The 139484-nt window shown below is 34.5% G+C and overlaps 17 protein-coding genes and 3 pseudogenes across 21 annotated transcripts in view; 12 read left to right on the forward strand and 8 right to left on the reverse strand.

Moving 5' to 3' along the window:
* Positions 1-2221: 2221 nt before the first annotated feature.
* Positions 2222-4710, forward strand: LOC145594602 (dehydration-responsive element-binding protein 2C-like). Of its 2 annotated transcripts, none has more exons than XM_081650924.1 (2): positions 2222-2407; positions 3336-4710. In XM_081650924.1, exons 1-2 carry the CDS (start codon positions 2388-2390, stop codon positions 4420-4422), a joined length of 1107 nt encoding a protein of 368 aa, XP_081507050.1. In that variant the 5' UTR covers positions 2222-2387; the 3' UTR covers positions 4423-4710. The 2 variants fall into 2 exon arrangements, with proteins under 2 accessions (XP_081507050.1, XP_081507049.1); XM_081650923.1 differs by having other exon boundaries at positions 2223-2407; positions 3264-4710.
* A 5807-nt stretch (positions 4711-10517) lies between these two features.
* On the forward strand, positions 10518-19217 carry LOC145595063 (SNF2 domain-containing protein CLASSY 2-like). Its single transcript, XM_081651418.1, has 8 exons — positions 10518-10850; positions 11495-11577; positions 13323-13394; positions 13555-13802; positions 14862-16367; positions 16485-16640; positions 16732-18725; positions 18805-19217. The coding sequence occupies exons 3-7, from the start codon at positions 13346-13348 to the stop codon at positions 18694-18696; spliced, it is 3924 nt and encodes a 1307-aa protein (XP_081507544.1). The 5' UTR covers positions 10518-10850; positions 11495-11577; positions 13323-13345; the 3' UTR covers positions 18697-18725; positions 18805-19217.
* A 6000-nt stretch (positions 19218-25217) lies between these two features.
* On the forward strand, positions 25218-26523 carry LOC145594774 (abscisic acid receptor PYL4 pseudogene; annotated as a pseudogene).
* A 7035-nt stretch (positions 26524-33558) lies between these two features.
* Positions 33559-36542, reverse strand: LOC145595223 (protein trichome birefringence-like 33). The gene is made up of 6 exons (XM_081651602.1): positions 36174-36542; positions 35480-35723; positions 34802-34976; positions 34511-34707; positions 34267-34425; positions 33559-33985 (listed from the first exon to the last, which is right to left on the reverse strand). The coding sequence occupies exons 1-6, from the start codon at positions 36337-36339 to the stop codon at positions 33643-33645; spliced, it is 1284 nt and encodes a 427-aa protein (XP_081507728.1). The 5' UTR covers positions 36340-36542; the 3' UTR covers positions 33559-33642.
* A 1062-nt stretch (positions 36543-37604) lies between these two features.
* LOC145594822 (protein trichome birefringence-like 33) lies at positions 37605-40537 on the reverse strand. The gene is made up of 6 exons (XM_081651160.1): positions 40300-40537; positions 39927-40170; positions 38848-39022; positions 38557-38756; positions 38293-38451; positions 37605-38177 (listed from the first exon to the last, which is right to left on the reverse strand). The coding sequence occupies exons 1-6, from the start codon at positions 40514-40516 to the stop codon at positions 37838-37840; spliced, it is 1335 nt and encodes a 444-aa protein (XP_081507286.1). The 5' UTR covers positions 40517-40537; the 3' UTR covers positions 37605-37837.
* Positions 40538-43205: 2668 nt separating this feature from the next.
* Positions 43206-49885, reverse strand: LOC145595107 (uncharacterized). The gene is made up of 11 exons (XM_081651467.1): positions 49516-49885; positions 47550-47592; positions 47201-47254; positions 46524-46587; positions 45631-45687; positions 44724-44830; positions 44592-44630; positions 44104-44189; positions 43910-43988; positions 43683-43730; positions 43206-43289 (listed from the first exon to the last, which is right to left on the reverse strand). Exons 1-11 carry the CDS (start codon positions 49701-49703, stop codon positions 43209-43211), a joined length of 846 nt encoding a protein of 281 aa, XP_081507593.1. The 5' UTR covers positions 49704-49885; the 3' UTR covers positions 43206-43208.
* Positions 49886-50903: 1018 nt separating this feature from the next.
* LOC145594504 (DEAD-box ATP-dependent RNA helicase 18-like) lies at positions 50904-56701 on the forward strand. The gene is made up of 11 exons (XM_081650811.1): positions 50904-51242; positions 52867-53103; positions 53311-53541; positions 54431-54510; positions 54614-54719; positions 54801-54914; positions 55170-55268; positions 55382-55468; positions 55572-55678; positions 55770-55913; positions 56020-56701. Exons 1-11 carry the CDS (start codon positions 50970-50972, stop codon positions 56288-56290), a joined length of 1749 nt encoding a protein of 582 aa, XP_081506937.1. The 5' UTR covers positions 50904-50969; the 3' UTR covers positions 56291-56701.
* LOC145596086 (uncharacterized) lies at positions 56399-59319 on the forward strand. Its single transcript, XM_081652516.1, has 2 exons — positions 56399-56520; positions 58371-59319. Exons 1-2 carry the CDS (start codon positions 56399-56401, stop codon positions 59317-59319), a joined length of 1071 nt encoding a protein of 356 aa, XP_081508642.1.
* Positions 59320-60446: 1127 nt separating this feature from the next.
* On the forward strand, positions 60447-75550 carry LOC145594953 (cytosolic endo-beta-N-acetylglucosaminidase 1-like). Of its 2 annotated transcripts, XR_014102891.1 has the most exons (13): positions 60447-61034; positions 61138-61275; positions 62123-62232; positions 62306-62417; positions 62496-62603; positions 63462-63574; positions 64389-64470; positions 65384-65464; positions 65688-65743; positions 66656-66791; positions 67669-68374; positions 74646-74759; positions 75231-75550. XR_014102891.1 is itself a non-coding variant. In XM_081651302.1 (12 exons), exons 1-11 carry the CDS (start codon positions 60468-60470, stop codon positions 68371-68373), a joined length of 2208 nt encoding a protein of 735 aa, XP_081507428.1. In that variant the 5' UTR covers positions 60447-60467; the 3' UTR covers position 68374; positions 69926-70282. The 2 variants fall into 2 exon arrangements, 1 of the variants encoding a protein (XP_081507428.1); XM_081651302.1 differs by lacking the exons at positions 74646-74759; positions 75231-75550 and adding an exon at positions 69926-70282.
* On the reverse strand, positions 73851-74781 carry LOC145594954 (LOB domain-containing protein 12-like). Its single transcript, XM_081651303.1, has 2 exons — positions 74620-74781; positions 73851-74217 (listed from the first exon to the last, which is right to left on the reverse strand). The coding sequence occupies exons 1-2, from the start codon at positions 74779-74781 to the stop codon at positions 73852-73854; spliced, it is 528 nt and encodes a 175-aa protein (XP_081507429.1). The 3' UTR covers position 73851.
* Positions 75551-85178: 9628 nt separating the features above from the next.
* LOC145593802 (ferritin-3, chloroplastic-like) lies at positions 85179-88744 on the forward strand. The gene is made up of 8 exons (XM_081650170.1): positions 85179-85564; positions 85934-86017; positions 86110-86170; positions 86276-86363; positions 87909-87970; positions 88095-88160; positions 88267-88330; positions 88422-88744. Exons 1-8 carry the CDS (start codon positions 85239-85241, stop codon positions 88475-88477), a joined length of 807 nt encoding a protein of 268 aa, XP_081506296.1. The 5' UTR covers positions 85179-85238; the 3' UTR covers positions 88478-88744.
* Positions 88745-92486: 3742 nt separating this feature from the next.
* LOC145595015 (large ribosomal subunit protein uL24y pseudogene) lies at positions 92487-93151 on the forward strand (annotated as a pseudogene).
* Positions 93152-95027: 1876 nt separating this feature from the next.
* LOC145595514 (uncharacterized) lies at positions 95028-97235 on the reverse strand. Its single transcript, XM_081651931.1, has 3 exons — positions 96441-97235; positions 95752-96326; positions 95028-95634 (listed from the first exon to the last, which is right to left on the reverse strand). The coding sequence occupies exons 1-3, from the start codon at positions 97120-97122 to the stop codon at positions 95041-95043; spliced, it is 1851 nt and encodes a 616-aa protein (XP_081508057.1). The 5' UTR covers positions 97123-97235; the 3' UTR covers positions 95028-95040.
* A 959-nt stretch (positions 97236-98194) lies between these two features.
* LOC145594918 (GDP-mannose transporter GONST3 pseudogene) lies at positions 98195-101301 on the reverse strand (annotated as a pseudogene). The gene is made up of 2 exons (XR_014102888.1): positions 101175-101301; positions 98195-99830 (listed from the first exon to the last, which is right to left on the reverse strand). The product of XR_014102888.1 is annotated as a GDP-mannose transporter GONST3 pseudogene (transcript).
* A 1057-nt stretch (positions 101302-102358) lies between these two features.
* Positions 102359-112382, forward strand: LOC145593817 (structural maintenance of chromosomes protein 2-1-like). Its single transcript, XM_081650185.1, has 21 exons — positions 102359-102840; positions 103630-104310; positions 104396-104539; positions 104646-104945; positions 105036-105221; positions 105342-105506; positions 105591-105650; positions 105907-105969; positions 106217-106320; positions 106459-106555; positions 107319-107435; positions 107575-107793; positions 108063-108203; positions 108303-108470; positions 108807-108991; positions 109127-109220; positions 109296-109384; positions 109494-109719; positions 110139-110213; positions 111185-111324; positions 112064-112382. Exons 1-20 carry the CDS (start codon positions 102523-102525, stop codon positions 111299-111301), a joined length of 3549 nt encoding a protein of 1182 aa, XP_081506311.1. The 5' UTR covers positions 102359-102522; the 3' UTR covers positions 111302-111324; positions 112064-112382.
* A 738-nt stretch (positions 112383-113120) lies between these two features.
* Positions 113121-115751, forward strand: LOC145594978 (glycine cleavage system H protein 2, mitochondrial-like). The gene is made up of 2 exons (XM_081651333.1): positions 113121-113332; positions 115090-115751. Exons 1-2 carry the CDS (start codon positions 113257-113259, stop codon positions 115476-115478), a joined length of 465 nt encoding a protein of 154 aa, XP_081507459.1. The 5' UTR covers positions 113121-113256; the 3' UTR covers positions 115479-115751.
* A 437-nt stretch (positions 115752-116188) lies between these two features.
* Positions 116189-128334, reverse strand: LOC145593822 (conserved oligomeric Golgi complex subunit 7-like). Its single transcript, XM_081650190.1, has 10 exons — positions 127759-128334; positions 121799-121888; positions 121560-121679; positions 121344-121445; positions 120985-121262; positions 120190-120335; positions 118956-119151; positions 118109-118781; positions 117171-117503; positions 116189-117035 (listed from the first exon to the last, which is right to left on the reverse strand). Exons 1-10 carry the CDS (start codon positions 128041-128043, stop codon positions 116754-116756), a joined length of 2505 nt encoding a protein of 834 aa, XP_081506316.1. The 5' UTR covers positions 128044-128334; the 3' UTR covers positions 116189-116753.
* A 1107-nt stretch (positions 128335-129441) lies between these two features.
* Positions 129442-130411, forward strand: LOC145595078 (peroxisomal membrane protein 11-4-like). Its single transcript, XM_081651432.1, has one exon. The coding sequence runs from the start codon at positions 129472-129474 to the stop codon at positions 130162-130164; it is 693 nt and encodes a 230-aa protein (XP_081507558.1). The 5' UTR covers positions 129442-129471; the 3' UTR covers positions 130165-130411.
* A 257-nt stretch (positions 130412-130668) lies between these two features.
* On the reverse strand, positions 130669-134636 carry LOC145595022 (uncharacterized). The gene is made up of 6 exons (XM_081651375.1): positions 134489-134636; positions 133648-133819; positions 133148-133261; positions 131746-131949; positions 131247-131411; positions 130669-131158 (listed from the first exon to the last, which is right to left on the reverse strand). The coding sequence occupies exons 2-6, from the start codon at positions 133792-133794 to the stop codon at positions 130874-130876; spliced, it is 915 nt and encodes a 304-aa protein (XP_081507501.1). The 5' UTR covers positions 133795-133819; positions 134489-134636; the 3' UTR covers positions 130669-130873.
* Positions 134637-136038: 1402 nt separating this feature from the next.
* The window catches only part of LOC145594474 (uncharacterized), a 6878-nt gene continuing 3432 nt past the window's right edge, over positions 136039-139484 (forward strand). Inside the window, exons 1-6 of one of the 2 annotated variants that reach the window (XM_081650782.1) lie at positions 136039-136278; positions 136409-136496; positions 137596-137889; positions 138068-138226; positions 138758-138898; positions 138988-139044. In XM_081650782.1, the coding sequence (XP_081506908.1) occupies positions 136103-136278; positions 136409-136496; positions 137596-137889; positions 138068-138226; positions 138758-138898; positions 138988-139044 (915 nt within the window). In that variant the 5' untranslated portion in view covers positions 136039-136102. The remainder of the gene's footprint in view (positions 136279-136408; positions 136497-137595; positions 137890-138067; positions 138227-138757; positions 138899-138987; positions 139045-139484) is intronic. The other variant, XM_081650781.1, reaches the window with a different exon arrangement.

The raw sequence follows: 139484 nt of genomic DNA on the forward strand, positions 1-139484 counted from the left end.
TGCATTAGTTACTCAATGGATGTTAGGAATATAGGAAAATAATAGACTTTAATAACAATCATAAGTACAAAGGGAAACTTGAATAGGGCAACAACATTCCATCTCATCTCATTTTTTTTTTTTTGGAAAAAAAAACATTTCATCTCTTTTAACATGAGGAATATGAGACCATGAAATAAAAGCAAAAGAAGTGCACAAAAATAAAACATTGTCAAGATTAGAACCTGTTCATATTTACTGAACTAAGCTAAGCTGAATTAAACTGATTGGAGCGGAGCTGAATTGAACTAATTGGAGCTGAACTGAATAGAGCTGAAATGAATATGTTATGGTAGAAGGAAATTAAAAGCTGAACTGAACTGAACTGAACTGAACTGAACTTAAAATGCACATAACAACATAATCTATTGTGGGTACACCGTAACGTACACACAACAATGAGACCAACGATATACACAAGGTCACAAGCACATAAGCTACAATGTGGCCGGCGGCACACAAGAGCTGGGTATTATTGGAAATGGACTTTTGAGGCCCAAATTCTGCAACATGAATAAAGAAAAACCCAAAACACAGAATCATAACGTCACTGCTGAGATGATAGATCACAATAATAATGGTAATAATAAATGGATACGAGTAGAGCAGATGAACACATATAAAGCGTTGACACTTGGTTAACATGCACCAACTTATACCCAACTCTTGAGGAGTGCTGCCTCTTCCACATTCACATGACCATTACTTCGCACAATTATTATTACTTAGCCTTACGGCAGCTAGTTGGGCTAACATGGGAAGTGTCCTATATATTGGCTATTGCAACGTCTATTATGTGCGCACCCAGATTTAATTTTATGCTTTGTGCTCATATACATACTTATCCTCCACCTCATGCTCTACATTTTCTTTTTAATCACCTATATTAATGAGTGGATAATATTGCTTAAGCATGTTGGCTTATGATACTTTAGTATTTTTTGGATATTTGGATGGGTTGCTTTTGAAGAATGTTAATTAGATTAGATGGTTGGTATGGTAAATAATACTTACAACCTCGATATAATGTTTTGAAAAATATTTCATTAAGGTTTTAGGGGGTTATATTAACGGAACATTTTTCTACACAAATCGAGGAGAAAATTTAATGGCTAACCTACTAATGGAATCCTAACTGAAACCGTTAAGTGGTAGCAAAATGTATATTTTTATGTTTTTTTTGATAGAAAATAAATAAATTTTTGATAGGAGTAAAAGTCAAAGTGGTGCTGTTTAGTGTTTAGTGATAGTAAATGTCTAGTTTTCCTTGATTTTTTTTTGAGCATATATATTGAAAAATTACTAATTTCATTTTTATTTTGAGCATATATATTGAAAAATTACTAATTTCATTTTTATTTGTTTTTAGAAAATATACAAAACCAATTAGAAGTACTCCGTATCAATTAGAAATAGAGAGAATACATTGATGAAAAGAGATCAATCACTTTTGTATACACCCGGTTTTCAGTAATTTACTGTACATCGAGTTCACTTTTGTCAAATTTAGTGTCACTTTTGTCAAATTTAATATCACTTTTGTCAAATTTATCAATGAAGCATAAATAACTCTTATATTTGTCGGAGTAACTTTTGTGCGTTTTAGTGTAACTTTTGCGCCTTTTATTGTCATTTTATAACGGATATTCAGTAATTTACTGAACATCCGTTTTATTTAAAAGTTTGTGAAAAGAGATTGATCCAATATTTTAATTCATCATGAATTTCTTAAAATAAAACCCATTGACCATTGTTAAATCATGAAGTACACGTATCAAATCTTTTTACTCGTACTAAGCAAAACCGAGTAGAGTAATGAGATTTGAGCTGAGCTTAGTGAGTAAGAGTACAGTAAATTAACAGAAAGGAAAATGACGTGGGTCCCAAGCAAATTAAATACTACGTAAAATAAACTTGTATAATAAGCGATCATCTCAGAAAAATCGAGTGGTTCGGGAACATTCTAGGGGCACGTGTCAAATCAACAGCCGTAGAAACCTCAGGATAAACTCTACAAAATCGCCACGTCATCGAATCATATTTTTTATACACCAAAATATCCGATTTCGTGCTAAAATATCTTGCCTTCTAAAACTCCTATATATACCCCTTATTTGTTACTTGCTTGAAGCTTTCTGAAATTTCTGGTTTTTGCGCTCTCTACAAATATCTCTTTAACACTACTTAATTTTTTGTTTCTCTCATTCAAAAACAAAAAAAAAAAAAAAACAAAAAAAAAGTGATCAAAATCAAAAATCAAGAAATTTGTTAATCCTTAATTTACGAAGAACAGTTAATTTGAAGATAAGATTTCGGTGATTTGGTGTTCGAAGTCGTCGACTCGTCTTATGTCAGCGATTTTTGAAAGGTTGGTTGAATTTTTCATCCTGTTTTATCATTTTGTTAATTAATAATTTTTTTGGTTTTGTTTTCGGAATTTCCTGGGTTTTTTTTTTTTTTTGGTTGGTAGGGTTAAAATTTGAGAGAATTTATTGTGTTTTTTAAGAATCAATAATTTCCTTTGTGTGTGTGTGTGTTTAGAATGGAAGAAATTGATTAATTGTTTATGAATTAACAATATCATCGAAATTTTAGATAATTAGGGTTTTTGTGGTGGATTTATAGATCGGGAATGGTGATTTAGGGGTTAGGGTTTTATACTTTTATTGATCAATTATTTATGAATTGACAATTTATCGAAAATTCGATAATTAGGGCTTTTATTGTTAATTTAGAGAACGGGAAAGGTGATTTAAGGGTTAGGGTTAGGTTTTTATTGATATATTGTTTATGAATTGACAGTATTATTGAAAACTTAGATAATTAGGGTTTTATTGTTGATTTAGAGGACGGGAAAGGTGATTTGGGGATTAGGGTTAGGGTTTTTGTATTTGATTTTGCTATTTGGAACATTTTGTTTTAGTTATGACCTTGTGTATCGATTTCTTAGATTGATTTGGGGGAAAATTGGATGTTAAGGGGGGAAGTTGTATAAATTGATTTATGCTTTAATGATTTTCTGATTGAATGTTCAAGTACTTAGAACTTAGCCTGTTATCTCATTTGTTGCAGATTGTGAACGAACTAATTGTGTTGAGGCAGTGGCGACGATAATTGATTCTAATTTGCATCACCCTTATTTGAATTTTTCCTTGGAGAGGTGGTGGTTGCTTGCTGTGCTAGATTTACTCAATTTTAACTCGGATTTTTCTTTAATTTCCCAGGATGGGCACTTTCGATTTCGACAAAGCTACTTCTAACACACATTGCTCTTCTGTACCCTTTGATTACACCAGGAGAAGGAAGGCTCGGAGAAGGCGTGATGGAACTGATTCCGTGTCTGAAACTCTTGCTAGGTGGAAAGAAATTAATGATAAACTCTATGAAGACAAGAATGATGGCAAGCCTGTTAGAAAGGCGCCTGCAAAGGGTTCGAAGAAGGGGTGTATGAAAGGCAGAGGTGGGCCAGAGAATTCCCTTTGTAAATACAGGGGAGTTAGACAGAGGACTTGGGGTAAATGGGTGGCAGAGATTCGAGAGCCCAACAGGGGTAAAAGACTCTGGCTCGGTACTTTCCCTACTGCCGTTGAAGCTGCATTGGCTTATGATGAGGCTGCTCGTATGATGTATGGGCAGAGTGCTCGATTGAACTTGCCGCATTACCCAGCATCTTTGATGGAGGATTCCAGAGATAATTCTGCTACAACAACTACAACAGCTACTACAAATACTGCCTCATATACAACGTCGTCTGATAATCACTCTGATGTTTGTTTTGGAGGTCAATGGGATAGTAAAATGGATGGTGCTGGCGTTAAGCAAGAAGATGCTGAAAGCGACTCACAGTTTGATGCTAAAAATGCTGCAATGATGCTTAATGTAGGGACCCCAGCCTCGACAGTTAAGAAAGAAGCAAAGGCAGATGGTGAAGGTGGCATTGACATCAATGACTATTTGCAAAACTTAACAATGGATGAAATGTTTGATGTTGATGAGCTACTTGGAGCTATAGATGCTGGCCCTATTTCTCCTGCAGATTATGTAACCAACCAAGGCTATTCAACAAACCAAGACTGTACGATGAACCAAGGCTATACAACAAACCAAGGGTATGATGCTTTCAGGTCTGAAGTTGAGAACAACTCAATACAATTAGAGAGACCGGAGAGCTGGTCAAATCAGAGTCAGAATCCAGATATTCTATATCAGTTCCATAATCAAGATGATGCCAAGCTGTCGGGAAGTTTGAATTACAATGATCAAGTAAACAATGAGGCCGACTATGGATTTGACTTCTTGAAGCCTGGTAGACAAGAGGATTCTTCTCTAGCTGTTGATGATCATGGCTTCTTAAATCTTGCAGAGTTGGGGTTCAACTATTAAACATAGCAGTCTGAGTAACTGTTATACTGCAGCAATGACAAAGAGCAATACTAAAGAATTGATAGTCTGGATTTCATATAGTCAACTCGGGTTCTGGAATACTGTTAAATTTGGTTCATTTTTGAATTGTAATTGCTGTTACCATGAAAATGATGGCCGAAGCAAGCTAATTCTCAGTAGGTTTTTGATATTGGAGAATTATGCTTTGTTCCTTTCTTTTCATATTGTTTATCATGTAGAGCTAGAGCTGTGAAGCATGAATATACTCTGAGGGAAACTGATCAGTTATTCTTTTTTGTACAAAATCAAGTTACTAACCTTACATGGAACACGGTACATAGATTACACATCTTTTGCAAATTCTTTCCATTGTTTAATTTTCTTTGCTGCTTGAGTTATTTCTTTTCGCATCCATCCTGTCTTCATACTATTGTTTTACTGAAAGGATCCCGCCTCTTTCTGAATGATTGTGATCGTGTGCAACTATATATTTGCGTTCTTTCTTTATTCCATGCATTGATTAGTTGTGTTTTCCTATTAAGCTGCACCGTACGTCAATACCCTTGTATGAATTGATCAATATGCTTGTGCTAATGTGCTATTATGATCCAAATTTGCTGAAATGGGCATTAGTATTTTGTACATTGTTTTCTGTACTCCCCTGAAGCACAAATCTGATCTTACTACTGTCCTAAACTCTTAGACATCCTCATATTTTGCTTGAATTAAGGCAGTAAGCCCCCAAGTATGACTGACTAGAGTCTCCAACTGTAAGTCTGACCTAGTGGTTGAAATTCCAGTGGATCAACCTTAATCATGTAATGGGCTGTCCGATACTCGTCGGGCTCGTTTTGGTATTGTGTAAAGCGAAGTAAGCTTTTATTCTTAAAATGGACTATGAGGGAGACAACAGCCCCATCAATGAAACGATCATCTAACACTCATTAGAGTGATGATAATAAGTTTGAAGTTTAATTTGTTTAAACTTGTTTACAACTGGTATTAATTTTTACACTAATATGGCCTATGTGGGTATGACTGAGTGATATGTCTAACAAGGTACTTCCCCTATTTGGCTATTTGATCATATAAAGAGTGCCAAATTTCAGAAAAAATAAATTTATGTAAAATGTCACTCGCCAATTAAGGTTATTGATCGGTTTCCACAAAAAAAAAAAAAAGTCTATTGATCTTATGATGTTCAGTAAGTGCATTAAGGATCTGTTCTCTTCAGCTTAATTTCAGTTCAATTCCAATCAATTCAGTTCTTAATTTCTTTCTCTCATAAAATATTCATTTTCAGTTCAGTTCAGCTTAGCTCCAATCAGTTAGTAAATCAGAACAAACCCTAAGAATCTTTGAGGGCATGACTTAACCTGATTCGTATAATCCTTTGTCTTTCTTTTAAGCTGCTTTGGGTCGACTAGGGATCAAAATAAGTGCTTTATATAATTTTGGCCCTATTTGGCTATTTGGTTAGGCGAAGAGGGGAACAAACACAATTTGATTTATCAACAATCACAACAATATTCAATTTGCTAGTACCATTGAGACTTCAAAATCATTACATACTACTAAAAGCGAATCTTAGGGACACTTGGCAATGTATTATCAAAAAAATTCCCGCCAAAATTATTTTCTTAAAAAATAAAATCATTGCTTTATAAAAATAAGGTTACATTTAGATATGACTTTTATTTTATATAAAATCTAAAGTAAACCTCTTAAAATATCAACTTGCACATTATTACCATTACATATTTAAAGATTTTTTCTACTCCGTAACATGTATGTTTTTTATTGATTTAATATGTATTTAATGCGTTTTAATATCGGGTTAATCAATTCAATTAATTTTTTTATAATTGTATTTTTATATATTTATTCAATATTTGTGCATTGCACGGGATTTAACCTAGTAGTCTTATAAAGGCAAATAAACTGTTACAAGTTATAATATTACGTAAGTACGTTGTATTGATTCTTACTAGACTCGTCTTATTGTTTAAGACAATGATAAATTTGAACTAGCTTAACTAAGTAATTTTCTCTCTTTAGCACCATGAACTCCTCAATTTCTTATTCTACTAATCATTACGCCACCTCTAAATCTAGGATTAAGTGTTTTACCATCAGGCTAAGTTATTTTTTATGTATTCTTGTGAAACAAAATATTAATATGTAACAAATAACAATTCAATATGAACAATAAATTTAATTACAAAAAAAATTGAGTTATAAATTACAGTATATTAATGATCAACCCTATGTAATAATCCGGGGCATCGCCCGAGCTCAAAAACTAATTTTAAATTAAAAAAAAGTCCGAACTCAATAGGACCTTGGATTGTTAAAAAAGACCTCCTAAATGAATAAAAACATTGTTTTCTAGGTCCAAACAAAATGTACTAGTAGTTCAAAATATGCTTACTGGTAGTGAATTTCAACTTTATTTCTAAAATGATAAAATGATTCGATGCGCAAAACCAATTGAATGTTAGGTGGACCTCTTTTCTATCTTTAATTCAGCACCTACATATTTTCTATAGACTAGAGAGGAAAAGAATATTCAACTTTCTGCTTGAAATACAAGAACTATATACTTTTTCAACCACTATAAAGTTTACTGTATAATATATACTCTATTTTACAGAGTCCTCCATAATTATTTAGTTTTCTTATGACTACACCAATCAATTGTTGGTCTATTATTGATAATTGACAAAAAAAAAAAAAAAAAATGAAACATTCAATAATCTTGAGGTTAGTGATTCAAATTTTTACCAGGACACTTCTAGAGTGAGGATCTGTAATCCCTTTACGACTCTGCTTTTTTTTTTTTTTTTTTATCACACTCTTTAGATGTTTAGTCTAGTAAACCGAGTCAAATTGATATGTAAGATGTTCATCATTAAACAAAGAACAATCTGACTAATTAACCAAAAATAATACGAGTACATACTCCGTAAAAATATATATATATATACAGTACGGTTTATAAATATTTCTCAAATAAAAAATAATAATTTAATACAAGTAATGTAGATTATATATGACTCCATATGAGCAGTCACTTTTACTATTTCATTCATTCACAATTTACAGACTTATAAATTGAGTCAGAACTTTAAAAATTATAGGGCTTTTGCCCTCTAGTCTCTAGATATTTTCTGCAGGTCCCATTTATCTGAACTGTCATTTTCTTCTGCCAAAAATGTTACCAATTTTAACCCCTTTTTCAGGCAATCACTACATTTGGGCCAATTAATATTTATAATTTTAAAAAATATAAGTTCAATAAACGTCACCATACACTATTAAAAAGTCTATTATTCATAACCATATAAGAATAATACGAGTACATATACTAAAATTACGGACCTTATTATCGTGTATTGAAAAAAAAAGGTTACAGTACTTTATATGTTATGGCAAGCTACAATTATGGATAAAAACAAAAAAAAAACAAAATTTTGTAAATGTAAACGTCATAATAAATAAAGGTAGGTAAGCTAAACACAAAAGGTAGAAACTTCTTTACGGGAAAAAAAAAAAGAGTTTCAATTAATTATGTTAGCTCAATAAATACTCAGAATGATACATTCTATACTCAAATACGGAGTACTCTTTATCCAATAGACAAGAATTTATGACGTTAATTAATCAGAATAATTTAAATTGACTAGTTTGTTATTTTCTCTTCCCATGAGATAACACTTCAACATTATGATTTCGCCTAAATCATCTAGTGCCATCTCATAAGCTACATAGTCTTATTGTAGCTAAGAATGCTAACTATGAGATTATAATGTCTTCCCAGTTTTTGTAAACTACAATAAATAAATTGTACTTGTATAAAGTTATGTTAATAAGGGTTTATGAGTATAAGATAATTGAAAGATAAAGTCTTGACATGTTTTGAGTGATCATATGAATCACAATTCATTCAAAAATTTACATGAATCATGTAAAATTGTCCTTCAATTCATTCGGACATCATATCATCCCAAATCTTACACATATATTCACTATGGCGTGGGCAATCATGATGAAAACTCAAGAAATTTGAGGAAGAACTTTAGCTAAAGAAATAGAAAGTGGCTAATAATTCATGTATAAAATTGTGAAATTGTACCATGCATTTTGTCACAATCTAAAGGTCTTCATAAAATTCCAACTAACCATGGGACCTAGTTACCAACATTGAGTAAATAGACCAGCTATTTTCACATCAATATTAAATAAAGGTAGGTAAACTAGATATGTATAGATTAAAAGTCTTAAATATATACCTCGCAATTATAATCTTACAAAGTAGTATTCGATAATGATTCTAACTAACATTTGGAAATGACTTTGCTTCACCCACAAATACATTTTTTTTCTTCCTTATAATCTTATTTCACTAGAGTGACATTTCAATATGTTTACTTTTTCTTATAGTCTAACAAAGATGCATTCGATTTACTTTCTACTTAACTAAAGTTTAGCAATTTCCACAAACTTAAGCGACTCACATAGTTACATAGATAAGGGTGCTTCAAATTTAATAAAAGTAGGTTTGAAAAAAGACAAACAAATAGAATACTCAATTATTGTTAAATTTACCAAACACTTCCACATTATGCTTAATTAACCACTTACATTGTTATTATAGTTACAATGTAAAGTGGCAACTTATTTACATTGGACTGTATGGAAGGATCACGGTTCTCTATTTCGCTATTTAAACTCAATCGTGGCAGGTCAAAATGTTACCATAAGTCATCACTTCTGAAAATAAAGTCTCAAATAGTTGGTCAGTTGATTAAAGAGAAACAAATTAAGTTGATAATTGATTAGAAATTCTGCCTTGTCTGGTGAGTACGAATTAAACCAAAAGTAATTGGTGATGATATTTCAATGATTCTCGAGTATTGTCTTCTAATCAGTTTACTAAAAATTTTGAATTGCAATGTGAGTTGACCTATAGTGGTGTTGAGATTTATCATATAATACCGGGAGGTACTATAAGTTTAGCTTGGTTATTATTATTATTATTTTTTATATTAACTTTCATTCTCTTAAGCTATTTTTCTTGTTTTTGTTGGTAAGGAGGGGAAGAAAAACACTTGGATTTATTTATTTATTATTTTGACGGAAGCATCTGAAATTAAATAGAGGTAGGTAAGTTTTTTTTTTTTTTTTTTGACAAAGAGGTAGGTAAGTTAGACACATAAAGTTGGAGAAAGTCTCCATCAACAATTAATTATCATAGTATAAACTAACAAATAGTTATGAAATTACGTCATAAGAATAAGACAAAATTATTCATTCAATAGAATTTACTAATACGTTACAAGATGATCTTTTAATATTGCACATGAAAGGAAATATATCAAAGAGCGGAAAATGATAATCCTACCGCAAGATGAGAGCTTGGCACATAAAGTAACATCATTTCATCAATGACTTTCCTTTACTACAATATATGCGACTAACAAGTAGTTGCGATAATACCGGAAAATTAAACAAGGTAACATTTCAACATCACACATAAGAGATAGGTCAATTAATTAACACATACATAACTCGAAAATCATCTTATTAATGATTTCAAAAAAGTCTAATCAAGTCACTACGACATTTCAACATCACTTATTTGACGTTTCCCCACCTTTTTCCCAAACAATAAAATGTTTCATCTTTATTTCTCCTCATTTAACAATATAATTCACCAAACTAAATTCCACCCTGTATAACCAACTTTAAAGGCAAAAAAACCTTCTAAATTATTGTTTTTGCTTTTGGTTAATTCTTCACCAAGAGCTTATTATTAACCTTGCATTGTGTTTAACAACTTTGTGTTGCTCAATAGTATAGAAGAATCAACAACAAAAAATGGATAAAAACCATAATATAAAAGGTTAGGTCCTTGTATCATATTTAACTCGACAAATTACTCTATAAATTCTAATTTTTCATTTTTAATTTTCCAATTTCCAATACCTTAATTTTCTACATTATCTCATCCCAAAAAACCAAAAATAAAAAATTTTTCCCAACTCCTAGAAAAAGGTGAACGAGAAGGGACAGGGAGGTCCTTTTACCGCGGGATTCCCAACGACTTTTTCATATATCAGTGCATTATTTTTGTAGCCATTTATTTTTTTTTTTCCAACTTTTATTTCATAATTTCCGTGGTTTCATGCATAAAATTAAACACATTTTCTTACTAAAATTTAATAAAGACAACCCTTTATAAAATCCCAATTTCTATTTCTTTGATTTCTCCGCTTTTTTTCTCACTCTCTTCAATCTCACTCTACTACTCTACTTCACTAAAAAAAACAGTAATCATAAAATTAAATTAACACCCTTTTATTCATCATCTTCTTCACATTTCTCCTCTAAAATTTAGTAATTTCTACTAATTCAATCATGCCCAGGTAATTCATTTTGATTTGTTCCTTGTTTTTTGATTTAATTCATTGATTTATTTCCTTTTAAGTTCAATTTGATCATGATCGTCAAATGGGTGAATTTAATCAAATTGATTTTGTTAAAAACAGGGTACTCTGTTTTTGATTTTTAATTTCCCATTTTCTATAAATATTTTAGATTAATTTTTGCTGGTTATAATTGGGTATAACTTTTATAACGAATAAAGCTAATTTAAGTTTGTGGGTATTTCCATATTTGTGTGATTTACTACCTTTTTTTATTGCTTTGGTATTTTTTTGGCCTTTTTAATCGATAATCTTTTTATTCTTCCTTTTTTGGTTTTATATTCTCTTATATTTTTTTGCTAAATGTTACTAATACTAAGATACAGTGAAAAACTACCACAAAAACAGAGCTTTTTGAATTTCGTATCTATTTTTCTTGTTTAGTTCATTCGATCAATCTCGAAATAGTTGTATCTCATTTGAAAAAAAAGGATGATTAAGGTTTTATTAATTTTTAATAAAACATTCTCAATAGAGAATTCTTTGTAAGTAGATTTTATTTGGGTTTTATTAATGTGGGATTTGAGTGATTTTATTCTATTTAATTTTTGTTAATTTAATTAATTTGGTGATGATTTTGGTAGGTGAAGTGTGTGGACTAATAAAGTGAAGGAGTTTACCAGGTCTATTTCTGCTGTGCTGACATCTACTTGTGGTCCTCGTGTGTGTAAGACTGTTAAATCTTTCAATACTGTTTCATAATAATTAAATTCTCTAAGTTTATTTATTAATTTTATTTTATTTATTTTGATTAATGTCATCATTAAATTTATGAATGTTGAGGTTCACATTTCAATTAGTAGTATTTTCAAAGGAATTAGTTTTGTATAAGACTCAAAAGGATATGGGGTTTGTAAAATTTGTATGGATGTATGGTACTAGGCATACTAGCCACAAAGGAAATCGTGTAGTGATGTAGATTAGATTCGATCTAATGGCTAATCGGTTTTAGATGTCTTTATTGCTTGTATGGTAATGTGAACACTTTGGGCTCTTAGATCTCAAAGGACTCAAACTATGTAGCACATCTTATCACAAGAGGGTGACTTTTGACTCTAGTTTAATTTTACAATGAGAATAATGAGATGATTTTTATCTAAACAATGTACTCCTTCCATTTTTTTAAAGTGCAACAATTGTACTTCATGCATTACTTGTATTTATTAACTAACTATGACTTGAATTTTTTTTACTTATGTATAAATAATAAATGTTTTCTTGTAATAATGTAATATGTTGTTGGATTGGTTACAATGTGTATTTTCATAATATCACAATTTTGTATCTTATACAAACCTCCATTTTGCTTAAGGTTACTTACAGTAGTTATTATAGCTACGCAAACCAAGAGAAAGTAAAAATAGGGATCATACATGTGGGGATTTTTGTACTCCCTCCGTCCCAAAAAGAACGACCCATTTGGGTTGATTACGTGGGTATTAAGGAAGTTAAGTAAAAAGAAGTAAAAGTATATTGGAAAGATAAATTTACATGGGGTTTGTAAAAAAAATAGAGAGAGAAAGTAATAAAATAACATGAAAATTCAAATTTTTGTATGGGGAAGCTAATTTTGCACAAATATTGTAGCAAATTGGTGGGTGTTTTAATGCAAATGGGTCATTTTTTTTGGGACAAGGTTTTGGCCAAATGGGTCGTTCTTTTTGGGACGAAGGGAGTAATAAAGAGGAGAGAGATAGAGAGTAAGGACCCGTTCTCTTTCGGTTTAGCTCCAATCAGTTCAGTCCAGTCCTTAATTTCCTTCTCTCATTTCAGCTCTATTCAGTTCAGTTCATCTCCAATCAGTTCAGTTGAGCTCAACTCAGTAAATCAGAACAGAACCTAAGAGGTTTATTAAATAAAATGGGGCCCATCAATGGGGGCTTGTGAATGATTAAAAAAATACAGTCATAAAAGGAATAGAGTAAAAGTGATTAGAATTCAGAAAAACGGAAAGCGAGTAAGCATTAGGAAATCAGAGGTAGTATCAATGTGAAATTAAAGAAATTAATGGTAAAAAATTGCGTATCATATGCTGCTCAATTTGTTACACTTAAAACACAGGGTGGATATTTGGCTATAGCTTTACAATGGTCTGATAGGCGGAGTTTTAATGTGAATGCATTATTTGTTACCAAAGTATAAACAATAATGCATTGTATATTAGGAAAGGGATCAAATTATTCATGATGTATTACACATTATTTTTGTTTCCAAGTATAAACAATATTGCATTTTATAAGGAAAGCAATTTAATCTATTTCATGATGTGCTACATAATATTTGTTAGTGTAAACAGTAATGCATTGTATAATAGGATAGAGATCAAATTATTTACTTTGATATGCTTAGCTTGTCTGGTTAATCTATTTATACTTTGTATAAGAGTTTTACAAATTCTTCCATCACCTGCAGTTTAAGCACATCAAGGGGACACAATGAGGAAAAGAAGTCTTCATCTGGCTTTACATCCTTTCGATGATCATCGTAAGAAACTTTCCTATCTTCTACAATTTCTACCTGTTTTTGTGCTTAACTTTATCTTGATGTAGAGACTCAGATTGCAGTAGTAAAATAAAAAGTCTTGAAATGGATTTTGCATTCATGAAAATTACTGATTTTTTAAATTATTTCTGTTATCTTGCAGCCTTTGAGATATTTTATCAAGGGATGTGGAAAACTGTGGATCGATTAAGAATCAGTTCCGGGACTATAACGTTTAGCTTCTTGGACCTTGGATATTTGTTTGAGGAAAAAAGTTTTCTCTCTACCCTGAGGCTTCGGCCAAGAAGAGCAACTTTGACTGACTGCACCTGTGTACTAAGACCTGGTGCTGATGTTTCTGTGTTTTCAACACCTGATAATGCAGAAGAATCATCCGAAGGATCCCCCACAGTAAGCCTTTTGACCCCCCCTCCCCCCCCAACACACACACACACACACACACACACACACACAAAGAAAAGTGGCTATTACACCGTGCTGATTAATTTCTTCATGGAATACGTATTATCTTGTAACACCTCATTCCTTGCGTTGTGTTATCGATATCTGTGTCATTTCTGTTAAGAGTATAATCTACATGTGAATTGATATTAATTTCTTCTTAAAGAAGAAGATAGAGGAAGATTAACATACAAATCTATTGTGGGTTACTTTACCTATTAGTCTATTACCAACTGATTTTAGGATGCAACTTTGTTGGGCGTGTGTGTGGTTAGACTTTCGTAAATGATGATGGTTATGGTAACAAATCTATTTGTCGCAAGAAAGCATGTTGTTTACGTTCATAGAAATTCCTGTCCCCTATCTACTATCAAAGGGACCGTAATTGTCATTTTCCGACATGTTACCCTTCAAGGAAGAAGTTTAAGTTTGTGAGAAAAAACAATGTTCTTATCAACATAATTTAGAGAGAATTAAAGGATGCTTCCTTGGACGTATGGAAAAAAGAGGATCATATTTTATCGGAATAGGTCTTGAATCAATCTGTCGTTAGAGGCTATTTGAGTTCTTTTTCCGGAGTACTATAAAACCTAATTCTGCTATCAGTTTCCCTTAAGAATAATAAAACTCTTGTCCTGTTACCTTGTGAATGTAGTTTAACACTTTGTTAGTGAATCACTTTTACTCTGTGTGTGTTCTTGTTTGTTGTTTTCGCTTAATACTTCTCGCATCCATTATAACATATCAAAGCTTATAACTTAGGAGAGTATGCTTCCAGTAGGCACATACTTTAAGAAAGTCCTCCTAACTCTTCAGAGTTCAGGACAGATTACAACTAGTTCATTATTTTTCACTTGAAACTCTATTAGAAATTTGAATCTATCCGAACTAATTAGCCCTTATTTAAACTTTAATTAAACTTGAGTAGCCGCTATACCTTGTTTGAACTTATGTGATTAGATGAAACAAAGCCTATCTGGATGACACTGTTACCACTCTTGAATGCAGGGATGGTTTGATGCAAGAATAACATCTGTTGAGAGGAAACCACATGACTCTGAATGCAACTGCAAGTTTTACATCAAATTCTTCTACATCAGTGATGACAATGCTGGAACTGACAGAAGAAAACTAAGCAAAGAAATCGAGACTGTTGGGATCGATAAAATATCCGTCTTTCAAGTTCTCGAGCAAAGGCCTTCAGAAAATACACATTATAGGTGGAACCTGGCAGAAGACTGCACTTCATTGTCGAGGACAAAACTATTTCTGTCTAAGTTTGCTTCTGATATATCTTGGCTTCTTGTGACATCAGTTCAGAAGCAGACTGTATTCGATGTCAGAGCGATAGAAAAGAAGATAGTCTATCAAATATTGGACACCAACTTCAGTCCTTATTCGACTTCTGTTCGTCTAAGTAGTGTGAATTTCAGGACAGACGGTCATATTACATTCTCATCTGTTTTCTCATTTGTTCCGGTGGACAATGAGCAAGTACCGCCTGTCCCAGAGGTGAAGGAGGAAGAGGATCCTCTTTCGGGATATGAGCTTACAGAGTTAAGGCGATCAAAACGTCGTAATGTACAGCCTGAGCGTTACTTGGGTGAGATAGGTCTCGAGGTGACTGATACTACTGCACTCAGAATAGGGTACAAGTTTTGGAATCAGGAAGATTTGGCCATTGTGCTCGTCGATAATGAAGAAGATACAAACCATTCTGCTTTAGAAGATCCTCAACAAAATTTACAACATGCTATTGAGTTGTATTCAGGGGATCGCATCGGAGTTGAGACAATAGACGAGAATCTTATTAAAGATGGTCTTAGTGATGAAGACAGTCAGAATCAGAAGCAGAGGAAGCGGAAATATGTCAGAAAAGAGAAGGAGAATAAGAAAAAGAATGCTGAAAAAGCAGCAAGTAAGAACCAACTTGCTATTGTTCCTCTGCCAGGTGATACCAATCAAATGCCCCGGGAACAAAGTAATCTCCTTAATGAGATCCGACCTAATCCTCTCGACATTGATGATGATAATGTTCCATTGAAGTTCTACAAGCGAAGATTTAGAGAGCGGAGAACAACAGCTTCAACATCAGTATCAGGACGAATGAAGAAAATATCGGAATTAGATGATTATGATCATGAACCGGGACATGGAAGAAGGAACTTTAGTCATAAACAAAATCAGAAGTTTAAGCATCGCGCTTTTGCTTCTTCCAGGAGTGATAAGCACTCTGATGATCCGTCGAGAAATAAAAAGAAACCATTGGATATTTCTGCTTACAAGGACCTTATATCCACTTACATGAAGAATATACAGTTGACAATAGAAAATAAACAGCCGATTTCTACTGATGCGTGGAAAAACCTTCAAGGAGCATCATCTATGTATGAAAAGAAGGCTGCTGATGAAGCTCGACCTCCCGAGGAGGTAGAAGAAGAAGAAGAGTCTGAAACTGAGATGTTGTTTAGAGAAATGGACCTTTGTTTAGCTTCAGCTTATTTTGAAGAGGAGGTACTAAATGCTTAATGTTCTGTTTTATAACCAATTGCAAACATTTTTTAGGTACTAAATTCTTATGTTAAAAAAAAATACTAAAATACTTGGCATTTGCAAAAACTTTTGGTGCAGCATTCAAAGGCTGAAGATGGTGATGAACCCGCAGAGAAATTCTTCAAAAATGATGGATCTTGTCAGCATGTGTTCACCATAGATGATGAGATTGGGATTCTATGCCGGTTGTGTGGATATGTAATCACCGAGATCAGAGATGTTACACCGCCATTTGTAAGTGAATTTGAGGTTAATTTATTTAGATCACAGTTACCATATACTCTTTAATTTCTTTCTTTATATATGTTCTTGCTGGTGCTCTCAGATGCGACAATCAGGATTTACAGCAAAACATGACAGAAATGATAACAAGACTGAAAAAGATGATACTGAGCATAAGCTGCTGGATGAGGCCTGTGCTGATCTTGTCTATAATCCCGCCTCCTATGAAACTCTTGTGTCCGAATCAAATGACAATGTCTGGGGTCTAATCCCGAGTATAAAGAAGAAATTACATGATCATCAGAAGAAAGCATTTGAGTTCCTTTGGAGAAATCTTGCAGGGTCTTTGATACCTTCAGAAATGGAACCATCAAGCAAAAAAGTTGGTGGTTGTGTAATTTCTCATGCTCCTGGTGCTGGGAAGACTTTCCTTATCATCGCGTTCCTTGTAAGTTACTTGAAGCTATTCCCAGGGAAGAGACCTTTAGTTCTTGCACCGAAAACTACACTTTATACATGGTACAAGGAGATTATAAAGTGGGAATTTCCGGTCCCAGTGTATCAAATACATGGCCGAAGAACCTACAGAGATAGGATTTACATGCAAAAAGTCGGGACTGCTTCATCAAGTCTTGTACCAAATGGAGATATCATGCATGTTCTTGATTGCTTGGAGAAGATACAAAAGTGGCATGCTCACCCTAGTGTTCTTCTCATGGGTTACACTTCCTTTTTATCGCTTATGCGAGAAGACTCTAAGTATGCTCATCGTAGGTATATGGGTCAAATTCTGAGGGAAAGTCCAGGGATTTTGATACTTGATGAAGGACACAACCCGAGAAGCACAAAGTCTAGGCTGAGGAAAGCTTTAATGAGGGTTGACACAGAATTCAGAATTTTACTCTCAGGAACTTTGTTTCAGAACAACTTTGGTGAGTATTTCAACACCCTTTGCTTGGCAAGGCCAAAGTTTGTCGATGAGGTGCTACGAGTGCTTGACCCTAAGTATAAGAAGAAAATAAAGGGGCAGAATAAAACGCGAACTTCTATTGAAAACCGTGCTAGGAAGGTTTTCATGGACATCATTGCAAGAAAGATAAACTCAAGTGAGACAGAGGAGAGAGCTGATGGTCTAAACATGTTGAAGAACATGACAAACAAGTTTATTGATGTTTATGAAGGCGGAGGCTCAGAAAACCTGCCTGGCCTTCAGAGTTATACTCTGATGATGAAGCCGACTCCTTTGCAGCATGAAATTCTTGTGAGGCTTCACAAACACATGAATGTGGCTCGAGGATTTCCTTTAGAACTCGAGCTCATGATCACCCTTGGATCGATCCATCCATGGTTGATAAAATCCGCTGTTTGTGCAAACAAGTTTCTTAGCTTGGAGGAGCTCCAGAGCCTCGATGAGTTTAGGCTGGACCCTACAAAAGGGTCAAAGGTGAAATTTGTCCTTGGACTGGTTCAACGGTCTATAATAAGGCGAGAGAAGGTGTTGATCTTTTGCCACAATATAGCACCAATCAACCTCTTCCTTGAGCTTTTTGAGAGAATTTACGGGTGGAAGAAAGGTCACGAGGTTCTAGTCCTTCAAGGAGATCTTGAGCTTTTTGAAAGAGGAAGGGTGATGGATAAATTCGAGGAACGTGGAGGGCCATCAAAGGTGTTACTCGCTTCAATCAATGCTTGTGCTGAAGGTATTACCTTGACAGCTGCCTCTAGGGTGGTCTTGTTGGACTCAGAATGGAACCCCTCAAAGCAAAAGCAGGCCATTGCTCGAGCATTTAGGCCCGGTCAAGAGAAGATAGTGTATGTTTATCAGCTATTAGTTAATGGTACATTAGAAGAAGATAAGCATGGTAGAACAACATGGAAAGAATGGGTTTCTTGTATGATATTTAGTGAAGAACATGTGGATGATCCTTCAAAATGGCAGGCGGAGAAGATCGAAGATGCTTTATTGAGAGAAATCGTTGAGGAGGATCATGCTAAGTCTTTCCATATGATTATGAAGAATGAAAGGGCTTCTTATGAGAATCCTTTGAAGGTGATCACTGAGGAATAAAACCATCACCCCTCCAAAAATTGTAAAATGTAAGAATCCTCTTCTTTGATTTTCATTTAAATTGCATATTTTTGTTTATTTACTAACTCTTTATCCTTGATTGAGCAGAGCTATTGTATAAAACCCGGAGGATGATCATGGATGTTCGCGTTCAATAAAGCAGGAATGTCAAAGATGATTCTGATGTAGTTATGTTATGACTAACTATTTAGATGCAAATTCTGCATTTTCCCTGATGCTTATGCGGCAGAGTTCCCGGATCGTGATAGTGTAGTCTAATGTTATAATATGCAGCTCATAACCTGAAACTGATGCTTGGAGATGTACTCCCTCCATTCCAACTTACAGTGTTTTTTAAGGTTGTGCATATACTAGGAAATATGAGTTATCTCGTGTTTGAATTTATTGGAACTTATTTTTCCGTACCTGAACTTATATTAGTTGTAAACTTGTGTACCATGGCTTTATTTGAACTTATCGGTCCTTATTTTATCGAAAGGAATAAGATTGTAAGTTATAACTATTGCTTGATTTTTACTTTGCTGAGTATACAACAATCAGTTTGTGAAAAAGCAGGAATTCATGGGCTTATAAATTTAACTAAGAATTTATAGTGGATTAAGCTGTGCACAACTTCACTGTACAAAGTTGGGCTTTAGAAAGCTTGTACATTTAAAGCTTGGGCTAAGAAGATAATAAATGTTAATGAGATCGGACAAGAAAACTATTTGCCCCAAGAACAATGGGGTGAGTATCGATTCACGGCTCGCCCGATAGACGGAGAAGAGATCATCGGTCCATCTCTGTATTCTTAAATTAATACGAAGTATAAATATATTAAATATGAATACTCTGTATATACATAGAAGCACATAACTTAAAAAAATTATGTGTAAATTGTTAAGCAAGTACATTTTTTTATTTTTATTAATAAAAATGCTCTGGAGTAGAGTATGCAATCATGAAATTATTTTTTTTTTTTTAATATACGTTTAGAGAGGTACAAGTTGTGGATGATGATAATCGATCCCAAGATCCCAACCAGAAAGAAAATTCTGGTTTCCATAAAAATTTGCAAAATGGCCTTAACAAGTGGTGGCCTTTGACAATTGGACAAGTATTTTTTTTTTGAGGACAATTGGACAAGTATGAAAGACTACTAGAGAGTCAAGAAGACTTTCCCAAAAGAAATTCGAAATTTTCTTCGAATTTTTGAATGGAGTCTTTATGTACTCCTTATGACTAAAAGCCTCTATAAGCAACAAGTTCAGATTGATGTCATCGTCATTGCTGCGGTATGTTAAAACTCTTTCGTTGAATTTCTACTACTACCTCCGGTCCAAATTACTCGCAACTTTGTAATATTTTATATCTCACAAATAATACCTCAAAGTTGCAAGTAATTTGGACCGGAGGTAGTACTTCGTATTACTTTATAGTTTATACCATAGACAAACTTAATTATAAGGTCTCAGGGTCTGTTCTCATTGACTGAATTCGATCAGCTGAACTGAACTGAAATGAATATTTTATAAGAGAAGAAAATTAGGAGCTGAACTAAACTGAACTGAACTGAACTGAACTGAACTAAATTTCAACGTATGAGAACAGGCCCTCATTAACGTTATTTTTATTTTATTTTTTCTGTTTTGCGCATATATAAAGAACTACAAACGACAATTAAATATGGAGGATTCGATCTCAAATCTTAGATATTTCCTTCACAAGTACGCGATGTGAATGGGAGTAGTGTATTTCTATCACGGCAGAGGCAGTTGGCAAATGGAAATTAAGATACAATGGACCCCTAGGAAGGTGCTTGGGACTTGAGAAATTTTTTTTCTAATTTTTTTAAAGATATTCTTACTGCATGTTCCATATGAAATAAAAACTTGCTAGTAAACCAACATGTTTTAGAAAGTAGCTCGCTAAACTTGAAAGGTGTTCAACTGTTCATCATCCCAGTATCAAATTGTCATATAAAATGTAACAGATTTTTTCAAATAGTCCACACTTTTTTTTTTTTGACAACCAATTGTCCAATGTAGACCAACTTATATCTAAGACCAAGTATATGATGGAAATTTACTATTCAACCATCCTTCTCATGTATGATTCTTTTAAATTGAAATTAAGGAAAAAAAAAAAAAAAAAGTAAAGATCGATCCTTATCTAGTACTCCGTATCCAACTATGGTCCAAAATCATAAACAAAATAATCTTGGAATCTAATTATGCTATAACCGTGTTAAATTGAGTTTTTACCTTATTTACGTGGTTAAAAGTTATTCAATTTATCAGTAAGTTTAATTAATATTCCTAACTACAAAAAATGCATTTTTGTAATGTTTTTATGTAGGATGTACAACTCACACATCCTTGTATGGTATATAATAGAATCTGAACAACTTATGATCATTATCAAGAACAATAAATCAATAATCAAGTTTGATTTATTTGGGTTTAGGGACATATACGGTTCTAGAACTCCCAAAAAGTGATAAAGATTTTAAATTAAATTATATCCACTCCCAATATTGATTAAGAGCGATGTATAGAGTTAACAATCGACCATGCATATTCCCAACTAGACTTTGTATCAAGTTCTCCATACTTAACTTTTTTAACTACTCAATAAGGCTTTTATTAGGAAAATCGATCTCCATTTATTACCTTATCAAAATCGAACACCACCATATTGATGATCAAATAAGAGCTAATACATTCAAATAATGTGTGTTAAGTTCAGGTTAGTTAAAACAAATTAAACCTATACTAAATTCGTATAGTGAGAAATAGTTTCAAAAACTTAAATTATAGGAAGAGGTCAAGTGATGAACAAGTTTAGAAATAGAGGTAGTAAATTTTAATAAGTTCCCATAAGAAGGATTCACGTGAACAAAGCGAAGTCATCACGTACTATCAGAGTACGTGATCGAGGAATTGGCAAGCTACTCCATACAAATACATAAAAGAAAAAGATATGCATCCAATGTACCTTGAAGCAAATTGCAAAAGGGTGCATACTATTCAATACAATAAACTTCATCACTGCATACGTACATAAATATTCTATTCAATCTTTAGAAGATATTAGACCTAGTAGTAGTTGGTACAAAATCATATAACAAGTTGCATTATAATCTTTGATGAAAATATATGGTATTATGCCCCTCTTGCTTGTTACACTACATATGCATTGAACTTAGTTTCTCTTCTTCCTATGCAATTTGAATTTATTGCACTTTTTCTTAATTTTTTATACTTTCTTGACATTTCTTTTCTAACAATTAAAGATAAGAAAGTTCCTCTAAATTGCCATTGTCGATCAACTAGTATGGATGTGACAAACTTGAAGGAAAATACTAGTACTAGTAGCTATAAACATAATATTATTCTTCTACAATTTGTCATCAAAAAGGAATTAAATTTTACCAATTGGTGAAATATAAATCATAGCAAAACACAAGTTGGCAAGAATTTGTGGATTTGGGGGAGGGGGTCCTAACTTCCCCTACTATTCATAGGTTCAAGCAAGCTTTATGTAAAGTCTTATTCTTGCAATTCAATAATTCATTATTTTGTTGAATAATGTGATCATTTTTTGTTTGTACAATAAAATATTAAAAAAAAAAAAATCTTATTGCATTTATACGGTTTACTACATAAAATCTTTATTTGATCATTAGTATATTTATTTCTTCCATACTACGAAGTATTATACATTATGAGAAAATGACATATTAATACTCTAAAATGAATAATGTACATCTTTGTTTTATGTTATACTTGGTAGTTTTTCAAGTTTGGCTACTTGAACAATATGTGAGAAGACATTTAGATAAAGAATAGTGTGTATCTTTGTTTATTTATACGTTTTTGTTTTGTTCTATTATGTGAGCTAGTGTGTAGGTCTTTCTTGCACTAGCAAGTGTATGTTTTGGTGCAACCAACTAACTTGGTTTTTGGGTAATATGATACACATATTGTTGAAAGATAACTTATATATAAACATTGTACATTCCAGTACCCTGAGGTACATTTATAAATATTATCAAATTAAATCTGACTTGTATAGAAACTTCTACATCAATGTGTAATCAATTGTAACGTTTGTCATAGTTGATAACAATGTAACAGCTAAATCCAAACAAGTAACAAATTGTAGTTTGTCTACAGTTATACTATCGCCCTAACATAACTAGATCATATATGTCTCATATCAACATGACCCATGCATGTTACATGCATATGCATACATTAATTCAGCTAGAATAAATAGCGCTACTAATTAAAGGCTGAAAAATTCATTAAGTTGCAATAAGAGGTGAAAAAATTATTGCTTTGACTTGATGAAAGAGATCGAAGGGTGGGTGTAGGAGGGGATTGATTAAAGTTAAGGAGGAGAATAATTATGGAAGAGTTTTGTAGGGTTTTAATTTTTGAAAATCAAATGAGCTTCGAATTATGAAAATGAAATTGCAAGTTGATCCTTATTAATACTGCAGATGAAAGAGATGTTTTAAGCAATTTCATCATTAGTTTCATCTTTAATTACTAAAGCTACGTGACATAGAGAAGGTTCAACCTCTAGCTAACAAATAACGTAAATATTATTATCTTACACCCAAATATACATGAATATCGATCAATGATTATTTTCAAAATAAAAAGGTTCAATTCACAAAACATTTTGAATTTAAAATAGTTTTAGATCGGCCTTTACTATTGAATTACGAAATATTTCTCATATTTCAAGAATGAATGAAATAACCACCTGTATTACAACTTGTGATACTTTAAATATAATGCTCTTATAGAAGTATATGATCATGTAATGGCTTGGTTTAATTTGAAGTCTTGTTAGTGCAAAATTCACCAAAAAGTATACTTTAATTTAACATTAGCTTAATTAATTTATTAGCAAGGATTAGGAGTACGTATTAGTACAATTATCAACAAATCTTTGAAAAATAAACAAATAAAATAGTACGATCATACTTTATTTTATTTTGCTTTTAAAAAAATTGAAAACCAAATTAATTAAATCCATATGTACTTAAGTTTTTAAGGTTGCGTCACATATGAAAAATATACTTAAATTAATATATAAAGTGGTGAGAAAAGTTCCAATGCACATGTAAATATCAGCCAAGTAGCATGTCTTTTGGAAATGAATAATGTGCCTATCACAATTCACAAATTTAGTTTGAATGTGTCCCTGCTAGCTCACTCTATCGATTTTCTTTCTATAAGACATCGACTTGATGATTATTTTATTGCCATTCAATTAATTTGGAAAATGTTAATGGCCCCAATTTTTTGGGTATTGATGTGCATTTTGTGGAACCCTACCTTATGGTGTAATTTATACCCTCTCACGTTACATTTTCATTCTAGTTCATATTCTTGTGTGTAAAATTTATGGAGACAAAATGTAAATTGGGCGTTATTTATATTTATACACTCGAGTGTATGTAGTACATACTCTGCTTCAATAATATAGAAAAATCAAAAGTATGAGAAACAAGAAGAAATTTCAGGCAATTGTAATGTGTCTCATCATGTTAGAGTGGATCAATTTTTTTAAAGGTTGAAATTATATGCTTTGTTTATCAAATTGTTCCTACCCTCAAATTTAATTTTAAAGTAGTTATGATTTTACTAAATGATGCAATATATAGTTGTATAATTTATACTTCGTATTGTCTTTTCTTTGTTGATATTTAGTGAAAAATTAAATTGTCAATTATATGATTTATATTTACTACGATATCAATTCGAATAAATAGCATCTTTAAAGGAAGAAAAATGTGAACTTAGTTGGTAAAGTCCTAAGGGTAATACTAAAATTTCGGATCATATTAGTTGTCCATTATTGTCATTCTTTCCATACCACTAGATTGTGCTCAGTGCTCACTATAATGTTATGATCAGTGTATTTATTTTAATTTGAGACGCAAGGTTCTTGTTATTATTATATTTTGTAGCTTTTAACATAAAAAAAAACATTCAGTCATAAATTACGCTCATAATCTCTAAGAAAACAACAATTTTTCAAATTTAATACTATGGATTAAAACATAACTACTAAAAATTTCGAATAGAGCTAGTACTATAACACGATGTGATTGGTTGGTAGTCGCTCTCAAACCCGAACCCAATCACAGCATAACAAAAACAATATTTTTGCCCGTCTAGTCCGAGGTTAGAGTAAGTAGGGTGGACCATTCCAACCCACACTTGCGTAACTCTTTTATAACCTCATCATCTTCACCTAAAATCTCATAAAAATGAACAAATAAGCCACAGTAACTTAGAATTTGTACGACGACATCTCATTGGTTCATATCTCCGCAATTCTAGAGCCTCCATTTGTTTATTAACAATTGGACAAAATTAATTTGGTATTATTATAGTCTTACTTTAGGATAGTTGAATATATATATATATATAAGTATTTTTAATTTTTTTTTAAATGCAATTAGCCAAGTTTTGAGTAGTTGGGTAGTACTAGTAAAAGAAAAGGGCAACTTCCTAAAAACTACGTCCAAAAATATTTTTGTTGCAAGTTGTTCTTCCCACTTGCCTTGTCCGGCGTAATCCCGCCAGATAAGATCAACCTTTCCTTTCCTCAATTTTCTCTCTCTTTTAATCACATATTCACATCTACTCTCTTCTTCTTAATTCTCTCTCCATCTAAATTTGTTTTATTTTCATTCTCTTTGAAACAAAGTTTTTTCTTTTTTTTTTGGAGAGTTACTTATAATGCCTTCTACTCTCCAACTTCAAACTTATACAACAACAGCAGCAACAACAACAACAACAACAACGTACATGACCGATACCACAGTTATTGTACCTGTGGTACCGGTCACTACTATGGCAGCAGAGATGAAACCCTCGCTAGCTCATGAGCTAGCGAGAGAACTTTCACTCTGTTGCCCTTCTCCTAATGAGGAGATGGACACGGTGGCTAGGTACCACAACCACGAGGTTGGTCCTAACCAGTGTTGTTCCGTTGTGGTGCAGAGGATCGCCGCCCCCATTGAGACCGTGTGGGGTTTGGTCCGCCGGTTCGACGAGCCGCAGACGTACAAGAATTTTTTGAGGAGTTGTCGTGTGATTGCTGGGGACGGGGGTGAGGTCGGGTGCCTGAGGGAGGTCCACGTGGTGTCAGGGTTGCCAGCTCAGTGCAGCACAGAGCGACTAGAGGTCCTAGACGAGCAAAAGCACGCCATAGGATTTCGGGTTGTGGGCGGTGAACACCGCCTGCACAACTACCGATCCGTGACCACGCTGCACCCCTCGTCCTACTCTACTACGGGTAGTAGAGAGGAAAATGATGCAGCAGCTGGTGGGACGACCACAGACTGTCCCACCAGCTGCTGCAAGGGGACAGTAGTGGTGGAATCGTATGTGGTAGACGTTCCTAGTGGTAATACAAAAGAAGAGACGTGTGTATTTGTTGATACAATTGTACGTTGCAACTTGCAATCTCTTGCCAAGATAGCTGAGAGAAAGGCCAGATCATCATGTTCAACAACTACAACCCCATCTTCATCATCATCATGTAAAGTTTCATGAAATCATTTTTATTGTTGAAGATTTCAAACATCAAATTTACTTTATTTTTGTTATTTTCTTTGTTAAAAATTTGTTGATACCCAAATTAATTAGGATTTTTCTTTCTTTCCCTTAATTTTAGGGTGAGAAAATGAAAATGTGCTTATAATTTAATTAACACCCCCCTTCCCCCCCTTAAAGAGGGCAGGTTGTTTGGTACGATGAACATCTTAATCCCATGTTATTCGTCGTTAATTAATTACTTTTAACTGTTAAATTATGTTTACTTTATTATTAGTTAATGGAAGAGAAGAGTAATAAAGCTTTGGAATTTCAGAAATAAAATAAAAGGGCATATTCTTGATTATATTTGTCACCTCAGATGTTTACATATGGGTTCATTAATTTTAATTTATCAAACTAATCAATTTGTTAAGACTATTTCAAACTTCAACCTTTGAGGATTCAATGGATCTTAATAAATTAAGTTGATTATTTTCCTAATATTATACGAAGTAGTATATATAGAGTTATAGGTAGTCAACTCTATACATAAATATAAATTGGCTAGGCAGGCTGTGATACATGCATTAATATTATGTATTTGTCAAAATAGTACTAAATTATTTACTAATTCAAATATGCAGGCTGATTAGTTTACAATTTGACCTCCATTAAAACCTTAATTTAGTTCATTATTGTTGATGACGTTTTCAAAATATACTTAACTAGGATGCCATGAATCATGGAAGTAAAGTAACGAACTAACAACATGCATTGATCTTCTTGATTTGATTTTAATAGATTATCATTTTAAAGGGCTTGAATCTCATAATGTAGAAATTTGGAGGGTTTTTTAAATCTAGATGCATTTACAAGAGGATGAAATAAGTCTAATAACTAGTTAGGACTTGATCAAACTTGAAAGAATTGAACCATATATGATAACCGTCATATCACATCTTAAAGATACTAAAAAAATTCAGAATGTCCTTTCACATTTTTTTGAAATAACTCTATACCAAAAATGTATCCTTTGTAGGAAAGATATGTAAGCAGGTCGTAGAAGAATAATGTAGTTTATAAGCAACCGTTGGTATTTTTATTTTAACTTTCACATATTTCGAAGCAATTAGAAAAGATATGTAAGCAGGTCGTAGAAGAATTTGATTTACAATCTTATGTTGTGTTACTTTCATAGTTTCATTATACAGGTTTTTTGTTTTCCATACATTTTATTTAATTTTTCAAATAGTGTTAAATTTCCAACTAAAATTTTTTGTAAATAAATAAATAAATAATTCCAACTAGAAATAGCAAAATCATAACACTAGATTCAACAGTAGGCTACCAAGCCAACTAGGGTAACAGAGTTCAAATATCACGGCCTTCATTTTGTCGCTCGCACTTTACAAGCCGTACAATTTTGACATATACTTTATATATAACTCGTAAATTAAGGTCTTAATATTCAACATCGAGTTTTCTATTCCGTATTATTTGTACATTGAGAAGAAGAATATTTCTTTAGGCATGCGGAAGTCATGAGATCTTCAACAAGCTTTATTTAGTGCACCCTTTTTCTTTTGACAAATTATTAGTTATTACTCTTTTATAATGTACCAATATCAAATACGGATGGAGTACATAATTTGCATGCCTCATGCATGCATGTATGATTTATCAATAAAAAATCTACTACAAATAATTCCCGAGTATAATAGAATAATAAACATGTATGTCCACTACGCCTGTTTTATATAGATTGAAGGTTGAGCATAACAAGAGCTAGAATTTAAAGTTTTGATTGATTGAGCATGTGAATGATATTGACATAAACTTCCTATGGATTAGAAACTTTGCTAATAATACTAGTTTAATCAACTATTATTGGAAGAATTGAAGAAAATAAAGGACCACACATTTTGGTATTAAAATGGCCACATATAGCTCAACAACCTTTGCCTATCTAGAAATTCAATCGATCACTTGTAATCAAGCAAGGTACTATCCTTCAAAAAATAACATTTCAAATTATTCATCAATAACTACCGAGTATACACTAAAAGATCCTGTCAAAAAATCTATACATACACTAAAAGATATGTATATCAGTTTTGACGACATACGTTGTCTACTAATTTATATACATCTACGTCTTTAAATTAGTAACTTTCTTAAGAACTTTTTCTTTAAATCATATATATACTTGTATTCTTTCAAAAAAATAAAAAAAATAAAAAATGTTTTTGCAAATTAAGTAGTACTAGTAGGTTTTTATATTAGTGCAAGAAGGAATCTTAAGCAGGCGATAGCAAGTTGGAAATTTCAGTTTTCCAAAAACTCAAGTTGCTTTAATAAAGGAAAAGTTGAAGAAAATATAATCGATCGGTGCAACTTGCATTGCTAATCCTTTTCTCTTACTCTAAACATTTTTATAATTCAATTTGATGATTTATGAAGTGCAACTTGATTTGCAAGTGGACGTTCAAATTGAAGCAAGATTATCAGAATGACATAAATGCCACGTACATTATTGTTTTATTCATTCTATATACTCCCTCTGTTACATATTACTCGTAACAAAGGGGTATTATTTGTGAGACATAAATATTCCTTTGTTGCGAGTAATATGTAATAAAGGGAGTATATTTATGCAACGTAAATAGTTGTATTGTATTTGATCGATCTTATGAATAAGCTTTAATAAATAATAATCCACTTTTGATTATTATTATCTGATAAAATCTAGTACTGTATTATTTACTACATTGTTAAGTTTAATGCATATTTCCTAGTGCTCCTTTGATATCTTTTTTGGTCCTCGAGCTAAGATCGATTTTGCAGTAGTACATTGTTTATATTTTGGGAGTGAAATAAGAATTTGGGGTTGAGTTCGGTATGTTAGGATGTTCTATTTAATTTTTCTTTTATACCTAGCTTCTTAATTTTCTATCAATAAAAAAATCTTTTAAATTTCTTTGTGCGACATATAGATTATAGACTACATTTTTTTCATTATTTGTATTTGCCAATTGTTTTTGCATTGTTTGTTTAAAAATGTTTCAATTACAAGTTAGGAGAAGTTATATAAGACATGACTACATGAAATATGTGATAAAATTAGGTAGACATTTAATTTATAGACTTATTATAGCTTTTTATTGTAATAGTCTAATCATAAATCATACAAGTATTATTCAATTCACTTGACATGCATATTTATAATACTTGATGCAAATTATACATACGAAGTATAAATTTATGGTAAATCAATGTTAAAACTAGATTTCAACAAAGATAATAAAAAACAAAAAGAAAAAACAAAGACTACACTCTCATCAATTAAATTTAATTTGAAATTGATATTTTTTAATTACAAATATGAAAACATTTCTTTTGTAGCTTCGGAAGATTTATAAATTCATTTGATTATTTTTGCAACTAATTTGGAGTGGATTATATTGATTATATACACTAATAAGTAATAATTGTTGTAATCTTTTAATATTACCAGTCTTGTTCATGCAACTATGCAAATAAATGTACCATATGAATAATGAGTCGGAGTTAAACTCGATCGTACTAACTTCTTTCATAATAAAAAAAAATGTACAAAGTACATAGTACAATAATAATCATACATAAAGTAGAATATTGGCTATTTGGCCAATTGACGGATTATATGGATAAACAATTAGCAAAAGATGCCAAAAAATAATAATTAATTGCAATAAAATCTTTCTCACGGATAATTATCTGGTGAGGGGTATTTTAGGGCTGGAAAAGTAAGCATCCCACTTGTGAGACAAGGCAGACACACGTTTAAAATAATTGTGTTACAAATTAAAAGCTTATATGGTACTCGTAGTATTTATGAGGTCATATCAATTATATTATTTACAAGTATATTGGATTAGGACCTGTATTTGGTTGGTCAAACTTAAAGTGGCTAGATTGCAAAAGAAGATGGATATTTTGGCCAGTAAGTATGGCTTTTATTAGTTTATAGTGAAGTGTCCTTACATTAATTCCGTCCAAGTGTTAACCCCCTTTTCGCACCAAGTGGACCTATTATTTTTTGTACTCGTAAATGTTTCTCCCGTACCTATTATACTATGGGAGAACGTAAATACTTTTTATATACACCCGGATACGTATAGAGGTTGGTGTATCTAAAGGTATTTTTTAATACTTCGTATAATAAATTATTAGTAAATACCCTTGGTACACCTTACCTTATATCTGGGTGCATAAAAACCGATTGAGTTTGGTACTTTGGTCCTCTAATATGATATCGTGACACAAAAGTCACAGGTTCAAATCTCACCCACATCTCACTTTAATAGAGTATATAAATCAATTTCGAGATTCAATTATCAGCTTAATTTTTTAGCAACATTAATTAACAAGTGTTGTAATATTTGCGCAAATTTGAGGTTCAATGAATTTTGAGCTTTAATTGTGCATGAGTACTTGTCAACTTTTTTCAAACAAATGTTTAAAGACATAAATAAATGATAAAAATATTAATAGTAAGTAAAATGAGTGAGATACTTTTAAAAGTTATTGAAAATGATCACAAATGACATGAATATTAAATAAAAAGAATTATAAAAAAAACTCGTAAAAAATTAAACACCATGTGGATAGCATGGTATTAACAAGTTAATGCGCGTCATTAGAAAAGTAAGTACATAATGCTACCCGAATCAATCCCACATCTATGAAAGATTGAAAGCTATGCAAATGAATTGATTAATTAGGTGGTGTCTTGTTAGCTTGATTGATTCTCTTATTAACTATTAAGTATATAAAACCTTGTACTATTATGAAAGTGTATCCCAATATGATAGCCCCATAATCCTTCACCTCCCTTGCTACTCATGAAATCGATCACATGTTAGCCTGTTAGGGTCTGTTCTCATTGACTGAACTCAGCTGAACTGAACTGAACTGAACTCAGCTAAACTGAACTGAATTGAACTGAACTGAATATTTTATAAGAGAAGGAAATTGGGAGCTGAACGGAACTGAACTGAACTGAACTCAGCTGAACTGAACTGAACTGATTCAACGTAAGAGAACAGGCCCTTAGGGTGGTAGATCTTAGGGACAAATCGAAAATAATATACGTAGTAGACTAATCCAATACACATGTTTGCCGTTATAAAACACGTAATAATATATTAATGAAAAAATATGAAAAAAATACTACGTTGAATACCGGAGCACATTTAAGAGTAACCTGAACATTTTACTTCCTTCTTTTCTCTCATTTTCAGAAATTTTATCATGGAGTGGTACATACTAGTATACTACTGAGTATATATGCATATTTCTAGGTCAAATATATATATTCCTATGTTTCTATTTATTTGACGCGTTTGATTTAGACACATATATTAAGGAGAGGATAAAAAGTGAGAGAGAATGAAAAAGCAAATGGGATATCTTGTAAATGCAGGTAAAAAATTTACCCCAAAAACAAACGTGTCAAGTGTCTAATTAACCATGCTCAAACATAAGATGCTTCACAAATGCAAATTACCCGCCAACTCATGTTACAGTTCAAATGCAATGATGCATATCCAAGCGATAAGTTATTGTTCATTCCAACTCTGATTTTGCCAATTTTGCATCTCAATAATTTCTGCCTCTTTTTCGTTCATCGGTAAACCCTAAACCCTACTATTTGAATTTTTTTTTTTTTTTTTTTTTTTTGAAATAAAACCCTACTATTTGAATTTCAATTATGATTATTTGGGCATTAAAGTTGTGAATTTTATAATTGGGAATTTGCTTTCTACTCTAATGATTTATGGGTTACCCTCAGAATCTGTTGCAAATTGTTGGGTATTGTGATTGTTTGTTATTGCTTTGCTCTGATGCTAAATTTCTTAGTTTATTACTGCTAATTATTACAAGTGCAATTATAGAACAATGAGAGATTATGTTGTATATGACTTAATTTGCAAATTTGGGAGGTGGGTTTATCAAATGTTATTGATTGGTCTTTATTCAAAGAGTGTTCTTTACGCCCCTCTAGGCCACTATTCCTTACAAGGCAATGTTACATTGGATTCATGTAATTCATGGGGTAATTATAGCATATGATTCTTTAGGTGAACGTAATCAATGTCATTGTATTGATTTACCATGGGAGAAAAAGGCGGTATAATGATTTTTAATGGTGTTGTAATTCATGTGAGTGTTGTTTGAGGTACTTTGAGGTGGGGTTGTACTCAATGGGTATAAGAAGGGGAAGTAGGTTTTGGAGTGTCATGTTGCTCGGACTGTATGCCAAGTTGAATAATGAAAGTAATCTTTTAAGGGGTATGTCATCTAATCGTATATGTCATACTCCCACCGTTTGTTGAGTTCTACTCACTCGTAATTTATGTTGTTTCCAATGCATATGTTTTACCATTGATATCTTCAATTTTGTATTATCAGTAAAAAAAAGTATGAAAAAGTTGTACTGTATTTTATAGAATTGAATACAACCAGATCTTACATGATAATGTTTCTTCTTATACTTCCCATATAAATATTAATGCAGTCAAAGTAGAGTTGACCACTTGAAAGTAACTGAGAAGTATACATGTAGTATGCCTTTGGTCTAATCAGCTCTTTAAAGATATAGTTTGATTTGGTGTGCATTTTGTGTTTTATATTGCAATGTACAAAGCAGAAAGCTAGTTGTAGAAGATCATAAGTGAAGAATTATGTTGACAAGTTCTGTTATGAGTGTTTGATGTTATCTATGCGATTGTTTTTTTATACCAGCACTAGAAATACATCACTTTTTCTCATGAATTTGGATGGATCTTCTGGTTAGTTGCTTGATCAGCCACATGGCTTCCCTCTTCCATCTGTGTAGGCATAGGAGGAGTAAACTTGTTGGTATCTGACGGTTGGCTGTGGATGTTTGACATATTATATCAACAAAAATGTAGTAATTTTGCTAGAGTTCAGGCCATTGAAGCCTGAATACTGAAGTGGAAAAATGCACCTGAAGAGTTAGCAAACTTTATGAATACTGTTTAGAATTGTTGCTGCTAGTCGCCCTCTTTGATCCTGGCCTTGTATTTTCTGGTACCTTTTTATTTCATTAGAGGACCATTCAGACTGATAAAAAGTACTAAATTTCATGTCTATTACTCCGTATTCCAATGTTTATGCAGTTCTTTACATCAAATGATTGTTTATATACAAAATAATTCCGTGTGTTCCTTTCATAAGTATACTCATAGTAATCTATACAAAAACTTCATTCTTATTACATCCTCCGGTATGTATGACTTTGGCTTTCATCTAGGAACAACTATTGGTCTAGTGCATATACAAAAAGTAAATAATAAATCTTTTTGGCTCTTCCTTAAGGGTAGAAAAGTTTTGCAAAGAGCAGTTCATTCCAAGTATCTTGTAGGCCAGGCAAACACCAATGCACACAATCAGCATAGCTCTTGGGGTTTGCTAACTGCTCTGGGGTTGGGGGGCTCCACTGCTGCTTGTAAATTTGTGTGTGCATATCCTTCCGGTAACTTGAAAGCTGGGTAATGTTGAGAAATGATATGGGTACTCTGGTTCTGCTGAATTCTTCATCGATAATGTTCATTATGCTTTCATGGGAATTTAAAGCCCAGCTATACTCAGGATCCTTTATTGGAGTTGTTTCGTTGTAACAGTTGCCGTCTGGTTCACCTCCCCATTGTATACTCCTGATATTAGAAATCTTACATCAATACCCCAATTCCTTACCAAAACAAATTTCATCTGCAGGTATTTTGAATACATTCTTCCTGCTAGACTTAGTTGGCTTGGGGGTAAGGTTCTTTATGGCCGGACCATCATAGACCCTATCATTGGTGACATTCATGATGGTGGTCTTATTGGGTTGATTGTTGGACACATTAGGCTTGAAATTGCTTGCAGAATTGGGTTCTAGTAAATGATTACGCATGTTCAGGAGGGGAAAACCAAATAGACCAAGCATACATACCTTGTGTGACTCGGAGACATGCCTGTGAAGAAAACTCTGGTCTTCTTTGGGTCCATGTTTCTCTCAGCCCATTCCAACATGCTCTGTATACCCATCCGGTAAGCATCTTCTGTTTTAAGAATTTCAAACTCTTGCATCTCATCCGTGAAAGACCCCTTCCTGAAAAGACGCAAGGAGTTGATAAAAAAAAATGATTTAAGGTAGAGAAATTAAGTGCCCAGTAGCTAAGAGTTAAGGACAATACAAGATCTTCAACTTGAGGCTGGTCATCCACCAGATGTATGTGCCGAATACCACTACATCTGCTCCTTCCCAGAATTTCCCATGGTTATCCATAGATTTGCGTACAATCCTCTCTGTTACGTTGTCATTACCAACACCATCTCCATTTGATTCAAGCAGTAAGGGAGCCCAGTAGAACTCAATGGTTGCATTGTAATCCTGAAGGATAAGGCGTTGTGTAACTTTCAGAAGCTCAACTTGTTTTTGACATGATATTATATTATGAAATTTATAATTTTATATATTGTTGTACCTTTAATTTAAAGACTGATAAAGAGTCATAAGAGCTTTTCATGGACTTGCCATTTTCAGGTACCATGCCGTGGAGAAGGCAGACCATGGATATAAACTGACCCCGGCTTAAGGAATCGCCAACAAATAGCATTCTCTTTCCCCGGAGAGCCTCCAACATTAAGGTTGCATTAAATCTGCAAGCTATCATTTAGTATGTGCAAATCAACACAAACTTGAAAACATAGCTTCAGTGTATGCACATTGATTTGACAACACCATTTCTCTGCTCTCTCAGGTGTGAAATCATTTGATTTAGGTATGTTTTCAAAAAATAGTTGAACTCACTAAAAGATTACAATGTGCACATGATTTATGTGAGACATATGTGTCATTAGAAGCACTGCACAATTTAATTCCTCATGTCTAACATCAACATACTTCATCTACATTCTGCATTTGAGTTTGTGTAAACATGCAAATTTATACTTTATATATTTCTCTTTGTTTCAACAAATTTTCTGTATCATGTGTGATGATAAGCATTGTACTCACGTATTGCATTTCATTAAATTGACTTCCTTCAAATCAAAGTATCATTATATCGATATTTGACAATATTCAGGACAAACAGAATCTACATTTTTGACAATATTCAGGTGATAGAGATCTAGGAAGTCATTAGATAACAGTTACTCACTTTGGTAAATCGCAGCCATGAGGTTGCCAGTGCCAGAACAGGTAGTCCTTGTCAGGACGTCCATGTTCTTGGCATGTCAACTGTGGCAGAATGTAGGGGCACTCTGACTCCTCATACATAGACTGCTTCTCCTCATTCCATACCCACCTCCCACTGAATATATCACAATCTTCTGGTGTCTTTCCTACTGCAAATGGAAGGATCGTCTCTTTCCTTTTCTCGCTCTTTTTATGCTTCAACTCAACTACAATAACAAAACAAAATCTATCACAAGTGCAAAAACAGGAAGAAAAAAAAAAGATGTCAATATCAGTGTGTGGATCTAATATTGCCTAGGACCTTTTTTTTATGATTTGATCATTTACTCTCTGTTTTTGAGAACAAAAAGGAGTGCTACAATCACCCCCCTTTGTAATATTTGGTTTCATTACGATTACCTTAGGTACTTTTAAAACGAATTAAAGAAGGAAACAAAGACCATAGTATCATGTTAAGCTTTGAAACGATGTATTAGTGAGACATAGTGCTTACTGCTTAGCAGATCTTACAGAAAATCCCCATGGGAAGATAATGATTTCAAGATCATTTTAACATCTTTACTGATGAAGAATAAGACCATATTGTACATAAAAACCTGACCAAAAATTCTAATAAGGACTATATTTTATGGTAAGAGGGACTACTAAGTACTAACCAAGAGAGGGAGGGGGGTCATTGAGTGCCGGGAATTGCTGTTGATGATGAAAAGGCGTGAAGGCCCAAGGGAAATCATAGCTGTACAGTATGGCCGCAAAGCTGATGAAGGCAAGCAGGGTAAAGACCAATGGAGGTAGTCGGGTTTCTCTCACCGTCAAATTCATCAGAAAAGAAGAAGGGAGAACTTTTCTCCCCTCTGGCTTTTCTTAATGTGGTCGTTTGAGTTTTGGAGTAAGGAAATCTGAAAGAGTGAAGTTGCATAGATATACAAGGTACGTAGCCCCCTTTTATTGATGGTTGACTGATTGCTTCAAAAAAATTGTTGTTTGACACATGTTTATCCTATACTTATGGATGGCCATGACAGTTCTTTTTTGTTTTCATATCCTGATTACATTTCATATGATACAAATTACATTTTCTTTTCAAACTGCAACGAGAATATTTTAATGAATTTTATTTATTGAAAACCATGTTCATATGACAACTGTAGCATCTTATTGGTAGATGACGATTAAAAAAACTTCAGATCACAATATTTAGAGAAATTAACAATTTTTGTGCTGCTTGTAGTTGATTGGTTTCAGCATCATAAAATGCATTACCGTGTTAGTTGATTAATCACTTAGTTTTAACACAAAATGGACAGGTTACTAGCCAGTGTCTCTGATAAGTTGTTGACTCCTTACTTTATTAGTTGGATATGTGACTTTGTTAATAAGAATCGAGTGAAGTAATACTAAAGCTACCAGTATATTTCATGTGCTGATGTGCATTTTTCATCTGAAATGATGCTAGACATACTAGGTGTCTAGTTATCAATTTTTATTATTTTGTAGTGTTATTAGAACGTTAGTGCTTCCTTTGCATATCTATGTAGCACCATGGCCAGATTGATCTTCATGCAGGACAACTGCAATTTCATATTAAAACCTCTAGGTCTGCGACAATGTAGCCCCCCACCATTATGTAAACTTACATTATATCTGATATTTCCTTCTTCCTGCAAGAATTTCTTGAGCTGTAAAGGGTTATAGATTTATGCCCTGCATGCAATCCTTCAAGTTTCTGAACTTATAGTGCAGTAGTTTCTGCACTATATCATAGAATGTGAAGCACTAATGCTACTTGATCAAAATTTTGTGATTTTTTATTGATGCTTATTTTGCAATAGGTTGTGATAGAATAGAACATTTTCTTATAAACATTATTGAGTTTACAACTATGTACAAATTCCTTTCTTTTCCAGCTAAATGAAAGATGTCTAATTATGGATTAAATTAAGTATAATTTTAGTATACTGAAACAATATCTGCTATAACTACTCTTGTGTTTTTTTTCCTGGATGATTATTACATTAAAAGGCGACTTAGTGAGATCTATAATAGAGCATGGAACATTAACATGGAATTTTTTCCAGATATTTCATTTCTGTATAATTTTCTGCATTACATGATTGTTCATGTACAAAGAATTAGTCCCATTTGATCACTTACATTACTTACAATCATTTTTAACATAATTTGTACACAAAACTTCATCATTCTTAATTCATCTTCTTTCCAAAATTGTTGCCCTTGGCAAGTTAGGTATCAGGATGCTTTCATCCATGAGCAGACCTCAGTAATCATAGAAGCTCTAGAATTGAACCAGCCTATTGTGCTACGGATAAAATAGTTTTGCAAATAATAGTTCATTCCAAGTATCTTGTAATCCTGGCAGACACCAGTGCACACAATCTGCATAGCTCTTAGGGTCTGCTTTCTGCTCTGGAGTCAGAGGGTTCCACTGCTTTTTGTAAATTTGTGTGTGTGCATCCTTCCGGTAGCTGGATAGTTGTGTGATGTTGAGAAATGTTATAGGCGCCTTAGATTTGCTGAACTCTTCTCCAATTACTTTCATTATGCTTTTACGAGAATCTGAACCCCAGTATTCAGGATCCTCTATCAAAGTCGTTTCATTATAACAGTTACCACCTTCCTCACCTCCCCAATCTATGCTCCTGCAATATATAAACAAGAAATTATATCTCATTTCGAAAAGCTACTAAACTGAGTTCGTTTCCCAGGTAATAACCCATGTCTGTGTTAGGGGAGTTCATATTTAAATTTACGTACTTTGCATGAGTAGGTGACATGCTAGTGAAGAAGACCCTAGTCTTCTTTGGGTCCATATTCCTCTCAACCCATTTCAACATGCTTTTCATTCCCAATCGATAAGCATCCTCAGTAGAGGGTTCTTCAATTTCCTGCACCTCATCTTTGAAAGACCCTTTTCTGAAGGCAAATAAACAAGTTTAGTCAGAGAAAAATATTGGATGACAGATAGAAATACTGCTCTCAAACTGAGCCTGAGCTCCCTAAAGGGTTCGAGGACATTACAAGATCTTGAACTGAAGACCAGTCATCCACCAGAGGTATGTGTTAAACACCACTATATCAGCTCCTTTCCAGTGTTTCCCATGTGTATCTATTGACCCCTTGCGAACTATTCTGTCTTGTATTCTGTGTACAACAGCATCATCGGAGTTTGACTCGAGCAGGAAGGGCGCCCAGTAGAATTCAATAGTCGCATTGTAATCCTGAAGTTATAATGGTATATAGAAAGCTGAAGCGCATGTTTGATTAATCTGGCATAGAATTAAAATGATGCAGATTGCAGTGCTGTCTGACCTTTAATCTGAAGACTGTCAATGAAGAGTTGGAGTTCTCCATCACTTTGCCTTCTTCAGGTACAAGTCTATGCAGAAGACAGATCATGGAAATGTACTGACCCCGATTTAAGGAATCGCCAACAAACAGCATTCTCTTGCCCCGAAGAGTCTCCAGCATTAAGGTTGCATTGAATCTGCATGTTTATGCCTTTGTTTAGTACTCCTATATGCAAAACAATAGGCTTGAACTGGAAATTAACTACCAATGTGTAATTATTACATTGGTGGTATGAATCACACTTAACAGCCTTCCCTTCCCCCTCTTAAACAGTCGATAAATCTTATTGTAATTAGGATTTATTCTCTTCATCTTATTTTTGCTGAACGGAAATTAGCTCTACTAATTAATCTGCAATTATTTTGCTACATTCTATTGTCCCTACATATACCTCAAAGGCTCAAATTACCTAAAAATACTTCAAATAGTGGATTATACATAGAACTACTGATACATGCATGATGCATCATGCAAGCAAATGCAATTCCCCCATTAACTTGCCAGAGGACACTATTCAGAAGTTCAATTATTTTTATATTAAAATGACAGTTATCATGTGCTAATGCTTTCACTTTCGAAACATTCCTTAGTACTTTACAGTATATAGTGTCTTCCCTTATTAAACTCTTGTTAATTATTGCTTTAGTCCCTTCCCAATAGTGTGTCGTGATGCTTATATTATAGAATCAAACACTAAAACACTGCCATTTTGTACAACATTCTAATTCTTGAAATATCATGCTTTAACTCAATCTTGAATTAATAACCACGTTGATATTTACATTAAAAGCGTAGTTACAACTTAATATGTGTCAGCTAAATTCAATCGAACAAGTATATAATATTAGCCAAATCAAAATATAACTTGTACCTCAATAAGATGCATGTAACAACCTAGTAATAAAAATGTCAACTACTCCATAATAAACTACACTTGTAAGTTGTAACATAAATTGCATGTTGTATGTGTATCACACTACCTTATAAGAGTTGTAACGTAAATGTCAACTAATTTAATCGATAAAAACAAGACGACTTACTTAGGAAGATCACAACGGCGAGGCTGCCAACGCCAATTCTGATACCCTCTATCAGGACGGCCATGTTCTTGACATGTCAACTGTGGTTGAATATACGGACACTCCCATTCCTCGTACATTGGCTTATCCACCGTGTCTTTCACCCATTCGCCGTCGAATATATCACATTCCTCCGCCGTCTTCCCCACCGCGAACGGCAACCTTTTCTTTCTCTTCCCCTTATTCTTCTTCTCCTTCCTTTCCACTGCCACCAAAAAAAAAAAAAAAAAAAAAAAAAAAAAAAAAAAAAGATTACAAGAAAAACAGAGTATGAGAATGAGGGTCAATGAAAGAAAGGGTTTAGTCAAAGGAGAGAGAAAAAGAGAGGACTAACAAAAGTTGGGATGAAGTTTGGAATTGTGAAAGGAATTATCGAGTGTTTGCAAGTGTTGATGATCATCAAAACTTGAGAAAGTGCAGGCGAAATCTTGACCGTACAAAATGACAACGAAGATGATGAAAGCGAGAAGAGTGAAAATGAACGGTGTTGATATTCGAGCTTTTCTTACCATTTGATTCATCGCCATTGTTGATGTTAGAGGTGCCTTCATTTTTTTAAATTTTTTTTTTTTGGAATTTTGAGAGTTTTTTTTGAAAAAAAAAAAATGGGGGTGGGTTGGAATGTGGAGAAGGAGGGAGTTGGTTAGAATGAGGATTATATAGGATTTGGAAAAGGTGAAGTAAGGAAATAATTTGATTTTTATATTTCATTTAGGTGAATCATCATAAAATTTAGCAACTTTTTAGATTTCGTATTTTTTATTAAAGATGTGATTTTTTTATACATTATATGTGCTATTTTTAAATTACTCCGTATATTTTATTGTAGATGTCAGCTAACTTAATCAATTAATTTTAGAATCAAATTTTGTCTACATCATTACTCTTATAAGTCGAATTACTTTCTCTACCCACAAAAAAAATTATTGTTTCTACATGTAGTGGCCAACGAGTAGGTTGACTAAGAGGACACCTACATAACACGAAGTAGAGATTAGCATTAATTACTAAGAAACATCTGGATTAAATTTAAAAATATGTTTGATGAGTATATAAAGTAAAGAAAAAATATAGGCCTATTATGATTATTATATTTAATAAAAAATACAGCATTAAATTTAACTAATCTAAACTTATTCGTAGTGATTTACTCCCATATGTATCGGCCTCAACTCGTTCAAGTCCTTAATGCAACAAGGCCAACAACATAAGTGTATCGTTTTGATAATAATGGTATAAATAATTTACTTTAAAAAACTTATGGGTAACTTAAGAAAAGGATAACAAAATAAACTCATCAAGTCTTTTTTAGTGGAGGTACAATGAAAGTACTAGAGACCAAGACAAACACTATACAGGCTGCAATCAATCCATTCTCAAATATTTACCGCAAAAAGTTTGATTCCTCGAATCCTAAGATATATACTTGTAAATCATTAGATTGTGCACCTTACCTTAATAAATAAAGTTACTAAAATGATGTTCCTATATTGATAATATTGCTTGGCTTTTAAGGGAAGAATTTTATAAATATATAATAAGGCAAATTATGTGATTATATGAATTTAAATAATTGGGTATGTACCTTTAAATTTTGGATAGCTTAGCTTCCATTTTAGTTTGAAATTAGGTAAAGTTTAAGTCTCTTTTGGTTGAGATTTCGACTTCTATCATTTGTATTTGTCTGCCTTTAATTTCTTTGTTTTTTTATTAATTACTTTTCTTGCTTAATTATCTTAATTAACCTAGAAACATTGCACCAGCTACTTACAACACCAAAATTAAATTAACAGAATTAACATGGAGCAGTTGATGAGCATCAATTATGAGTAAATAAAGACAAGGTTAGTTTAGTTTACAATATAAAGACAACTATATACAAGTACTTTGTAAGGTAAGCATTTTAGCCTTATCAAGCGAAGCAATTTGGATTCTCCCTCCAAGCAGCTAGCATAGATATATTACGCGAAGTAGCTACAACAGATCGATATGTTATTATGAATTACTCTAACCTTCTCTTAGAAAAAGTTCATCACGCTATGTTTTAGCACGTATGTAAACTTATAATCAAAATACTTGTAATCAAAAATTCAAAATAGTCTTTTCCAATTTTCGTATGAAAAAAAGTGTTTACGGAGCATTTAGTCTTAGTGTAAACCCCTGCTACTCATTTCTTCTTGAGTTAACCTTCAAATCTAAGCGACTACGACATGATTGTAATTTGTAGATTAGTAGAAGTGTGAGCAAAACTAAGGCAATAGAGACCAATAGATGATCTCATCATACAATGGTTGTCCCTTTTATTCCTAGACTAGATACAAAAGATAATGGGAAAAAAAGGGTTCAATGATTGCTGAAAATGTACTCTAGCCACTTCTTGTAAAAGCCAACCAACAGATATTCAGCTTCGATTTTGTCAACAAACTAGTTAGCCTTTCATTGTAGCTTATAAAGAAATTTCTAATAGAAAGACATGTACTGCCCTTTGCAAAGAAGTTATCAAGTTCAAAAACGACTATACGATTACATCTTTAAAAAGATTGTGTTCTTCTCAACTAAATAAATTTGCGGCAAAAGATAAGTTTTTCAGTAGATATCAGTTGAATTCAGCAAACATAGGCTAAGAAAAACAAAGCCCGACTACAATTGATCAAGTACGGTTCAGCCAATTGAGTGGGCTACTTTTGGAGCCACAAATATTTTAAGACCATTAGCATTGGCTTGCTTAGCGCAATTTAATCTAGCACAATTCAGCCAGGCTTCAGCATGCAATTTAGTTAATTACAGTGAATTGATCCAAAGTACATGATTTATGCAGGAGAACATATTTCAGAAGCCCTCAACAATTCTCACAGAGACTTACTCTGTAACTGTTTGGGGGGCGAAAAAAAATCAGATTATTATTAGTTTATTACTCAAGGATAAATGTGTTTCAGCACAAAATTGATCAGTTAGCAATCTACATAATGCAAATAAACTGCATTTGATCAAAACATTTGATATTGTACAATTGAATTGGATTATGTAAGGAAGACAAATTTGTTACCTGCTCTACAACAAGATAGTGACTATCAACAGTATATATCATTTTCTTTGACAAAATTATATTCCTCACTTGAATACTTGATAAGTTCATCTTGTACAAACGGAACTTGCTCTATTTCTAAAATGCACAATCTTCAACCATTCATCTAGAAGGTGACAATCCCATCTGCCAGACATCACTTGAGAGGAGACGTGAGCTCAGAAGTTAACTGAAGAATAAGAGCTTCTGTGATGGTAAGTAGGTCCTCTAAACCTTTGCACCAAGGACATGAAAAAACTCTGCAATATTTAAAGAACATAGGAACAAGATGTGAGAAATTGACGGTTCACAACAGCAAAAGAGCTAACAAAATCCAAGAATAAATCCCATACAGATGGGGTCTGAGGTCTACAGTCTCTAGATGTATACAGCCTTACTTCTAAATAGTTAAAATAATCAGGGGGTGGGGGGGGGGGGGGGGGGGGGGGGGGGGGGGGGGCGAGCACCAACTAGGACATTGGAATGTGTTTAGAACTGGCAGGACAGACAAGGTCATGCTCGCAAAAACAAATCTAGCCCAAAATAAAATTTTACTTGACTCAAAGCAGATTCAAAATGGTTTTCACAATTCACTTGTCACTAGAAAACAGATAGAAAGCAGAAATTACAATGTTACATAGGAGTATGCTTACCTTTATGTTATGCGGTAAGCTGATCCAAAAATCTAAGTTAGGGATTACCTGAAAAAAAAAAAAGAAAAGAAAAAGAAAAGGCATCAAAATAAGCCAGAGAGATAACGGAGCTGAATCAGAGAGCAGCAATAAGATTGAGACCAAATTTGGAACACATGTATAAAAAATCAACAAAATTGTAGAATGCCATAACCAAACTAAGAAACAAGTTCAGGTAGCAGACATACATCTAAGCCACGAATACCAAGGGAGAAATATCGATAGGCTCCGCCAATGAGCAGATAGGCTCCAACACTGCATAACAATCTGAGACCAAAATCAAAAGACAACAAGTCAAACAAGGAAATCCATAGAAGTAAAAAGCATGCTTATATATGATTCTGAAGAGCCTCTGAAGCAGATACACAGTCTCCCTACTTACATTGTCAAAAGGAAACTAAACCATCCCCATCCGCTCGCATGAACTGCAATTTTGGGACAGCCTGAGGGATGTCTTAGCTCAGTTGCCTGTTAAAAAGACATAATAATAAACCATAGCATTATACATCTGAACCCATAAACGTCTAACATCTATGAAAGATAAAACTGGGAAATACAGAGTATCATCGACCTATAAACTGCACTAATCTCATATACAACTCTTCCATGATAAAGTAAATTGTTCCTCCATAGTGGTCCACACACTAAGTGTAAAGCTATCCAGTGTAGAGATTTACATCAAGGGCATCCAACATCCAATAACAAAACTAAAGTATGTATGCTACGGGAGAAGAATACTGATGTAGGGAGACAGATTTTTAAACATCTTATATACATCCCAATACACATTTTTTCTCGCAGATCATCATTATAAAACATAATTTAAAATACGATGTTACAGAATAAGAATTTTTGTCCATGCATACTCACATAATGACAGGAACCTAATTTTTCAAATGTCTCTGGCTCCTGCAAACAAGGAAGACAGCATGCAAAGCGACAGTCAAGCAACAATAATTAGTGATAATCAGACGCAGTAAAAACCAAGTCACGTAATCTTACCTTAACTCCCTTTGAGTCGCAAATTACAGAAACTGAAAGTGAACAGTTAACTCCGTCAGTAAGGCTTGACATTGTAATAGTAACACCCTTGTCTGGAGACTTTCGATCTGGTGAACAACCAACATAGAACATTGTAAATTGTAGTGTCAAAGGCCTTTCAAGTTCTACAAGATTGGGTGCTAGACTCTGTTACAGGATAATAAATGTGCAAAAACAGTCATAACTGTGAAGAGATTAATGCCCATCTCCCTAAGCTACATATGCCAGGAGAAACCAGTCCGTAAGATTTACGAAGCCAAAAGTTTGTAAGAGGCACTCCTTCCAGAATTGATTGTAACTATATGCCAGTTGAACTAATGATGAGACTATGTGAGCATGTGACAAATAAATTTGGATAAATGGAACTATTGAAAAATAAGTCACCACTCACCACTATTAGTCTATTACGACTTGGGACTCATAATGTATTTGGTTAAATTTTCGTACTCCATGTATTACCAAAACTATTAAATAAGTCATGCTATATACGAAGTATGAGAAAAGTTGCATTATCTTTGTTTCAAAATAATTAAACCATTTTGACTTGGTGATATTTACTGGTCTTGCTTTGACCATATGTTTCTACTAATATATGAAAGCAAATATTGTACTAATGTAAAATATTATTGGATAGTCTCAGTGTATACTTTTGATAAATCATTTTTTTATACTTTTGATTTAAAATGGTGCAACTATTTGAAATGGAGGAAGTATAAAGAACTTCAAAATTGTGGGAGGGACCATGGCCACCTTTTCCCAAAAGTTAGCTTCACCCCAGCCAGCAAAAGCACTAAGATGAAGAAAATATGGTCCTGACAAACTTATTTCCGGAAATGAGAAAGCAGATTGAATAGATATAATCTTTTACCTGTAAGATTGATGTCAAAGTTCATTTCACGACCAATAGTGGTGCACGCGAGATATCCTGCACATACATGGATTGGTTCAAAAAAAAACTATGACAAATTATTGTAAAACTATTGTTGCAAAGATATAATCCATGACAAACTATTGTACACAGAGCATGACGTTGCAAAGATTTAATCATTATTAATGAGAATCCTAACAGCTTAAATAGTACTGACGTTGTTTGGGTTACCAATACTATCACTTTTCACATGAAGGAAAATTAAGAGCCATGAATTTAGCCAGTAAATGTATAATAAAATGAGGAACATCAGCAAGGAAGATAATAAGTGGAGACGTGGAGTCAGAAGGCAGAGGGATGGGGTAGTTAAAGAACGTGGAACTGGAAGAACCATCATAAGACAGTGGATTGTGTGAAGATACTGTAGCAGAAGGAAACAAACATAGTTATTTAGTGGCTGTAACTGAATAACACAGAATATGGAAGAGGATCCGAAAAAATAAGAAGATATATGCAGAAAAAGATAGCTCCACGCTAGTACAGTACTGCTACACTTCTACAGTTCATCAATACATCACTTTTATGGTCTGGCTCGCTGTAAACACAATGAGGACCTTATATTGACCAGAGGCAATTGTCACACGACAATATACAGAGTTCTGACTATACTACTGTAGCTGGTGAACTAAGGCCAAAGAAGACATTGGAAAAGATCGTTGTAACTTTTCGTATAGCCAGGTTTCAAAGGCTAAAGAAGAATACGGCATTATTATTTGCAGGTTTGACAAGTGAGATCAGAACCCTCAGCTACCAATCATCCCCACACCTTGGGATAGAGAAGAAAGTATTTATAATAGGCAAAAGATAAAGGAACTCTGCAAAAGATATCTCACCTCCAGTATTTTTAGCCACAAGGGCACTGCAACCCATTCCGCAACGTGATGGCCCCCCACAATCCTACCAAATGAAAATGAAAGACTTGAAATTAGACTGAGAAATAATAGAAGAATATTTACACACGCAGCAGAAGAACAGTCTCAAATATATTGAGGTCTGCAACTATGTATCGTGGAAAATTTAAAGGGGGGAGGGAGGGTCCATGCTGTTTATTCATAGAACTTCAACTTCCACAATTTATATTACAGAATTGAATGCAAAATTGTCACCTTTATAAGAATGGCAAAACAGAAAGTGAAAACATATTAAAAGGCATTTTATAAATAGAAGCTTCTAAAAAGGTCTATGACAATTTAACACAGTTATAGGCTTATAACCCTACACAACCTAAGGAGCAAGAAAAATCCAAACTCCCAAGCTTATTATAGACCTTGGGTGAGAAATAGTCCCAAGGGAGAGAGGCAGTCAGCCTAACAAGCAGGATGCCCCCTTGGGGGAGTTTGGTAAGAATCACACTCCTTTCATCAACTGAGGAAAAAATAAGTATATGCTTCAAGCTCCCCAGGATCCTTGACTGACAAGTAACAAGTATTGCATATTTGCATACCAGTATAGATGTTCAAAATAAGGACCATAAATTTAATTACTGAAATATATATAATGGAAAACCTACCCAACAATCAACACATCTTGGAGGATCGTGATTGAAGATCATTCCGTCACAAAGCTACAGCAAAAACACATGGGAAAAGAAACCTCAGCAAAAATACAATTCTATCAGATAAGTAACTGAAATAGCCAAATAGAAATATATTCTAAATCCTAGTCTTATCCGAGAATATAAGATATAACTCAGTAGTAAGGAGTCAACACTAGTGAAGTCACTGCTTAGAGTTAGAATTATATTTCATCAATTTAAGGGAAATGCAATCAGCATTCAGGCATCCATCCACTAAAAAATAAATATACCAAAAGGTAATAGCACCACTGTATTTGAAAGAGTGTAACCTGGTTAAGCCAACCTGAAACCAGATAATAGTATCATTTGCAGCTACTTTGTAAAACCTGAAAACAAATTGAACAAAAAATTTGTCACAGACACACTTGATTGATTCAGAGTATAATAGTCGAACACTTGATCACTTGATGTGAAACATGTGCATTAGTATATCTATTGAAGTCCACATGTTAATGGAAAAGCGCTTATAGGATACAGTAGTTTTGTCAGGAAGCACAAACACAATTGCATAATTGCAAAAATAGTATTGATGCAGCCCATTATGAGTAATTAATTCTACATAGCAACCTCACAAAGTGCCCACCATTACGAGAACACCATGTTTTATAGGAGGACCTTAGTAGGGTGGCATAGACTAGAAAGGTTCTGGTTGTGGCAGCTTAGTTTCTTAATTGTATTACTAACTTTCTTTCAGTTTCTTTATTGTTTCATTGGCTCCGTTCTTTTTTTCTTTTTGCTTTGTTTTCATTGTGGATCTTCCCTTCTCTTTCATCAAAACAAAACAGAACATATCAAATTATTGCACCCTCACAATTGTACTTTAACAAAAAATCATTGAACCGAACCAAATAACCGTAAATATGCAACCTTTAATGCTGCCTTTAAAAGTGGCAAATCAATAGTCAATCAACCCAAGTGTACAATCAAGGGGGCACAAATGAAGCCCTTTCAGCCTTGTTCTATTCACCTTAATTTCACATATTTGATATTTCAAGAAAGATAAGCTCAAATTAGGGTATATATATGTTCAAAGGGTTACTAAGTTCTGATAAGATATAATCTTGAAATATGATTAGATAAAATAGAGGAAAATAAGTACAAGAAAAAACAAGTTTGATTAGTGTAATAAGGGCTAACTAATTCAATTTACAACAAAAGTAAGTTCTAATAAAACCAACTAAGTTTAAGTCAATCAATCAAAACCTTAATTCCATAAGTAGGGTCGGCTACATAAACCAAAAGTGATTATTCCGTGTAGTCATCGACCAAAATCTTCCTCCTCCATCCCTTAAGATCCAATGCCTCATCCTCATGCAAATCCATATACTTCATATCCTTCCTAACTCCTTCCAACCAAGTCATTTTCAGTCTCCCTCTCTCTCGTTTGACCCCCCCATGATCCCACTCTTCCACTAATAAGTTCAAGTAAGTTCAAAAAATTGAAAATGAGGTGAATAGAATGCACTCTTTCTTTGTGGATGAAGCCTAAAATATGTTCTTGTCCTCTTGGTGTGTTTCAACTAGTTGCACATATAGCAGTCTTCTACTTGTTTTATTGATCCTTACAAGATTGCATGGTCCTTTACACTAGAGAAGTAGATTCCCCTACATATAGGGTAGCTCATGCGCTTTGTTTTCATTGCACTACTTTTTATTATGCTTGATGATTATCGAGTGACATTTTTATTACATAGACTAAGTAGCTAAAATGAAACTAATCACCCAATTCACCCCATCATTCATCTGCTCCTCCATGCCTTAACTACAAAACCTATGACCTTATTCCTATACAGACACTACTCAGACAAACATCCAGCAAAAAAGCATTGATAATAATCAAGTCCAACATCTAAACAATTGTTTAGCTAATCCCCATGAACCGGAAAAAACGAATTAATGCATGAAAGTAGTAATTATGGCCAAATTTACAAACCTAGGTACCGAATTGCGTTCCATACCTAATCTTGTACAGGCAAATCAAGTAACCGCGATAAAAACCTAGCCTTCAAACATTCCTTCTGATCAATTGAATGAATACCAACCTAATTTCCAAATCCAAACATATCCCAAACACAAAACCAAACAAAACCCAAATAAATTCAATTTAAATCATAAAAGCTGACAATCAAACGAAACCCCATTTACCAAATGTAGCAAAAAATGGTGCAAGTTCATCATCAATCAACATTAACAAAAACCCAGAATCAAAAACCAACAAATGCTCAAATAAATCAATCAAGAAAACACACCCATCTTCGCTGAGAACACCATGAGGGAAATTCTTAACAGGAGAAGTTAAGCTGTAGCTATACAATTTGTTGCGCTCTCGAGTGCCATATTCGCAGGTACCAGCAAAGACTGAGTTGAGGTTGACTTGGAACAAAATCGCAACAAGAAAGAGAATGAGCTTTGAAGAATAATGGGAACCCATGATCATGGAGATTTTCAGAATTGTAATTACAAATTCCAGATAATATTTTTCATGGTTTTGAGAGGGTTTTTATGTTTAAGGTGTTCGATTTGTTATTGCCTCTTAAATCTGGAAATTGTTGGTCTTTCTTTCTCTTCGTTTTCTTTTGGAAAGGGGTCGTTCAAGACAGACTTTTTGGGATTTAACTTGGGGTGTTCAAGGTATGTTTTGTGGGACAAATCTTGATGTACAAAAGTGTGTTATTGACCTATTTATTGGTTATTGGTGTTGTTATTTGAGGGTACAATTTATTTTCATTTAGGGCGTTCGGAATAAAGAGTAGGGATAAGAGGGTGGGATAAGGATAAGGATTTGATAAGCGGAACAAATGATAAAACAATGATTTTATGTTGTTTGATACAAATGAGGATATAGTGTGAAATGAGGACATTGGCTAGGGAGGTTTTGCCATTTACGTGATGTGGTGGTGGGGTTTGCGAGGATGAGAAGGAAGCTTGGTGAATTGTTTGGGATCTTGGCGGTCCTGCTTAGTTGAACAATTTTGTACAACAACCTTGTAAGAGAATTATGACAAAGAAATAGAAGCTTTTTAGGTGACCCCTTGTGTGTAGCTAACTCTGTTACCGTAGTAGAATCAGGGTATGTTCTCTTCAGCTTAATTTCGGTTCAATTTAGTTTCCAATTTCCATATCTCATAAAATATTCATTTCAGTTCAGTTTAGTTCAGCTCCAATCAGTTCAGCTCAATTCAGTAAATCAGATTAGGCCCTTAATCAATCACGTGTCATTAAAAAGTACTATGGCGCAAGAAGTATGGAAAAGCAACAAGTGTGTGGCATTGATTAATGAGGTTTTCCCTTTGTCATTCATGCTAACAATGTTATGGTTTGCGAACAAGGTAAAATCTAATGGTTCAAGACTTTCTCTTTGTCATCTATAATCGTTTGATCAAACTTATTATTTAAAAAAAAAAAATCTGCATAATAATCGGATTTAGGATTTAAACTCTCTCTTTATTTTTTTCAATATCTTGATGTTGGTCTATTTTTATCATTGATCGGTTGATAGTACATATTACTAGTATATTGGTTTAGGGTTTGAACTTCCGAGTCAACTAAATTCAACTGAATTATTCACCGAATTTACCCCCTTTCCCCCCAAACATCCCTAATGTACTCCATACTCTGTAACTAAAAAAATTTAAGAAGGCAAAAACCAAAACCCTCTACAAGTCTACAATCGTTGTTTGAGCAGCCGAACAAACAAACAACAATGGAGACGACGTCGGAAATCAACACAAACAAGGCGTTAACAAACACCCTTTTCTCCGACCTTAAACCGCCTCTCTCTGATCCGGTTGTCGAAGCTCTTCATCAAGGTGGTTTTCACTATTGTACTCCGGTTCAAGCCGCTACTATCCCTTTACTTTGCTCCTATAAAGATGTCGCCGTTGATGCTGCCACCGGTTCAGGAAAAACCCTTGCTTTTATTGTCCCTCTTGTTGAAATTCTTCGCCGCTCTAACCCTTCTCCTAAACCCCATCAAGTTTGTTTCTTTCTCTCTTTTTCTGGATTTTTGCAGTTTATATCCTGTAATTATAGATGGGTTTTTCTTTTTTTGGTGATTTATGTAGTGTAATTGCATTTTTTTATTTAGTGGGGTTGGTTGTGAATGTTTGATTGGAATATGATTTGAGTAGTACTTCAATTAAAATTTTGCTAATTGAAGATGTTTGCTTTAATGATTGAGTAGTGATGATGGGGTGTGAATGGTATGAATATCAATTTGTTAATGCTAGTTGTTTATGTCCTCATACATTTCAACATTCAAAGCAGTGTTTGATTGGATGATTTCTGTAATGTTTGAATTGGGATTATAGGCTATGAATGAAATGAACATTTATATGAAGTAATTTTTTAATGCTTGTTATTTATGCACTCATACATTTGAACATTCAAAGCGATTGGAGCTTCTTTGCAATGAATTTGAACTGGTGGAGTAGTTAGTGCAGAACTTATATGAGCTTCTAGCAGATGATGCATGTCAAACAGCTTCATTTGCCGGATCATAAGATTCATAACTCATGGGTTGAGGCTTGGTTATTGTTGTTTTTGAATCCCTTTAGGTCATAACCTGTGTGTTATTGTATAATTGTGGAGTAAGCCATTGTTGCCTATGTATAATTGAAGGCTTGCTAATTTGGGGTGTTTGGTTCACATACTTAAGGTTATAGGTATGGGTTTAGAATGGTTTAAACCCATACCTTATGTCTGTATTATTATTTTAGGAGTTGCAAACCCATACTTCAAACCCCCAAAGTATGGGGTTTAGAAACTTAGGGGGGTGGGGGATGGGTTTGGCTCGTTGGCTCATTCCCATACTTTTAGGTATCTAATGAAAGGAAAAACCTATATTCCATAATCATACCAAACATATGGTATTAAGAATCAAGTTCCAAACCCATACCACTATGGTTTCATTCCTGATTCCAACCCCCCTTACCAAATTGCAACCAAACGCCCCTCTAGTGTGACTACATTTGTTTCAAACAATAGTTTGAATTTTACACTAATCATGGATTGACTTTGACCACATTGTCTTACTAGAATATAAAGACCAAATGTTATTGTGTCATATATTGTTGGATTAGTCTCAATCTAAATATCGCTTTTTTTGTTTTTTTTTTTCTTCTTCTCTAATAAATAATTGCATATGCGAAGATTTATGGTCAGCTTTGTGCTGGGGCAAGTGTGTTAGACTGTTAGTCAAATTGTTTCAAGTATTCTGATATGAAGGGAGTGCATGTCACAAAATTTGTAATTTTGAAATAATCTTTTGTGCTCTTTATTTTTTTTTTCTCCTTTTGCTTGTCAGATACTTGTCTTTATTTATAGCAAAAGGTAATGGGGAAATTAGACTATTAGAGATTTAAAGGTTTATTGAAAATGGGCAGCTACCGCAGTTAAGGTTAACTTGGTCTGATTGTTTTTTGTTAGTGACTTCAGCAGGAAAATTTTATGGTATTAAGTTGTTAGCTTTATATTAAACTCTTTAATTTAGCTGATAGCTGAAATGAATAATGGATTTAGGCCCTCACTTCCCTGTATTTCTGTATCAATAAATAAATAAAATAGGCTTACTCTAGTGCTTATCAATTACTGTCTTGCAGGTGTTGGGAATAATTATTTCTCCGATTAGGGAGTTGTCATCACAAATATATAATGTTGCCCTGCCTTTTATATCAACACTTTCAAATGTCAAGCCAATGCTTCTTGTTGGAGGAGGGGATATTAAAACAGATTTAAGAAAGATAGAGGAGGACGGAGCTAATGTATTGATCGGGACACCAGGAAGGTTGTTTGACATCATGGAACGTGTAGATGTCTTGGAATTTCGTGACCTTGAGGTATATTTTACGTGTGTTAATGTGAATTTGTTCAGGTGTCTCTTGGACCATAGTTGAATCTCTTGATCGTCTTCTTTTTTTTCTCTTTTTTTTTGGGGGGGGGTGTGTGTGTGTGTGTGTGTGGTTCTGTATAGACTGCCATAGTGTGGTTTCTCGTAAGTATTGCTTATCTGAGTACATTCCATATTTTATTGTATTTGTGTACAGGTTTTGATTCTGGATGAGGCAGACAGGCTTTTGGATTTGGGGTTTCAAAAGGACATTAATAACATAATATCACGCTTACCAAAGATTCGTAGAACTGGTTTGTTTTCTGCCACTCAAACGGAGGCAGTTGAGGAGCTTTCTAAAGCTGGGTTAAGGAATCCTGTGAGGGTTGAAGTTCGTGCAACTGCAACAGCGAACACTTCAAAAATACCCTCGGGCCTTCATATTGAGGTATTCTGATTCATAGAGCTCAGCATGTCTTTATTAGACGTTTCACATTTGAGACCTTGGCATGGATCTTTCTTTTACAGTTTCATGCTTGCCAATTTTTTTCTTCTTTAGTCTTGTTTTGTTTGTGCTCTTGAGAACTCATAAAGTCCTGATCAGTGGTGGTTATCTATGCTTGATCATTGGTCTGATTATATAGTTATGTCATAAAGTCCTAATCTTGCCTGAAATTTCTAGAGCTTGAGCTTCCATTTTCATAGTCTCTTGGGTCTGGATGATGAGTGTATTCATCTGTAGCAATTCAGCATGGTAACTCTTTTTTCAGCTTAGTTAAGAATTTGGAAGGTACTTGCAGAGTTGCCCCAAAAATACTAGTTTTCGATGAGAACATTGCTCTCATAACACCGTTGATGGGTGGGGATAAGTGAGCTATCATTGAATTTGGCCATCCGGAAACAATTTGCCTTTTGGCCCGGTGTATTAAATATGCATGCACATTAGCACATATATACATGCAAATGCTGGTCATTGGTTTTCTGGCGAACATTGGATTTTGCTCTTTCTAACAGTATAGTTAACATGTATAATAATGCTAAATGTGTCTTGATCCTGTGACCTAAATTCTTGAAATGTTAAATGTGTGTAGTTTGATTGCTATGAGTTTATGATCAAATCTCAATTAAACCTTGCTAATATAATTTTGATTTGCAAATTATTAGCCTTGTATGCTATGTCTATAGCTGTATTTTTCCCCAAACTCAAAACAAGCTATGTTTATATTTTTGTGCTAACGTTGACCAGAACATACCCACTAGCTAAGAAGAAAAAATATTTATAATATTTGTATTCTTCTGACATTTTTCCTGGCGTTGGTGTCTTTCTTGTTATGTAGTATCTGGAGTGTGAGGCAGACAGGAAGTCATCGGAGCTTGTTGACCTTCTTGTCAAATACAAATCCAAAAAGATTATAATGTGGGTTACAAGTTATTCTTTATACGTAGCATATAATTGTTTGCATAAACTTCTTCAAATACAAAATAATTTGGTTGATGTATTTTTGTCTATACTTGTGCAGCTTCTTTATGACTTGCGCTTGTGTTGATTACTGGGGAGTTGTGCTTCCACAACTTGCTGTACTGAAGGGTCATTCAATAATCCCTATTCATGGGAAAATGAAGCAGGTACGATTGAGATGATATGTTTGTAGTTGGATCATTATGCTTTTATTGTTTCATACTGATTGATATTCATATGGCCTTTAGAGTGCTAGAAAAAAAGCTTCAGAATCATTTACGGGTCTTTCAAGTGGCGTTCTTCTTTGTACTGATGTTGCTGCTCGTGGATTGGACATACCAGGCGTTGACTGTGTTTTGCAGGTAACATTATTATCGCGTTAATGGATGTTACTACTGTTATAAGTTGAACTTTCTTAAATTCTTTCACTTTGATGAAGTTTTGATGTTATGATAATATACTAAATTTTCTATTATTATGATGAAAACAAGTAATGATCCTATGATGCTTGCTGATAGAAGCAGTGATTGAAAATCAAGGCTAAATTAAATTTTAGTACAAAGACATATATCTTTATTTATATCTTAAATGCCAATTATTTTGTTCTATGTTTGCAGTTTGATCCCCCACAAGATCCAAACGTATTTAATCATAGAGTTGGACGAACTGCTCGCATGGGGAAAGAGGGAAGTGCTGTTGTCTTTCTGTTGCCCAAGGTAGTTTTAAGACTTGATGTACAATATTGTGGCTGACTTTGGATTTCCAAATTTCAATGTTCAAATTTTACCTCCTGCTTGTGAACACTGATATATTGTTATAACATGTGCAGGAAGAAGCATATGTTGAATTTCTGCAGATAAGGAGGGTGCCTCTTCAGAAAAGGGAGTGCTCTAATGGTCCTGATGTCATTCCCCAGGTGGGTAATATTGCTGTTTGAACTTGAAGTGTCGTTTTGATGGCTGCATGTGTGGGTCATGTTGATGCTAATATTTCCATACTCTTATCAAACTTCATTTCAGATCAGGTCTGTTGCAATAAAGGATCGTGATGTTGTGCAGAAAGGACAAAAAGCCTACGTCTCTTTCATCCGTGCATATAAGGAGCATCATTGCTCTTATATATTCAGGTCATGCTGCAACTTCATGTACTGTAATAAGTATTTCCGCAGTTACTTCATATTGAGAGACTGACAAAAGCAAAATTCTCATGAATTATAGGTGGAAAGAACTGGAATATGGAAAGTTGGGGATGGGGTATGGTTTATTGCAGCTACCTTTAATGTCAGAAGTTAAGCTCCACGGACTGTCAACAGAAGGTTTCACTCCAGTTGAGGGTGTGAAGTTGCAGGAGATCAAATTTAAGTAAGAACCTTTCAAAGAAATTAGAATTCTTATGTAAATTATAATACTACGTTTATTTTTTATACTTCAAAGAATCATAGGCTATCTCGTCATGGTCTTCTTTTAGGGACAAATCTCGTGAGAAACAAAGGAAAAAGAATTTGCTGGAGAAACAGTCAGAAGTAAACCAGAATCGAAAAACACAAAAGCACAAACCTGCCCCAAATAAGACTGCTGCAATGAAGAAGACAACAGCAAAGAAAAGACGTGCTGTTCAGACTAAGGAAGATGTAGATGACTTAACTCGGGAGTATCGACTTTTGAAGAAGTTGAAAAAAGGTACTATTGGCGAGGATGAGTATGCAAGGTTAATGGGAGCCGATGATTTGCTGGATTGAAGAAGACTAATTCTGCAGAAGTAATCATTTACAAATGGTCCATGCCATGAAGATCATTTCACGAGCGGATTGACCAATGAGGACTTATTCCTCGAGGCTGAGAAAGAAATGTTGCCTGTTCTCCGATTTTACAAATGTTTAGCTGAGCATGTGACTATGGAGCAATCTAAGAAACGTGGTGGCCGACTATCTGAGCTGCCAATGCAATGGTGGATTTTGACACAGCAGAGGTCCTGAACAAAAGAAGTAGAAATATAGTCACATCCAAAATCTGATTCTAAATTTTGATCTGTATTATCCTTTTTGATTTAGTAATTTAAGTGTTTATTACTTTGTACAAGTATTTTTTAAATGGTAACCCCAATTTAGGGGCGTTATTTGTGTATTGTTGATTTTTTTAGTTGCCACTCACAGAGACGATGCTGGAGGCAACTCATAGTAACTAACAAATGAGGGTGATGTACTGATGTCTGTCTAAATCCCTTCAGCTGATAAAGCTGCTTCAGAACATCTCTGATTATGATTGCACCTCATCGAACATTTTTATTATTGCGATTATCAATGCACAAATTATACATTGAGATCTCAGGTGATTATGTTTTTCATTTGATAAATCACTGTTTTATTTCAAAAAAGCAAACTGTTTTATTTCAAAGTAAAATTCATAGTACGATTTCTTTCCGTAGCTTAAAGAAACTATAGCAGTTTTTATGTTAAAATTTTGAGTTTGGGTGTTATGTAAGTAAATTTCACAGCACCTAAAATCTTGATGAGTTTTGACTTCAAATCCCAGAATACTATTTGTTACTCAAATGTAGTATAATCGAAAGAAAAAGAAGTTTGGTGATGTAGTTTTCTTCTAGTAATTATGATTGCTCCTTTTAAATTTTTATATTACTATTGTTTTACAAAGTTGAATGTAATGCAAGTTTTATTGTAGCTGTATTACTTAATTACTTTAGGTTGTTATAGTCTTACACAGTAGTATAGTATTTAAAGACATTAGTAAACAAACTCCTAGATCTTATAATTGTGCCTTTATGCTTATAAATTAGTAGCTGGCAGAACTCTTTTAATTAATGTTTCATCAAAAGTTAAACTAACATGCTAGTCACTGAGAAAATTGAGTGTAGTACGATTTCTTTCCGAAGCTTAAAGAAATTACAGCAGATTTAATGTTAAATTTGAATTTTGGGTGTTATATAAGTAAATTTCACACCACCTAAAAATCTAAAATCTTGATGAGTTTTGACTTCAAATCCCAGAATACTAGTTTGGTGGTGTGTAGTAGTATTCTTCTAGTCTCCTTTTAAATTTTTTTTACAGTATTAAGTACGGAGTAGTTGTTTTAATACGTTGAATGTAATGCAAGTTTTAGGGTCTGTTCTCATTGGCTGAACTCAGCTGAACTGATCTGAAATGAATATTTTATTAGACAAGGAAATTAGGAGCTGAACTGAACTTATTAGAGCTGAACTGAACTGAAAATAATCGTATGAGAACAGGCCCTTATTGTAGCTGTATAATATCAAAGTCTTAGACTCTTAGGGCATGTTCTCATTGACTTGACTGAGCTAAACTGAACTGAGCTGAGCTGAACTGAATTGAACCGAACATTTTATAAGAGAAGGAGATCAGGAGTTGAACTTAACTGAACTTATTAGAGCTGAACTGAATTGAAAATAATCGTATGAGAACGGGCCCTTAGACTAGTATTCAAGGACATTAAGATTATGACATTAGAGCGAAGTCGTTTACGGTTTACACCATTGTCTTTTGTCACTTCCTAATACAAACTACTAGATGCAATTATATAAATAAACATGTGCTAACATTAGTTGGATGAACTGTACTGTATATTATGCTGTAAGGGATCTAATCATTCGTATAATTGAGATTTTATAGGTTTTTGTGATACAACCTGATTTGGTTTCTTTTTAAAATTCCTTTTAAATTATAAAATAACCGAATTGGTGTAGATATTTCTTATCAAGGCACCTAACTTAATGCTGATGGCTCAAACTATGAGTTGTACACGATTTTTTCCTTGAGACTATGATTGAATATTTTTATAATCTAGCATTCATTATTGCATGTGCATAACCATTCTTTGGAGATGTTGTTCGAACTCATTGCCTACTCGAAGTCTGCTAGAACATAGGCACCTTATTGAAGATTCTAAGTGTCCTTGCTGTGGTATAATGGCTGAATCTACCATTCATGCTGTGGTGAATTGCCCGAGTGCGCATCAGCTCTGGGTCAGAAGTGGTAGTGAGGAAGCGCTGAAATTTGGTGATGCTGGTTCCTTTGGTGAGCTGCTGCTAGCGTGGGTGAAAAATCTTGAGAAGGAGGTTTGTCAAAGAAGCCTATTCCTTGCTTGGTTCCTTTGGTTTAGACGTAATAAGTGGGTATTTGAACACCAATGGGAACCCGATGATGCGATGCTTCTTCGTCATAGCAGGCTTGTTTCTGACTTTGGTGAGTACACGGAGAAGATATATGGCGGAATTGTGCAGCCTCAAGCTCCTGTGGGCAGAATGGTTTGGTCCCCTCCACCCCCAAATGTTGTCAAGATCAATGTTGATGCCTCGATTGATGATAATGGCTGGGTTGGGTTCGGTGTTATAGCCCGAGACCACGATGGTCTGGTTTTGTTTTCAGCAGTCCGCAGAGTTCGTGCAAAGTGGGATGTTTTAATAGCTGAGAGCAAGGCTGCTTTGTTTGGAATAAAACAGGCGAAAGCTCGTGGCTATGCAGATATTATTTTGGAGTCTGACTCCCTGCTGCTCGTATCCAAACTCAAGAGGAATGCTTTTCTTTTTTCTGCAGTAGACAGTATCTTAGAAGATATAGCTTCTTTTAGTTCTTGTTTTTCTTCCGTCATTTGGTCTCATGTCAAGCGTGATGGGAATTTTGTAGCCCACCATCTTGCTAGGTTAGTGCCGTTTGGTTCTGAACAATGTTGGGAATATCTTGTGCCTGATGAGATTTCCCCGTATGTACTTTTAGATCAACTTTCTATTAATTAATGCACTAACCAGTTTCCCACAAAAAAAAAAAAAAATTAAAATGTTTAGTATAAATGCTAAATATTATGAACGTAATTGCTTGATCTCATTAATGACTTTGCCCAAAGCTTATATAATATAAAGATCAACCCTATTGTGATAGGATTAGGAAACTACCAAAGATAAAATATACCAAAAGATATACAAGCACAAAATATGGTGATCTAGATTGAGAAATGTGAAAGGGGGATGAGAATCGACTTAGGAATGAGAAATGTGAGGAAAATAGGGAGGAAAGGGAAAGAATGAGCCCAAAATGACGTCACGTGGTAGTAGAGGGGCAAGAAGATGGTAACTTTTGATGTTTTTGAAAATAGAAGGTGGTAATTTTCAAAAAAAAAAATAGAAGGTGGTAATTGCTAAAATGGACATAACAGAAGGTGGTAATTGTCAAATTTTCCTTATGAAAATTTACAAATTCTTAAATGGACTTGGTTCACACTAATTTATTGTGGACCACTAACATTAGAGAAACTATGATTATTTTATTTATAAAAAAAAAAAGTCACTATGATAAAATGAAGGTCACTATGTTGAAAATAAAAGTCATTTTTGTAATATATAGGCTATAAGAGGTTAATTTTTTTAAATGATATATTTTATAAGGTCAATATAAATAATAAAGGTCACTATGATAAAATTAGGATCATAACGTCGGACTTCAAGTTCACAATAGTATTAAACATTATAAAACTTTTAATAAAGGTTACTATGTTAAAAATAAGGTTACTATATTAAAAATAAGGGTCACTATGTTCAATGTAATGTCAGTTGCGTGTGTATAAAGTTCGGGTCCACAATAATATTATTGTGGACCAGGTCCACGCAAGTATTTCTGATGAAAATTATACATAGAATTATAGATAAAAAAAAATAAATATTGTATATAACTTACGGAGAAATAGATCCTAACGTCCTAAAATCGCCTTCTAAAAATATACTGTATATAACTTACCGGAAACTAGATACCTAACGTCCTAAACTCGCCTCCTAATCATGAGTCCATTATACGAGTACAAAAATGGGCTCAAAAGGTGTAAAGTTGTGACACCATCCTTAGATTCTTTCCTTCACATTATTTTCGGATGATTTAAGTAAAGTAGAAAGTAATGTCAACGGCCAAGTCACTCCTCCTAGTCTTCTTCTTCATCATCATCGTCTTCTTCCTTCAAATGCTAAATCGCCTTCTTCGCGCCTTTTTGAAAAGAGAAACCCTAATCTCAACCAAAAACTTCATTTTATCAATCAAAACTAAATTCTCTCTTCTTCTCCCTTCTTCAATCATGGCTTCATCTCAAAAATCCCCTGAATTACCCCTTTCAGACCCACCAAAATTTGACCCATCACAACCATCAAATCCAATTTCATACCCAATCAAAACCCTCCAAGAGCTTGAATCAAGATCATATTTTGATTCATTTCACTACCCTTTTAATAAATCTACAACCCCTTTAAATGGGGATTTGAATTTGCCCCAAAAACCTAGGCTTTTGGTTTGCCATGATATGGCTGGTGGGTACTTGGATGATGATAAGTGGGTCCAAGGTGGGACCAATTCTGATGCTTATGCTATTTGGCATTGGTATTTGATGGATGTTTTTGTGTATTTTTCTCATAATTTGGTTACCCTTCCTCCTCCTTCTTGGGTTAATGCTGCTCACAAGCATGGAGTTAAGGTACTTTTTTTGACTGAGTATTTAGGTTAGTACTTGTGCAATGGATTGTTTTTGCAAAATTGTACTTCATGTGCTGATTTGCTGTGGTTATGTTTTATATTAGGTGTTGGGGACCTTCTTGACAGAATGGGATGAGGGTAGAATCATTAGTGATCAACTGCTATCGAGTATCGAGTATGCTCGAATGTGTGCTGAACGATTGGCCGAACTTGCTATTGCTCTTGGATTTGATGGCTGGCTGGTAAATTATTCCTCTTTTTGACTATAGTTGATACCTACATGTTTTTCATATTTTGCCTGTTTTTTGTGTGTTGCAATTTTTTTGGCAATTGGCAAATGTAAATTGGGATAGTTAGCTTTATTGTAACTTGGATGTCTAGTTGACAATTGACCCGTTACTTCTTATGGATGGTCCTTCATGTGAGGTTTTGACTGATACTAAAGATGGAAGATCTTTGCTAGATGTTGAAATGACTTCTCACTATGACATACCATGTATTTTTACTCTGCTTAACTCTTGATGCAATGGATGTTAGAGAACTTGACGCTTAAAAAGAATTGTAAACCATTGTATCACCCTTTTTATTTTAGTTATTTTTTATGTCAGCTCTTAAATTTTATACTTAATTGACTCTATTTACGGATATCAGAAGTGACAGATGATATTAGTTTTGCTCTTGGTCTCCTTTAAAAATTAGATGACACCCCTCGAAGTCTATCTTATATAATTCCTTGTTTGTATAAAAGTTACAAACCCCAAGTTTAAGTGAACGGCTACATCTTTGTCTTCATCTTGTGAGTTTTGGTAGTTCTTAGAGGTTATTATAGATAATTTTGATTTACGGTTATAGGCTTCTACAAAGATTGGATCAGACAGCTGATTGATTTATTGAGAATACACCATACTTCTAACTAGATCTTTGGCAAAGCCATAGAAGGAACATGTATATGTTCTTTTCTTGGTTCCATGAGATAAAGCAAATATGCTACTGGGATTTTCGTGGCTTTTTAATTTTTGTAAGCTTCTTAATTCTTTTTTCCTTTTTTTTTTCTTTTTTAATTAAACTGTTTATTTAAGCTACTTGCAGATCAATATGGAGGTCAAAATAAATCCTTCTGAGGTAGCAAATTTGAAGGCATTTGTCAGCCATCTGACAGATTTGATGCATATGTCAAAGCCTGGATCTTTGGTGATATGGTATGTACTGAAGATCTCCCTGTCTTCTTTCTGTGTGTGTGAACAGTTCTTGATGTTTTGTTGCTACCTGCAGGTACGATAGTGTTACCATTCATGGTGACCTTGCTTGGCAAGATCAGCTGAATGACAAGAACAAAGCCTTTTTTGATCTGTGTGATGGCATTTTTATAAACTACACATGGAAGGTTGGTGTTCTGTTTTTCATTTTCTGCTACAGGGGTGATTATTAAGTGCTGTAATTTAACTATTTGCTTACTTCACAGAAAGACTTCCCGAAGATCTCTGCTAATATTGCTGGTGATAGAAAGTTTGATGTTTATATGGGAATAGATGTATTTGGAAGAAACACTTTTGGTGGAGGGGAATGGACTGTAAGTATCTCCTTTTCTTTCTTTTTCATGTCTCCATTTCTTGTTAAGGAACTAAAGGAAGTAAAGTTACCACATTTAAAACAGGGAATTTGATGATATATAAGTAAGTATCTGACAGTAGATAAATTTACCCTGCATTGACACCTCTGATTGATTGTAATTACAATCATCTATCATCCTAAATATTCAACCTAAAGTATCTGTTGTGAATACTCAATACACTTAGCAGCTAATGCACTATGAACTCCTTAAAAATCAAAGGACTCTGCTTCTTGATTCTTTCTTTGTATGGAGCTCCCTAAGGACAATACCACCACTGCTTGGTATTATTTTTGTAACAGTTTCTGGCTTCTGCTATCTTCACCTTACAGAAGTAATTAGCCATACAGTGTTATTGTTCTAAACTTTACCACCAAAAGATATCTTGGCCTCCAAGGATATATCTGCTGACATATTATTCTTCCATCAATACAACTTCTTGGATACAAAAAAGTAATACTTAAAGGGATTGAACACATGACTACAAGACTAAGCCTTGCGCCATTGCCATTTGCCACTTCCTTGTGGAACCAAGGAATATGAATCCTATTATTTGTTTAGTACAAAGACTCCTCTTACTCCACTGTATAGCTTTCTCTCACACTTCACATAGAAAGATCTTTTAATGCTTCTGTTGAGCACAAGAAGATAATGCATATTAGTGGTATAAGGGGTGAATGATTGATTAATCATAAAGGAGTTTATAAGCTATTGAGTTGTATTGCAGATATCTGTGACACTTGTTGCTCATTAATCTTTGACAGGTAGGCAAATGCTAAGAAACCTCTAATATAGAAATTAATTGTTCCAAAATTGTAGACAAACCTTGCTCTAGATGTCATAAGGAAGGATGATGTATCAGCTGCAATATTTGCACCTGGATGGGTCTATGAGAAAAAGCTACCTCCAGATTTTCAGACTGCTCAAAACCGGTAGCTAACTGATCTTATTCTGCGTACATTGTCACGCTTGTAATTACTGTCTTCTTTAGCTAGTAATTACATACATCCATTTGACTTACCTAATACATTGACATGCTATGGGTCAAATTCTATTGAACTGTTACACCTTGATATTCATAGAAGATTAACATGGACAAAATAGTGGGATGGTGGAAGTACCATATCAAGCTTGTTCAACAGTTTGTTGTCAATGCTTTTCAGCTTCCTTTTTTTCATAGAAATATATGGGATGCAACATTGGTTATAATCCTGAAAATTTGACTGGTATAGATGGTGAGCAGTAGGTATCAGTGATCAATCAAGGAAAAATTATAAGACCAAAGATTACATTATATTGTTCCTGGCTTGCTTGTTATGTAATTTTGGTTAGTCTTGTAACCTTGCTTGGTGTTAGATGGTGAATTTTGGATATTAATGACAGTTCAATCAAATGTTTGAATTTGAAGTACCAGACCTAAGATCTGAAATATAATATCTTAAGCATGCTTGTCAATGATTCTTATGGTGAAACTACATCATCTGTTGATTCTTGGTTGTGTACACTTCATTGTTGGTTGTTACATGCATACGGTAGATCTGGTCCTTCTAACAATTATCATGTGCTTGTTCACCTATTTAACATGAAAATTAATGCTTTTTCTCGTTTGGGGAAGAGCAAAGCAACTAACAGATTATCATGAGCTTGATTGATACTTATATCTTTGTTCTAATTGCCGTTGAATTTAGTTGCAGGCTTGCAGCCTTGCTGGTTCACATTGATGAACTTATTGTTTTGTTTTGGCAGTTGGTGGGATCTTATTGAAAAATCCTGGGAAGTGAGGCAGAGTTATCCAACAACAATCCCATTTTACTCAGATTTTGATCAGGTAGTGACTGTGATCCTGTTGCTTTAATTATTCATTTTCTCTCTTTACTTGTCACAGTTGCTCAGAACAAAGGACATTCATGATTCACATTAATGGGCATAGACTTAAAAAGGACCCTTTTCTTGTGCTGTGTGAATTGTGTCTTATATTGCAACTCAGGATTTTGCTTTGCCTTGTGAAAGTAAGGGCAATATTATTCTTAGTGCTTTCTGTTGTTGCAGCATCCCAATGACTCAAACTATCACATATCAGAACGTGATATGATTTCACTTGAATCCTCAAAGTTGTGTCCTTCCCGTCTGCATACATAGCATCACGGAAATTCCATGCATGATGCATTAATATTTTTGAAAATGTGACACTTTCCAGATATCCTACAATAGAATATGTGACTATCATCTTTGGATGGAGTATAAATGCATATATATATGGCATAGATGTAAATGAAACAATAGCAAAAGCAATAGTTAATGGTTAAACTATTAATATCATTTCTCTCAATCTCTCCAGGGAAATCTTAACTTCCTAAAGAGTCACATGGATTTGCTCTTTCTTTTTTTATGTGTTCTGTTAGGATTATTAAGGCTGAACATAAGCTTTGTTTGATTTCATGATTTTTAACTAAAATACATTCCTCTAAAAAGACATATTTACTTAAATCCTTGAGCTCTAAGTTGATATGCTTAGATGTATAATTAGCTTATGCAAGATAAGTATTGAATCCTGTTTATTTTTAATATGCTATCAGTGACCATAGAAGCAATATGAGGAGTTTTTTTTATCTTTTTTTCTTTTGCGTTTTCAGGTTCACATCATCACTATAACATGGCAACATTTTCTTAATATAATGCACTCGATATGAATTCATTTAACTATTGATGAACGTTGTTGGATCTTTTTTTCTTTCCTCTAGGGCCGTGGTCACCATTTTTCTCTTGATGGGAGGGAACTTTCAAATGCTGATTGGTGCAACTTATCATGCCAAAGTTTTCAGGTATGGACATACTGCATTGTTGCCTTGTTCAATTATCAGGCTTTTATTTTTGGTTGAGTACTTGAGTTGTGTCTAATCTCTCTGAACTTGATTCATATGCTTGATACTTTTAGTTTAAGAAGCAATAAAGATATTCATTACAAACTTACACATTGATTAAGGCTGCTTACTTCTAAGCAGTGTAGCATGCTTCTTCATTTACTAAGTTCATTCGTGTATGCAGCCTTTGCTGGAGTTTTCTGGAGACCCTGGACCAGATGCTACTCAAGTTTTTATCAAGTAAGTAGGAAATTCCACTGCACCTATTTGTTCAATGGTGCTGTCTGCATATATCATGTACTGGTGTATGTAGTTACATGCATGTGCGCATTCACACAACCTTTGCCCTCAACAAATCCTACTTTTATGGTTCGCCCTGAATAATTAACTGTAAATTATTTTGAAGCTGAATTGTCATAATTGATTTTCATCTACAATATTGATCAATTGTTCTTACTATCCAACTATGCTAATTATACTGTTGGTTGAGTGAATATGTCCCTTGAAAACGATTCAAATCAAGCTTCCTCAATAATTGTGTGATTTCTTTGCCCCATGGCAATCAGATGATGATAGATTTAATAGACTACACTGTGGAAGAGGGTAGCTTTTGGAAAAGCAAAGAAGTTAGTCATGAGCTTAGGGAGGAAGCAAGCTAGTGAGTTATATATAGAAGAGATCAGTTAGAGAAGGAGGTGGCAGAAAAATATTGAGTGAATTTTACTTTGGATTTTGTTTAGTTCCACGGTTGTACACCCTCTTTAATTTTTGGGGTATAGAACAGCCCTTTTTGCAATTGCGTGTGTAATGCCACATGACTTTGCCCCTCCTTACAGAGCTATGGCCTCACCCTCACTTGTTAAAGGTATCATGTTGGTGGTTTAATAGTAGGGCACATGCTGAAGAAATCCTTTTTTATAGACTTCTGTCACTTAAGATTGGAGGATTATCAGGTTTCATTAATGGTTATTTTATTCATTTTTTAAAAATAATCTTTGTTTGTAATGTTAAGGCTTTGTAGAGTGTGCTTCTCAGTTCTCACCCTTTCTAAATCCTGCATCTGTATGATCCTCTCTGACGGTGGTTGTGATTGCTATTAGTTTATTACTATGTTGTTTTTAGTTCTAATGAAGTAAAACACTTAATTGTCAGCCTTGAGGAGGAATCTTATAATGGAGGAGGGAATGTCACGTTTAAAGGCATTCTTGGAAGCATTCCTTATTTCACAAAAAGGCTATTTCAAGCAAAACTTTTCCTAGGGGATCCAGCTGTGGGCTTCACGTATTCTGTAAGCCATCTTCAAATATTCAGCTCTGTTAGGTTTTACCGGTTACACTAGTGTTTGAATTTTAACATTTTGTTTATCAATGATGGTTGTGCATGCCATTTCCCCCCGGTTAAAAGAGTCATGCTAAATTTTCTGTTTTCCTGCAATAAATTCAGGTTGAAACTTAAAAATGATGTAATGCAGTTCAATTTAATTAGCATCTGGGTTTATTCTGGTTACAATTATGAATTATTCAACTATAATTTGACAAGTAAAGATGAGTTTGGTGGATAATTTTTTGCTTAGTCCCTATGAAACATTCCGAGTTTGATTGGTGTTCTTCTGGCGATGATTCTACTAAAAATCTCAGCTCTAAATAGTCTAGAGAAAACCTTCGAAAACATTTGTCTTATAAGTTATTTTCATTTAGCCAAGGAGCATGTGCTTAAGAAGATAGATTGGTGCTCATGTGTAACACAATCCATAAAATGAGGGTTTGACCAAAAACCCAACCAAAATCATGAAGTACTTGGATCATACTATATACTCTGCCTTTGATTTTTTTTTTCTCTCTCTCAATCTATGTTAAAATGTCACTGTAATCGTGCCTTGTTCTTACTATTGCTAGCTCATAAATTGACCTTCCAATCTGGATTTTGTGAATTAGGTCTGTCTCTCACTGAAATAAAGTTGATATTTGTGCTACATGGAGAAGTATTTGATGAGCACTGTAGCTAATATCTTTGTCAATACTTTTGAGAAATAATTAGTGTTCTTGTCAATCATGATATGAAACACGAAATGTTTTGTCCATTCTGGGCATTTTTATTGGCTAGTACATCACTATAAATGATTAATTGATGAATCATACAATACTCAAATTTCAATTGCTTTGCAGGTGAAGTCAGATGGGGACTCTCTGGTGGGCATTTCTCTTGAATTTATTTCCAGTGAGGGCGAGATTATATCAGTGCTACTTGCATCACATGGGGATGCTTTACTTACCCTGAACCAGTTCTCTAGCAAGTTCAGCAAAGTAATTATGCCTCATCGAATTACCAAACCGGAGTCCTCTGATGGGTGGGTCGTACAAGAGAATGCCATTGCCATGCCAGGGTATACACTAACAGAAATTCGGGCAGTCTGCTACAAATTGAGACCTGAAATCAACGAGGGACAGACATCTGAGTATTATGCAGTTCTTGGTCATCTCTTAATCCAATATTCTGGTCATAATTTACAATTCCCACCCTCTTCGTCATGGATCATTGAGGGTCAACATGTATCTTGGAAAGCTGGCTTGGATGAATCCAAGTCTGTTTCCCTTAACATTGTATGGAGATCTAAGGTTGGAGATGGTCTTAACGAAATTCAGAAATACAATATTTATGTCGAGAAAACATCAGAAGAAGATGCAAATCTGGATGTAAAGCTTCAAGATGTACAGGAATTTCTTGGAGTCGCATTTGTGGAAGCCTTTTATGTTTCTGAGTTGCTAGTTCCTTCTGGTATTTCTGCTCTCAAATTTGTCATCCAAGTTTGTGGTGTTGATGGGACTTGTCAACCACTCAATGATTCTCCATTCTTTCAATTGAATATTTAAGGTTAGCTACCATTGATTGTCTATCTTCTTCTTCTTCTTCTTCTTATTTTTTTTTTAATGTATATTTTAATAATTGGATATTTAGATGTTATAATGGCTTTCTTTACTAATTTATGATTACAAAAAGGTTTTGTTTGCATATGTCATAATATTTCTTGACTGGATATTTCTGGATTAGTTCCATATGTGACAAAAAATTAAATGATTGTTATGATGTCCTTGATGCAACGTGCAGTTAAATTATCTTGTGATTAAATTTGGCCACTAGTCTTGGGGCATTGGCTCAACCTTACACGTAATCCTGAAGATTATAAGAAACCACCATTTCTATATATAAAAATTCATCCTAACGTAATACTCGTATAATAGTATATGTCACCTTTAATTCCTCTACAATATAACCAGTCACCTACACGGCTACACCTGTAGGCCTAAGCCCAATTAGTGTTACTGAAAAATAAAGGTGTGAGGAGTTGCGTGTTACTGAAAAATAAAGGTGTGAGGAGTTGCACACAAGTTTTTCGCTTTGATTGGTTAGACTTTTCTCAAAAGGAATTTTAGGGGATGTCTCTATCCTTATATAAAACTTTTGTTACGTCAAATTTATTAAATTTTAAGGATATAAAATTAATTCTAGTGACGTGAAGGATATCATATGAATTTTGCAAAAGATTCTCCCTTTCACCTTGTAGAATATAAATCACAGTAGTGCTGAACCAGTAGAGAAATCTTTGATGGGTCATTGTGATTGCTAATTTCCTATCTTGTGATGCAAAAAAAGAGATTTGAGATGATGTCTTTTGGATTTTGTGTGTGTGACCTTTTCTTCTTCCAAATTTATCTGCTTGTCTTTTCTCTAATAGAAAATATTTATAAATTCTGACTCACTTGAGATATGTAATATCTTTCACGTTCATTTTTACACAGATTGTGAGTGTGATAGTTACCTTTAGGGCTGGGGTACTCTGATTTCCACTTTTGAATCATTTTTTTATTTTCCCTGGTCTGTCTTTCAGTTAGAACTTGGAAAAGCTCATTGTTTAGTGACCGAGTAATTTTGTTATTTTTGAAGTTATAATATTTACCCTATTTCCTACCAATAAAATTGTTTTTGTCAACTTTTTTTAAATGAAAAGGTATTTTAGTTGGGCAAGGTGAAAAAAAATGATCTGTTATTTATGTAATGAACACTTTAGAAAAGAATTTATATTATATATATGTGGATACATGATACTAAATTTTGATCCAAAAAGATGCAAAATATACTTACATTGTCTGAGTTTAAGCTGGGATATATACCTGAGCTCAATACTTGTACCCAATCTAAGTAATAATATGCCATTATAAAGCTAAAGTAAAAGGTCTCCTATACGATCCCCAATGAACACATCTCTCCTTAAAATAATTAAGATATGGCTTTAAATGTGTGATATAAAGTGTGCTTGAATGTTCTTATCAAATACCTGTATATATTTTTTTAAAAAAAATAGTGTGCTTGAATGTAGGTGTATCAATAATTCTGGAATTGAGTAGAAAGTGTTTAGTTAAACAGGATATACAATGAAAAGTGATTGGAAGATTATTGACAACTCTGTTTAAGCTTCATTTGCAAATGTGAATTACCTGTTCTTGATGATGATGATGATGAAAAAGCAATAATAGACAGTCACAAGTGGAAGAATAGGGGTTTTAATCATTGTTGGTGGTAGTTACTAGCTTCATCCTTTTCTCAAGAGACCCCACCAACATTTCATGACTGATGTGGCCTTCTACAATTGGTTATTGTGGATCCCTTTTTTAAGACAGACAGGTTGTTTGATTAGTTGGTAGTAAATTGTCAAAACTCTAAACTTATAATCCCTTTCATTTGAAAGCATTTGTTTTATTTAGGATAATACACTTGAAACACTGAATTATAAGTTATTATATAGAAAATTACTCGCTTCTTTGGGGGTATATAACTGTTAAGTGACTGTATATTTTAACCGATAATAATTTGAGTAAGAACGGTGGGTACAATGGACTGAGAATTCGGAATCGAGGGAAAACTACTTTCATGTGTGTAAAATGGTAAGATCAGTACTCGGGAAAGATTTAGGAGTGAAAAGGAATTAAAAAGAGGTTAGGAAAGATGCATGAAAAGGAAAGAGTTAAAACCAGAACATGGGAAAAGGATTTTAGAAACCAAACAACCTTTTTTCCTGGGTATCAGTTGTCCTCGAGCCCTCAAATGAGAAACAACTATCCTTCCTATCCTTGTCTCCAGAAAGAAGCTGCATTCGAGGTTGATAAATAAATCCAAAGGAGAATGCCTTTTTGTCTTTTTATTTTGACTTTCCATCCAAATGTTCTCTTTGTGAGCACTATTTTTGTTTTTCCTCTTCATTTTGACTAATTTGCTACCTTTGCTGATTGTTATCTCCTCTTTCATTCAGATGTCAAGAAAGCTACTGTAATAGAAATAGGCTTGTGACTTTAACATGTTCCCATGGTTCACTAGTGTTTGAATCTTCAACCAAAACAACTGCCGCCACCACTACCAACAGCTTCTGCAGTTTTGTAGACTAACGTGAAAGTTGATTCTAACCGAAGATTATGATCAAATGATTTACCAAAATAATGTAAACAAAGTTTTTCATCGGCTATCTTGCTAAAAGTAATTATACGTTTATTGTTAACGTAGATAGAATCATTGTATTGTGTTTTAAAGTAACTGATTCTAAAATTTGCTGATGAAAATGATTTCTTTAACAAATAGTCCATATGAATTTTAATGGTAGTTTTCACTTTTTTTTTCCCCCTTGGATGTTTTTCTTTGTACGTTTCTTCCTTTTTAACCTATAGACAATGCAGTTATGCAACTAATAGGAAAGATTCTTGGAGACTAGAAAACCTTCAATAGAATTTTTTTTAACAATGTACAACTTTAGTTTTTACTTTTTAGGGTTTTCCCATTTTCCTCAACTTTCAAATTATTTGAGTAATAGGTTTACATAGAGTAAATCAAAATATCAAATTTCCTCGAAACTGCTATACTTATCCAAATATCAGCAATTCTTAAGCCAAAATGTTTTTGAACTTTTACTTATATAATAAAATTTCTAGGAGAAAATTTCAAATAAGAATCCATAATATCTGGTGGTGACTTCATTCTAAGGGAAGTGTTATAGGTATCATATTGAGGACTTCATGGAACAGGTCATGACAAAATTCTATGCTTTGGTCTTCACAAACTTTTCTGTGCTAAGACTATTCTAAATGCTTAAAAATTATAAGTTCTTGTGACTGAATAGGACAAATACGGAAAACACATTAATTACTGACCATTAATCTGTTTTCTAGTCTCGGATTCTATGTGTATTAATTACAGTGAAGATTAGCATGGCTCCTGTTAATCCTATATAAGGATGACACGCACAAATCGAGAAACGGTCCTTTTATTTTTCTGTTTAGTGTCTTCCAAATTAGAAAAAAATAAAAAGAAAACCCCAAGTACTGTATAATATAATGAGAGGAGCTATAGAAACAAAAGGGGTGTGATTGAGATGGGAATTTAGAAAAGTTTGGAAGTTTGACTTGGGAAAATGCTTCCCTTAATAAACAATTGTTAGGAAGAATCTTTGAGTCAGCTATTGTCCCTGTTGCCTCTGCATTTAATTATTATTTTTTCTTTAGAAAATCATTACTTTTGATGAGACATGTAATTGTAAGGAGAGATGGACTTGAAGAAACATGGTATTACATTATAATATATGGTGAGGATAATATAATAAATGTAAAAATCTTTGTCTTATTTAGTATACTTGGTCCATGAACTCAGCACTAACACTTGCCTCCCACGTGAAATTTTTTAAGGACACTCACTATCAAATTCTAGCTTCTCCTTCCACAGTTAAGAATTCTGCTTGTAATATCATATGATTATAGTATATTTATAGAATTTTTGTTACAGTGATTTCTGCTTCTTGTGTTTTGGACTTCATTTTTTGAAATGTACTTTAATTCTTAGCACATGAATGATGCATTGTGAGACTTTTTCCATCCGAATTTGAAGCTGACTTACATTAACAAGTTATGAGTATTGTTGGAAGTGGTAGTCATGTATTATGTCTGTAATTTGGTGCAGAATGTCCAAGTAATGCATATTCGCTTACAAATATGCATATGTATCTTTTTCTTCATTGAATTCATTACCAATCGGCACCACCGCTTTAGGACTTCAGATCTAAAGGTGGTAATGAAATTTTTGTGATAATGTAAAAGATGACGTATGTTTCTTAGGACATTTACAGGAATAATTGATGTTAATTGGTACATATAATGTGTTACATATTCCCTAATACCTATACAAAAAGTTCATTGGGGATATATAAATCTCTTTCAACTGCTAATTAGTATAAAGAGTTTGCTTTTAGTTTGATGTTTTCTTGTTAAGTATCCTGCACAGGCCGATGTGTGATGCGCATGTTGTGCGTGTTAATGGCGGACTGCTTGTAGGCACTTGGGTTCAATCTAGGAACAGGGGTATGGCTCAAGGTGTGATCAATCCTTACCACAAAAGAGAGTAAATTTTGCTCTAATATCACATTAATGACAGGCTCCAACATTGATCAATAACAAACATTGAATATAAAATTTACTCAATTTAGACTGTTTGAGGATGACTGTTGTCAGTTTACACTCTTTCCATATTGCAGCCATCATCTTATTATTCTTATTGTCACATACTCACATGCAAGTTTTGTTTGCCCTTTTAGATTCTGATTAACTTCTCATGAATTTTGTAAGAAGATTGTTCTTTTAAAGTGATATTTTGTCCACTTTATTTTTGTGTTCTGAACTGATATTGAACTGTATAGTTCAATATGCTGAACAAAAGAACTCAGAATATTGCTGAATGTTGATATTTTATTTTTGAAGAAATCAAACTGCAAAAAGTTTTCAAGTAAAAAGTTGATGCTAATAATTATAGGCAGCCTAGTTTAGTGCATTTGAGTTTAAATGTGGGAATTAATGTTTTAAGGAGCATTAATTCTCCTAGCTAAGTAGACTATTAGCATAATTTTGCTAAACATAGTTTAATTGATTTATATTATTCTCCATGTATCTCGTGTTAGAGTTGACTCCTTTCAACTTGGCCTTGTTACTATACTTCACCTTTTCATACCTCCTTTTGTTTTTTTTTTTTTTTTTTTTTGGCAGTACAACCTTTTGGCTTTTAGACAATTTCTCTTGTTTATTTTATTTGCAAGAGCAAGAAAAAGGCATGAAATTTGAAAACCCTAAAAAAAAACTATTGGGTTTTTCTTAATGGAGTTTTTACTAGGGTAAGCTGTAGGGCCCTCCTTAGTTCAATGCTTCTGGAGTGATTTCTTTTCATGGAGAAAATAATGCTAATAATAAAGAATAAGGATATCAAAAATAGAATTATGTAGAAAAAGGGCAAAAACATGGATGCCATATATTATAATGTCATAGTTATGAAACCATGTCATGTCCAAAGAAAGACTCCCTTTTAAGAGAGTCTTGAATTACATGGTGATCACTTGAGGATGGAAAATTGATGTACTGGTGTTGGGAAAGATTGTTGTGGAAGAGGAATGACTTGTCGTCTGCTTCGTAGTTGTTCTGATGTACTGGGGTTGCTATGTTGTTTGATTCTGGCTGCATTTGGATGCATAGTATCTCTGCCTGAGCTACTGCTAGTTGCATTTGCAGCTGCGAAACCTGGTTTTGCAGGAACGATATGGCACCCACACATCCGTAGACTGGATCCCTCATCCTTGCGTTTGCTTCATACACTAGACTGCTCACTGCATCTGCTCTTTGGTGCATTGGAAGCTCCTGTATCCATAAGAATCCAAGTATATGGAGTTAGAACCAACATCTCAGTAAAATCCTTCAGTTTGGTAGGATTTAGGAAGTTTTGATTATGCAGTCTTACCCCTAACTAGTTTGGGAGGTTAGAGAGACTGTTTCTGAGTACAGAAATGCATGTACATGGAGTTTGCATTTGTTTTTTTGTTTTGTTTTCTGTTTTTTTTTTTTAACATAAAGTTAGGAATTTCCTAATAAAAACCCTGATGTCAGCAGGATTTAGGAAAGTCTGGTGTATGCAATCTTATCCCACAGATATATAAATTTCACTTTTTATAAGAAAAGAAGTGCAGATGAAGTAAAAACATTTGTGTTGTAGAAGTGCATAAAAGTTGTGTGATGATGTAGTTTGTGTTTACCCGTACTCACCTGTAACATTTTGCTGACATTGCTAGCTCCAAAAACCTTATGAACGATGGCAAACTTGTGGGGGTCGTCGGATGGGAAGTAAGGAGCAAAAATGCAGTCTTTGGCACATCGACGACGGAGCAACTTGCAAGAAGCACAAGGTGAAGTTCCATTGCCACCCATTTTGTTGAGTTTACTGGAGAAATATATGGAACAAAGGCTAAATAAAGCTAAGAACTGAAGAAGAAAAAAAAAAAATTAAAAAGGCCTATGGTTTGGAAAAAATGAGAAAAGGGGTGTGGCTATTTATAATACCAAATCTTGTATGAGCTTTCGTGCACTTAGTTAAAAATTATTTTTTTTACAAAAAGTTACATGATTAAAAAAATCATTAGATTTAAAAAATCATTAACCATATTTTATGATATGATGTCTGAATAGAAGGGAGTGACTATGTCATGGAGGATTTAGAAATGATTTGGCTTTTTGTTGGCATATCAAACAATGGGTAATAAACTGGTATTGGTGTTGTAACCCATTATTAGAATAAAATTTCTCATTGGATTATCTTTTGAACAGTAGAGTTTCTTATTTTCTTTAACTTTCTCTTATGAGGACTTTGGTGTACACAGATTTAAACGAGATTTGATGGTACGGAGTATAATTTTTGCGGCAGTTTAATCGACACGCTATGTATAAAATTAGTTGTTTAAATTGTTTGAAACTTGTTTGCTTTGTAACAAATAATGAAGAGACTATCTTTTTCCAAAATTATATGAACTTAGCTAACAAATGGAATAATAGAGTGTAGGAATAATCCTCTTGATTGTCTCCTGGAAAATCAATGCAAAAAACTGTTTATTCTGGAAGCTGATATAGTCATAGCATTACATCTATATAATTTGATTAAACAACTTAACAACCATATAGCTGATCCATTGTTTCCTGCTGATAATCTATCACATTCACCAGCAAGAGGATTTTAAAGCCCTCAAAGTTATGATTTTGTGGCTATTATTGTTTGTATCACTCCCATTATTTTGGCATTTGTGTAAGTTGTGTTGATATTTTGCAGGAAGTTACACATATTCCTTTCGTTTAGAATTAGTTGTCACTTATCTCAACACCTTGTATTTCTAGCTAAGTAGAAAAGACCAATTCATGTGGGCTCTATGTTACTCGAAATCATTATATCACCTCAAGTACTCATGTTGGATTTTTGACACAGTAAGATACTTGGACTGTTGGACACATACCCATGTCAAATATAAGTACTTGAGTCTGAGCAAAATAGAATGAGAGAGGTTATGTTGATGTGATCGATTAGGATCTCAATATGTTTCGTTAGTTAGCTTTCCGTGATTAGTTATGTTCTAGAAAGGCACCAAAACATTTGTGTGGCAGGGTAAGGAAATGTGACCATATATATTCATTTCAAATGGAAGTATTACCTACTAGTATGAATCAAGTTGCTCTGTATAATACCAAAAAATTTAGTAGAGTATTATCGTAATGTAATTTGAATTGTTATTTGGTTTTGGAAAAAAAAAAAGGGTTAGTATGACAAGTATAAATACTAGCGGGTGGGGGAATGGGGATCTTGGGCTAACCCATCATTGTGTCCGTGGACTTCATATTTGATTCTGCAATATTAAAACATCATTAAAATCACTCGAAATATACTCGTATAAATAATAATTAAATCATTTTCTCCGTTTTATTTTGTTCTTTTTACTGTATAAGTGGACGGAGTAAATCCAAATAATGCACTTTAGAGAGGGAAAAAATTACTTCTATTTTTTATGTAAGTGCAAATGTAAAGGACTTTTTCTTCAGGAAAAAAAAAGTACTTGTAGTGTAGAAATATTAGATTTAATTAGTAGGTCTGTCCAAGTTAGTATAAAAACCAATTTATAGACTAATTGCCCAATTCGTGGTTTACTGTTTTATTTTTAGCCTTGTTACCTTTTTTTCTTTGCCCTTTGCCGTTGGTTTTCCCATTTGCCATTTCTAGATTTGTCCGAAACTTGTTCCTACTTTAGGGCGGCAATATAACTACCCCTCATCCATGGACCACATTTCTTAGGTATGTATTCTTGATAATTTTACTTAATTAATTAATCTGTTTTCGTATTATTAATGTTAATCTGAACTTATTGACCTCTCTCTTCAAGTATCAGGTATTGTTATATTAATAGGATGATGATAGTCGATATAGTGTGTATTAATTCATACAGTAAGGATTACAGTGTTAAAAATTCCTTGGTTCAATTTTTTATGGAGTAGACCATTTGAAAATTAAGAGAATATAAATTTGACTTCAAGATATTAAGGTTTATTAGAACCCCACTGAGAAAGCTTAGATGTTGAGTACATTTCATTTTTCTCCCATCGGAAGTACAAAAATCAATTCATAAGTGGGAAATTTACCAAATTTTATTTTTAGATCAAGTACTCGTATTACTCGGTTAGAATAATATACTAATGAGTATTCATGTATTTCAAATTTCAAAATTCAGATGTTAATATTTATCTCTTTAGTACAGTACAACCTAACTTCTTATGTGATGTACCAACTTTAGTATAACCTACATTATTATAAGGAGTTTAAGAGCTTTGATATTGCGTTTGTTTTTAATTTTTAAGATTTTACTCATAAATTTCTTTGATATCAAAGCAAGAAAGAAATTAGAGAGAAAGATAGAAGACCAGAAATCAAAGTTTGACTGCCGCAAAAGCTTGTGATTGGTTAGCTTAATTGGGTCCACCCAATTCCTTTGTTGAGGATGTTTGTTTAAAGGGTTGAAACACTATTAATTACACTAGAGTTTAGAGCTACTAACTAATATTCAAAACAAGTGTAATTACTAATTATTCGTAAATTTGATTATTATGGAGGTGGCCCGACGTGAATGTTTTTGTTAAGACAGACATTCACGTGAATTCCACATTTTTTTGCAAAAACTCTACCAAAACTCTCCTTCCCCAATACCCCCATTAAGAGGGGTACAATATTCTCACTTGGGAGTGGGACCAACAACTATACTTAATTACTTAATTACACTATTGCTTCATGTATAATGTGACTACTCTTGTGTATGGTTGAGTCTTGTATACCCGAGCTTGACTTGAATCCCTTCATTGTCAATCGATTTTAAGATAAATCATACGTGTAACAATATGACACCTTACAACAGTTACAGGACTCTATAATATGAATAGTTTGATTTTAAGTGGTATTGTGTTTTTTCAAGTTTTGTAGTAATGAACCTTTCTTAAAATGTCGTATTATTGTTATCTAGAAACCCTTATTAGTTATTATGATAAAGATTGGTCATAACATGAATATGAAGTAAATTGGGAAAAGGAGTAACATAAAGAAAGTTCATGTTGTTACTTAATTGTTACAAATTAAAGTATGAAATAACAAGTAATCAGAGATTACAATTTTATAAACAAGTATTCCCCCATTTTCAAATACTCGCAATACTGTGACTTTTGTAATATATTTGTTAACTTTCATCCATTATCTACTTAACAAATATCTTAAATATCAAATTACTGTATTGTCGAATTTGTCTCAATGTATAAAAAAAATTTAACATGGTTAGTTTACATTTTCCAATGACATGATTTTATAAACAACTTGCGTACTTTATGCATGCATGCAAAGTTACTAGGAATACCCTACACAAGGATCATTTTATAAAATATTTGTATTAGTACTAATTATTTCAAAAATCAAGGTACGGTTTCCTGCAATAATATCTATTCCCCAAGCCCACTCTTTTACATGATCAACTTCAAACATATTTTAATTAATCGGGACTTATTAATTAATTAAATTTTCTGCTAATTGATAACCAAGTAGATTCACAGCAAGAAAGAGAAGTAACTCATATATTTTTTTTTCTAAACTTTCTTATATTTCTCGTACCACAAGCTATAGGTTGATGACTTTTTTTTTTCTCTTCAGAATAACACGTGTTTGGAAACGGAGTTCCATTATAACGGACAATTCCACAAGTATGAGACATTTTCTAATGTATTACATGTAAATTCATTGTTACAACCTATCGAAAGAATCAAATGTGGTCTCGATCTATTTCTCGTTAACTAAGTACGGAAGAGGAATTAATTAACAAACGTTAAGAAGTATATATATGTACGAAGTTTGTTTAATTTGTTTCTGTGATAGATGTGAATGCATACTGCTGAGTAATTAAGTAGTATATCTTCGTAGATTAGCGAAGAGTCTTCGTATATTAAGTGAGACATCTGACAATTATTAAGAGTATTATACAAATCTAGATTCTCGTCATAATACGGAATCTAGGCATAGATCATACAAATAAATCAACACGTGTATTATGTATTGTGTATCATATATTCATATCAACAGATATACAATAATTAGTCCTGCAATTTGCAATAAACTATTATTGCCAATCATATCATTAGTTTCTAATTAACATTGCCTACATTGGGTAAAAAAAAAAAAAGTGCTTCTACTTCTTCAAAATTAGGGTTTGATATCTGATCTTGTAAAGGTACTTCAGGTTGAATGTACAAGTTTATCAATGAATGTTGATAAATTCTAAAATCTTGATGATACACTTTAATTTGTTTATCATTAATGTATTTCTTAATAGATGATACGAGTAGATGTTTTGTGAATTTGCTAAGACTGATAATAGGTGAAGTAGTTCATCAATCTTATGCTATGTATGTCGGCCATCCTCTCTTATTTTTTCAGACAACAAATCATTAAGTACACTTTAAACCAATTTATATATGTTAGTCTTTGAACTAAAAGAAGACACTCCAGCCTAAAATCAAGAGATCAGAATCCAATAAAGAAAACAAAATTTAGTACACTATTCATCAACAACTTATTTTAAGAAGATTCTTTAACTCTAAAAAAAAAAGAATTATATCACTGAAAATAAATCAATAAATTAACAATTCTGTCCAATTAACCCTTACACTGATGAAACCTTACTGACATTAGATTAAGAAGCTGTGAGGTAGGGTTTTTCTTATAAAATGGAAGAAATAAAACCAAATTTCGAGGGAAATTAAATTTAAAATAAAATAATTAAGAGAAGTAAAATTAGTTGGCCAAGAAACCTAAACCTTATCCCTCTGCAAAACACATTAAATGAAGGTCACATGAATCCAAATCTTCTATTTCTTGTCGTTCTCCATAAAACATAAACACAGCACTTCTTTCTTAGCATCTTGTCTCTCTTAGTATTATGAACCTTCATGTCTCTAAATTTAATCTAATCCATTGTTTTTATTTATCAAACCCTAGAAAAGTTCATCAATACGGAGTATATATGTAGTATATATGATGAGTCTTGTCAAAAATGTGATTCAAAGGTCAAAATACGTGACTATCTACGTACATATGCTGGTTATTTGATGTTTGTGTAGGTGTAGGTGTAGGTGTAGGTGTTTTTGTCGTTGTTACTCTAATACTCTATACTCATATATTCAAAATAGTTGTTTTACTACGTTTTTATATCCCAATATGATGAATTGATGATAAGGTTTGCAAGTATAAACAGCGCGACTTCATAATTTCTTCATATATAGTGCATATTATAGACCAACATTTCTTAAGTATTGTTTGGAACATCCATGCATGTTACTTTCGAATAAACCTTAGCAAAAACCTAGAGATACCTGATAACTACAACCAATATAATGTAATGTATGTAGCATATATTTATAGCTAAAGCTAAGCTAGTTTATTTGTTATGGAATAGGAATTGGTTGATTGGATAGTTTAGTCAAATATGTACTACTGAATACCAAAAGAGATACATAAAATAAACAAAAAATCAGTATTAGTATAAAACACTTTGCATTAAATGATTTCAGAACCCTAAACCTAGAAATGAGAGAGACTCTACAAAAACAGAATAGTATATATGGAAGTGAGGGAACTTTCTCTTTGAAATTGTTGCATTGTTTTTCTTCTACTCTTCTGTTTTTGATGAAAATTAGGTTGTGTTGTTTAAACCCAGAAAACAGACATCTTTTTAGAACCTAGAAAAGCAAAAAGAACTAAACCAAACTTGTATCTTTGCTAAGCTCCAATATGGTTCATTAAATGCTAGAAAATTGTTCATTTTCGAGATGCATGCATGGATTTTCATTCTTTTTGTGTTTCTTTTAAGATGACAAAAAAAATTCAATTAAATGTTTTAAGGCCCTGTTTTTTTAAGCTTCTGGTCAGAGCAGATCGAGCAAAGGTCAGTAGAGCAAATTAAATTTCAGTAGAGCAAAACATAGCAAAGCTTCCAACATTGCATAGCAGAGCAGAGCTAAGTAGAACAGAGTAGAAACTCAAAAGAACAGGGCTTAATCCTTTAACGCCCGTCAATAGTCATCAAGAATTGACCCGACTTGTACAAGTGAATATAAACAAAAGTTTTCTGTTGTTAATTGTTAAATTTGATTATATATATTGGACTATATTCAAATTTTTCTTATTTAAAATTTCTCACTTTTCACAATTATCCGTTGGTCTTAAATTAATCCTCCATTTGGTTTTTCTTAAAAACTACTTGAGATGAAAAAAAATTGCAAATTAGTTGTTACGACAAATATATAATAAAAATCCGGATGTACAATTAAATATCGTACATCCGCTATAAACACTACTAAAATTCGGGCGATTTGCGACCGTTTTTCTACGACCGTCATCAAAACGGTCGCAAAAATTGATATTTGCGACCGTTTTTAAAGCGGTCGCAAATTTGCGACCGTTTTTATAGCGGTCGCAAATTTGCGACCGTTTTTGGGCTGTAAAACGGTCGCAAAGGTACTTAAATATATTTTAAAAATAAAATTCATGTGAAAATTTATTCAAAATTAAATTAATTCTGTTACGACCGTTAGTAGCGGTCGCAAAATGCTTTAATTACGACCGTTTGAGAAACGGTCGCAACATTACGACCGCCATAACGGTCGCAAAAGTGCTTTTTCAAACTAAAAAAAAAGGGTATAAAACAAGATCACCCAAACCCTAATATTAGAAGCAGTCGTCCTCTTCTCCTAAGTCCTAACGCATCCTCTATCCTTTCTCTCTCCTCACACATCCTCTTCTCCTCTCTTTTTCTCACACCCTTCTTCTGTCTCTCTCTTCTCTTTCCTCTTTCCACCTCCCAGTGAACGGCCCTCTTCTCACTCATCCTCTTCTCATCATCTTTTTCTCTTTCTCTCGCATCTCCTCTCTTCACCAACCCGAAATAGAGCAGCCACCGTTACAAGCAAAGCCCACCGTTAAAAACAACACACGAACTTTGGTGTTTATGGTCAAATTCGACCTCAAAAATTTCAGATCTGGAGTTTTCTTGGTCGAATTTGACCATATTCACCTAAAGAGGAAGATATATAATGAAAGGTATGTTTAATTTTCTGAAAATTTTGTTTATTTTCGAATTTTGTGGTTGAATTCGTTTTCCGTTCGAATTTCCATGTTTGTTTGATTTTGTTATCGATTTTTGTTTGCGTTTCTGTTCGAATTCCTTAGATTTTGGTTTTATTTCGAGTTTTTGTTAATTCTGTTCGAATTTGTTCTTTGTTTGTTCGAATTTCATAGATTTTTGGTTTGATTTTGAGCTTGAACTTCTCGAATTTAGGTTCGATTTATGAGGGTTTTATTTCGTTTTTGTTTGATTTTTTTGTCGATTTTTTTGTTCGAAATTGTGGGTTTAATTGTTGTGGTTTTATTTTTTTGGGTATAATTATGGGTTGAATTTTTGGGCGATTTTTTTGGTTTAATTTTTGAGCATTTTATTTGTGGGTTAAATTGTTTTGATAAATGGGTAAAGGACGGCAGAGGCAGCTAGTGGTTGTTTAGGGTGAGCAGTGGTGGTGGTTTGGGCGGGATCTGGTTTGGATGGATCTGGGCTAAGGGTGGGTGGGTGGGGTCTTTTTCTTTTTTTTTGTTTTTTTTAATACTTTTAGCGACGGCTTATGACGGTCGCTAAATTCGATATTTGCGACCGTTTCATAAGGCGGTCGCAATTTTAAATATTTGCAACCGTTTTTATGACGGTCGTTGAAAATAGTTAAAACGGTCGTTAAAAATTTGCGACCGTCAAACAGTCGTAATTTTTTATTTTTGCGACCATGATAATAACGACCGCCATGTTGCAACCGTTGACGGTCGCAATTATGTTTTGCGACCGTTTTCACTATTTTTTGCGACCGTTTGCGCCGGTCGCAATTTGGCCAATTTTTAGTAGTGTAAAGTTACTTTAAAATGATCAAAAGTTACCCTGTAAAGAATGAAAGTTACCTAATATATATATGTAAGTTATCCTGATATAAATAAAAGTTTTTTATGCTTTATTGATAAAAATTACCCAAAAAAGTCTAAAGTTTACCCTTCATAAATTCAATAAAAGTTACATCGATATACAATAATATTACTTTATATCGAATATATACAAAAAAATTTGTTCTTTGTTTGGTTCCTTACAAAAAATAGTTACTCTTTCCATCTCATAATACTTGACACAATTTTTATTTTCATTCGTCTCACAATAATTGACACAAAACTAGATATGGAATGGGATCACTAATAAAAAAAATATTTTTCCATATTTTTTCTCTCCTCAACTACCCCACTTTCACCCCATTTATTGTTTTCTTACAATATAAAAATATCAAAGAGAATCTTTTATACAATAAACATATGTGTTAAATGGACTCACTTGTAGTTTTCTTAAACTAAGTGTCCACCCTAACATCACAAGTATTATGAGACAGAGAGAGTATTTCGTATAGCTTAGGAAAGGTGAAAGTGAAAGGGGAAGCAGGGTGAAAGGGTAGTGTTTTTTAACCTCAGGGAAAACTGTTTTCCATCTGTTAACAAATCAAACAATACATTACATTTTTAAGTTCCTAGTCTCTAGCAGGACACACTTCAAAGGTGACTACTAGTATTTTATCACAGTTGGACGAACTTCAAGGTCCATAAAACAATGGACCAGTGATGGTTTTTTGTTTAGATTTCTAGTTACGTAGCCCAGTTCAGTGGCCCAAAAGTATTAAGTAGCTGAAATTTTGACTTCTACTGTCCATAAGCGTGGCAAAAGCATTATACTCAGCTGAGTTGTTTTACTTTTGGGCCCAGTGATTGATTGTCATAACTCCCTAAACCCACTACATAAAACTATTAAACTGTAATACATAAAAGTATAAAACTGTAAAAACTCCCCCCCCCCCCCCCCCCCAAATGACCTACCCACTTAATGATCAGCATGTTTTTTTGTGTGGTCGGCTGACACATATCAAAATATGAACCAAGTAACTCTTGATTAAGTCACCCATAACTCAGATAATTCTTGACCTAGTACTCGGCCACATAGTCTGACCAGCCACATGTAAAACTTTGTGGTTAACAATTCAAGTATTGAATCAAGTCTCACTAGTGTTTATTTTTCTTACCTTTAAAAGAAAGTAAAATTTTAAGTATTAGATAAGTGTATTGAAAAATTGGATATATTTATAGGGCGTTTGATATGAGGAATAGTAGGTTTTAGATGGGTAAGACAAAGATAAATAATTGTTATGATTATTCCATATTTGGTATTTTCTTTAAAAGCTGTGTTTGGTATGTACTGGAAGTATTTGGGATAAGTGATAATAGTCATAATACTATCAAACTTATCCCTATCCAGTATCCACAATTCCACACCCCCTACTAATTTCATTCCCCTCATCCCTATCCTACCATTTTTATTCTTCTAACTCAAACACTTCTTAAAGATACAAAGTGGTGTAAAATTCGAGGATAGTAAAAGGGGGACAAAATACCAATGGGGAAGAGGGTACTCATTAGGCCCTCAACCTTTGACAATATGTCAACACCTCATTCATTAAGGATTTTTCTCATATATCAACCGAGTTGTGTTTGATGTAGAAATGATATGAATCATAAAACACTAGTATTTACGTTCTTAGACATCGATTGATTCCACTAAGTTTAACAAATTTCAAACAAACAAAAAAATTGTCACACTAAGCTGAGAAAAAATAGTTATAACTTAATATCATTACAATAAAAGTGAAATTTAATAATATTTATTCATATAATTTCAAATAAACTTAGTTCCACACACATAGAATTAATTAGAATCATTTGTCACAATATTGACTATTTTTTTTTTTTTTTTCCTTTTTTGAAGGAACAATATTGACTAAAATAATGGTCATATAGTAGGCATCTAAAATAAAATAATCACTAAAAATTCCCCTCCACAAAACTCGAATTTTCCAAAAATTCTCCAACTTTATCTTCACTTTTACCCATCACATTTTTCAATAATAAAGTTGGCCAAATGCCATAAAACTACAGGCCATAATTAAAAACACCCAAAATATCTTGCCACACATACCTAGAATAATCACCCAACACAAGCCAAACACACGCTTCAAATCTCAACCCTCCACGTGTCCTTCCATCCAACGGCTCTCATTCCAAACCTAGCGCCCTCCACACGCCCTTATAATCTCCTCACCCGTCCACTCACTCTCATCTTCTCCATCATCTTCCACAACTTTCTCTCTCTACAATTTACTTTCTCTCTCTAAAACTTTTTTCCGCCATTTTCGTGATGCTTCTCAGAGCTTCTCCAGCTTTCTCTCTCCTCGCCAACAATGGCGGAGAAACCAATTCTCTCTCATCGGCGAATTCTGTTACGAATTCTCTGAGTTTTTCTTCGGTCCGATTTTCTTCGCCGGCGAAAAACCCTAACAATGGCGGATTCTCCGTTTCTGCGGTGGCGCCGGAAACTAACAGCCGTCCTTTGACCGGAGTCATTTTTGAGCCGTTTGAGGAGGTTAAGAAGGAGCTTTCTATGGTGCCTACTCTTCCTCAGGCTTCTCTTGCTCGTCAAAAGTATGCCGATGATTGTGAATCCGCCATTAATGAACAAATCAAGTAATTCTCATTTTCCTATCTCTGTTTCTTTAATTTGATTTATGATATACAGTTTATTCATTTTCTATAAATGGAATTTCTGGTAGTTGTTTGAATTATGATTTGTGACATTTTATTTCATCCTCATTTTATTGATTTATAGAATTCATTTCGCATTTGATTCCAATCTTTCCTGATTTGTCTACGAAATTTCTTAATTATGGTTTATAATATGTTTTTCGGCCTCATTTCGTTGATGTATCTAATTCTTTCTAATTATGGACTCTGTATATATTTGTGTTCTGCTTTTGCTGATTAATTTCTATGGTAAATTGATTGATTTGTAATTTAATTATTGACATTTTGAATACAATTGGGGATTTTTTGCAGTGTGGAATACAATGTTTCTTACGTTTATCACGCGATGTATGCTTACTTTCATCGAGACAATGTGGCACTCAAGGGTCTTGCAAAGTAATCGCTCGAAAACTACTTTTTTTTTCCCCCCCTTTTTGAGTTGCATTGATTTATGTACTTGTACTAAATCCCTGTTACTTTATGATTAGGTTCTTTAAGGAATCTAGTGAGGAGGAAAGAGAACATGCTGAGAAATTAATGGAATACCAGGTACTTTATACAAGAAATAACCCAAATTAATGGTTTAATTTGCATTTAGGCTGTGTAATTGAATTGATTGAGAATATATATTCATTTTACCGTGTTGGATTGCAGAACATGCGTGGTGGGAAGGTGAAGTTGCAATCAATATTGATGCCACTTTCTGAATTTGATCATGAAGAGAAAGGAGATGCTTTGCATGGTGGGTTTTCTTGTTCATCCTTTCCATGTATTTGTATTCTTCGATTTTATTCCTTATTTGGTTTTGTGTGTTTGTGCTGAGATGTAGATCTGCAATTGTGTTTGTTTAGTTAATTTAGCATATACTTAGTACTAGGATGATATTGCTATCATGATTTCAGCTAGGACGTGTGCTGCATTTTGGTTTATTGATGTGCTTTTGCCTTTTAGTGTAGGGTATTTCATATATGTTGACATTATTGTACTTTTAAGGATTAACTAGCCTTCTGTCCCGTGCAATGCACGGGTTGTTCATAGATAATTGTATTGAGAGATGAGTGAGGAAATATCAATAAATTAGTATGGGTGTAATGTGTAACAAAAACCATGATTAAAGAAATTTATCTTTTTAGACTTTGATTCAAAATGAAGGTTTGTAAAAAAGAAGGTGAGGGGAACTAAAATTAAATACGAAAAGGAAAAGGTTGAATTGAAGATGGGAGATGAAGATGAAAGGTTTAATGAAAGAGTGAAGAAAGATATTGTAATAAAAAAAATAAAACATATAAGATGACATGTGGCACATTGGCTTGGAAAAGAAGATGGAGAAGTGTAATAGAATGAGGACACATGTCTTTTTGGTTTGAGTTTTTAAATACTAAGTATAGATGATTTAATGGGTTGTTCATGGAGGGAACGTGGAGAGATATCACATGCTTTAGATGTTTACTTTTATTATCTTTAGGTCCACTTGCAATTTTAAATGTTCACGGTTTCTTTGTTGGGGAGGTTAAATGTTCTGGGTTCAATAAAAGATGGGTAAGAGAGCAATAGAGGAGGTTTGCCGTTCATTAACTACAAGAAAAATGTGATCGAATCAATCACATAATATTGAATCTCAGATTAATTTGTGCTAGATATGGAATATTTGTGGAATGGAAGTAGATAAGTAGTAAGTTATTGAAATGAAGTAGGAAAGGGGAGTGATGGCTTACTTATTCTCTTCTAACCTCTAAATTACCGAATCCAATATTTTTACTTCTTGCTATTAATTATATAGTATTTGACCATCCAGCAATATACTTAAATTTATATAACAAAAAGTAACCTTTGATGTACAATGTTATGTTTTAAGTTTTAACAAGCTTGATGTAATTCTATGTTGTCTTTCCTTTGATGCATTCAGCAATGTCTTTAAACAAACAATACAGTCTCGATCTTTATAGCGTATTGTAAATAATGTCATAAACCTACCTATTCCTTGATAAACATCTTGTATTTGTGTTTGTCATTCAAGCCCATTGGCCTGGCCACAAGTCATGATACATGTCCTGCATATCCATCTTTGGTGTGAGCCGTGTGACTACAAATTAGTTTTGGTGTAAAGGTTTGCATTTAGTGTGTTCCATCACGACTTGGTCTAATGTGTGTCTCTTCAATGGTTTGGATTATGAGAAGAATATTATTGGGTAATTTGGAGTTTGGACACTCTTAAAATATGGTGCATTTTCTTTATAGTTGCCATAGTAATTACTAATTAGTATTGACTGTTCTGTTTGTGATGCAGCTATGGAACTTGCCTTGTCCTTAGAGAAGCTTGTTAATGAAAAATTGTTGAACTTGCATCAAGTAAGTACTAGCAACCCATTCCTCATTTGTTGGCTGTTTGTCCTTCAAGTTTATTTCTGTAGCTAAGGAATAGTTATTTAAAGTAAGCCTTGCTGACCATAATATCCAACTTTCTTATTTTCAGGTAGCTGAGAAAAACAATGATGTCCAATTGCAAGAATACATTGAGGGCGAGTTCTTAAACGAACAGGTAATCTAACTTTTTTGGTTATACATTAAATAACATATAGTGATACATGCTCAAGGAACTTCTGATTACACACTATTGATGTTTAAACTTACCTATTGCTTTGCAGGTTGAAGCCATAAAGAAAATCTCAGAATATGTAGCTCAGCTCCGGAGAATTGGCAAGGGACATGGTAATTATTCATCTGCCTTCATTTGAAACTGATGCTCTCCATGTTTGTTTCATTAATATCATTGATGCTAATGTTATGGTTAATTCCCCAGGTGTATGGCACTTTGATCAGACCCTTCTTCACGAGGGTGATGCTGCTGCTGCTTGAGTAGTTTGATTACTGTTCAAGGATTTCGTCGACAAATATTGGAGTATTGAGCAGAGTTTATGTCATGTAACCTTCTCAATTCTGGAATTGGGGGATTTTAGTTTTAAAACTTTTTATTTCTTTTGGTAATCTTGTTCAAATGGAATGTAGACCTGCATTTTTAGTTGATTTAGCTAGGAAATATGAGTTAGGAAGAATGTGATTGACAATTTGACTGTGCTGTTTTTACCCTCCATGCCTAAATGAAATCAAAATCGATTTTGCTCAGTTTGTTTGGGATATCCATTTTGTGTTGGTTTTTCTTTTTCTCTCTCTTTAAAGAAATTTGTGGCTGTGTCCTGAAGAATTAGGATCTATATGTTTCCTGAATATGTAAAGGTGCAAATGATATCGGCCTATTTTGAAGCTGATTTCCTGGCTCCATAACATATAATCCTTAAGCTCAGTTACTTGAAGACTCGTGCTGGCCATCTAAACAGATGACTTCATACCCAAAATTTGTGACTGAGTATATTTTGAAAGCTATTAATCATGAATTTATTTGTGCCTTCTCAGCCTTGTGGAATATGTTGTCAAATGCTACTGGAAAATCTCTGTGCACACCGATAATGAATTGACTTGGTATGTTGAGAGTCTTGACTCTTGAGACTAAAGAAATGAAGACATCAATTCATCTAATTGCTACATTTGATTACTGTGTACGAAGAAATAAAGTTGTCATATACAAAGTATGTCATATACAAAGTAGCTGATAAGCTGTGAACTACTCGCAGCGCTTTTCAAGTTTTCAATATTTGTATCATGTATGGGAAATCAATCTACCGCAATTTTTGTATTGTGCTCTTACTGTCCCATTAGCCCGGATTCATTGTGAGCGTGTGTAATTTATGTCGTCATGTGGTATAACGCCATTGATGCACCACTCTTGGGAGCTCAATATAGCTTGCTCTTGTGGAAAGTCTTAATATATGGGCGCAAGACCCAGCTACTTGCGGTCGTCGCCGTCCCCTACCCTTCTCACGTCCGTTAGATCTCTCCCTTCACATGAACCACCATCCCCCATCCCAAAACCCCCCACCTCCCCTACTAAACAACCTTTAAAAACCCTAGCCTCTAGTTACAGTGAGACTACGAGAGCAACAACAATGGAAACGCAAGCAGAGAGCACTTCTAGTGACAACATATTTGCCATTAAAGAGATACGTCAACAGCTCAAAACTCGCATTGAAACAAGGCACAAAGAGCAACATCTCATTGATTTACTCCAAATCTTAGTTCCCAATCTCGTTTAATCCCTCAATCTCTCTCTTCAAGTCATTTTTACTTTCAACTATCGTCCTTTCACCCCAAGAAACACCCTCTTGACAATCGGGCTAAATCGCCTTCCAAACAGGTAATAGAATTAAAGGGTGGGGGAATGATGGTTTAAGGGAAAAAGGGAGGGTAGTCGGAGCGGCGACAGGTAATAGGGTTTCATGTAGTAAAGGTTAGAATAATAGGAGTTAAAATGATAGAGGTTTATGAGGCATAATAGGGGTTAAGATAGAAGGGGTTAGTATAGTAGGGGTTCATATAATAAGGGTTGCCCTATAATATCTATATGAACCCCTATTATCCTAACCCCTACTACCCTGACCCCTACAATATTTATCTTAACTCCTACTTCATAATAGGGGTTAATATAGTAAGGGTTCAAATATATATAGTATGGGTTAAGATAGTAGGGATTAGGATATTATCCTTATTTCAACCCCTACTATCCTATCCCATATTACACGAATACTTACTACTCTAACTCTTGCTACACGAACCCCTACTATTAGAACCCCATAGTAGAGATTATGAAGTAGGGTTTAGATATATGAACCCCTGCTACCCTATCATTCTAACCCCTACTATCCTAACCCTTACTATATACTAACCCCTACTATATATAGGTTCGATACAAGTTTATTTAGATAGTATTGGGTTGGATAGTAGGGATTAGGATATATAATAAAGGTATATAGTAGAAGTTGAAGCAGGAATAGTAGGGGTAAGTATACTAGGGACTTGTTAGGGATAGTAGGGGTAAGTATACTAGGGACATGTAATGGATAGTAGGAATTGATATATTAGGTGTTTGTATAGTAGGGGTTCATATGTAATGGGTTGGGGGTTAGGGTAGTAGGGGTTATAGTTATGATAATAGAGATTGTTATTAAGAGTTATAGTAAGGATTAAGATTGTAAGGGTTCTTATAGATATGGTAGGGATCGGAGGTAGATATTATGGGTTAAGATAGTAAGCGTTTATGTATTAGGGGTTAGAATAATAGAGGTTAGGATAATAGGGGTTCATATATAATGGGTTAGGATATAGGGGTTAGATAATACGGGTTAGGATAGTAGGATTAGATAGTAGGGGTTCATACAGATAAATTGAGGCAAGATACTAAGGGTTTATATAGATATAGCAGAGGTTAAATAGTAAGATTTAAGATAATAGGGGTTCATATAGATATACTAAGAGTAAATAGTATGGATTCACATAGTTAGAGTTAGTGTAGCAGGGGTTGAGGTAGAGATAGTAGAAGTTAGTTTAGTAGGGGTTCACATAGATATAATAGGGGTTAGACAGTAGGGATTCATTTATAGATATAACAGGGGTTAGATAATAGGGGTTAGGTAATAGATTTTAGGATAGTAGGGGGTTCATATAGATATAGTAGGAGTTAGATAGTAGGGATTAGGGTAGTAAGGGTTAAGAGTTAGGATAGTATGGGTTTATATTCATATAGTAGGGGTTACATGTCCCTAATATACTATCCCCTACAATCCCTACTTCAACCCCTACTACTGGTTAGGATAGTAGGGGTTATGACCTACTATCTTACCCCCTACTACCCTATTATCTTAACACCTACAGACCTACTACTCTGACCCTTATTACATGAACCACTATCCTAGCTCCTACCACCCCTTAAAAATCCTTACTACCCTAACCCCTACTATCCCTTAATAATCCCTACTATACTAGCCCCTTTTATCCCTAATATTATACTCTTACTATCTTAACCATATTGTTTAACTCTACTATATCTATATGAACTCCTACTACCCTAATCCCTACTGTCCTAACACATACAAAGTACTATTTAATCCTTACTATATTTATATAAAATCCTATGATTCTAAACCCTACTACCAGTTAAGGTAAGTTCCGAGGGAGGAGGGTGTTTGAGCGGTGGGCGGCGCTTGGGAGGCAGGTGGTTGAGCTAGGCTTGTGTGTAAGTATGGGTGGTTGGGTTGAAGGTCGCTGGTGATTTTATTTATTTTTTTTAACCAATTGTAGTATGACACGTGTCTGGTAATAACAAGTTCGATGATTGGTTAAAATTGATTCGGCGGATCCCTACCTTATAAAAAGTAGAAACATACTCTTATGAATAGTGTAATGCCAATTATACCCTTCAAAATGTGTATTTACATACATACCCTCATTAATATGTAGATGCTATTTTAATGAATATTGTTTAGACAACTATACCCTCTAAAATATTTATGTACTTTTATGCTTTCATAAATGTTAGTTGTCTTGAACATTTATACCACCTAAATATAGTTGATTACATATTTTCTCTTATTGTTTTTTTTTTAGGAAAAATTTCTCTTATTGTTAATTTAACTAATTTTGTGATTTAAAAGCCAAACCAAAAAAAACCTTCAAGATATGGCTAGGTATGACGCGCGCGATCTAGTAAAGTATAAAGTTGGAATTATCGAAAATTAAAATTATTGACGAATAAAAGATTATTTTTGACAAATTTTTCCTAAAAAAACCGAAACTTAATTAGGGCCTAAATTTAGGAAATTGTTTTCCTAAATTTCAAAAAAAAAAAAAAAAAAAAATAGGCTCCCATAGTAACTGGATTAATGGAATTGAACAAAAAAAATACCCAATTTCTAAAACTACCAGCCCAACAACTCCAATACGCATCTCCAAAACCCTAAAACTCTCCTCTTCTTCTTCCTCCCTCCCTCAATTTTTCTCTCTCCTCAAAACCCTAGAAAACCCTGCAACTTTCAGAGAGAGAGAGTGAAAAACCCAGAATCCAAAAATGAAGCACAACCCAAGAGTATCAAGCTCTCGCCGAAAATGCCGGAAAGCCCATTTCACGGCACCATCAAGCGTTCGCCGCACAATCATGTCGGCCCCACTTTCCGCCGACTTACGAAGCAAGCACAATGTTCGTTCTATCCCTGTTCGCAAGGACGATGAAGTTCAGGTTGTGCGTGGAACCTTCAAGGGTCGCGAGGGAAAAATTGTCCAATGCTACCGTAAGAAATGGGTTATCCATATTGAGCGGATTACCCGGGAAAAGGTCAATGGGTCGACGGTCAACGTTGGGATTCATCCTTCGAAGGTTGTTGTTACAAAGTTGAAGCTTGATAAGGATAGGAAGGGGTTGCTTGAACGTAAGGCGCTTGGTCGTGGTAATGGTGAAAAGGGGAAAGAGAAGTTCACTGTTGATGATGTTGCTGCTGCTAGTTCTATGGCTCAGGTTGATTAGATTTTCAATTTGATATGTGTTTTTGGGTTTATTTGATGATTGAATTGTTTTTGAGTTATTTGATGTTGAGAAATTTTGATACTTGGTTTATAATATATGGTATAATCTATCCATTTTTATTATTGTTTTGGTTTGTTACTTGGTTTTTATATTGATTAATTTTGCTTTGCTGTGGTATATTATGCTTTTCAAATATTGGAATGATAATTTTCTATGTGGGTGTTTATGGAGATGGTGATTACAATAGATTATGATTAGTTAGGGATGACAATATGACGTATGACTATATGAGGTTTCATAATTCTGTTATACTTTGTTGTTGAAGTTATGAGAATTGAGCATGGAAGAGTTGGGTAATGTAGCCTTAGATGTGGTGAAGGATGATTGAATCATTGAATTGTGGTAATTCCATTGAAGGGTATTGAGTTGATTGTGAAGAAGTTTGTGAAGTGGTTTCGAAACAGGGGAGTTATTAGGTGGGAGTTTTCTATCGATGGATTGTAGTTGGATTAAATGGGTGATGAGGGTAATGGAAAGATTGGATACAATTGATGGTGTTTGTATTTTTGACTTGTTACATAATGTGAGTGCAATTAAGGAGATGTGATGTTTGTGAGATTAGGTGTATAAGGAGTTGCATTATGTTCTATATGATTGGATCTAGTGATGAAGCTACGTTTTGTATTCTTGGCGAGAATTCGAAGGCCTGAGCGAGAATAAGAGGGTGTTAGTTATGGGGATACAGTCTGAATTTTTTTCTGAATAAGTTTAGGGAATTTGATTGCTTAAATTTATGATACTTTCAAATCGTGATCTGGGATTTACGGATTTCACAATGTCCCTATTGGACGTGGGTTGAAGATGGTATTTAGCTGTTAGCAGCTCCTATGTTCTCCTGTTAGTGTGAGTCAGGCATCTAGATGCTGAGATAATGTAGCATGTAAATGCAATCAGTCACTGGGATACTGTACCTCTTTTTGGGATTATATTTCCCTTTGAATGAGTGTTGACTATGTTGGAAGTCCTCTAGCTCATATCATGTTAGTTTTGTATTGATGGTTTGGAAACCTTAATGAAGGTGTGGTACTATTCTTCACTTGGTGGATTTGGTTCTTTAAGCGGATTGTAGGATCTTATCTTCATGAACCTGAAAGTATCAGTGTCGAATGACTTTCACCCTGAATCATATCCTACCCTACCCTACTCCTGGTCCTGACCACTATGGACCTGAAGGCCGACGTGAGTGTTAAACTCCTTTGAACATCCCAAAGCTAACTCCAACATTGCATCAGCCCCATAAGAACTATTTCTGCTGGATAGTGACTGTCTAGAGATTTTTGTTGTGTTATATTGGTGGGAACTGAGGAATGCTTGTTTAGTTTCCAATAGATCCCTAATGTTCTGTTGCTATGTTGTGTTTCCTACTCTTTTTTTAGTTCCAGGATGAGCTCAATGATGTGCTACTCGAAATCTATGGTGATTGTGAGGAGATTTTGTAATGATTTTGGGCAACATGCTACGAGTAAGAACTCCAATATATTTTCATGTTCCTGTTTATTTTGAAGTATGAACTAATCTCATTTAGTTCATATCTTATTCCAATTCGCACAGATTTAACCCATGTACGTGAATGAGAAATGCTCATTGTTAATCACATCTCCATAACAGAGTGACATGTTCAGATTGTAATGTTAAAGTCTCAAAACTATATAAGGGCTAATGTTCAGTTTTAGTATTACTAACAAATACATCAGATGAGAGAGTAAGGGATAGCTCAAGTGGTTATAGCTCCCCTCCAAGTTCCTAGAGATCTTGGGATCGATTCTCATCGCCCGCCATTGTGGCTCTCTAAACAACAACAAAAAAAAAATAAAAACAAAAAAATCAGATAATGAAGGTCCACTAGTAAAAAAACTTTGAAGTATTACTTTTTCAACAATCCGAACTAACAGTTTGAGATATGAAAGGCAATAATACATCACAAGTTATCCAACGACATGCATCTTTACTACTAGAAGTTTTGATAACTCCTAGCCAAACATCTTCTCGCGTGATGCAATCCAGCTCGAACATTTCGAAAGATTAGCACTGCATAGTACAGAAAGAAGACCATAGCGATAGCCCATATCGCAAACACAAGATGAGGGGAGTGAGACACAACAACCGACACACCTGTGGTAAATGCTAACATCAAGGCACCCAATGAAATAGTGTTCAAAATAAGTGCAGAATGTGAGAGAGGCTCAAAAATGAAGGTACTTTCTGTAGTAACAAGAATGAAGTACATGAGTATTGCTAGGGTGGAGCATGTGAAGGCTAAGGCATCCGAAATCAAGAATATTTTGAAGGCGGCCTTACTCTTGAGCACCGCCGTACCTATATTCTCTCCTGGGTTTTGATTAACACCACCAGGTAAAGTAAAACCAGCAGTGAAAGATACCGTTGCAATCAACGTCGCTACCAACGACTGGCCTTGAGCTGCTTTTCTTAGTGAAACAAGTTTTGAGTCTGCATTAGCATTTGCTTTTTCTATATCAACATCATTTTCATATGCATTGACTCGCTTTCCTTTTGGAGTAATCAGACTTCTAAGCCGTTGTATATTCTACACGAAACAAAACATAAAACATACAAATTACTTATAACAATTAAATTAGATAACATAGAATGAATCAAATTAGTCCTAATTTGACAGTCAATAGGTGAAATCAAAGGAACTTACAGAACGACCGGGATGAAGCATGTGAAATTTGGAAGCGAAAATATCCCCAATGGTAAGGTTTTGTTTATTGAAAGCTCGGAGGTCTAGGAATTGGTAGTTTGATATAATGAAACACGGTAATGTTAGTAGACAAGCATGGCCAAGGTTGGGAATGGAAGCGGCGAATAGATGAAGAGGTGTATTTCCGTCTACATCTTTTTCATTAAGGAGGTTGTCAAAATGTCCTTTCTTGAGGCAAGTTTTAAGTTTATAGAGACAACCCCATTTTGTAGCATAATGTACCACATTTCGCCTATGATTGTCTACTATTTCGATGCAGTCTGGACGACATTTTGTCAACATTTTTATAGCACCCCAATTGCACCCAAGTATTGCAATGTGAAGTGGTGTTCGTCCTTTCTTATCTCGAATATATAGTACTGATGTTTCAGTCTCTTGGTTATCATAATGCAAAAGCACCTTAAGAAGCTGATATTTGCTGATCTCTGCAGCCGCGGAGTGGAGTGGAGTTAACCCTTCATCGTCTTGTATCCTAATTAGAGAGGTTTCTTTCTCCAGCATCTTTTGCACCATCTCTGAAATATATTCATCAGAACAATTGATCATATAATTAGTTGTGCTATCACAAATATGCACTTGTAAATTGGTTAGTTATTGGTTAGTTATACCGACAGAGATGAGAAGTTTACCCGGGTTACCCCATTGGACTGCAGCATGAAGAGGGGTTCGACCACAAGGACCTTTATGACCATAGCCCAAAGACGATGGATGACAAGTCTCTAGTAATATAGCCACTGAAGCAGTACATCCCCTCTCCGCGGCAAGATAGAGGGGAGTCTCACCCACCTCATTAGCCTCATGTGGACAGCTAGAATCCGCCTCTACTAGCAGCTTCACCACAGCAGCATGACTCCCTCGTGCAGCCTCGTGCAAGGCAGTATCCTTATTATTGTTGGTCTTCCTCAGCATTCGCGTGACCTCCTCTTGATTAACCTCCTTAGCTCGTTTAAGGAACAATTGAACTGCCTTGTAGTGCCCGAACCTAGCAGCAAGGTGCAGTGGCATGTCACCATTGTTGTTCTCTTTCCATAGCAGCAAATAACCTGATGATATAGTACCTTGTTCATCATTGAGAACCTCTTCAATAAACTCGATGCTAACCTTTATCCCTATATGAATGTGGAGAATGTTGTTTCCCATGGGCGTTGCCTGTTCCTTCCAATTCGATATTAAACTTATGTCTTCGATAGATCCAATTAGTGCTGCATTGTATAGCTTAGGCTCCATGCCTTTGAGCTTGATACTTTTTTCTTCCGTCTGCTGCTGCTCAACATGATATGCTTGAAGATTATTGCTCCCTGTCGCGTCCATTAAGCTACAAATAAAAAAATTAAAAATGTACAAAATGGAATAGAAACTTTGGTAATTGGTTACTAACTAACTTGATGAATATTTATTACTGTATAGTTTCAAAATTTGAAGTGTAAAACACGAAGAACATGCAACTTCTTTGAAGTTTAAAAAAAGTACCGTGATCAATACTTATGCAAGTGGAAAGACTTATTTTTATAGTCAACCTCAAACAATAAGACGAGCATTCACGCCTTGACTTTTATCATCTTCAAAATTTTCTAGATCATTAGTTCATTACCTAGTAGCTTTTGAAAAAGTTGTTGATAGGAATTGTATAAAATTTTCTAGATCAAATTGATGAATTGTATAGGAATTATATACTTGATGACAAAATAAATGTGTCTCGGATTGAATCTTTCCCAATGAAATGTCACAGATGGAACAAGGTGAGAGCAGTAGTCCCCTGCACATACTTTTCGTTAGTAAGACTGTCAAAATGTCTTAGATGTGCTTAATTTTTCATTTTAGGACCACAAGCCCACTGCCTTTCACTTAGGTTGTCCAAGACTCCTAAGGCTTAAACTTGAGTCATTGTAGACTCGTATTTGAGATTTTTGTACAAAATAAATACTACATCCGTTACAGGTTATGTGCAACGATTAAACATTTTCCCTCTTTACTTTATGTCAAATTGTTGCACATAACCTATAACGGAAGTAGTATGTTGCACTACGGTTATTTGGTAACAAAATCTACTCTACAAGATTTACATGATAATCCAATCCGGGCTCAGGATTCAGGGGTGTTTTGGATGTGGTACGGTGTTGGGTTTGGGAGATTTCGATTAGTACACAAAGGAACTCACAATATTAACACCTTCTAGTTGCTTGCACTTGCAGCGTTTACTCATTATTGTGCACATTGGCTGATGACCTCACGAGATAGTCTCATGATTCATGCAGCCAACCCCATCTCTGTACAGAAATTACAATTGGTGTAAGCATGGTGTTTTAATCACTCGGCAGCCAGAAAAATAAATTTTTAATATTTTAAATAAAAAGAATCCTAACTAACTTGCAAGAGTTGCAACTAACAATAATACATCAACATTCACATATTCATAAGAGATCACCTAAGAGGCTATAACAGAAACAGGTTTATAAGGTTCCCAGTGTTTCAAAATGTACCTTTCTAATAGCACTTATTTTGACAATCACTTATACAAGAACTCTTATCTTATAACAAAGTAATCAATAGTAGTCTAACTAGCATGTCATTAATTTTGTATATCAAAACAAGTGGCAAAAAAAACAACAGCATCATTTTGATATGCTGAAGCAAAGAACTAGACATGTAAAAAATGAATATGTTTCTTTCATTTGGTTGTTGAACCAGCAAAATCTAAGCCATGCAAAACCACCACGAGTATACTCACTACTCGGTACTAGTATTTGACAATGGAGAAAATACCAGTGCCCTTGCAGTCTAGCTGACGATGCATCCAAATTTTCCGGGCAGGTCTTGGTTCCAGCACAAGGCAGCAGAGAGAATAGCCCTCTGGTAACATATAGGTAGAGAATCCCTCAGAATCCATTTTATTTCCCCTCTCTTAGTTCAGTGTTAGGTTCTAAAGTGTGATCAGTTTCTATATTGCTTTGCATCTCCAACAATTTCTGTTCTTCTTCTTGACTTTCTTGTGGCTCCGCAGCTTTCACAGGCTTAGGTTTGCTTGTAGACTGCTGATACATAACACCGCCCAGCATACAGACAAGAAGGCCAACTGTTCCCACAAAAGTAGAATGTTTATCCCAGATGACAAGGTTGATAACAACTGTTAGTAACTTGTTCACTATTCCAAGAACTGTAAAGCCTGTGGCAGAGATTGCTTTTCGGCAAGAGAACCCAAAAAAAGAGATTGAAAGTCCAAATAAGCATGATAACCCCACCGGCAGGATGACGCTAAAAGAATGCCATTCTGACTCATCAGAAATATCATGCTTTATCTTCTTCAGCTCGCCCATAACAAACAGCTCTAACGGAAAGAGTAGGAGAGCCTCAAGGTTGTTGTACAAGACTAGGCCCCATGTGTTCAAACCAATGGTCATAACCACATGTTTTATATAAACAAAATCAACGGACATGCTTACAAGGTAAGCTAAAGCCCAGGTGTAAGCCATTACTGTGAATTGATAATCTGTCATCACATAAATGACACTTCCACCAAAGATGGTGACAAGTGAGGCCCAAGTTTTGAGTGATGGCCATGGCTGATGCAGAAAGAGGGTCTCTCCAATTGCAACAAAGATGGGGACTACTGAGCGGAAGACGATGAATGTGTCTACATTGGCATGGAGTAGGAGCTCACTATTGGTGAAAAGGGAGAGATAAAAGATAATTGCAGCAGGTAGAAACCGCCACATGGTCATAAGGTCAAGAGGGTCATGTTCTAACCACTTCAGCTGTCCACAAACTAAAACACCAGCAGCACTGGTGAAATACTGCAGTGCAGTGAGTGCACCAGGATATGGAAATTTCATAACAGCCCATTTATTAATGATCGAGAGTAAAGACGCTGAAAGGCAGTACCCAGCAGCTACTCCATAGACGGATACTTGCTGACAAAAGATACTGTACCATGTAACTTGAACTTCAGGCACAGAAGATCCATTCACATTTGCATTCTTGTTCACCTCGCTAGATTTTGGGTTTTCAACGTCACCAGACATCTGAAAAGAAATTCAAACAAGTTCGCTTTGAGAAGCATTCAACATATGACATCAATGAAACTCATTCCATGTTCAGGATATGACACCAAAGTACCAAACAATTTTTTTTTATCAAGTAGTCACTTATTCAGACAAATTGTATACAGTACTCAAGAAGTTCCATTTAAACTCTTAAAACAAAGCAGTGATGTAAAAATAGAGATAATTAAGTAAAACCATCAATGCATCAAAAATTACACATGAAAACAGCCTCCAGAAAATTAAGAAATCAATGAGTTCACAGCTGAAATGAAGATATCATTAATGAAAAAATAATAGTAAAATATGGGCAAGAATTTTGGTTGTGCAGTAAGCAAACAGTAAACATCTCTAATTCAGCAAATAAGCTAAAGTACTGAGCGAATTTTGGTAAAAACTCCCTCCATTTTATGATCTTGCAATTCAAGATTGAATTTCACAGATCAGTGTATGATCCCAAATTTGACAAGCTTGCGAATGTAGTGTCAAATTTAACAATTTTTTTGCACACTTAGCTTGCATGACAGAGTGCGTATCACAGTAAGTGTCAAATTTCTTATAACCTTTGGATTATCAGAAAACTATCATGCAAGGGTCATTACTCCAGTACAGAGACTACAGACATATATCAAGCTCATCATTAATAATGAACGCTTAGAAGGTGGGACTACTCGTATTCGGCTTCTTCCCAGCGAATCCGATGTCAATGGCGATTGAGATTCAAAAATTTCCCCTCCATTGCCAAAGCCAGCCCAATTCCTCCCATAACAAGATTAAGGTATACGCCGTAATGAAATTTGGTATCTTTCAGCTTATTTTTTTTGCAAACGGAACGCATTTGAAGGACATTTACAACTTCATTCATCATTTGTTTTTAGGTTTAGCAAAAAGGAAGAGAAGTTGATGATTATATGACTACCCACCGACATAATCTTCTAAAATAACAAGAAAGCTATAGATTTGCGGGGCATGCAATTTCTTCAAAACTAAATTAGGTAACAATTAACATTTAATTACAAAGCAAATTTCTGGAATCGACTAATTCGAATGGTGAAAGCATAATGAAGTAAATAGTTCAGAAATCAAATGAAACCTTAAAATTACATAAAAATGAAACATTGGCCCTAAAATTAATCAACAAAACTAATAAATTTCATACTACTAATTACAAGATTGAAATTGTTCCTAAACTTTAACTCTGATCTACCACTATATAAACTCATTGTTATTAGTGCTGAATCTGAAAATTAAATTGAGGTAGACAGTGTAATAATGCAAATTGATATGATAAGATTTAAGCAATGAATGAAAGTAGCGATAAATTACCTGGTGAATTCAATTTCTGGAAATCTGAAAATGCCCTAATCAATAAAATTCTGGATTTGGGGAAAAAAAATAGTAGGGTAGTAGGAAGTAGGAATGATGCGTTTGCTACTTGCTCCTTTTGCTTGTGTTATACTTTGATTACTGTTTTTCCTTTTTTTTAATTGGAACAAATTAAGCTGAAAACTAATTAAAAATGGGGGATTTTGTTTATTTTAATCATGAGCGTGTCTGGGTGAGCAATTTTATGTGGTGTTCAGCAATTTAAATTTAAATCATTTCTCCTTTTATTACTCCCCATCCTAAAATGGAGCACGAAGTATTCACTTCTATTTTGCGTCGTTTAATCGTTTTAAATTTTTATATTCCAAAACTACAACAAATCTAAGTATCTTACCATATTTCACATAACTATTTAACAAGTCGAATATATTAGTGAGAATTTGGTGTCAATGTTTTCAAAGAATTGGGCTCTTCAATTAAGGTGAATGGAGTATTATACTGGTATGTGATTAGTTGTAAACCTTGTAGTTAGTTGTTTCACATTGACCTCTAATCACCACAAATTATATATAATCATGCTAGATATTGTTATATTTAAAGGTGACTATATATGTGTGTGCCAACTTATGTCTCGTGCTTAACTAAATCATGCCTAAAATAGGCTAAGAAAAAATGTATCGTGTTGGTTATGTGTGGGTCTTTTAGAAGTGATTCATGTATGACCTCACACACGTGTCGTGCAAAACCATATTTGTATTTTGTTGAAATGGTAAAAAATAATTATAAAATTGGGCTGGTATTTGACTTGTCATGCTCGTGCCAAACTTTAAATATGTGAAACCTTTTGGTCCACCATAGTATATACGTAGTATATAGTAGTGTGCTAAATTTATTACAAGTCAGTTCATTTTCATGTCATGCCTAACCGACTTTTGTTTCAGGCTTATCGCTCGACTAATATTCATTTTTATTTTGATTCATTATAAGGTTTTGTTTTTTTTTTTTTTTTGAAACACATTATTAGGTTAAAGTTGAAATCAAAGCTCTTGTCAAAAAAAAAAAAAAAAAAAAAAAAGTCAAAACTCCATAGGTCCAAAGAGTAAGAGGCAAAGAAAACTTTCCCAAAATTTTGAAAGCACACTCCTTGGCTCCTTGCATTAATTTTCCCGCTCATTAAACTCTTCCTCTTCCACCTTTCTCTCTCCTCAAAAATCTCTTCAAACTTCAAAAATTCTCACTCTAAACAATTCAAACACAACATTTCTCCAGTTAACTCCCTCTCAAACCCCCACAAAATCATTTCCCCCAATTTCTAGGGTTTCTAATTCGGAACCCTTAATTCATAATTATGCACATCAATGAGATCTGCTTAGAAGGGTTCAAATCCTACGCTACTAGAACTGTAATTCCTGGGTTTGACCCCTTCTTTAACGCAATCACAGGGCTCAATGGGTCTGGGAAATCGAACATTCTAGACTCCATTTGCTTTGTTCTAGGTATTACGAATTTGCAGCAAGTTCGTGCTTCTAATCTTCAAGAATTGGTATACAAGCAAGGCCAGGCAGGAATTACTAAAGCTACGGTTTCGATTATCTTCGATAACTCGGATCGTAGTCGGAGCCCTTTAGGGTATGAGGATTGTGCTGAGATTACTGTTACTCGTCAGGTTTGTATGCTTCAATTTTATATATTGTTTTTCTTAGATTTTACTAATTGGGTGTATTTTTTTATGGTTTGTTTTGTAGAATTGAGTGAAGTTATTGTTTTTTGAATTGCTAAGATTACAGTTTTCATTTCGAAAAATTTAAATTTTGCAGTAATTGTCTTTACATGTATATTGAGAAATAGCACAACTGTACAAATACAAAATTGGGTTTTTAATTGTGCTAATATTCACAATTCACACTTGAAATGGTTCATTGTATTTGTAAACTGTTCAAAGATAGTTTGGTGGAGTGTGATCACTTTCCCGGATTATATCCTTTTCTAAAAGTTTTGGTTTTTAGCCCGGTTTTAAGTTAAGTTGTGGTTTGTTTTAGTTCAAGCATTGGTGGTTGATTCTTGGCACTCTAATATGGGTATGAACACTTTGACATTTTATAATCTAGCCAAGTCTAACACTTGTACACATCGCATGACCAATATGAGCTCCTGAGTCCAAGTAGCATCGATAGTGAGACTCGTTTGCTAGGTAAAGACAATGCAGTAAGTTTGATATAAACGCTCTAATGTATACAATTCTTTCAATTTTTTCATCTACCAATATGTCCTATTTATTCTGGTGGCCTTTTTTTTTTTTTTTTTGGGTATCAATAATCAGTCTGAACCTAGCTTTCTAGTAATTTATCAACCTTTTTTTCGTCTGCTCATAAGAGTCATAATGTCATGAGCTATTAAGTTTGTTTTTGGAAATCGAAAGTACAAGGAGCTATATGCTTATGGTCAATTTTTGCAGATTGTGGTTGGCGGAAGGAACAAATATCTGATTAATGGGCACCTTGCCCAACCTAGCAGGGTACAAAACCTCTTCCATTCAGTGCAGCTCAATGTGAATAATCCACACTTTCTTATTATGCAAGGGCGTATTACAAAAGTTTTAAACATGAAGCCTCCTGAAATATTGTCTATGCTTGAAGAGGCTGCTGGGACGAGGATGTATGAAAATAAGAAAGATTCTGCTTTGAAAACACTTGAAAAAAAGCAAAGTAAAGTTGATGAGATTGATAAGCTTCTTGATCAGGAAATCTTACCTGCTTTGGAAAAGTTGAGGAAAGAAAGAATGCAGTACATGCAGTGGGCTAATGGGAATGCAGAGTTAGATAGGCTTAAAAGGTTTTGCATTGCTTATGAGTATGTGCAAGCAGAGAAGATTAAAGATGGTGCAGTCCATGAAGTGGAACAAATAAAGACTGATATTGCCGAAATTGATACCAATGCATCTAGGATGAAGTCCGAGCTTCAAGAATTGGATGCCAAAGTGTCAGAGTTAACAGCTGAGAAGGAAGCAAGTATGGGTGGTGAAATTAAAACTTTGCAAGAGAAAGTGTATTCTTTAGCTCAGGATCTTGTAAAGGAGACTTCTGTCCTGAAAAATAAGGAAGATACTCTCAAAGGTGAACAAAAGAATGCTGATAAGGTAGGTGTTTTTGTCTCCAAACGTGTTTGGTCGTGTATCCTGTAACAATTATTTGATAAAATTCACATTTGCTTAATCTTGCAAGGTTGCTAAAAACATAGAAGAACTTAAACAGTCTGTGGAAGAGAGGGCTGCTGCTGTAAAAAATGCTGAAGATGGTGCAGCTGATCTTAAACAAAAAGCTCAGGAACTCTCTAAAGAGTTAGATGACAGTGAAAAAGAATACCAGGTACAATATCAGTTTTGATCAACATCGTGATCATTTGCTTACTTGAATGTTTGTTTACAACCATTTTTGTAAATCATGTAAAAGGGTACTGAATGGTTTTGAACAGGGTGTGCTGGCTGGTAAGAGCAGTCAAGATGAAGAGAAATGCTTGGAGGATCAATTAGCAGATGCTAAAGTAGCGGTAGGAAATGTAGAAATAGAGGTGAAGCAGCTGAAAACTCAAATAACCCATGGTGAGAAGGAGTTAGTAGAGAAAACTAATCAGTTAAAGTCAAAGCGCAATGAGGCTACTGCTGTAGAAAACGAATTGAATACTAGGAAAAAGGAAGTCGAAGCTGTTAGAAAGTCATTGGATTCTCTCCCTTTTAAAGAAGATCAAAATAGTCGCATGGAAGCTCTGCAGCAGGTTAGTATCATAATGATTATTACTAGATTGTTATTCTATCTCTCTAGTATTTTTTCGCCCTCATCTTCTTTAAAAACCTTCAATTATCAGGAACGTGCAGCTGAATTGGAGGAAGTACAGAAACTGAAAGATAAAATAAGAGTTCTTCAAGGACAGTTGTCAAATGTTGATTTCACCTACCGGGATCCTACCAAGAATTTTGAGAGGTCAAAGGTTAAAGGTGTTGTGGCAAAGCTCATCAAAATAAAAGATGGGTCAACAATGACAGCTCTGGAGGTACTTGATGCAATTTTTACAGTTTTTTTCTTCCGCCTTTTAAAAATTTATGTTTGCTACTTGGATGGTGTTTTCTTGCATTATGTACTTTATCTTTCTAATTACAGTTTTGTAATTCAGGTTGTGGCTGGTGGTAGGTTATTTAATGTTGTAGTTGACACAGAAACCACTGGTAAACAACTTTTGCAAAATGGTGATCTTCGAAGAAGAGTCACTATTATTCCTCTGAACAAAATTCAAGCTCATGTCATTGCTCCCGATAAACAGCGAGCTGCTTCTAATCTGGTTTGTTTCTACACTCTTAATGCTAGGTCATATCTATTTCTAACAATTTGCTCTTGTAGTGGTTCTTATATTCTAAATTTTCAGGTAGGAAAGGAAAATGCAAAACTGGCACTTTCTTTGGTGGAATATGACGAGGAGTTAAAGGTACTTGTCTATGTTTCTGTTGTTACCTAATCTCATGTAATTTATAATTTAATTGCTTGTTATCTATTGCTTATTATATCCAATATAGGCTAAAAAAGAAGCAGCTTTAAAATAAAATACTAGTAGTACAACTATTCTGTAATTTTGTTAAGCATCTTTTGTGTTTGCACTAAGAATTATCCACTTCAAACATATCAAAGTATAATCTTTGAAGTTGCTTCTGACTCTATATGTCAAAATATGATGAATTTCACAGAGGGCCATGGAGTACGTTTTTGGATCCACCTTTGTGTGCAAGACCAGGGAAGCTGCTGTAAAGGTTAGTTCATATGCAATATACATCAGAGTCAAATTTGCGACATGGACGTTTAAATATGTACATGATGTTAGTTGGTCTTTGGAATAATTTCATGAATTGCAGCATTAAATTCAGTGGCATGTTGGAGGAACTAACTGTTATATGTTGAATGCCAACTTCTTGTGTCTTGAACTGTGACAGCTTTGTACAGAAGCTAATTTTGTGCTTCCAACTTTACACTAATATAATGTTGAACTCATGGTGACAGGTTGCCTTCAATAAAGATGGAAACATTGATGTCAGGGAGCCATGTGTCACTCTTGAAGGCGACATATTTCAGCCAAGTGGCCTCCTGACTGGCGGTAGTCGTAGGTAATAGCTACTCTTTCAACTTCCATTATTTCAAGTTAATACAATAGCGGCAAAATTTCCTGGAACCCTCCATGGAAATATACTGTTGGCATACCAAAACTAGGTAGCAGATTTTGAGTTTCTTTTTTATGTTGTCAGGGGCGGTGGTGAATTGCTAGGACGTCTTTGCGCTTTGGCCGATGCTGAGACAGACCTTTCTACTCACCAGAAGAGATTATCTGAAATTGAAGTGGAGGTTAGTATCCACTTGGAGGATGGAAAGTATTTAGTTGTTTCTTGTTTGGAGTTGCTGTTGTAGGGATCTGAGTATAAATACTCTGATGTGCTGATGCTGAACAGTTATACTGTTTAACTCCTTTAAAGTTGATTTGCTGTTTGATTTCATTGCAATATCTACATATATATTTTCTTGCTCAATTTTGTTATTGCTTAATGTGGTTATGCATCATTGTACCACGTTTTGGTAAAGTCTGGCACAGAGTATGTTCCAAATTCAATTTGTGATTTAGATGCTTAGAAGTCATTGATTTAGAATATTATGCTCCTTTAGAGAAAAAAAAAAAAAAAATCTACTGAGGCCTTATTGAGCTGAAGTTGATTTGCCAGTGGATATATGGACGGACTTTTCCTTTTTAATTGCAAATTTTAAGCTTGGTTATCTAGAAATATTTATTCCAGCTTTGGTTATGTATCCTCATCCTTGGTAATATACGGATGGCAGAATATTAATGAACTTTCTTGGTGGCCAATGAGATTCTGAAACCCTTTTTATTTATTTGTCTGATGGGTTGTTAGTAGTTCTAAGAAGGTTCTGACTTAGATCTGTGTCACTTCTCTAAACAGGAGTCTGATGAGTTGATCTTGCTTCCTCTCAATATTTCTGAAAGCTTTACTGCTACTTTTGTAGATTGAAAAATAGCTTAATTGTGGTAGTATTGCTTTCTGTTTATTATTTTATGCATAGGCTCAGAAAATTAACAAGTATCTTAATTTTGCAGATTTCTCAGCTCCTTCCCCTACAGAAGAAGTTTAACGACCTTAACAACCAGTTGAAACTGAAAGAATATGAGCTTGAATTATTCAAGGGCCGTGCTGAGCAAAATGAGCATCATAAGGTTGTATTGCTTCCTCTTTATTTTTTCATGATTTGTAAATTATGTGCATTGCTACTTTATTTACTGTACATGGATGAGAGGACCATAGCTGGGATTCCTTATCTAATGTTGATCTTTTCTTATTTTAAATTCAATGCAGCTTGGAGAATTGTTGAAGAAGATTGAGCAGGATCTGTCAGATGCAAAATCTACTTTGAAGGAGAAGCAAGCTGCTTATGAAAATTGTGTTAAGAAAGTGTCCACTCTTGAGAAATCAATTAAAGACTATGATAAAAGTAGGGGTGCCAGGCTCAAAGATTTAGAAAAGAAGATTAAAGCTCTTAAGAGCCAAATGCAATCATCATCCAAAGATCTCAAGGTATGTCATTTGGATAATGTGCTTGACCTGATTATTTAATAAATGTTGCACCTTGCAACAAGTCCTATCATGTTTAATGGGCTTCTTTTTATTTGTATGCTCTTTTCTTTTTCTCACTTTTCACTTTTTTTTCAACCGGTTATCTTTTTATGCTCTTTTCTCTTTCTCTTATGACGATTAATATTAACTGACCCCAAATCATTTTGGGACTATGGCTTTGTTGTTGTTTCATTTCCTTGTGTCATCTGATTCGGGCGTGTATTTTGTAGGGGCATGAAAATCAAAGAGAAAAATTAATAATGGAAATGGAAGCTGTAGCTGAAGAGCGCACTTCCCTTGAGAGCCAACTTGATTCTCTGCAGTCTCAAATCCAAAGTTTGGTCTCTGAAATCAATGAACAGAAAGTCAAGGTTACTCAGTTTTTGTATCTTCTGAATGCATGATTTTTAGTTAGTGCCCTTAGTGGTAACCTTTACAGCATTTTAACTTTTTATATTGTTTTTTCCCAGGTGGCCTCTATTAAGGAACATCATGACGAGGCTCTATCAAACCTTAATGCAGCTCGTTCAAAGTTGAAGGAATGCGACTCACAAATAAGCTGTATTCTGAAGGAGCAGCAAAAGCTCCAAAACAAAATAAGTGACGCAAGCCTTGAAAGGAAGAAGATGGAAAATGAGGTAATTTTGAGTTTATTTGCAAGTTTTATCAGTTTTAGTTGCGTTGGATGTATATTGTCGGTTTCCCTATCATTTCATGTGTCCCATGGTATATTTATTTGATGTTGTACTGTATGGCTCTTAAGGAATAACACTGTGAAAAGCAAAATTTTAAATCTATGCACAATCTTTAGCCAATAGTAGGTACCATACTGGGGATTTACGTTGTTGCATACTGTGCCTAATCTTTATGGTCTTTTCTATAATCTCTGATCTGGCAATAGCTATCTTTCATACATTAAGACCTTTTTGATGCCCCAAAATGCTGTGCCCTGCGTAATAATTTGTCATGCATAGGTGAGAAGGATGGAGGAGGAACAGAAAGAGTGCTCTTTGAAGGTTGACAGGTTAGTGGAAAAGCATTCCTGGATAGCATCTGAGAAGCAGCTTTTTGGTCGAAGCGGAAGTGACTATGATTTTGCATCTCGTGATCCTCGCAGAGCGAGGGAGGAATTAGAGAGACTGCAGGGTGAACAATCAAGGTAGAACATAATCTTCACATGTAATTCTTTTAGTTTGCATTTTTTATATGCATTTTAAAATTGGATATTTTTATTAGCTTTTTTGATGATGGATTTATGAGGGCAACATATTTGTAACTTCTTTTTCTTTCTCAGTCTAGAGAAAAGGGTAAACAAAAAGGTTATGGCAATGTTTGAGAAAGCAGAAGATGAATATAATGATTTGATATCCAAGAAGAACATTATTGAGGTTAGCTTTCATTATCACTTTACTGTGATGTCTCTTGCCAAATATTTTACTCACTTTATATGTCTTCTTGGACAGAATGACAAGGCCAAGATCAAGAAGGTCATTGAAGAGCTTGATGAGAAGAAAAAGGAGACTTTGAAAGTTACTTGGGTGAAAGTTAATAAGTGAGTCTCTATCTTCCATGCAATCTTATTTACTTCAGTTTTCCAGTGAAGTAGTTGCTATCTTTTGGGATTCTTGATGTGCTTAGTAGCCATCTTGTTTCATTTTCAGCGACTTTGGGTCCATCTTTTCTACATTATTGCCTGGGACTACAGCAAAGTTGGATCCTCCTGAAGGTTGCAGTTTTTTAGATGGCCTTGAGGTTCGTGTTGCATTTGGAGGAGTTTGGAAACAATCACTGTCTGAACTAAGTGGGGGTCAACGATCTCTGCTTGCATTATCTTTGATATTGGCTTTGCTTCTATTTAAACCTGCTCCGCTTTACATTCTTGATGAGGTAATTAAGTTATATTAAATCTTAGAGTTGATGTAAATAGACCTGATACTTTGTAAAAATGGCATCGTCATGTCATTTATAAATTTGTCAAATGGATCTTTTCAACTGTGTTTCTTATTTTTCTTATAAGTGTGCCATGGTTTGTGGATCTTGCTTTAGATAGTAGGTTAGGATGGCAAGGAGTTATATTGCATTGTTTGTTATATTAATTTGTATTAGTAGAGAGGGCCTAACACTGATTTCTGAATGTCCTCATGCTAGCTAGTTGTGTCAGTTGGTTCATGTTTCTGAGAATTCTGTCTCTGTTTAGTTGTTCTCCATTTTGATTTTTGCTTAGTAGATTGTCTTTAGTTTGATGCTAACTGGTTGATTTTGCCTGTAAACTTTCTTTTGAATTTTTGTTTTTGCATATTTGTTAGGTTGACGCAGCTCTTGATCTGAGCCATACACAAAATATTGGAAGGATGATTAAAACTCACTTCCCTCAGTCTCAGGTTGAACACTCTTCATCTTTTGCCTCGGTCTAAATTTACAGTACCTGAGAAAGATGTTACATTCTACTTTGTTTCTGTATACAGTTTGTGTGGTCTCCCTGATAGTTTATGCTCTAAAGTTTCCGATTGAGTTCTCCATAGGCCATGCTGTTTGATTGTGAATTTTGAATTTGGGTTTGATGTAAATTGATTTAGTATCTTCCTGACTTCTCTCAACAACTATGTGGTCTCTTATATCTCATTTATTTGAGTAGTGGTATTGGTACATAGCATTTGTAGTTCTGAAGCTGAAAATGGGTCCTTGCAATTACTTCATATAAAAGGAAAAAAAAATCCTGGTCAACTGTCTATATCAATCAAAAATAATTGGTTTGTTGTAGTTTGAATACACTTATTTCTGCGATTTTGTGCCATAAATTATGGTTGATATATATATCCGGGTTTTAAATTTATCTTATAGTCACAATTTACTTACTTGCTAAGGCTCCTATTTAAGATTGGTTTCTGATTCTGTTAGTGTGATGGGGGAAGGAAAAGCTGTCTATGTGACTGACATAGGTAGATTGTCCAGACTGCTAACCAGTGATCACCAATAACTCAATAAGTTTGAAGCGCAAATGTAGTACTTAGGATTACAGACCTGAAGATGGGTTCAATGTTAGCTAAAATTAGTTACATTCTAATATGCTAGTAGAGAGAGCCTCTCATAATGTATAGTGCTGTTTCGTAGGAGTGAGAATAAGTAACTGAATTTTAATTTTATACTAGTATTAGCAGCATGTAGATGATACTTCTTTTTCACAATGTCATTTAACTGATGCAATTCATAATATCATAGTGGACCTAAGTTTAAATTAGCAGTAAACAAAATGCCATTAATTACTGTCTTCTGCTTTCTTTACTGGTAAACAATTGAAGGTCCTATTCAGAATTTATCTTTTTTCCTGATATATTTCTTTTGGATTTTCTAGTTCATTGTGGTTTCTCTTAAAGAAGGGATGTTCAACAATGCAAATGTCATATTTCGCACCAAGTTTGTTGACGGAGTTTCCACTGTTCAGAGAACTGCCACAGCTAAGCAGAAGTGATTTTTCAATGTCCATAAATAGAGGTAACTCCTATGCTGTCATGCACCACTTGTCTCGTATGCTTCTTCATTTTCATGTTCTCATAAGTCTCACAACTATACTTGTGTATTGGTCTGTGTATGAGGACTGAAGTAAATTACCAGGACTGGGATGGGGTTATTTACTTTCTTTGGTAATTTTGTAGTGGGGTTCATTTCTATATTATGTCTTAGATCTAATTAGGTCCACCAAGAAACGCTTGGTCACATCCTCACAGGAGATGTGGCAATAATCTACTACCTTCATTTGCCAAAATGGTTACACTTGTTTTCATTCTCCCTAATGCACACATTTGAGTGATTTGACCATCAAATTCACTGGCGATGGTAACAATAATCTACAACCTCACAGGTGGATGTGACAATAACATTATTAAACATGAATGACAATATTTGGTGAGATTTCAAACTTTGACCTCATGTAACCATTTTTCATGAAATGGAGGCAGTATGAGGGAAAAGAGCCCATACCTTAAATCTACTCCTGGTCATGTTGTTGCTGTATCATCCAGGAGTATGTGTGGTATACAGTCTGGCTTAGAAAGAAGTTGGTATAGACAAATTTTGTCAAGGAGAACTAGTAGATCAATTTGGCTCTGAGATATTACCATGAATTCTTTTTTGCTTTGGTTGCTTGAGATTTGGCTCCCTCTGTCCATCATACAGACATGTTCTACAGATCATACATTCCTCTTGACCTGACATCACATTTTCTGTTTTCCAGGACTTGACAAAAATGGCTGCTTACCATTTAGATCAATCTGCCAGCATTACAGCATCCTGCACCTCCTATGGATTTGGTTTACATTTTCTGTATGTATTATGTATATATAAGTAGCCATTGGTAGCTTTTTTTGGCAGCCTTCATATTGTTGTCTTTGTACTTGTAGTTTAATTTAAGTACCACCTTCTTTCTATGTAATGTGTGATCAATTTCAATCATCTGTTGATTATTGATCACTGAGCTTGCACAGTACTGTTTTATGTTGCAAATGCAATTATCATTATAAGTACTCCAATTTTTAAGTTACATCAACTCTCATTATAAGCAATCCCTTGTGCTTTGTACTCTGTATTTATTTTTAGTTTACTGTAATTTTGTTTTTTCCGTTGAAATCCCTTTTTTTTTTTTTTTTTTTTTTTTTTTTTTTGTAAAAACTTCTTAGGAAGAGTGTTAGACCATTAATAAACTATCAAGTAATAAGATGCTTTGGCAAAAGGAGGTGCTCACCAATCTCACTAATCATTAGGGGTGATTTTTAACATATAAAAAAAATGTAAAAGAATGTACACAATTTTTGCTTTTCACCAACTTATCAATTCTTTGTTATTTTTAATACAATCTAGTAAATAGAGCAAGATAAGGAGTTTTTTTTTTTAGTATTTTTTTTATTTTTTTACCACAAAGGTAAGGAGATTGAAACATACAAAGAAATTATGATTTAAAACCAAAATGAAGCATAATATCAAAAATAATGTGAGAATAAATCTTATTTTAATTTTGGGTGAAAAGTTTATGAATAACATTCCTTTAAATAAAAATAACAAGTTTAGAAAAAACAACTAATCACTCGAGTGCATAATAGATTAATAGATCAACTTTTTATAAACTCTACCAATTCCCACCCAAAATTTTCACCCAGTTTACAAACCCCAATTTTTTCTTTTCTTTTTTTTTTTTTTTTTAAAAAAAAAAAAAAAAAAAAGGTGGGCTGTTACCAATCTTTCACTCACCAACCAAGGTGGGTTAGTGGGTTTGTTGACACATCAAAGTTGCCACTCTACAGTCTACAACAGTATTGTATTGTATTTCAATTCAAGTTTGGAGTTTTGTTAAAGTTTGCACCTCTTTCTCTTCATTTTTCCAATAGATTCGCCAAATATACTTTGTTGGATTACACTCAAAGCAGGGTAACCATGGCTTTACGATTGTTCGCTTCTAAGGCCGCCTCACGACTTGGGATCTCTGTTCTTCCCAGATCATTTGCTACTGGTATAAATCCTTCATCATTTTTTTCTCTTAATATTTTTATTGATTTACGTGTTTTTTTTATTTGAATTACTCCTTTGTTACATAAGATCTTATCTGGGTTTTTGATGAAATGCTGTATTCTTGATGTGTTTGGATTGAAGGGTTTTTGTTCTGAATCTTATTTTTGTATTAAGATTTGAATTTGTTTTGTTTGGGTTGTTGTTTTTATTTATTTATTTTTATTAATCATCATATGTGATTAGTTGGGTAGGATTATGATACCATTGGATTTGATTAAGATAAAATGTTGAATGTAAAAAAATAAAAATGAAAATTTGGAGTATATGATTTTGCAAATATGAGATGTAACTTTTGAGTTCTTAGGTTTATTTTGTTAAAGAATTGTCTCAGGTGAAATTGTCTAAAGTTTGTATTTTTGCTCAAAAAATGGCAGAATAATTAATGGGTTTCGTCGGGTCCTTAGATTTGGAGTTTGAAAGGGACGTTTACATTCACTTGTGCTTCTGTTGTGTAGTGTAATTGTGTAAAATACATTGTCTTATATTCCATTATTCATTATCATGTCATTTTCAATCCAAATTTTTGAAGCATATAACCTGTATATTGTTTTTGAATTTTCTTGGTTTATTTTATTGAAGAATATTTTTTAGTTGATAATTATGGTTAAATGCTAAACTATATCCAGTTTAATACTCCGTAATTGATAGTGTCGTTTTGTAAGGTGTAGTTATTGAGGCTGATATGATTTTCACATTACGTTGAAGGGAGCAGGAGTGTGCTTCTTTGTGACAGATTGCTTGGTTTGTCACTATTTGTTCTTGATGTCTGCCCTTTTTATCTTGCCGTGACAAATAGTTGTTCTATCTTGTTGCCTTGCACGGGGTGTAGAATATTTGTGCCATACTTAATTGAAAGAGAGAATATTTAAAAGGCATTCAGGGGTAGAGTGTTTGTTTGAAAGCCTCCTCTAACTTTTAGAATTTAACTCCACCTTATTGGCATCACTTAAAGTAATACTTTTGGGAGAAAAGAAAATCCTTTACTTCTATGTGGGTGATATGGTTAGAGCTTTTGCCTATGTGTTAAAGTTATTGTGCTGAATGTTTTCTTTTTACGAGATGGTACTTCTTACTATAAATGAGATCGTCCGTTTTGGTTGTTTTCTAGTTTATTTAAGTGAAAAACATATGAAGTTAAGGAGGGTGCAGGGGATCAGTAATAATTTGAAATCTTTCTTTTATGTAAGTACACTGTAAAGTCGATGATAAATTGTAATGCTGAAAACTGAAAACATGCTTTGGGGAATGTTCAGCAATTTTGATGATGCCTTACCAGAGCCTGTTTGGGCGATTGGATGGATCAATTTGTATACTTTTTCTCCTGCTTTGTAGCTTACTGTATAATTAACCAAGTTGTAGAGTGAATCTTATCATGAATTATCAACTCATAATTTTTTTTTTCGTATATAAGCTCTATGGTCCATAATTCTGTTGTTGTCAAGTTATGCACTTCCTATCAGTTGTTATGTTTGTGTATGCAAATTGTGTCATTTTTATTTTTAATGTTTTTTTTTTATTTCTTTCTTGCTTTAAGTTGCTTAATTAATCATCTCGTCTGTAGATATTTTGAAATACTTCCTATGCTTTGATGACAAACGCATCCTCAAACCTTCTGCGCCATATTTTTTTTAAACGGCTGTGGTGAAGAATGATGTTATTGGCCCATCGTATATAATTACATTTTTATTTCACCTGCAGTTGTTGGGGACTTGAAGTATACCGACTCTCACGAGTGGGTGAAAGTTGAGGGTAATTTAGCCACAGTAGGCGTAACAGATCACGCACAAGAACATTTGGGTGATGTCGTATATGTTGAGTTGCCAGAAGAGGGAGCTGCTGTCTCTAAGGGCGAGGCTTTTGGTGCAGTCGAGAGTGTGAAGGCATCTAGTGATGTTAATTCTCCTATATCCGGAAAAGTGACTGAAGTCAACAACGAGGTTGGCGACTCCCCTGGATTGGTCAACTCTAGCCCCTATGAGAAGGGATGGATCATTAAGGTTGAATTGAGCAATTCGGATGAGCTTAACTCCTTGATGGATGCAGACAAATACAGCAAGTTCTGCGAGGAAGAAGATGCCAAGCATTAAACTAGACCGCATCCAAGAATTGTTTTAAATGCTTGCTTTGCTTCGGAAACAACTATTATTGTTCTTGCTGTGATGAAGCTGCTAGGAAAAGAAGCTACACACCCCACCCCTGCCAGAAAAGTGAAAATAAGAAAAAGTTTGAACCTTTGCTCTTTATGTAGCTGAGATCTTTATTCTTTTCGCTAGTATTGGTGATCTCAAATGAATGGAATTTTTTGCAAGAACAATTGACCTTTGTGTTTTTAAAAGTATCAATTCACGAGTATTGAAAGTGGGGTTAAAATCATATTTTTGGGGCAGCATTTTAGCAATGTCATTTGAAATTGTGGTTGAATTGAACTTCGTGTGTGTGTGTGACCCAACTAAAGAGGTGGAATTTGAAATTTTTTGATTGAACACCATAATTTACCGACCAATATGTTGCTCTATTTGTCATTTTTTTTGTCTTCTCAATAAATTACTTGTTGATAATAGTGTCTTTATCTTCACTATACCAACCTATACTTTTTGCATATGCAAAAATGTAGACATTAATACAGATTCATATTGTAACTCTGGCGTTTGTTCCAGTTTTCTTCGTGAATAAGATTGGATGGTATTTGAATACCAGGTTTAAGAGTACTGGTTAAGCAAATTTGTTCACCTTCTTATGAAAACAGCACAACGCAAAAAAATAAGATCATGATTTATTATTTAACACAACGAACTAATTCAATGAAACTTGAGACAAAAAAAGTAAAATATTAATAATGGTAAAACTATTGTATAATAAAATTATCTAATTATTCTCCTAAAATACATATATAGTTGAGCAGGTGCAACTTTCTACTGTGTTTGCTGTTCAAATCTAGCTCACAAACCAAGTTCAGTCCGGCAAAAATAATACAGAGAGAAGAAAGATTGACGAGCCTGGAAAAAACATGGGCCTATAACTTTCCTGTATTGCTTCAGTTACCCCCCTTTAGTAATGGCAAAGCTCAAAGGTATAATTCACAATACTGTACAACTTGGAGCGACATTGTGCTCAAACATTCATTTGGTACACCACAATAGCACATATCCTGATCGAAAGCAGATCTCCCCAAAAAAGCAAAATGAGGAACTATTGAAACAAAATTGAGGCTTGCTGGTTGATTCTCAAAGTGATTGATGGTCATATGCACTGTCTCCAAATGCTTTCTCGTTCCTTCCAGAGATAATGAGCTCCACCGCTCAAGTATATTTTAAGATTTATGAAGCAAATAAGTGCAAGGAATTGGACTCTTGGCGTCAAAACTATTGATCTAGATTTACACGCCGCATTTTGCAGATGAGGTTGGCTGTTGGAAGGTCAAGCTGGGTGCTGGAATCTGACTTGATCAGATCTTTTAGTTGATCTTTAGGGACGGAAAGACATGTCTGAAATGTTGCAAGTGTTAGGGGAATTGGCACTGACAAAGCTGAAAGAACGTTTGCCAAATACTCTATATCAACTGAGAGCTGCTGAGCTCCACGAACAGTAATATATTGAATCCCTCTCAACTGTTCTATGTATATTGCAGCAGCACCCTCCGCAACCTTCAAAGTTTTAGGCATAACAAAGTATAAGCAGGCATCATATACAAATAAAGTAGGGAAAAAGTGAAGGTAGATGAATCAAGAATCAAAAACTTCAACAGATAACTGGAAAAGAAAAAGGTAAATTGATGTCACCTTAAACATCCATTCAGTAGCAAAAAACTGGGCATCATCTGCATTGGCATCATCACTGGAGATACCTTCTACAAGGGGCTCCAATTGCTGGGGCAACGTAAGGAGATACTCACCAATACTAGTGATATAGGATTGAGGGTATGAGCTAAAGCTTGGAAGAGGAAAAGCGCTAGTCTCCTCTGCAGATGCCCAGATTGGCATGCGTGACACATCACTGAGACGCTGTCGTACCTTTGATATCAGGACATCATATACAAGCTCATTAACAGTTTCTGCAAATGTGGCAACTCTCTGAGATGCAAGTGGAAGTGCATGGAACCGAGGGTCTTTAGACTGCACAACCATAAGAAGTAGTTTTCTAAAGTTAGTAAGTTTATTATACACCTTCAATAAGACAACATATATACAAAGATTCCCAAGGAAACAAAACAAATAATTTTATTAATACTAACACCTCAATATAGCCCCCTAAACAGAGGCAGAACATATAAACAGCCATGGATGAATTCATAGAATTTGTTAGTGATTCAACATTGGTTAAACACCCATTATCACAACAGCAGTTAAGATTCTCAAAAAGCTTTTCATATGTGATGACCTGATGCCCAAAGACCTCTCTTCATTTGCTACAATCTTTCTCCGTATTTGCCAAAGCAGCTTGACCTAAAAATCTACCTACTCCCTTGCCCCTTTGTAATATATTTCACATCATTTCATACAAAATTAATATTTAAGACACCATTCAAACAGAGATTCGTCAGACGACTAATAAGTTTAATTACAATCTTAAACAACCCCCCTTCAGCTGCTCTATTCCTGGACCAATTTTACAGTAAACTCATAAACAACCCCTCTATTAGCACTTTCCTTAGACTACAAAATACAAGAGCATATATTGAGTTGAAAAAAAGAGATGAAACCAAATGATTTGTACTTGCCTGTTCTAAAAGACCAACTAGCTTTCGAGCCTTTTCAGGAGCATCAACTAAACGTACAGAAGCCATATCTAGAGCAGCTCTTTCATCTAAATTCACATTTGCATAATCATTGTCAATGGATAATTGTCTCTGATTTGGGTCCACAGAGAATGCTGTTGCAGGAAGACTTGTACTTAATCTAGAAAGAGTAGCTCTCAGTGAAGCTTCAAAGACCGAGGATCTGCTCGTTAAACAATCAGCAACAGTAAGAATCTGCAAGGCCCCTTGTACCATGGACCATTCTTCCTCGTTTGAAATTAGGTCGGCTTTACGAGCATTATGTGTTCCTTCCTTCTTGTCCAATCCAGAATCTTTCTTTGCAATGTCAAATGTATTATCAACTCCACATACTGCTCTTAATGATTTTAGTGTCTCGTTAAGCATAGTAATGTACTGCAACATAATGTCATCCAAGGCCACAATTAGCTCATCTGCCTCAGAACCACCAGTAAAATTTATACACCTCTCAACTGCAGCTTCAAGAAGCAAAATGACTTGAGGAATAGACTCCTCCATCCTCCTAACAGTTTCACTCAGTTCTATTCCTTGAGCACCTACTCCACGAGCAACAGCTCCTCTAAGATCTAACTTCCCAATCTCAGAAGAAAGGATGGCACGCTCCATTTGCCCATATCTATCACACAAAGATTTAAAAATCAATTAAGATTATGAAGCATCAAAGTAACAATTTGCAAATTAATCAAAGGAAATTGGCATGCACTACTGAGCTACAGCTCAATCAATGGGCAAAAACAGTTGAAAGCAAGATCATAATGAGTTTATTTTAAGTTCAAAGCCTTCAACTTACTTCTTTTTAAATGTCTCAAAAGGAGAGTAAATTGCTTTCATTGTATCAAGTAATACTTGCATTGCAGATTCTGAAAAGAGATGTTGGATATTTCTTGCAAAAGTGCTTGTCATGTTATGCAGTTCGATCATTGCATCAAGATGCTTGCTGTGAATCTTTCCTTTAGGCATATCACCAGATAACAAATCCAATGTTCCTGTAGATGTGAATTAGAGAACAAACTTTGTTATTTTAGCTGATCTATAAATCTGAAGCACCAACATCGGGCTAGCTGTAAAATCTACAGTTTAAAAAGTCACCTTAATCAGAATGATTCACATGACAGTTAGAATGCTAGTAAAGCAAAGAGCAATTATAGCTATCTCACAGAAAACTACCCCAATGCTAATTGTAAGCATGAGAGGGAAATTCTTTCTAATCGATGCTCCATAAAGACTCCCTAAGTTTGGACATAGTCCTCAGCCCTCTTTTCATAATCCAATACAACTTTATTGGCTAACAATGGCAGTTTCTAAACAACACAGGACCTATTTATGAAAGACATGTATCTGATACATGGGGCACACTAAAATGCAATTTATCTCTCCTCACTAATTGAAAAGGGTAACTAATTGCATCACACGAATAACACACCAGAGCAAAAATCTATCAACTTGGCACAATAAGATGCAATTTATCTCACCTTACAAAATAATACTGGGCAGCTGACTGTTTTGAATAAACAGCACATCAAAATTAAAATCTATCACAAATAAAGTCATGATTTTCTGTCCTGCCATTATACCCAAAGGTCAAAACTTAAAACTGTCAGTATTTTTAGAGTAGGAACTCCACTTACCAGATAAGTCATAACCTACACATAGACATGACAAAAAAAAAAAGAGGAATTTGGAGGTGTTATGATCCTGCACCTTTTCTATTATTACTTCCATCCAAAAAGAAAACAAATTTTCTACAGCTAGTACGCCACACTGTCAAATTTCATTGTTTTCAAGAACGCAAATAGAAATATCTTATGAATAATTATAGTTTTATAAAGTAGATATAATATCAAAAGACCTGTTATAATACTTTCTAAATTCATAATTTCATTATATTTGATGTTAGAAGGGGAAAGGGAAAAAATTGCCAAAGTATGCCCTTAAAAATAGATGAATGTAAAAATGCCAAAAGACCTTATTTTATGCAACAATGAACATATAAAATAAAGATTTTGGGATGTTTAACATTCAACCTTTAGCTAATGCTTTTGTTTCAAGAACAGCATCTCCAGTTGCAAGATTGATGCGGGAAATGAAGCTTGAATTAACAGCCAACATTGTCTCAATTAACAGCTTTGGTACCAGTGTTGTATAATCATCGGGAAAGGCAATTGCGCACCTGCAAAATAACATGTGAATAACTTCTATGAAGCAAAATAATTGACAAGCCAAAATAATAAAAACAAAATTCACAAAGGGTGCCTGCTAAAAATCAGCTTTAGCATTGGACAGAATTAAGAGATGAAGTGTTGAAGTTTAGGAAGAAGATGAAGAATGACTGCTAATATTTGGAAAACAGCAATAATAGAAGACAGTTACAAACATCCTAGAGGCTTGTTCTCTCCAAGAAGGTAAAAGAAACTACAACAAAATCTTAATAATATACAGCATGCTTTTCCTCCCTATAATCTGCTCTATTAATAGAGCTTCTACCTTAAGTAACTAGTAACTTCCTATCTTATTAGTAAAGTCACTAATAACTCAATTATTATGCTACTACATAAAGTACCCTCCCCGTAGATCGATGCTTAGCATTGCTTGATCTTCATCAATCTTATTCTCAGAAACTTAAAGATGTAGCCATAAGCAGCTGGAGAAAAATAATATTGGAGAGTAAATTTTTTTAAATAATAATAACTCTAAGATTCATATGAATGCATGGAAAACTTCACAAAAGAAGGCAAAAGTAGCAAAAAATTTGGCCTTGCATGTTTTTTAGGGGAAAAGCAACTGAGAAAGAGACGCAACAAGAAAATTGTGATTTTTACCATTTCCATTCTTGCTCAAGATAAAGTTGCAGCTCATCGTAAAAGCTTGGCAACCATTTGGAGAAAGAAAGGCCTGAATGAATTGATTGGAAGTCATTACTAGCTAGCCTTTGCCCATCATTTTTTTCAGTTGCCAACTTATTGTTTCGCTGCCTGGATTCGAATTCATCCCAAAGTTTTTTTATGGATTTGAGGTAAACCTTTGTATAGTACACTTCTAGGGACTGGAATCTACCAATTCGCACAAGAATTCCTCGCATCTCCTGAGCAACCTCAATCTGTATAGCAAGAACAAATGAGTTTATGAGACACAAGGAGCATAATAGGAGCAGACAATGCAAAACACATAAATACATTACTTTGCGATTTGACAGGGCATCTGTCAATCGAGGCTGCACCATCGCGTCTAGTCTATCCTCTAAGACCTCAAGTTGCTTCCTCACATTAGCAAATTCAGCAACCTAAAAGCATAGCACCAAAAAAAAAAAAAAAAAAAAAAAAAAAAAATCAAAATTCTTAAGGCCAGCATGACTAAAACATATCTACGACTAGTAGGAAGCAGCTAAACATCATACCTCCCCTACTGCAGACAGGCAATGCCTCATGCTGGCTAATGTTTCAGCAGCCCGTGAAAGATCACCACTCGCGAAAACATCCTCCACAGTTGAGCTCAATTGGGTCAACCCAGCAGCATCCTATATAGCACACCAAACTTGCCTTGTTAGGACTTGTCCTCTTCTCAGACACATCAACTAGATCATAAAGTACAAAGATTAGAAAAAAAAAAAAAAAAAAAAAAAAAATTATATATAACCTGCAATGTCTTGTATGCAGCTTCCATCCTATGTTTGACAGTGTCAACTTTTGCAAGAGCTGCAATAGAGTCAGCAGCAGAGCCTTCAGCCTGAAGAGAGTTAAGGCCAAAAAAAAAGAGCTCTCATTGAGCAACAATTCTATGAAAGAAAGAGAGACACACGTAGTCAAAGCCTTTAAGTAAATAGCAAGATCAATACGATCAAACCCAAAAAAAATAAACTCATCAACTCAAACATTATTTGACATTTCATAGTAGAGATGATCAGCTTACTTTCAATAGTGCATATAATTCTCAAGATTATACGTTGAAGTGAGCAAGACTTGGCAATAAAACCCTCTACAGGGACAAACAAAAGTTACTTTGCAGCTAATAACTAAGCTGGACTGTATTACACTATTAGGGAATGAACAGCTTCCCAAAATTATTACAGAAACTACTTTTTGGTTGGTTAACTTATAAAGTATAAATCAAGGCAATCTAACAAGGCTTTATATACCCTCTAATTTGGTAAAGAGAATTGTTAAAGAAACAGAGGTAGTTTCTAATATAAAAGTCCCAAACTATTCCTTTCAATTCAATGGTAATAGATAAACTTATTACCCTCAAATTCGGGCAACTACAACAACAAAAGGGCCACTATAAACAAAATTATTATGCGATAGAATAGAGCCGTCAATTCGGGTATTCAAGTCGGGTTTCGGTCGGGTCAAATTAGGTCTCGGGTTAAATCAGGATGAGGTTATGTCGGGTCAATCTAGCTTCAGATCACGTTCAGGTTCAGGTTGGGTCAATTTCAGTTCAAGTTATAACGAGTCGTTCACCTTTTCGAATATAGGTCGGGTTCAATTCGAGTTAAAATCAAATCGGGTTCAATTTCAGGTTCGGGTTGTGTTGAGTCGGGTTTGGATGGGTTAACAAGATGGTACATTCGGGTTCGGGTTAGTATTGAGTCAGGTTCTGGTTCAAGTTCAATTCTAATAAATATCGATGTGGCCAAGTTGAACTATATAATTACGCCTTCCATAATTTGATCAAGCATCATCAAGATTAATTAAACCTATATACGAGTAATAGAGAACAAAAGTTATATAAGTCGAACAAAAGATTTTATTAAATCGGATTGAGTGTTTACAGAAATATACCAGTAGCTGAATAAAAGGTAAATAAAATTTTATTAAGCCTTCCATGACTCGGGTTCATGTTTTAATTGGATGAGGTACTAGTTCAGGATCGGATTGTTTTCGAGTCGGATTTAATCGGTTGACGGTTACTATCAAGTCAGGGGGAGGTTCGAGTACAGGTCATAAAGTAATGGATCAAATGGGTTTTCAATTAAGATCAAGTCAGGTTCAAGTCAGGTTACAGATCACTAGTTTCACCCCATTGTTCAGGTTCAGATCTTTGTCGTTTAAGGTCGGGTTCTCGGGTCGGGTTAGTTTTTGACAGCTCTAGCTATACTCCACACTTTTTGAGGAAATTTTGAGTTTTGGGGCTCGGTGGCAAAAAGTGTTGAGACCCTAGGGGATATAAATCAGGATCATATAATGCCGTTTGAAACCATATATGATCATTATATGTTGTCATAAACGTACGTGGTAGGCTTGATTTTACGAAATCAATGCAAGTTGTGAACGGGTAAAATGACTGTTTAAGGGCATATTGGATGGTTTCATCGAGCCAGGAGGGTATTAAGGACCATGGTAAACATCTTGGCAATTTTTATTTCCGGGCGAAAAAAGGTCAAAAAATTACAAAATTGAAGACTACAATCCAAGCTTTTTGAGGAAATTTTGAGGTTTAGGGACTCGGTAGCGAAAAGCCTTGAGACCCTAAGGGATACTTCTCGAGGTCATATAATGCCGTTTGAAACCATATATGATCATTATATGTTGTCGTAAACATCCGTGTTAGGCATGAGTTTACGAAATCGGTACAAGTTGCGAGCATGTAAAATGACCGTTTCAAGACATATTGGATGGTTCATCGACCCAATTGGATTCCCGGAGGGTATTAGGAATCATACTAAACATCTCGGCAATTTTTATTTCCGGGCGAAAAAAGTCAAAAAATTACAAAATCGAAGGCTATAATCCACGCTTTTTGAGGAAATTTTGAGGTTTCAGGGCCCAATGGCGATAAGTGTTGAAACCCTAGGGGATATATCTCGAGGTCATATAATGCTGTTTAAAACCATATATGATCATTATATGTTGTCATAAACTCGTCCGTGGTAGACTTGAGTTTACGAAATCACTACAAGTTGTGATTGGGTAAAATGACCGTTTAAGGGCATATTGGATGGTTCCACTGACCCAATTGGAATCCCGGAGGGAATTAGGGATCATGGTAAACATCTCGGCAATATTTATTTCCGAGCGAAAAAAGGTCAAAAAATTACAAAATTGAAGGCTATAATCCACGCTCTTTGATGAAATTTAAAGATTTCGGGGCTCGGTGGCGAAAAGCCTTGAGACCCTTATGGGTACATCTCAGGGTCATATAATGTCGTTTGAAAACATATATGATCATCATATGTCGTCATAAATGTCCGTGGTAGACTTAAATTTACGAAATCACACTACAAGTTGTGAACGGGTAAAATGACCGTTTAAGGGCATATTGGACAGTTCCACCGACCCAATTGAACTCCTGGAGGGTATTAGGGACCATGGTAAACATCTCGGCAATTTTTATTTCTTGGCGAAAAATGGTTAAAAAATTGAAGAATATAATAATCCACGCTTTTTTAGGAAATTTTGAGGTTTCGAGCCCGGTGGTGAAAAGTGTCGAGACCCTAGGGTATATATCTCGGGGTCAAATAATGCCGTTTGAAACCATAAATGATCATTATATCTTGTCATAAACGTACGTGATAGGCTTGAGTTTACGAAATCAGTGCAAGTTGTGAACGAGTAAAATGATCGTTTAAGGGCATATTGGATGGTTCCACCGATCCAATTTGACTCGCAAAGGATATAAGGACCATGGTAAACATCTCGGCAATTTTTATTTCTGGGATAAAAAAAAAGTCAAAAAATCACAAAATTAAAGGTTATAATCCACGCTTGTTTAGGAAATTTTGAGGTTTCAGCTGGTGGCGAACAGTCTTGAGACCCTAAGGGATACATTTCAGGGTCATATAATGTCGTTTGAAACCACATATGATCATTATATGTTGTTATAAACGTCCGTGGTAGGCTTGAGTTTACGAAATCATTGCAAGTTGTGAACAGGTAAAATGACCGCTTAAGGGCATATTGGATGGTTCCACCGAACCAATTGTACTCCCGAAGGATAATAGGGACCATGGTAAACATCTTGGTAATTTTTAGTTCCGGGCAAAACAAGGTCAAAAAATTACAAAATTGAAGGCTATAATCCACGCTTTTTGAGGAAATTTTGAGGTTTCAAGGCACGGTGACGAAAAGCCTTGAAACCCTAATGGATACATCTCGGGATCATATAATGCCGTTTGAAACCATAAATGATCATTATATGTTGTCATAAACATCCGTGGTAGGCTTGATTTTACGAAATCACTTCGAGTTGTGAACGGGTAAAATGACCGTTTAAGGGCATATTGGATGGTTCCATCGACCCAATTCAACTCTTGGAGGGTATAAAGGACCATGGTAAACATCTCGTCAATTTTTATTTACGGGCGAAAAAAAGGTCAAAAAATTATAAAATTGAAGGCTATAATCCACGCTTTTTGAGGAAATTTTGAGGTTTCGGGGCACGGTGGCGAAAAGCCTTGAAACCCTAAGGAATATATCTCGGGGTCATATAATGCCGTTTGAACCATATATGATCATTATATGTTGTCATAAACGTCTGTGGTAGGCTTGAGTTTACGAATTCACTACAAGTTGTGGTCGCGTGAAATGACCGTATAAGGGCATATTGGATTGTTCCATTGACCCAATTGTACTCCTGGAGGGTATTAGGGACCATGGTAAGCATCTTGGCAATTTTTAGTTCCGAGCGAAAGGTAAAAAAATTACAAAATTGAAGGCTATAATCCATGCTTTTGTGAGGAAATTTTGAGGTTTCGGGGCCCTATGGCGAATAGCCTTGAGACCTTAAGGGATACATCTCGAGGTCATATAAATTCGTTTGAAATCACATATGATCATTATATGTTGTCATAAACGTCCGTGGTAGGCTTGATTTTACGAAATCATTCAAGATGTGAACAGGTAAAATGACCGTTTAAGGGCATATTGGATGGTTCTACCGACCCAATTGGACTCTTGGAGGGTATTAGGGACCATGGTAAAGATCTCGGCAATTTTTATTTTCCGGGCGAACAAGGGTCAAAAAAAATTACAAAATTGAAGGCTATAATCCACGCTTCTTAAGGAAATTTTGAGGTTTTAGGCCCGGTGGTGAAAAGTGGCGAAATTGAAGGCTATAATCCACCCCATTGTTCGAGTACAGGCTGGGTTAAGATCATTGTCGGTTAAGGTCGGGTGGGTCAATTTTTTACAGCTTTAGGGTCATAGTACTTTTCTCCACCGGGCCCCGAAACCTCAAAAATTCCTCAAAAACTGTGGATTACATAGCCTTCAATTTTGTAGTTTTTTGACTTTTTTTTCGTCCGGAAATAAAAATTGCCGAGATGTTTACCATGGTCCCTAATACCCTCCGAGATTTTAACTGGGTAAGTGGAAACATCCAATTTGCCTTTAAATGGTCATTTTACCCGTTTTCGTACATGCCTTTTGTATTGGCTATAAGCTTTCATATATGGGTCCACACAATATTATATGATCCTAGGATTCATCCCGTAGTGTTCTATGAAATTCCAACACCAGCTCCCGACACCTCCTAAATCGCTCCGATTTCGTGTGTATTATACTGATAGAGTCAGTTCCATAATTCCTAGATTTAGTCAAAGGTACTAACTTCAAAACCTTCCGACCTAAACCCAGCTTAGCAAGCTGTTGTTTAAGGATCTAAAAAAAAGAATTCTAACATCTAGTACATGCTATAACAAACTGAAATCCTCAGTTACCAAAATTTGTTTGCCAAAGTATAGTTTCACTTTCACAATTATAAGATAAAATTGCTGGTTAAATTGGACCAAAAGACAATACCAGCCTATCAGGAAATAAACTAAACCTCTTGATTCTTTCAAAGAAGGGGCACTTGCATTAAATTGTGGACAGTAGCCCTTATTTCTTCATTTATTAACAGTCTATACTATGTTTTTTTGATAGATTACTGCACTTCCATTAAGTTTTTAGTCACCGCAATTGTGTGCCTTATGGAAGCTGTCAAGCATTAGTTTATCAGTGTAGATTCTGTAATACAATGGCGAACCTTAGTTTGGGCTGGGAGTGTCCCAACCTCCCTTGATTTCCTTGGGTCACTAGATATACAATATATAGATTGGTCAAAGTCTAAATTATGCATCAAAATATTGCTCTTGCATAGTAATTATATGTTCAATTTTTGTACTAGAGGTTTAGAAAGTGTAGCTGTTGTTTATCTATGAACTATGATGGCAACTTCACTTACATGAATTCATACCTTACATTTCAACTGTATGGCTTTGTAAGTGGAAATACAAGGCACATATCTCATAACTACAACACTATATAGATTTCTAATTTCACCTTCATTCAAATGGTTTCACAAGAGCAACAACTATTCGACACGATCCGTAAAAGCCCTAGGCCTAGCTAATTGCACTATTGCAAACTATGTCTAGCACAAATTCATCTCAATTTTCACCATTACTAGTTGGATCAAGTAATGCTTCACTCTCATATTATCAAAAATACAACAAAATACTAAGTATACTAAATTTGACAGCATTGATTCCAATTTCACAATTCCGTAATAAATTGTCACTAATTAATATATGCAGTAACATAAAATTTCAATCATATAGCCTCAAATTTCTTGATTAACAAACAATATCAAACCAAATAAATCAAATAAAATCAAACCTGCTTGATCTTGGTTAGGATGGTGGAGATAGAAGAGCGGAGAGAAACGGCGTCGTCGCGAATACGGATGACGTCACGAGTGGCGCGTGGGACGCGGAGAATGGAGGCAGAACTTTGTTCTTCAAGAGAAGCGGAGATCTCTTCAGACATCAACTGAAGCTTCATTTCCAGATCTGCTAAGTGATTCTCCAACACATCTTGCGGATGACGCGCTTTCACGGCGTTGTTTATCCATTTTTTGGCGTCGAATTTCTCGTCGGAAAATGCTCCCAAATCTACCATCATTTTTCCAGAATTTTGATGAATTGATCGATTGATTGATGAATTGAGAGAATGATCAAGAAATGAGGAAATGTAGGTTGGTGAAGGAGTGTGAGTTCATCTGAATCAGAGGTTTTTGAGCTGGTTAAAAATGGAGGTTTTGAAGATGAAATTCACCGGAGTAACAGGAGAATGATGGAGGAGATCTAACCATTTTAGTTTTTGGTAAGAAACGAAAAGGAAAAGAACTTTAGTTTGAGAAAACTAGAAACGGCCCAAGTCGCACGGAACGGGGAGTCGGGGGACTAGTCCATGTGGTTGTCGAATGGTTACGTAGTTTAGAGTGTTGAGTACGGCTAAATGGCTAACATAGTACTAACATCTAAGCGATCTAGTTATGAACTTAAGGTGTAATGAAGTAAGGATTTGGGTATGTTCTATTTACCTTATTTTCACATATTTTAGGTGTAATTTGTTCAGTTTAGGATTAATAAGTTCTAATAAGAGTTATCCTAGTATAAATTACAACTAAAATAAATTATAATAAACCAATTGGTAGCCATTGAAAGCTCACAAAAATTTGTAGGAATTTAAGTATGCGTTTGAATTTTTGTCATGTGGTTGTGTCACTTCTGCTATAGCTTTAGTTCGGTCAAATGTATACAACTCAGTGTTCAATTGTGCTATAATTCCTAGTGCAATCTATGTCATGGCATCTATTTATAGATCAATTCTCTTCTTTAGGAAGCTTGATTACTCGGATTGTCTATGTATGTATATCTTGATTTGTTTTCATTAAGGCATTGATTTGTTTCTAAGAAGGTAGACTTGTAAAGGATTGTTTTCATTAAGGCTTTGATCTGTTTCTAAGAAGGTTAGACTTGTAAAGGATAATGATGACTATATCAACATTATCATTATTAGTTATTGTTTATAGTCTGTATTAATTGTGTAATCCCTCAATTTACTTCTTTAGGTTGATAATTATAAAAGATATCCTTAACTCTTAGCTAATGTACTTGATCAAATATTCAAATGTTTCTAGTCGTATTCTATTGCTTACTCATGTATAAGTACTAGAATCACATCAATATAATTTAAGATCATCAAAATTTTCTTTCTCATAACTTTATCTGACCAAGTAATTATTACTCGATTGCTTTCGAGGCAAAGAGACAACAATTATCTACGCAACTAAGACAAATATATTATACAAGAGTGAAAATGCTTATGGTAGCCAAAATTTGGAAAATAAAGTCCAAACATGTGTACCTTATTAATCCTCTACATTATCCCAAAAATAACTTACTTTGTGGCTCTGCTTCTACATCGCTTCCAAGTACAAAACTTACAACAAAACCCCATAATCCGAAGAATAACAATCAACCCAACTAACCCAAAATATTGAAGTATTCTCCAACACACAATAAAGAGTGAAGATTGAAAAAAACCATGAGCAATGATTCCTTAGACAAGCTAGTCATCTTCTTAGCCAAAAGAGATGGCATAGACAAATTAGTCAAGACATACCAATATGTCTCCAAGTTAGCCCATTGGCACCTCGAGGCAACGCAGCCCGAGTTGGCCCAACGGTTCAAACTATGGGAGGTGGCTGCGGGCATGAGTCGGAAGGCCTTTCGGAGTGGCCGGTCTTTGACAGGGCTCAACGCCATCCGGAGGAACCCAGGTCCAACCCGTGGGCTGCAGACCTTGGCCGTGCTAGGGAATGCAGGGGAGATGGTTTACTTCTTTTTCGACCACTTTACTTGGTTGTCAAGGCTTGGAGTGTTGGATGCAAAGTTGGCTAAGAAAATGAGCTTCATTTCAGCCTTTGGTGAGTCAGTTGGTTATGTTTTTTTCATAATATCAGACTTCATTCTCATGCATGAAGGGTTGAAGAAGGAAAAGCTGCTACTTAAGGGTTTGGATGAGGGTGAAAAGAAGGAAGAGGAGGTGAAGGAAGGGGTGGGGAAAATAAGGGGGGATCGAGTGATGAGGTTGATGGCGGTGGCTGCGAATGTGGCGGACTTGATCATTGCAGTGGCGGAGATTGAGCCAAACCCGTTTTGCTGTCATGCTGTGACGTTGGGGATTAGTGGTCTTGTTTCTGCATGGGCTGGTTGGTATAGAAATTGGCCTTCTTAAAGAATGTAGAGGTTTTACTTTTTTTGGGTTTACATGTAATTATTGAGACAGTTTTTAATGTTTTAAAGACTCTAATGCTACAAAAATTGCAAATACTCCATTAAATGTTATGTGCAACTTTGGGGTATTATTTATAAGATATAAAATATTCCAAAGTTGCACAAAACATTTAACAGAAGTAGTAAAATACTGCAATGAGTGCATGAGTTTTTCATATTGGTGTCTAGCGCTTTACAACTGTTCTGGACATGGTTGTGAACTTGTTTTTGGTTAAGTGATTGAACATTTCAAAAGGTTAATTTCTCAATGTAACGAATGCAAGAAAGATTGAGTGAAAACAGTAATATACCCAATATGTTTTCAGGATTCAGGACCTCAGAACCTTTGTTCTGTTTCTATCGCTCACAAAGAGACTGCTACCAAATCATTAAAGATAGGCACTAGGCAGTAACCATTTTTTAGGAAAGGAAGCAGTGGTTCGAGACCACAGAATAATACGAAGTATTTCTATAGCTGGGGAAAGTTGTATGATATTATTGATACGAATATACAGACTACAGAGTTGTAGGAAGCACTAGAAAACAATTGCTCCAAATGTATAGTCTTCATCATAAATGTAACCCAGGACACTAACTAGGAAAACATGACAAGAAATCCAATGTGAACCTAACCTACTATGAACGACGAGAGAGGACTCACTTGCTGTGCCTCATTTTGAAGTCGCGTTATCTTTGAATACAAGCTCAGACGCGTTAACAGGAGGTGATAAAGATGGCATTGTAGCTATTGTGTTCAGATTATTTCCACCTGGTACCTTGGCAGGGTAAACTTCAGTTATTTCTTCACTCCTCTCATTTAAATAGACGACATCCTGCATGGTGAGCTGATGATATTCAACAACCTCACGTAAGAAGCGATTCTCACGAGCATAAAAAGAATTCTCTTGAGCCAACCGAGCCTTTTCTGCCAAAAGAGATTCCAATTGGAGTCGTATCTGAAATGTAAATCCAAGAGTCAGATAATCTGACTGATAATCATGTAGAAAATACCTTAATTGAATGGTTCTAAGTTCAGAAGTGTACCAATTCATCATCTTCTGGGTTGTCTCCATTCTCCAAACTCTCTCGAAGAATCCTGTTTTCTTCCTCTAGCTGAGCACACCGCTCCTTGGCAAATGCAAGGTCAGCTTTGAAAGTTTTTAGCTCTCTAAGGAGCAGCTTTGTTTTGGCAGCCATGGCCATAGCAACCTGAAATGCACCAAGAAAAGTATCCATCAGAACTAGTCCATAAACGTGAGAAATCCATCAAGAACCAAAGGATAGAAGATATGACACATGATTTGACTTCAAGTTTTAGTACTAAATATAAGATTTGAGACCAAACTTATAGAGCATATATATATAGTAAGTAGAGTCTATAAAAGCCTTCTGCCCTTCTTTTTTAAAACCCAAGGGTAAATGATATCCAATAAGAAATGAGAAGTAAAGTGCAACAGTTAAGAGAGCTCTAGAGAGACAGACCATAGAAAATCCCTTAGTATTAATTATAATATGACCAGTGATCAAAAAGTGGCCACCTTACGTCGCGAGATGCCTGCAATTGGATGTTCAATTCAGTTTGAGCTACCGAGGGCATTTGGTTCTGCGTTCCAGATGGCTCCTTTACAAGTCCAGAATCTGTGGGCTGTTGGTTGAAGTCAGGGGCTGATTTTTTTCTGGCGTACCTCCGATTTCGAGTGTCCTGGATAATGTCTGCAGTGCGGTTCTCCACAATATTAAGTCCTTCCTGGACATTAAAGCAGTACATACATCAGTATTATTACTGCTCAACATATACAATTGCAAGCAACATGCAATAATGAGTCTATGATGATACCTTCCTTAACTCTTACACAGCTCCTCAAATTAATTTTTTCAGCTATGTTTGCTAAGTGAACCTTCCAGAAGAGCAAAGCATAGATTGGGGGGGGTGGGGGGGGGCTTGTGATTTTCTACTTATGTAAATTGGTTTATTAAACAGGAAACCAATTTTAGGCTATACAAGAGGATCATATTCTTATACACCAATAAGAACGAACTACTCTAGGGAAAGTATATACTAACAAGTTAATCAGCTATCATTTGGACTTTTGGTGCCTCAAAAAAGACAGAGTAGAAAGGGTAAAAAGTGTGTTCTTAAATCCATAAAGGTTGTTGGGGGGCAAGCAAACAATATCAGTCTTTTTAATTGCCTCCCTAGTTCTATCTTCAATATAATCCTAATAGATTCAGGGAGTACTTGTAACACAAAGAGATGTTCTGATTATGTGATAAGTACATTCTGCAGTTCAGCTTCAAGATTTTTGTTAACAGCATACAGCTCAAGTTGTAAGCAGAATCAGGTTCCTCACATAAACATCTAGAGTTTGATGGTGCAGAGGGTTTCTTCAAGTGACACACCCACTACAACCATTCAGTAATGGACTTAACAGTAACCAGTTACTGGTTTACTACCAATCCACCATCAGGACCTGGCATCAGTTAATTTCCATTAAACCTGTGTTCTTTGAGTGTTTTTAAATATCTACAATTATGTGCAGTGAAGCTTCTCTCATGGTAGCTGACTAGCTTCAGTTAATAGCAAATCTTTTCACTTTTATAACTCCTTAAATTACTTCATCCAAAAAGACACACATATTAGATAGCTATGGGCCATAAATGGACCTTTCATAACACTCTACGGCAAAAATTACTCATAAAAAGATTTTTTCAGAGAATCCAATTATGTAAACTTAATGAATTTCCACAGCATACTGGGATTTGCATTATGGCACAAGAAGCTCTCCTCAAGGATTTGATCTATTAGGATAATATCCGACATAAAAACAATAGGTGTCTGAGCCACACGAGAATTGGTAAAAAGCCTAAACATAGCACCAAATGGAGCAAATTCACAGCTCAGTGTTTTATAATTTTACCATTATGAATTAATTACACAAGCTTACCTCTAAGGCATTGCCAAGATAATTAAACGAAGAAGCAATAGCACCAATTCCCTTCCGTAATACAGCTTTGTCTGGTTTTTTGCGGCCCTGCTCAGGTTGAAATTGGCGGCCATCCTGCAATCAGATAACTCATATAATGAAAGTACTATCAGAATGGTATATCAATACAGCAGTGAACATCAAACAAAAACAGAATTTAAAACGTCTTGCACCTGACCATTTAAAATAAGATTCGAGACTAAGCAACAAATTACTCTTTTATAGGTATTTATATTACATATACTCCATACAAATCTTTTCTATCTTGCTTCTTTCTCTCACAGGTTAAACTATCATTCTAGGATAACTGTCCTCCTCTAGTCATCTCGTGTGCATTTACACAGGATTATTGCTTCGTGGAGAGAAAGTGGTTAGAAGGGTTGTGGGAGAAGACTAGAAGAAACTTTAAGAACAAGATGTTTACCGTGGTCCAGTCCACTATTTTAACAAGACTTTCTCACCTGCTGTCCAAAAGCAGCATTATCTTCATACCGACGAGCTGTCCTAGGGGCTTCAGCTTGTTCAGGTGGAACATCATCATCAAGGACCGCTTTAGCCTTCCGAGCCACTGAGCCCCAGAAACCTTGAAACTCGTTCAAGTTTCTCATTGACACAATACTCAAACAAGTGCTTCTGCATCAACCAACAGTCAAATGCCATGATGTGCGTAATACAACAAAATCAGAGGTACAATGAAATATCTCTAAACCACAATACCCAATTCTGAATGCCAGTATCCCATTGTAATACGCGATCTCAGTACATGTAGGTTTGTTCAGTCAGGCTATCATACTCTGCACCAGTATGAGTTGATCATACATAGTACATAGTACATAGTACCACACTTGAGCCGATAGCGGGTTTTGCAAGATTTAAGCTTTGTATACTCCTAATTATATTTCTTTAATCCCACTATACTAACATAGTAAAACACCATTCATTAAATAATCTATCATTCATTAAATTTTGATTCAATAGCAATCATTTTCGGTTATACTAACTCCATAATTTTAAACTCCGCATCATAGAAACATCAAATAAGACAAATCCTGTGAAATGATGCAGTAGTCTAAATTAGGGTTCCCATCTGATAAAACCCAGATAATTAAATTAAAATAAAATTTAAAAAATCAGCATCAAATCAACATGTTCACTTACTTCTCTCAAAATACTATCGAAAGTTCAAATTAGGTTCAATCATGTTTAAATATGATAAAATTCGCCCAAAAATGTACAAATTAAAAAGTTTAAATTGAAAAAATCGCTAAAAATTAAATTGGGGACACTGAAAATGAAAATTACCTGAAATCAGAAAATTGAATTGAAGTCAATGATATATGAATAGGGGTTTATGTTCTTCAGAGATGAGATCTCGAGCTTCGTCAAAGTCTGGATTAATTTGTGAAGAGCGACGAATTCGTGAAGTTCGCCGATAAGACAAAGGGAGGAAGATGAGTCTTACGGGTTGTCGGTGTCAATGAATCAGCGAAGTGTTAGCAACATTTTACATTTTTATTAGTCTTCCTTAACCCGGATTTAGTTATCGTTAAACTCGATTAGTTTACACATGTTAATGCTTCTAAAATGACTTAATTTTAGGAAGTGTATCATTTACATGATTAGGTTTTGGTTAAATTTTTTTGGTTATGCATTAACTCAATTACTTTAACCTAATTTCAATCATATACTTCGCAATAAGCTAAATGAATTAGGGTGACAATTGACAAGTTATGCAATAGTAATGTTGGGCACAAAGTAGTAATAACAATTTAAACATCTTTGTAGCAATGAAGCTGAATGAATTGTTGTGCGTGTATCAAATTTTCTAATTGCTAGCTAAAGTTTGTAAAACAAAAAAAAAATACCTAAATGTAGCAGACCTATAGCACAGGGCCCTTGTCTTACAAAATCAAAACTTTAAACATTGTTTCAAATAACTCATTTGTTTTGTACAAATAATGTGAAATTTATTATTTCTTTCACACTATTATGCATCTTAGATTATATACCTATGGGCTTTCGAATTAAAAAAATAAAAAAGTTAGTGATACAATTGAAAATGTTAATAAGGTAAGTAAAGATGTTATAACTTATAAGCATATAAGAACGATTACTTTTTGACAAGCAACACTTTCTAGCAATAAAGTACCTTAGCTTTGGTCTATGTATGTATCATATATCTTTTTGGTAGCTAAAGTTTGTCAACAAAAAAAAAAAATTGCTTAATTGAAGTGCGCAATTGCACAGGGCCCTTATCTTAAACAATCTAAAATTAAAACATTTTTTAGAAATCCCATTTGTCTTGGGCAAATAACAACACTATAATACTTTTTCTCACACTATTTTGAATCTTAGATTTCATACCTATAAGTTTTTGTCTAAGAAAAAAGTTATTGCTACAAATCCTACAATACTAATTGAAGTTGATATGTTAAGCTAAGTAAAGATGTAATAAGCAAATTACAAGGATTACTTCTTTGAGCATTTTGTTCCATGAGATAGAAAATTATCTTCGAGTTAAATAGTTTTCATACTAATTATGTAATTAAAATTTGACAATCAATCAAATTACTTAGGGATTTTTGTTAGGACTATGTTGTAAATTGCTAAGTAATACACTAGTTTAAACCTAATTAACATGTTATGAACGAAAATCAAACTAGACCCAAACGAAACTCAACCCCAACTCCAAATAATTAATGTATCACAACGTAATCCGAACCGATTATGATCCTACTCGAGCCCTAAAAGCATGTTATCGCGTCACTAACCAACTTTTTAAACATGCCACATGTATGTCACCTATGGGTTGTCATCGTTCACGGTAGCACACGTCGTCAAATCTTCATTCTTTCCCACACTATAAAACTCGAAAAAGGAGAGAGAAATTCCAGAATTCTTCCCAAAATCAGAGAAATGAAAGTGAAAGTGAATGTAAAAGTAAAATCGAAGATGAAAGAAAAAAATTCCGCCATTGTTGTGCAACATGCAATTCTCTCTCTTCTCATTCTACTACTGGTACCTTCTTCCTATGCTCGATCAACCATTGATGAACCTTACGATGTTCGTCAGCATCTTTCTACTGTAACTAGGTTTGATCTCTATTTTTATTTTATTTTATATTGCATAGGTGTTTTCAATTTCTAATTTGGGGATTAATAAACCCTAATTTTGACTTTTGGGTGGTTTTGATTGAAAATGTGGTTTTAATTTGGGATGCAGATATGGAGCTGTGAAAGATATTGTGGATAATGAAATTGTACCTTCTAATAAAACTGATGATTGTACACCTGTTCATATAAATCTTGTGGTAATCTCTTCTTCTAGTTTTCAATTCATTATACATGTATAGAAATGGAGACATTTTGTATGAATATATTGTTTATGAAATTTGATTGAAGTAAAGATTACATATTTACATTGTTGTATGCCAGAACTTATAATTTTGTTGTGTAGAGAGTCATGTAGTGAATTGATGTAGACGGTATTTGACCTCATGTCTTAGTACCACTTAAGACTTTACCAAATATCCATAAGACCATAAGTTATAATTTATCCAAAATTATAAACTTGCTTCTTAAATGTTGAATGAATTATGTGTGTTAGTAATAGTAAGAGCTCAATTTTTTGTGGTGTGGCATAGTTGATATGTGTGCAAATTTTTGGTATAGTTAGTTGTGATTGTGGGGGTTTCCAACTTTCCATGTTTTTTTTTGGGTGTCAAAGTTTTGACATGTATGACTTTTTGTGCTGGGTTTTATTCTCATTCAGCTAAGTTATTGCCATTTGAAGTTTTTGCAGCTTTGGGATTTTTGCTGTGGTTTTTTTTCCCCCCTTCTTTTTCTGTTAATAATGTTTCTATCTATCTAAGCCTATAAATAATTAAGGGTAATTAAGTTTGAATTTACCAAAAGATTGTATACCTGATTCCTGTAAATGCTGACTGATGTGTTTATTAATTATTACATATATTTTATGGCCAAGGTCATAGTGTTGATGGAATATTGGAATGTGACGGACTGCACGTCATCGGATTGTAAAAGTTTTGGTTGGTTTAAAATTGATGTTTACTTTCTACCTATTTGACTCTTGTGCTACTGTCTTGGCCTGAATAATGCTTAGTGTACCAATCAGGTTCCAAAGTAATGCATGTGTTTGATATGCAAGGTACTTGGGTATGGCATGTCATTTTGAGATGTGAAACTTTGCTTGGTTCATAATTTCTGTTGGGCTGGGCTTCAATCCAAGTGTATGCAATTTGGATGAACTTGGAATGTCCCTTGTTTTGACGGGTTTTTTCAATCGAATTCTTGTACTCATTAGCTTTTTCTTACTCATGTTTGTTAGCTGCAAAGATATTTACAGTGTATTTGTCATTTGTTCAAAACTAATCTACATCAAATTCATAGGCGAGGCATGGAACAAGAGCCCCTACTAAGAAACGAATTAGGGAAATGGATAGGCTAGCCTCCTCACTGCAAGCACTTATAGCAAATGCAAAAGAACGCAAATTATCTTTGGATAATGTTCCTGCTTGGCTATTTGAATGGACATCTCCATGGAAGGGAAAGGTAACAGGTGGCGAATTGATTGTCAAGGGAGAAGAAGAACTCTATGATCTTGGAATCAGGATTCGAGAAAAATATCCAAATCTATTAAATGATGATTACCATCCTGACGTGTATACAATAAAAGCAACTCAGGTAGTGACTTGGTCCTTTTCAACTTTAGATCACCTTTTTTTAAATCCTTTTGATGTTGGATGACAGATACTGTTATTACTACATTTCAGTGCTTATCTGTCTTCTTTCTGATATGCCATCCCATCTCTTAACAAGGGCTTATTATGCTAGTTCTGTTATTTTCTACTAAACGGTTTAGGTTCCTCGGGCATCTGCTAGTGCTGTGGCTTTTTCAATGGGGCTTTTCAGTGAGAGAGGAAGCCTTGGGCCAGGAAAACAACGAGCTTTTGCTGTTAGTACTGAAAGTCGTGCTAGTGATTTATTGCTGAGGTTTTTTGATACCTGCCAAAGCTATAAGGTGGGTATTTAAAGCATAATTGATTGGTCGTTATTACTTTGGAAGATGTTATTTTGTGTTGAACATACATGGACGTTTTTTTAGTTACCTCAAAAAAGGTTTTTCTCAGTTTGTTTCTCAAATTGGCTTGATTTACTTGTCTTAGCATGTCACTTACATATTTGTCCTCATCACCTAATGATTCAGCATGGCAACTATCTTGAGTATACTAAATATGCAATCCTTGTAAATAGAAGCCATATTTTAATTTTTTTATACTCTACATAAGTTTTTTTGTTTCTTGAAGTAGGGTTTTTCTTACCATGTTCTTTATTGAATGCATGTGTGTTTTTCCATGCTGGTATATCTTTTACCATGTATATTTTCAATTCTCATATGTTGTTCTTACAAAGTTCCCATAGCATTCATATTGATGGTACTTGGCCTGTGGACGTCTTGAAATCTTGTAATATGATCACTTCTGGTTTGTGTGCTTAAAATTGTTGTTTGTTTTCACCTTACTCCACTTTCTTCCTCTCCACATGGCTGTAGAACTACAGGAAAAATGAGGAGCCTGCTGTTGAGAAGATAAAGGAGCCTATTTTTAATGATATCACTCATGCCTTAATCAGACGCTATGGATTAAATTTCACCAGACAAGATATATCTTCTCTCTGGTTTTTATGCAAGCAGGTGTGTGTTCATGCAAAATCACGATTTATCAGATGTACAGTAGATATCTGTTTTTCTAATTATGTGACATATTGCTTTTGTTATGGCAGGAAGCATCATTGCTAGACATAACTAATCAAGCTTGTGGTCTTTTTAATCCAACTGAGGTACATGGACTTGTAGTTCTCCCTTTGTTGCTATTGCTTCATTTTCTATGGTTTTTTTCTTATGAATGATCCATTGAGTATTAGAACTATAAGTGGCACCAAAAAGGATTAGACCCACATACATCTACATATACATTTTGCTGACATTGTGAGAAGGTATATGCTAATGTTGTTGTGCTTTCCTTTTTTAGCAACTTAACCTGTGCTGTATGAATGCAGATTTACCATCTGCATGTAAACTTTAGTAGAGCTCTTCTATACTCCCTCTTTCTTTCTTTCTTTCTTTTTTTTTTTTTTTTTTTTTTTTTTTTTTTAAAAAAAAAATATCTTGATATCTAGTCCTTTGTGCATGAATTAAGGATAGCTGCATTTAGTTTATTTCATTCTCTAATTAATACTTTTCCTAATCAAATAAAATGATTAATTCTAGACCTTCCTTT

This window comes from Chenopodium album, chromosome 19, assembly GCF_948465745.1.
Source record: "Chenopodium album chromosome 19, dcCheAlbu1.1, whole genome shotgun sequence".
In the NCBI taxonomy this organism is placed as follows: Eukaryota; Viridiplantae; Streptophyta; class Magnoliopsida; order Caryophyllales; family Amaranthaceae; genus Chenopodium; species Chenopodium album.

Excerpts from the sequence above, each read along its gene's own strand:
- LOC145594602 (XM_081650923.1), top strand. The coding sequence starts at position 2,388 with ATGTCAGCGATTTTTGAAAG. Across the intron at positions 2,408-3,263 it reads ATGTCAGCGATTTTTGAAAG|GATGGGCACTTTCGATTTCG; the intron begins GTTGGTTGAATT and ends TTAATTTCCCAG.
- LOC145595063 (XM_081651418.1), top strand. The coding sequence starts at position 13,346 with ATGAGGAAAAGAAGTCTTCATCTGGCTTTACATCCTTTCGATGATCAT. Across the intron at positions 13,395-13,554 it reads ACATCCTTTCGATGATCATC|CCTTTGAGATATTTTATCAA; the intron begins GTAAGAAACTTT and ends GTTATCTTGCAG. Across the intron at positions 16,641-16,731 it reads GAGATGTTACACCGCCATTT|ATGCGACAATCAGGATTTAC; the intron begins GTAAGTGAATTT and ends TGGTGCTCTCAG.
- LOC145595223 (XM_081651602.1), bottom strand. The coding sequence starts at position 36,339 with ATGAATTTGACGGTGAGAGAAACCCGACTACCTCCATTGGTCTTTACC. Across the intron at positions 34,426-34,510 it reads AGCCTCAAGTTGAAGATCTT|GAAGGGGTCTTTCACGGATG; the intron begins GTATTGTCCTTA and ends GCGTCTTTTCAG. Across the intron at positions 33,986-34,266 it reads ATGTCTCCGAGTCACACAAG|GAGTATACAATGGGGAGGTG; the intron begins GTATGTATGCTT and ends TTCTAATATCAG.
- LOC145594822 (XM_081651160.1), bottom strand. The coding sequence starts at position 40,516 with ATGAAGGCACCTCTAACATCAACAATGGCGATGAATCAAATGGTAAGA. Across the intron at positions 40,171-40,299 it reads CAAACTTCATCCCAACTTTT|TGGAAAGGAAGGAGAAGAAG; the intron begins GTTAGTCCTCTC and ends TTTTGGTGGCAG. Across the intron at positions 39,023-39,926 it reads CGCCGTTGTGATCTTCCTAA|ATTCAATGCAACCTTAATGC; the intron begins GTAAGTCGTCTT and ends ATAAACATGCAG.
- LOC145595107 (XM_081651467.1), bottom strand. The coding sequence starts at position 49,703 with ATGATCATGGGTTCCCATTATTCTTCAAAGCTCATTCTCTTTCTTGTT. Across the intron at positions 44,631-44,723 it reads GCGACTCAAAGGGAGTTAAG|GAGCCAGAGACATTTGAAAA; the intron begins GTAAGATTACGT and ends CCTTGTTTGCAG. Across the intron at positions 43,290-43,682 it reads GCTTACCGCATAACATAAAG|AGTTTTTTCATGTCCTTGGT; the intron begins GTAAGCATACTC and ends TAAATATTGCAG.
- LOC145594504 (XM_081650811.1), top strand. The coding sequence starts at position 50,970 with ATGGAGACGACGTCGGAAATCAACACAAACAAGGCGTTAACAAACACC. Across the intron at positions 51,243-52,866 it reads CTTCTCCTAAACCCCATCAA|GTGTTGGGAATAATTATTTC; the intron begins GTTTGTTTCTTT and ends ACTGTCTTGCAG. Across the intron at positions 54,915-55,169 it reads GCGTTGACTGTGTTTTGCAG|TTTGATCCCCCACAAGATCC; the intron begins GTAACATTATTA and ends CTATGTTTGCAG.
- LOC145596086 (XM_081652516.1), top strand. The coding sequence starts at position 56,399 with ATGTTGCCTGTTCTCCGATTTTACAAATGTTTAGCTGAGCATGTGACT. Across the intron at positions 56,521-58,370 it reads TGGATTTTGACACAGCAGAG|CATTCATTATTGCATGTGCA; the intron begins GTCCTGAACAAA and ends TTTATAATCTAG.
- LOC145594953 (XM_081651302.1), top strand. The coding sequence starts at position 60,468 with ATGTCAACGGCCAAGTCACTCCTCCTAGTCTTCTTCTTCATCATCATC. Across the intron at positions 62,418-62,495 it reads TTATAAACTACACATGGAAG|AAAGACTTCCCGAAGATCTC; the intron begins GTTGGTGTTCTG and ends CTTACTTCACAG. Across the intron at positions 62,604-63,461 it reads TTGGTGGAGGGGAATGGACT|ACAAACCTTGCTCTAGATGT; the intron begins GTAAGTATCTCC and ends CCAAAATTGTAG.
- LOC145594954 (XM_081651303.1), bottom strand. The coding sequence starts at position 74,781 with ATGGGTGGCAATGGAACTTCACCTTGTGCTTCTTGCAAGTTGCTCCGT. Across the intron at positions 74,218-74,619 it reads ATGTCAGCAAAATGTTACAG|GAGCTTCCAATGCACCAAAG; the intron begins GTGAGTACGGGT and ends TTATGGATACAG.
- LOC145593802 (XM_081650170.1), top strand. The coding sequence starts at position 85,239 with ATGCTTCTCAGAGCTTCTCCAGCTTTCTCTCTCCTCGCCAACAATGGC. Across the intron at positions 86,018-86,109 it reads GCACTCAAGGGTCTTGCAAA|GTTCTTTAAGGAATCTAGTG; the intron begins GTAATCGCTCGA and ends CTTTATGATTAG. Across the intron at positions 86,171-86,275 it reads AGAAATTAATGGAATACCAG|AACATGCGTGGTGGGAAGGT; the intron begins GTACTTTATACA and ends GTTGGATTGCAG.
- LOC145595514 (XM_081651931.1), bottom strand. The coding sequence starts at position 97,122 with ATGGACGCGACAGGGAGCAATAATCTTCAAGCATATCATGTTGAGCAG. Across the intron at positions 96,327-96,440 it reads AGTCCAATGGGGTAACCCGG|AGATGGTGCAAAAGATGCTG; the intron begins GTAAACTTCTCA and ends AATATATTTCAG. Across the intron at positions 95,635-95,751 it reads TGCTTCATCCCGGTCGTTCT|AATATACAACGGCTTAGAAG; the intron begins GTAAGTTCCTTT and ends TGTTTCGTGTAG.
- LOC145593817 (XM_081650185.1), top strand. The coding sequence starts at position 102,523 with ATGCACATCAATGAGATCTGCTTAGAAGGGTTCAAATCCTACGCTACT. Across the intron at positions 104,311-104,395 it reads AACAAAAGAATGCTGATAAG|GTTGCTAAAAACATAGAAGA; the intron begins GTAGGTGTTTTT and ends TAATCTTGCAAG. Across the intron at positions 107,436-107,574 it reads AGCAAAATGAGCATCATAAG|CTTGGAGAATTGTTGAAGAA; the intron begins GTTGTATTGCTT and ends AATTCAATGCAG.
- LOC145594978 (XM_081651333.1), top strand. The coding sequence starts at position 113,257 with ATGGCTTTACGATTGTTCGCTTCTAAGGCCGCCTCACGACTTGGGATC. Across the intron at positions 113,333-115,089 it reads TCCCAGATCATTTGCTACTG|TTGTTGGGGACTTGAAGTAT; the intron begins GTATAAATCCTT and ends TTTCACCTGCAG.
- LOC145593822 (XM_081650190.1), bottom strand. The coding sequence starts at position 128,043 with ATGATGGTAGATTTGGGAGCATTTTCCGACGAGAAATTCGACGCCAAA. Across the intron at positions 121,263-121,343 it reads ATGCCCTGTCAAATCGCAAA|ATTGAGGTTGCTCAGGAGAT; the intron begins GTAATGTATTTA and ends CTTGCTATACAG. Across the intron at positions 120,336-120,984 it reads CTTGAGCAAGAATGGAAATG|GTGCGCAATTGCCTTTCCCG; the intron begins GTAAAAATCACA and ends GTTATTTTGCAG.
- LOC145595078 (XM_081651432.1), top strand. The coding sequence starts at position 129,472 with ATGAGCAATGATTCCTTAGACAAGCTAGTCATCTTCTTAGCCAAAAGA.
- LOC145595022 (XM_081651375.1), bottom strand. The coding sequence starts at position 133,794 with ATGAGAAACTTGAACGAGTTTCAAGGTTTCTGGGGCTCAGTGGCTCGG. Across the intron at positions 133,262-133,647 it reads ATGCTGCTTTTGGACAGCAG|GATGGCCGCCAATTTCAACC; the intron begins GTGAGAAAGTCT and ends ATCTGATTGCAG. Across the intron at positions 131,159-131,246 it reads ACCCAGAAGATGATGAATTG|ATACGACTCCAATTGGAATC; the intron begins GTACACTTCTGA and ends TTTACATTTCAG.